At 37.8% G+C, this 128305-nt stretch overlaps 6 protein-coding genes across 7 annotated transcripts in view; 1 reads left to right on the forward strand and 5 right to left on the reverse strand.

Annotated features, from left to right (window-relative positions):
• Positions 1–1459, forward strand: part of LOC306861562 (neuroepithelial cell-transforming gene 1 protein-like) — a 22140-nt gene extending 20681 nt beyond the window's left edge. The window contains exon 11 of one of the 2 annotated variants that reach the window (XM_079403911.1): positions 1–1454. This exon is cut by the window's left edge and continues 237 nt beyond it. In XM_079403911.1, the coding sequence (XP_079260037.1) occupies positions 1–203 (203 nt within the window). In that variant the 3' untranslated portion in view covers positions 204–1454. The other variant, XM_079403912.1, reaches the window with a different exon arrangement.
• Positions 1460–43701: 42242 nt separating this feature from the next.
• On the reverse strand, positions 43702–48953 carry LOC306861324 (ankyrin repeat and SOCS box protein 13-like). Its single transcript, XM_079403530.1, has 6 exons — positions 48794–48953; positions 48213–48400; positions 47960–48116; positions 47126–47260; positions 46795–46986; positions 43702–45211 (listed from the first exon to the last, which is right to left on the reverse strand). Exons 1-6 carry the CDS (start codon positions 48834–48836, stop codon positions 45084–45086), a joined length of 843 nt encoding a protein of 280 aa, XP_079259656.1. The 5' UTR covers positions 48837–48953; the 3' UTR covers positions 43702–45083.
• Positions 48954–49152: 199 nt separating this feature from the next.
• asb13a.1 (ankyrin repeat and SOCS box containing 13a, tandem duplicate 1) lies at positions 49153–52580 on the reverse strand. The gene is made up of 6 exons (XM_079403529.1): positions 52398–52580; positions 52074–52261; positions 51189–51345; positions 50986–51120; positions 50704–50895; positions 49153–50621 (listed from the first exon to the last, which is right to left on the reverse strand). Exons 1-6 carry the CDS (start codon positions 52438–52440, stop codon positions 50479–50481), a joined length of 858 nt encoding a protein of 285 aa, XP_079259655.1. The 5' UTR covers positions 52441–52580; the 3' UTR covers positions 49153–50478.
• A 269-nt stretch (positions 52581–52849) lies between these two features.
• Positions 52850–63449, reverse strand: LOC306861325 (rab GDP dissociation inhibitor beta). Its single transcript, XM_079403531.1, has 11 exons — positions 63195–63449; positions 58136–58243; positions 57960–58059; positions 57616–57750; positions 56682–56880; positions 56429–56560; positions 56218–56317; positions 55962–56133; positions 54961–55105; positions 54810–54864; positions 52850–54131 (listed from the first exon to the last, which is right to left on the reverse strand). The coding sequence occupies exons 1-11, from the start codon at positions 63237–63239 to the stop codon at positions 53976–53978; spliced, it is 1347 nt and encodes a 448-aa protein (XP_079259657.1). The 5' UTR covers positions 63240–63449; the 3' UTR covers positions 52850–53975.
• A 485-nt stretch (positions 63450–63934) lies between these two features.
• On the reverse strand, positions 63935–68602 carry LOC306861153 (ankyrin repeat domain-containing protein 16-like). The gene is made up of 7 exons (XM_079403262.1): positions 68111–68602; positions 66711–66931; positions 66576–66618; positions 66395–66503; positions 64628–64789; positions 64459–64537; positions 63935–64374 (listed from the first exon to the last, which is right to left on the reverse strand). The coding sequence occupies exons 1-7, from the start codon at positions 68443–68445 to the stop codon at positions 64220–64222; spliced, it is 1104 nt and encodes a 367-aa protein (XP_079259388.1). The 5' UTR covers positions 68446–68602; the 3' UTR covers positions 63935–64219.
• Positions 68603–72111: 3509 nt separating this feature from the next.
• LOC306861908 (protein piccolo-like) lies at positions 72112–118585 on the reverse strand (the record flags this gene model as incomplete). Its single annotated transcript, XM_079404391.1, has 27 exons — positions 72112–72255; positions 72340–72485; positions 72580–72714; positions 73575–73630; positions 73815–73956; positions 75954–76115; positions 77303–77491; positions 77998–78247; positions 78504–78575; positions 79739–79832; positions 80123–80149; positions 80905–81035; positions 81259–81309; positions 81413–81606; positions 81711–81772; positions 82254–82362; positions 84770–84895; positions 87186–87261; positions 87409–87494; positions 88511–88579; positions 89951–92003; positions 92626–94178; positions 94682–98918; positions 101257–101781; positions 113091–114170; positions 115016–115994; positions 118404–118585. The coding sequence occupies 27 exons, from the start codon at positions 118583–118585 to the stop codon at positions 72112–72114; spliced, it is 12930 nt and encodes a 4309-aa protein (XP_079260517.1).
• Between the last annotated feature and the right edge of the window lie 9720 nt (positions 118586–128305).

A 128305-nucleotide genomic window follows, 5' to 3' on the forward strand; every position in this document is an offset into this window, starting at 1 on the left:
ATGAGAACTGTCCACGGGCCGCGGCCTCTGCCCCTTCATCGCCCAGCTCTGAGGAGCCCCCCAGCCCCACGCCCTCTGCAACCTCCACCCTCTCCTCGTCCTCTTCATCATCTTCAATTTCCGCCCCCTTCTTGCCTCGCAAATCCAAAAAGGACAAGCGTTCAATCTGCTCTTTGGGCAAGAGAAAGGAGACTATGGTGTAAAGACTAAGCTATCCCAGGGTGCACATGGAGTGCCACTGTGTGGAGGACTTGTATTTATGTGTGTGTATGGACTGTTTCTACAGCAGTGTTTTTGTTACTGTCCACAATGGCAGCTATTATTACCAAATCCCTCCCCCCAAAACTCTCCCAGGTCCATGTGGGCCGCACCAGTTCCAGAAAGACAGTATTCGTGAGGCGACTGTGTGGATCTCAAGGGATTGAAGACATCCCGCACACTTTTAATCACCACGTTGATTTGTGTGAAAGCGCAAGATCACACAGAGTCTTGTTTACTGTTAGTTTGGTCATATTTTTGTTTTATTTTATTAATATTGATTTTTTTTTTGTAATTAGTTTTACTTCTCATTAAGATATTTACTGTAGCTCTTTTTTGTTTTTATTAAAAGCACTGTGTTTAGCTTTTAGAAGGGAAGAATACCCACTGAGAAAAAAAGATGAAATATCCAAAGCAATGAATACTTTGTAAAAGTCTGATGCTCTACTGGAAGGCAAGTCTTACAAGTACATTCCCATTAAACAGATGTTTTATCAGGTCCATTTTTTATTTAAATCAGAAGGTATAATTTATCAAGACAAAATGCTACGTTTTGTAGCAATATGATTTCAAACTGTCCAAATGGAAAATTTACTATTTTGTTAATGCAAGAATCAAACCTGAGCCATAAGTCCCCCATCCCCAAAATGATGGATGAATATTTCAATGTAGCATCTTGCATGGAGCTTTACTTGTTGAGTCCTGCCTGTATTATCATGAGGGCCCAGTGCATGTACATGCTTGTCAAAGCAGAAAGTTGTTGTAGAAAAGGACTGTAGAGTAGAAGAAATGTTGAATGAGGGCTTGAGAAATGTTGATGTGAGATTTAGAAGGAAACTTTGGAATAGAGTTGGATACGACTAGATGGACTTGATGATTGGCGCTACTTTATATTAGCAACCATTCATGGACATTGGTTTGCTGTTATTCATATTTGCGTAGTGTCTTCATGAAGTAGGAAGTTGGTTTAAAAGCCAAGATGTTTTGAGAAGGAAAATGAAAGTATGTTTAGGAGAATGAACTGTTTAAAGAAGGTTAAAGTATGTTATGACCACTTCAAAATGTCTGTAAAAGTTTGTAAATGAGAAAGGATGTACATTATTGAGAAGGACTGTGGTGGCCTGTATGTACAGTATGTGGTGTAAAAATCAACTATTAAAAGAACAATAAAGGTCTGTGTAAGATTTGCATCTGACAACAGAGTTCTTCTCTTTCTTCTGATGTGAATTGCTGCTCTACATTACAACATAAAACCATTTTTCCAAAGGCATGCGAGACATTACAAAACCTAAACTTATAACACATGCCGATGCCGTTAGGAGAGAGCTATCTTTAAATTGTTTCCATAAATTCCAGGTAGACAGGCACTCAATAAACATACAGACACAAATTCACCCATATGCAAGTTAATTAGTCGAACTACTTCTTTGTTTTCCTCCTGCTGACAATGAATCACTCAAAAGCTCTTTAAACAAATCCCCCAGAGTGGGCGACATGCCCGAATCATCTTCCATTTTTAGTGTTTGGATGATTTTCATACTCTGAATCTGTGTCTTATCCAGTTCCACTGCCCTTCATCTAGAACTTGGCAGCTGCATAAAGAAAGTAAGTCTGTATTAAACAAATACCTTCATTTATCTCTGTGAACCCCCTTCACTGATGGTATTTGCCTCTGGTAATCTTTTCAGGGGGAGGCCCAAAACAAATGAGCTGTCAGGAGTCACTTAGTGCGTCTGCTGACACGCTTTGGAGTCTGGATTCGAACAACACACGCTCGCTTTGTTTGAATGACGGTCAATCAGAGGGCTTGTGTGTGAACGTTGACGACGGGTCTAAAGAATGCGATCGGTTCTCGTTTAAAGCTAATCTCGACCAATGAGTTCATGGATTGATTTTATGTGCATTAAGTCATTTGGCTCTTGGATGCTCAAAATGGCCTTTCTGTGCTTGGCAAAGCCACTTTTTAGTAGGTTCAGGTTTTATGGAGAAATTGCCTCATGTCTGCCTTTTAGGGATAACTGAATTCTCAAAACGTTCGTTCATTTTGCCCGAGGAGACTGCCTGCTGTTGCCGATTTACTTTAATAAACACTAATAATGTAGACACATATCCTCTCCAGGGTCAGCGAATGGTCGCGAGCATTTACCAGTGGGTCGGGTTATCATACAGAGGGTCTGTATTGTGAAGCAGCACTCAACATTGTTCCTCACTGTATGAGAGGAAACAGCATTTATTGAGTCTACTGGGAGGAAGTCAAACAAACAGTTGATGGTCAGTTTACAACTGCGAACAGACAAAACATTTACCAGTAATTGAGTCCATCCAGAAAGAGGTTTGGGGGAGGATGACCATTTCACATAACCATCCTTAATTTAACTAAATTTAGATCTAATTTTGTGTGAATATGACCTGGCATTACTCAAACGAAGACCTTGAAGAGCGCTACATGTTGTCTAAACAGCCTCTTGAACAGTCGTTGAATTAGCACCTACCCCCTTAAGTCTCTAAACAAATGTAAGGACTCTTGGCGCCAGAGTAAATCATTATGGTTACATAAGTGAATGTGTCTTCACTGTGTGTCTCTTAGATGATTGGGGTTATGTAACGTTTGACAAAGACTAACAGAGTTTTAATCTTGCAATAAGAAGCTAATAGGTCAACGTCTTCATGTTGTTGTAGGTAGTGATTGAGCCAGACAAAACTTGGGTGTAATAGACCTTTGGTTTGGATCACATCTTCATGCATTCAGGAAATGGGATCTTGGTGGTGTTTTTTTTTAGATAACAAATGGTCAGATATAAAATGTTAATTTTATGATGACTTTAAAGCACTGAAATTGCTTATATACACAGTATCACCGTTATTATTCTTAATGCACTGCAGGATGACAAAGCTCAGAAGTCGTTTGGACATCTTTTTTGTTGTTAAACACAGTTTGTTTCTGAAACCTGAAAATAGGGAATTGACACACAGTATAGAGGCAGAAAGGCTTCAAGGCACATCCAAATTCATTGTTAATATCACATCTAGCCTAATAAGACGGTTCATTTGTTTTCTGTTTTTGCCATTTTTTCCAGTATTATTCCATTTCTAGCAACAATAATTATTGTAAATATTTGATTGGCTACTGAATTTGTTTTAGATCATTAGCCGCAAAGTTATGCTGACTTGGAAGCCTGTTTCAACCAGTTTCTTTGGGAGTATGGTCATATACATGCTAGGTCTGACTTTATTCTCTTTCAGACACAAGCGTAAACAATAGGTCTCGATTTGTAGGACAAGCAGCACAGTATTTATTTTATCCTCAACTCTGTTGTCTTGTCAGTAATTTGAGTTAAAGACTGACTGACATAAGCTTGCGTGCACTTACTTAGCATTCAGATACCCACTCTGGTACACTTTGAATGGTCTATGTAGAAAGAGCATGACTTCATTCACCCAGAGGTGCTACAGAGAAGAATAACTTGACACACAAAACCAGCTTCCGAACTTAAGCAGGGAACTGATGTCAACTTCTTATTAATGCTGTGAATCACACAATACTAGTCAAAGATTAACTTCCTATTTAATCATCCTTCCTGTTTCTTATACATTAAATTGTTCACATGCTACATCATGCTCAGGGATAAAGCCCTAACTACATCTAACAAAGGTAAGCAATGACCTAATGTGGATATTTACACATGCTCTCTGCATAAGTTGGAGCCGTAGTGTTTATGCACATGACCATTGAAGGCCATCTTGGCATAATCACAGGCATATAAATACAGGCAGCTACATGAAAGTATGAATGCATGCATGCATGAAATGAATGAATTAATAGTTGAATGCATCCGTGAATGAATGAAATGGCAAGTTAAACACACACACACACACACACACACACACGTTTACTTAGCTATCTAAATGGGGACATTCCATAGACGTAATGGTTTTTATACTGTACAAACTGTATGTGCTATTGCCCTACACCAACCCTACACCTAAACTTAGCCCTCACAGGAGACTTTCTGCAATTTTACAACTTTAAAAAAAACTTTTAGTTTATTTTTAAACCCATTTTACAAATGAGGACGTCCCCAAAGTGAGGTTTTTAGAGATTTTTTGTCAGGTTTACCTCACTTTTGGGTACAAATTTGTCCCCAAAATATGGTTAAGTAGGTACACACACACACGCACGCACACAGAGGTATTCCTATAGAAGTAATAGTTTTTATACATGCATGGAGGCCCCAAAAAAGGTCCCCATAAGGTCAAAGTTTACTGGAATGACTATCCTTGTTGGGGTCACATTTGGTTCCCATTACATAGAGAATACCAGGTACACACAGACACACATACACACAATATGTCTCTGGTCATTCTGGCTTCCAGGCCATGAAGTAATAGGGAATTTATTACACCTCTGGTGTCAGTAAGACTTCAACTTGTCTCAACCTTCTGTAATTTAAAACTGCAAAATGTGCCATTCCTGTCAATCATACAACACAACGTTGTCCAAGACAGAGATGTCTCAATTAGGGTCAACAAGTTTACTCGCTGAAGTGATCAAATCGAGATTCCTATCATTTGAATGGTATTTGAATTAGTTATAAAATATCACTTATTGCATACATTTTGATATTTGTTTACAGGTTATGATGCCGTAAAATGTGAAAAACTTTCAGTTTATGCAAGAGGATCTATTCCTGACAGGGGTTACGGCCAAACTATGAGTCAGTTCTGTCAATGAGGCGGACACCATTCCAGGAAATCTCCCATTCTCAGTTCTCCCTTTTCTTGGGTGATTGTGACACATTACAGTTTCATCATTATTAATGGTTTAGTTGTACTTAAAATTTTAAGGCAACCAGCTTCAGCAGATTTTTGTTGTTTTAAGTTTATACACCAAAAAGTTGAGAATCTCCTACAAAAATAAGTTGAGAGAACTAAAAAATCTGCTGAAGCTGGTTGCCTTAAAATTTTAAGTTTGCTCAACTTGATTTTTTTACAGTGTAATAAACAGCCAAGCAACTAGTAAATAGTGAGAATAGTGAGGTACTAAAGGGTGACCCTTTCTTTTAGATATTCATGACTGCATCATCATAATATTTTGCATAATGATCTTTTCTCATTTATTTTCATAAATGCAAATTGTGAGTAGTCTTTTCTTTCAGAAAGAATTACACTAGAAAGCTGACAGATAGTGTCACACACACACACACACACACACACACACACAGTAACACTCACAACATAAAAAAAGACTCAATAGAAGACTATTATAGGACCAAATAAAGCCAGTAATAGATATTCTCTCCACTCAAATAAACACTGTGTAAGATAACATTAAATAAAACATGCTGATGTAACTTGTAATTTTAGCCTTTTGTTTTCCTTCAGGTAAAAATCAGCAAATTTGTGCATGTTGTGAGTAAATTTAGTAGCATGACATCACTTGGTACACTCTGAGGAAAGATTTTGATTTGGTAATGCATCTTTCATCACACACTATTGCACAAAACACAATGTTCTGCAGCTTCAGTCGAATTAATTATGTTTTTTTATTACAAAAGCAACCAGATCCTGCTGTACTTTCATTTCCTTCCAAAATACCTGATGGCTTAGAAAAGTTTAAAGATGCAGCTTGAGTTTTGGGCTTGACCTTTGGCCTAACATTGTGTTTTCATCCACCATCATACAGTCACAAGGATAAAGCCTTCTATGTCTGTACACAAACACTCAGCGTTCCATCTGGAATAACAAAACGCGCACGTAGCCCTCGTCTTACACACACTATCTACCTCGATGTTACCTTTGCCTTATGTAACATAGGCCTACTACATAGATTTGGACTGCATCTGTTAGCGATTCCACAGGCTTGCGAGACTTTGTGTAGAGCCTTATCTTTTGGTAAGAATCACATAAACACACACTCATTGGAGAAAAACTAAATGTGGCCACCTCTGTGCTGTATTTTGCGTTGGTCTTCACTGCTACTGTGACCCAGAGACTTGTGGGTAGCTTAACATTTAACTTTCCAACTCTTTGAATCAGTCTATTGATTTGCTCATTCAGTGAACTGGTCTGTTGACCTGAACCACAACAGGTCAAAGTTTGGACATGTTCAACTCAAAATGAACCAAAACCTGTTGTTACATTTACTTAAAATAAGTTTACAAATACTTTTTGTTCATGTGACAGAAACCTTGAAGCGGGATATAGGAATATATCTCAAATAATACAAACACGACATGGTTACTCTTTATTTTAAGGTGTCCTTATTACAGTGTAATAATACATTTAAGTACTAAGCAATATTAATTAACTACATGTACTTACTATATGATTAGAGTTAGGTTTAGGGTTACCGATGTAATTATGCATAAGTTATTGTAATTATAATAGTAAATATATGTAAAATGAGGCACCTTAAAACGGTGTTAGCCACAACACATACACAAGCTTTTAATATTAGAAATGATACGCATATAATAATTACATACATCAGGAAATGCTGCAATCAATAGGAGTACAACAAAATGTGTAAATGCCCAAAAAAAAATGGTTTTATGCATTCATTTAAAATAATAAAAAACTTGCATGAAATGCCAAAATATTCTAAGAGAATAAATGTCAAAATATTTTTAAAACGCTTTATAGCAAGTTACATTTTTAATGCAATTGCATTTATTTCATCATTAAATGTCTTGAAAATGACAAAAATACATGCTTTTAAATTTCATTTTACAGAAATAGTATGTTTTAATTATGCTCATGTAGTGTGTTTTTCATCATTACTTTTCTCCATTATTCCTCCCAAAGTTCAGATGATTAAAACGTATAAAAGGTAGCCAAACAACAGAAAACCTTCTCAATGTGTATCTTTGTATCCTTTGTATAAGGAGTTTGATGTGAATAGTTTGTGTCAGTTTTATGATTATGTAAGTGCTCATTCAGGGCTGATGGCATCAGCTCATAAACAACAGACATTCAGCTCTTCTTAAATGCACTTCTGGCACAAAACACACCATAAAACAGACCAAAGCTTTTACGCAGACCAAAAAGTTTCTACTGAAGCTGCGATCACTGGCAGACCATCCATTACAATTCCATAGAATTCCTCCTTAGATTCTAAAAATAGTCATTAATTATGCAATTTCTGGAGAAGACAGATAAAGTGCCATATTTAGAACAGAGATGTTGAGATTGCAGTTGTTTGGGGATGAGGGTGACTCAGGGACCGGGTGGAGTCGGACAGAGAGATCTGTTGATTGAACCAGGCCCAAATCAAACACAGGCAGCACTGGGGGGTCTGTTTTCCCTGTAAGAGAATCATTCTCTCTTCCTGCTGAAACAGATTTAGAGCTTTAAACAGAGATGAAGACCCTGCACTATTGTTCTCCTGTGACCTCAGCGTCCACCGACTCCAACCTGTCTGTTCTGTGGGCCCAGAGGGCCTACAAAATACAGGAAAATGAAGAGAATCTCGCTGTTTTTACACAGTCAGGGAATATTTTCCAACTACGTAGACAGACTGCAACCTCAAAGGAATCTTTCCCTTTCTCTCTCTTAGAAACGAATGGTTCTGAGGATCTGAAGGTGAGTTACACAAGTGGTCTGGTGCCTCTTCCAGGCCAGCACTCTCAATCTGTCTCATGGACAACATCAAAGAGAGAAGAATCAGTCCTGAAGCTCAAATTATGTGTTCCTGACGTGACCGCAGAACAAAGACAAGACTGAACAGATTTCAGCCATGTCATCAGGTGCTCATCGCTCTCTAAATGGGTTTGACTGTAGTGTCGGTCTGTATTAGTCTGTCTTTCTACGTTCTTATCTACATTTTTCTCCTCCCCCTAAAAAAAACACCATGATGAGTATCTTCCAGCATCTTTCATCCCAAAACAGTTTCTTTCTAAATAAAATTACTATTGAAGCTATCCTTATTATTTTAGTCTTAAACTCCCAATCAGCTCGACAGAACTGAGAATCTGTTTGTCTGACTAATCGAAGAATGGAAGTGAAATCGTTTACTTTTGCTATGTTTCGTTATGATACTAGTGGGAAAGATAAAGAGTTTTATGTTCACTTTAAGTGTACAATCTCTTTAGGTGTTATATGAGTAGTTTTGTTGCTTAATTCTAAATATGTAGTGACAGATAAAAATTTATCTGTTTTAGATTAGCATTTTGCCAAATAATGCAAATTCAGTTCAAATAAAGTAAAAGTAAAGTGAAGTGGAGTACAGTAAAATTATTATTATTACCTAAAGCAAATACCAGAATGATAATATTGGTTCCGGGACCAAAATGTTAACTAGAACTGTGTTGGGGAAAATTTACAGTTGACCAGTCAAATGCAAGTGTTTTTACAACCACAATTTTTAACAAGTAATGACACATTTATAGTTTTTCATGCATGAACAGACCTCAGAGTTTCAGGCTTGTATTTTCCTCATTCCTCACATACTGCTCTGCATTTAGTGGATTAATGACACATGAGATAGTGTTCCTTGAGAACAGTTTATTCCTTATATCAGTGCCCAAATTACTCCCTATTTAGAATTTGCTGAGTGAACATTTGGTCATCTAATTTGCCCACTGAGATGATGACTGTCAGATCAGGGTGACAGTAATGTTACTTCCATGAGTTAAAGGCCTAGTGTGTGATAAGATGATGCCATCTGATTTGTTATCAGGGGTTGGCCAGAGTATTGCAAATCCAGCATCTTCCAAGAGAAAGAAAGAAAGGTTACGCTAAGCTGCCTGTGTGGTGTGGACTCATCCACCGTTGAGCAATTGTGTTTGTGGGTGGTGTGTCTGTTTGAGGCTGCGGTCAGCAGTCAGTGAGCTGAACTGCAGAGTCATCTTCCATGCTCTGAAATGTTTTAGCCTACAGCAGTTATTCTCAGATAAACCTCCCAACATGCATTGCTGGGAAGGCAGATAAGATTTATAATTCTGCTGTCCATGAATTAGTGACCACAGAAGAGCAAACTGTTGAAAGAACACAGCGATGACCAAAGCAAATCAACATAGACAGAACAAGAGTTATCAAACAGGACAGAAAGCGGAGGTCTAAGAGAAAGAGGTAAAAAGAGGGAAAATCAATGCACAGTAAATTAAATAGTCAAAGAATTATTATAGGCTACTGATGAACTCCCATAACCTGTCAAGAACAAGCCTGGGTCATGTTTCACAAAAAACAAAGCAAAGCAAAACAGAAAAATAAAAAACTAAATTTATTACATTGTTTATTATACGACTTAAAAAATATATATATATTTCAATTTTAAAGTATTTATCTTGGTAGTATTTAGTATGCTGCCTTTAAAATCTGCAATGTTTTTAATTTAAGTAACAATAAATTATTGTAACAAATAATTATATTTTTTAACTTCAAAATATTAATTCTGTCTTAAATGGTCCATAATCTATAATATTTCTAACACCAATTTTACAGTTATATTTCATCAAGTTCTGCTTACAATAGAAAAGAAAAACAAAATGTTATAAGAATTTTTTAAATGGTGTTAAAATAGATCTTATTTTTTTTAAACAAACAAATAAACTTTATATATACTGTGTGTATATATATATATATATATATATAAACACACAGTATATATGCATACTTATATATATATATATATATAGGGTGTGTGACCTCAGCATGACCTTAATATCAAAAGAGCAATCATTCAATCATGTATGCATGAAGATGCCTTGTACTTGTAATGGTCAGAAATGAGTAGTATGAGCAGTCTGACCAGTGAGTACTGTATGACAGTATTTTGCACACTAGAGCAAAGTAGGGTTTGCGTGTGAAAGATTCCCCTCACTGGAGCGCTGCCATTGCTCGAAGCACAATTCTGCCTTCTTCACCTGTTGAGTCAGCCAGTCACATAGGCTATAATCTCCAATTTCACCTCACACTGCCACCAGACAAACAAAGAAACAGACAAAGAGAGAGTGAGCGAGTCACTACAAAAGAGAGCGAGCATTTAGAGAAAGAGTGACAAGGTAGAGAGAACAGAAATCTGGATATAGTTAGCAGAATAATCACAGCATAACTCTTCGACATGGTTGCATAACGCCTTTAACGGTTCTCCTACCCGCACACGTGCCCGGGCCGTACAAACAGTTTGCCTAAACACTTCAGCATCTGTCCGCACAGTAGCACATTGCGAAGTGTAAACTACAGCAAAAGAGCCTGTTATCTAACCGCTCCTCAGAGCTCCTAGGAAAACAATGTCCTCCCGGCTCTCTGGCTCTACAATAACACGACTCAGACCTTCTCAACAACCTTCAGATGCAAACGCAGCAGCCAAAACAGTCTGCAAGGCCGCAGTTTTCCATCTGTGCCATCCTGGAGAAAAACATGTTTGTGAAGACCTTTAGCATGTCAATATCATGTCATGTGAGCTTCAGGCTATTAAAACGTCACCTGAAAAACATTTTAAAGCGTATTCTTAAAGGAATATTTCACTAAAAATTACTATATCGACATTTCTGTGCTCTCTATCGTGACTCTTGCTCTGAACACTCACTCTCTTTTTACTCTGTCATTTTGAACAGTCTCTTAAACTGAAAATGTACTGTAAATTGTATTTATTAATTTGTTTAGTGAAGTTGCAAAAAAAATATTTACAAGGAAATATTAATTCAGTCTAACAGTGTTTGTTTGTTTATTGCCATTTTTATCTTTTAGAAGCATGCAATGGTTTTATAATTCATGTTTGAGGGATTTATGTTATGAAATGTTCACAAACATGGAGGTTTCTTCAAGTAATGTGAACATAACAGGCCTTGTTTAGCTCCAATCAAAAAACACCATTTTATTGTCATTTTATAATAGTTAATAAATGTCCTGAATTTGATTTTCTCCATGTTTTTAAAATTTTACTGCAAAAGCTTAAGTAATTTTGTGCCTTTATTATTTATTATGTTTCTTTAATATATTTCTGTATAGTTTTATTTTTTACTTCAGTTTCTGTTACTAGCACTTCTCATAAACTGAAATTAGAATTTTTTCCAGAACTAACTGCAAAAAGTTTAAGAATTTTATTTTAAATTTATTTCAGTTACCCAAAATGATTTTTACTACTTTTAGTAAACAATAACACTGATTATAAAACGTATTTCGCTTCTAAATTTAGCATTTAATTCTGTTTTTTGCTGTTTTTATAATAATATGTGAAATTAGTAGTTTCTGAGTGAAAATCTACACCATTTTTATTTTTATTTCAATAAGTGCAGTATTTGCAATTCTTTAAAATAAAAATTCCCTCACTAATTTGTTTCTCTTAAACAGTGTAGCTATTTTTTTTTTAGCTACACTGAAATATGGCCATTACATTTGATTACACTCTAGTATTATAACAGTCACATATCTACCGCTGGTTTCCTTCCAACAGGGTAAACACACACTCAGTTTTGACTCAAATTATGTAATTTAGAGATAGCAACCGCCTGTTAACTGCTATTCTGTATCTATATCCATATCTACCCTATCCATACTTCACTCGTACTGTTCATTAGTACTTATAAAGCACATATTCTGCATGACCATATTCTGCATCCCTAATCCTACCCAATACCTAAACTTAACCTTACTAACTATTAATAAGCAGCAAATTAGGAATTTATTGAGGCAACAGTTGAAGTTAATGATTTGTTAATAGCAAAAATTAGACCAAAAGTAATTGTATGTGCTTTTGTCATTTTATTCATTTGTTTTTTTAATATTCCTAAATAGCTTTATTTTTTAAGTTTTAGTGATTATGGTACTTCAACTTATTTTTGCAGTTAGTTGTCAATGCAACATTTCTAAAGTTATTAACATTTATATTTTATTTCCATCAGCTCCATCATAACTCAACACAGCAGTGGCCGTATAGGTGTATCCTAAATATATATATTCCCACCTGTAAGGTTAGCCAGGTGTAATTTCATCTGAAGGGACTTTTGGTCTGCGTGCAAAGAGGTCTTTGCTCCCCATTGCAGAGAATAGACCCGGGGATGCTGTGACCTGATTTCTCTGCTCTCAATTTCAAGTGCTATTGCTCAACTTCAAGTCTGTTTGTGCGCCAAAGTGACCTCTATGTCTTCACAATGCAACATCTGCAAGATCTCACAAACACCTTGTAAACAACCTTATTCTGTCAACACAGCTTTGTGGGGATCTGATCATTTCACTCAAGAAATTCAAATGAAAGAAGGCCGCACCTGAAGTTAAAAGACAATTTTGGAGAAATATACCATGAGATCGTGAAGTCAAAATACATACGGTGAAACGGGAGCTAGTTACAAAGAAGTTGTGCTGTTTAAAAAAAGATTATCTCCTCTTCGGAAGGGAACGAAAACAAATGTCATCTAGAACCAACCAGAGGACATTCCTACAAAATTTAACTTCCCATTTATAGTGGTAACAAACCCAAAATAGATGTCTGCCTAGCACACTGATTATATCTGAACAGATTTACTTCTCTTTATCAATGCATGCCCAAATCAATGTTTAGACTGCAGCCAAATTAGCTTCTGTACTTTACTCTCCTAAAATTAGACAAATACGGCTGGAAGCAGGGGAAATAATTTAGTCTATGAAAGCCAGTTAGTCTATTAAAAGCAGTTAAACAGCAAAGGTGGGGCAAATGGGACTCTATCATGTGAAAGGCTGCATGTTCTATTGCAACCCTTGATTGTTATGGCTCCACTTGTCACGGGTTTGATTCAGGGATCCCTAATGATAATATGCACACATTAAATGCACTCTATTTTGTTTTAGATAAACATGTCTGCTAAATGCATGAATATAGGTGATCCAAGAACTCTAGAGTCAAACTTAAGGCTCTTAACCCCATTTTGAGTTGGAAAACTAACTGTAAACAGCATACGGAAGATCACTTTTGTGCCTAACTTATGATAAACCAAACAGACCTACTTCAGATAACACACTCTGTCTCTCTCTTGCTGTTGCTTTTCCTTGCACTCTGAAGTAAACACACTGAACAATGCATCAGTCTTTGACTTATCGGAGTTTCAGTATCTCACAAACAATGAGCCTCCCACTGTCCTTGATGGGTGCAATGCTTTGCCCTGCGCTGGTGGAATAAAAAATAACAGTTTTGCCATGGACACCAAACCAACAATTCCATCCTTCATGACTCATTCGAATTTTTTAAATGTCTCTACATTACTAATTCATTGCAAGACCTCGCTGCAGGTACTGATAAGATGATAAATGTACAAAAGGATATTTAAAGACTCATCCCTAGATACCAGAATTATGTTTTCTCATTTCAGTAGATTATGTTGAGGCCAAAAGAAATGACTTTTTAAAATGTTTAAACTCTAGGCTCTGTGGCACAATGGCTGTTAAAGACCTCTTTAAGTAGAAGCTAAAATATTATATTATATACTGAAATATTAACAAATAGTATTTAGATAATAATAAAATAACCCTGATTGGTATATGTGTGTCAAAATGTCTTCATTTTAACATGCATTGCAATGCAGACCAAATAAACCGTAATGATTTTGTTTTAAAAATGAATTTGCTTTGAGCTAAAATGCTAAAATATGCTCCTCATTCTGTTATCGCTTAAAGAATGGGCTAATTAATATCCTCAAACTGCTTTAAAAGAGTTTGAGTTATTTTCAATGTTCACTTATGAGTCACTTAGCATCTTTCTCTCCTTTGGTTTACTCCTTTTCTTATCAGGGGTCTTATGAGTCACTTATAATGTTCACTTATAATTCTTTAAGCATTGGGAGAATGAAAAAATAACCCCTTGAAATAACCAGTCAGCAACATGATTAACCCCAGGTCATTCCAGGTGGATGTTTATTCGTAATTAGTCATTTAAATGGATACTTTTTCTATGTTAACTTGCTCCTGTGAACTGCATTAGTATCTCATTCATCAGCATTTAAGTCTGAGAGAATATGTAAAAGGAAACCCTGCCACTTTCTGTTTAACTTCATAAAACTGGTTCAGCAAGACAGCAGTTTCTCTGCTAGCATCCTGGGTGTGAAAGTACATACAAAAACAAACCATTTTTTCTTACAAGCATACCATCTCCTTTAGCTTAAAAACAACGAGACCGCAAGGCTTAAGTAACACAAACAATCAGGCAAGCAGGCACAGATAATTATCATTATTACTACAGCATAAGGCAGAATAAATGTAGTTTTAAAGACCAGTTTCAACAATCAGGCAGTCAGGTGCAGATCACTATCTTTTCTATTACAATGGAGGGATGAGTAATCTAGATTTTAAAATCTAGTTGATAGAGAGCACTGTATTCCCCGTTACGGGGGAGTTTTAACAGCTCAAGTCATTCACACATATGTCTGGTTCCAGCTGCTACAGTAACAGCTGGTGAGTGCATGACTGCCATCACAGACACAACAAGCCTCTCAGAGCGAGGAGCACAGGAAGCCCTTGGTTAAAGCACTTCCTGTCTCTCTGCCTGGAGCATGAGGGAGCATTGTGGCATTTGCGGTGTCGTTTTTCTTCAAGTGAGAGGGTATATTGGCAGATGAACCTGATGTAGTTTATTAGAGCAATATGAAACGACTTCTGTTTAGACTATATAGAAGCAATGATGTAGAAACACTGCAGGGCTAGAAGAGGCAGGGAAAGGACTCAAATATCAGGTTCTTAAACTTAGTTCACAGAGCAGGGTTATTATATGAAAACTAAGAGGAATACTATTAGTAAAATTAAAAAATTAAAAAATTAAATAACAAAAAAATAAACTCATCACATGACAGAATAATCTGAGTCATGTCAGATAGCACGTCTCATATTTTTATGAAGCGAGATGCCAGTAAGTTTACTCATACTGATAACAGAGATGGAATTAGATAAATTAAACAGTGCATCACCTTACTATGAGTTTACAGGCAGACAGAGTCCATTTACATTCTCTGAAAATTAAACTGCTATTGTGTGTCTGGGTTCTGACTGTTATGCAGCTTTGGTTCTGCATGAAAAAATGAGGAAATTTCATGTCAATTTAAACTTTGTCGTTATGACAATCAGAGTCCATCTTTTTTTTTTATTGGTTATGCAAGAAAGTCTACAAGCAGAAGATGGGTTACACTTTATTTCGATAGTCGATACAGAAGACATTCTACTAACTTCGCAACTACATGTCAACCAACTATTATCTATAACTATCACAATCTTCATTTGATACAATGCACTTATTGCATACCTACCTGTTTTTACATTGTACTTACAGTGCCGTGAAAAGGTTTTTGCCCCCTTCTGTTTTTTTGTTTAGTTTTTTTTTTTTTTTGCATATGTGTCACACTTAAAAGATTCAGATCAAACTAATTTTAATATTACACAAGGATAATGCAAGTAATACAAAATGCAGTTTTTAAATGATGATTTCATTTATTAAGGGGAAAAAAGGCTATCCAAACCTACCTGGCCCTTCGTGAAAAATTAATTGTTAGTTTTCCTGTTAAATCATGAAATAACTGTGATTAACCACTGGATTTTAGATTTCACTAGTCACACACCCAGGCCTGCTTACTGCCAGAGCTTTTGAATCAAGAAATCACTTAAATAGAACCTGTCTGACAAAGTGAAGCATGCTTAAAGAGCAACACATCATGCCGCAATCTAAAGAAATTCAAGAACAGATGAGAAACAAAATAGTTGACATGTATCAGTCTGGAAAGGGTTATAAAGCCAAGAGCGCAACGACGACTTATCCATGAGGTCATAAAAGGACTCAGAATAACCTTTTCACGGCACTGTATATTTAAAAAAAAAAAAACATGCATGTAATTACATCTGTAATTGATTTCTGCACTTACATTTATAATTTAACTGTTGACCCAAACCCACCCTTACACCTATCCATACCACCAAACCTGTCCCTAACCTTACTTGTATCCCACCTAAATAGCAGCAGAAGTGTTTTGCAATACAATATGCAATACATTGTACTTATTTTTGATGTAAGTACATAGTTAAGGCCATCTAATATAAAGTGAGACCAGAGCATTAGTAGACTGCTAAGTGGTTGGTTTAGGATTGGTAGAATAAGTATTGTATTTGCAAGTGTTTGCAAGGTTAATTAGTAATATGTTTGTTGTGGGGCCATCAAAATAGTGTATTTCCCAAAAATCATAAACAGTGTATCATCTTCTGGCAATAGACACAACTTCCTTCTTTTTAGATTACAGGTAAACTCTGGCCATGTTGGTTCTTCAATTTATACTATGATTACAACTTAAAAAACAACAAGAAAAACAACATATGTCCATAAAATAAAAATGTAAATAAATAATTAAAACCTACTGAAATATTGCATCAAAAAAGTACATTTGAAAATGCTAAACTATAATAACATTGGTGCAAACATAGTAACATTAAATATTAATTGAAATTTATGTGGAAAAAGCTGTGCAAGTTCAAAAGCGGGAATACACTGAATTGTATTTCACAATTGGAATCTAAAAGGCGCCTAAAACCATATAAGTGTCACATCATAATGTGGTGTTCTAGGCGTTGAACTGTGGCCAACATCATCCTTGTCTTCTAGACTGTACAAGGAGCAGAACGTCTGGGGAGTCTCTGTCTACTTTTATAGTTGTCTGTTTTACGTTTTGAGTCACTGTTAGATCGGCAACAGATGTTCTCGCAGCAAAAGTGACTCAAAATCTATCTCAATGTCTGCCAGGCAGGAAACTTCTGTCATGGTTTTTACACAGAGGAATCGGATCGCTGGTGTGATCAACTAAATGACTCTTCCCTGTCATTCTCTCTATCCTTTCGCTGTCTCACAACATTGTGTCTCACTCAATCCCACCCTATAGATAACATCATAGATAAATGATATTAACATATTTGGGCACTTTTTCATCTTGTCCAATGTTTTACTTTATCTTGGGTAGTCAATATCAAATTCAGACTGTACATCTGTAAACTCTAGGTTAATATTCTTATTTGTATATTTATAACATTTATCGGACAATATATAATACTGAATATATTGGAATATTGATTGGAATCTATGCAACTGCCTTTTGCATATACGTGGCTGTTTTAAGTCTACTGAAATGCATAATCAGTATCAGACACTTAAATCAAGTTGCATGAGGAAGTTTCTGTGACTCTACCAATCTCATAAATATTAAATGAGGTGAGTACTGAGGCTATTCTGATTGGTTGTCCAACCTCTTTTCAAAATCTGCCGTTTTAAAAGATCTAAGGTTAAGTGTACCGACAAAAACCCTGTAGAGACAAAAGCCAGTCGATTCATTGTAAGCCTCAATATTGACAAAACATGTTTATGCTATCTGAGGGAATGCCTTGTTTTTTTGGAACCGGATTGCCCCGTCATTGCTTGTTATTGCTGTCCAGTGCTTTCCAGGACTCAAACACTTTTAAATAACAGATCTAACCCAGCAGGAACAAAACTCCAGTGTACCATCTATCAATACACCACAGTAACATTGTATTGAAATGGTCTCATATTGCATATAAGGTCACATTGGTTTATTTAGACACACATTACGTGATCATGTCTCGATCTGCGTTAGGTTGCAGTGCCATAGGCCTAATTCTAGCCATCCGGTACAGCTGTTCCAGTTAAGTACGTCATCGTAGGTGAATCAGAAATATACTAGTCTTTAACCAATCTCAGCTCCCCATGAAGCACATTCGGCATGTATATCTGAACAGGGAGTCTACCAGAAAAAATGAACCTAGCGAATGGATCTTTTATATTTAGATTCTCTCCATAACACGCCGGCGAATGAGGGATGTGTGCTTTATCTGTTTTGACAGTTTCGCTGTCATGACATCATAGGTTGTTCTCAGCCGGTCCGGTCACCTGATGGGTTTTCCTCCAACTTTGTATGCCGTTCTCTCTATTTACTATCACTTAATCGTTCTGCTGTCTGGCAAACAACGAGTCATTTTTGGCTGTATTTTAGCAGATACCGCTGGGCCGGCAGACCAGTGAAGTGCTTTGTTCAAGGTTTGGCCCTCATCATTGAGTGTTCAAAAAGATATAGCATACAATAGGGCTAGTGAGAAAAAACAGTTGTGTCAATTCTAATCTAAAAGACAAAATGCTTGATAGCGAATTTATCTTTTGAACATGATGGTCAGATATGACACTTATATATACAAAAGTTTACTGTTTTCCAACCTGCTTCTCCTGTTTGGAGTATAAACCAGATTTACAAGACTGAAGGAGCGAGCATTAGTCAAAGTTTGTGGTTGGCATTTGCTTTAACTGTTTTACCTTTATACAACTCACTGAAGTTTCCAGGTGAAATAAACACTAGTGGCAGTGACACTTCTATTAATTTTCCTACAAATCAATAAAGGAGAAGATTATCAATTAATGTAGACTTATTTTCACGTGGTTCCTTTAACAATACTATGTTATGATTTGTAAATATCAATATTGTAAACTTGCTCAGTAGCTCACTTGGTACAGTATTGATGCTTGAGTATGATAAATCATGATACAAGAACTCAAAGACTTATAGAAGCAAATTAAAATGACATGGTTGCTTCATCAAGTGTTTTTTATTTTATTTCACATATGCTTTTGTTAACATTACCAGATAGGTTTAGGGTCAGATTCACGTAAATGTTCAATAAAACTGAACACATTTTTAGCGTCACTCACTGGACATTTCCGTTTGAAAGTTTTGTGAAATGTGAAGCGGCAACAATATTGTTTTACGGAAATGTCACCAGAAATTTTGCCATAGGTTGCCTAGCATCTAGCATTGAGCTTGATCTTAGCTTTAGCAGAAACATGGCTTCATGGTCATGTGCTGTGAAATGGTATGCTTAAAGAGAAAGTGTATAATTTTTGCACCAGCTAATTGCACTATTATCAAAACTGAAAATAACTTTGCTGTTAAATTATTGGTATATCATTTTAATGTCCCATTTCTACCTGTGAGGAACCTTAATTTTAAACTAACACGGCATTATCTAATAACTACAATGAATTTATTTTTACCAATACCTGCACATGACATCTAGCCAGCATGAAGCAATTACCCAGTGTAAATAAACCCAAAGCTATTTTGAATCAAAACATCAGATGTTTTTTGTCTGAAATGTTTTACTACAATACAGTACATCACATAACTGTACTAAAAGGTATACACAAATAAGAGGATTACCCTTGTTTACACAGCATTTCACAAACCTGAACATGAAACGTAAGTCAGTTTAATTGCTGTGTGTAGTTGGCTCTGGTGAAAGGAAGTGGACAAAGAGACAAGGACAAAGCAAAGCAGACAGCATGATCCTCTTCCACATTTCGTGTTCAACTTGATTTTTGAGGGGAGATTAGATATAAGGGAACAGGGTAGCCTAACACTTTGTTACATCCTGTTCATTGCCACAGGACAGAAGTGATAAGGTCAGCATTGAATAGTAACTTACTACAGTTACCAAAGCTACTAACTTAACAACATTTTCAACAGCTCACCAGTTTATGAATAGTCCTCAAAAAAGTGTATTTTTTCCAGTTAATAACAACCTCTGCTAAAGCATCATATCTTTAACTCATTGCAAAGCCATATTCATTTTTAATTTTAAGAATAATGCTGTTACTTATTGGAATTTGACTTAACTATTTTAAAAGCTGCAAATTCTATCTAATAGTGATACATTTTAAAATGTATTGCTTCTTTTCAAAGTAGTTAGCTACATTGTGTGAGTTTTTCAAGAGTTGAAAATGTAGCTTGGCAAGCTGAAGTAGCTTCCCCCACTAAACTGTGGTTTACAGCAAATGCATGCTTACACACACGCACACACACACCATTGGCACATAATCACACTAAAATCCCTGCAGTTCCCATGAGAGGTCTTGGGAAACACACATGCTCACACACACAAAGCAATCATTTACATTTATCGAAATCTCCCATGCAAACAGATTGTATTTGCGGTGGGACAGGACTTCCCTAGCAGCGCTCACATCACACGTGTCTTTCTGTCACACGTGTCACTTGCTCAGACACACTACAGTTACATGGATCAAGGCTTATGTTTGGCCCGGTCACCACTATCATCAGTAACCCAATACCGCTGCTGGTCTGCAAATGGAAAACACACATGCCAGTCTTCTGGATGTTTGCCTTTCATCTTTTGTGTGCGTATTTGATGGGAACTTATTCGTTCGGGTTGTGTATATAAATCTGTACACTTATGGTTTTCACACAAATTTTACACATGCTGATTTTGTGTGTGTGTATGTTTAAAGGCTGTAAGAGTCTCATGCCATCTTCACAAAGTAATGGAAGCCCTACTTGAGAATAGCGTATTAAAATGAATTCCTAAAAGAAAAGAAAATCTAATACCCACTGAGGTATGGCTTCAAACCACTGGATCACATTCACGCACACACACCAAAAGGGTTTAATCCTGATCCGCCGCAGTCACACTCACAAGAGTGATGTCATTCACGTGTGGTGTGTGTGTTTGCTGGAACAAAGCCTCTTTTGTGCTGCTGCAAACACTCGCTTACACAACTCACGCGAGAAGCGACCGAAAACAAAATGTTTTCAAATCAGAATTGAATGTATGGTTGTATAATGAGTTACTTGTGTTGTTAAACAGCTAAGTATGAGTGTGTACTGTGCGTGCATGTTTTAAATTAACTCTAAATTAACAAATATCAAGTTTGTGTTCCCTATAGTTTCTGAATTGTTTCATGATGACCTCCAAAGCCTTTTCATGACTGGATCCCTGATACCCTATATTTTCCATTATGCTATATGACTTGCTTTAATAAAAATAATATCTACAATAACAACAGCTCAACTGTATTCACTATTAACATCCAAATTATAAATATGCATAATAAGCATGTTAATAATAACAGTAGAAATTAACATTATACATTATAATAAAATAAAGCATTTTTATCATGTATAATAAAAATACAATATTTAAAAAACATACATTATAATAAATTATTATTACTATTGTTAATATTATTATTATTCATATTAGTAGTAGCAGTAGTAGTGGTAGTAATAGTATTATGGTTACACAGCATGTAATAATAATTATAATAATCATAAATTAACAATATATTGATTAATTAAACGTATTATAATTTTATATATAATTAATACATTTTATTATAATATATAATTAAAAAGGCCCTAAAAGGCCCCTTTTATAATTAAAAAGGCATTACTATAATATTAGTAAAATTATTATTATTAAAATCCCTTCTTGCAGAATTTATAGTTCAGGAATCATGATTAATTACATTAAATTATTGAATCATTTAAAATCACACAAAATAGCCTTTCTATAATGTATTTAATGTCTATATGTTATGTATAAACACACACTTTATTCTCAGTGGTGTTTCCTTGTTAACTACCGCCCTGCAAACTCAACTTCTCATAGTGTGACCTTTGACCCACAATCACAAACCGCTAATGTGATATAGTTTAATGTTGTCACCATAACGCAGAGAAACACTTGATTATTATAGAGTACTCAGTGTTACGTGCCATCAAGCAAAGCGACAAAAACTCAATGTGCCCTTGTATTTAAGTTAACATTAATGCATTACATGTTGTGTTTGGTTCTGAAAGTCACTTCAGATAAGTGCCATCAGAACACTGCAGAACAGCCAGTCAAAGCACATTTATCAGGGCCCGTGTACACAAACCCTGAAAGACAAAGACCCACCAGACGACTGCGAGCGACTCTTGATGCTCACTAGAGCTCGATTCAATTACGATCTAAGACTCGTGAGAAGAGAAATTTGATTTAAAAGTGTTTCACGCTTTAGTAAACAGATGAAAACATGAGGTTGGACTCCAAGAGAGATTGTGCATTACCTTGTGAGGCCTCTAGAATGGATAAGTCATGTCAGAATTGTTGTGGCTTCGGCAGATCAAGACAAAGGTGGCGTCACTGTATGAGAATGTCTGAGAGTTTGTGTATGCGTGTCAAAGTGTGTAAATGAAGAAGGCATAATCTAGGCTCCATTACATGCTCATTTAACAACCTGAAAGCTGTCTGGGCGTCACTTCAGCTGTGCGAAAAAAAAAAAGAATAAAGATATTTTACGTGGTTTTTTGGGGTTTTATTTCAATCGTACTGCATTGGCCAAATGCAAAACCCAAATGAATTTATTTATTTGAGTTATTTATGAATAAAAGCATAAAAAAACGTTGTTCACCACATTATCTTTAACTTTAATGTTTTGTTGCAGAGTTTAACAGGGGTATCAGTTAATTTCATGATCAGATGATGACTGTGATCAGATTTCATCAAAAATGTGTTCGCCTTTGTACCAAAGATGAATGAAGGTCTTACGGATTTGGAACAGGTGAGTAATTAAAGACAGAATTTTCATTTTTTGCGTGAATTATCCCTTTAATTAAGAAACTGCTTGCTGGGTTACACTGACTTAGTCAACCTGAGTTTCTCCTCAAACAGAAAGTTTCAAGCAGTTTTGAACAGATTTTTTGTTAGTTATTAATTATTTAGATAATTGTTAGTTTTATAAGTTATTAGCTGCATATCAGACAATATAGTCAGGAAGAAATACAATTTGTGTGATTTGATGTCACAATGTAAGATACAAAAAAGGCAACTTCAAAAAGCATCATAATCTATAGAAGAACAATTGACGTCAATTGTCCTCGCTGGGTCAAAGTACAGCAGACTAGCCATAATCTCTTTCCTGGGATGTCGTCATTGCAGTTTCAAAACAATCTCAGCATTTTACAGAGATCATATTTATTTACTGACTGTTCATTAACTCAAGGAGCACAACACATTCACACCTCCAAGCCGACAGTAGTCCTAAGACATCTACTTATCCTCATCCACACAGATCAAGGAACCTAAAACCATAAATGTCATACAGACCGCTGGGTCAAAAACACTTTCCATGAGCGTCACAGCATTTGCAAATAAAATATGTTTATAGTTATGTTATTTCAATAAACTTATGTATTTTATAGCTTTGGGTTGAGCAAAGCTACCTGAGGCTCAGAAAGTTCATATCATGCCTGTACCTGCATGTGAAAGAAGGTTAGAAGGTTAATTGTCCTGAAAGGGGAGGATGAGACAAAGGCTTCATTTAATAAATTATGGCTATAATCTGCAGCTAAATTATGGTTTTAAACCAAGAAAATTCATAAACACATGATAGATAATTTTTGACCTAGATAAATCACCAGTGGCATAAAAAATATATATATTTCCCATGTAAAAAAATTCCAAATAAATAAATAAAAACAAAAACATAAATGCATAATGTCATGGCCTAATGTATAGAGAGTCGGACTTGTAACCCGTAGGTCGTGGGTTCGAGTCTCGGGTCCGGCAGGGATTGTAGGTGGGGGAGTGAATAACCAACACTCTCTCCACCCTCAATACCACGACTGAGGTGAGACCCTTGAGCAAGGCACCGAACCCCCAGCTGCTCCCCGGGCGCCGCAGCAATGGATGCCCACTGCTCTGGGTGTATGTTCAGTACTGTGTGTACACTTGGATGGGTTAAATGCAGAGCACAATTTCCGAGTATGGGTCACCATACTTGGCCACAAACCACTTCCCTTTCCCCCATAAATATGCCAAAATTCAAGCATAAATAAAAAAAATTAAAGCATAAATAAATTCCAAAATAAAAGCATAACTAAATGCATACTTAAATGCATAAACATAAATAAAATAGTAAAAATAGTAGCATAAATAAATAAATAAATGGCAGCACAGCTTACGCACAAAGAGCCATTGTAAAGTATTGGCTGAAATCTCTGAAAAAAAAAATTAAGCAGGAGTTTTTGTCATGTGATTGGAAAAGATAGATATTATAGAAATATAGTGCTTTTGTAACATGAGATAGTAATAACACTGTACGACTAGCTGTGAGAGCCTAAGGAGCTATAAATGCAGTAGCCGCAGCGATAATGCCACATGACGGTGGACTATTTGTTTTTGGCCTAATAGAGCTGTGCTGTTAACACGGACACGTCCTGTGACATCTCAGAGGAGAGTGGTTTGGCTTGGGGGTGAGAATACATAGTTACTTAATACCACACTATGCTACAACCTACTTTGCCAAATAGAGGATGACAAGAACAAATGGGTGACATCTGAACAAATGTATCGCCATCGTATTATGGGAGATGCATGCTAAATGCATGAACTGTTCGTGTGAGAGACTCTGCATGCTTATGTGTGGTATCATGTTGCTGTCACTTACCCTTTTAGGGTTGCCCGTCACTCTCTATAAGCTTGCTCATTGTTATGTCCGGTCATGTCAACCCAAAAGGAACACCTCCTTCCCTCCCTCAAGTGACTGGAGTCTAAACAGGGATGAGAGAGAGACAGAGAGATGATTTTTGATGTTGAACTCATGAAGTCTAAGTTCCACTAACATCAAACACATTAGCCACTGGTCTGAAGTTAACCGGGCATCCTGACTGATTTTAAACACAGCCAGAGTGTTTCTGCGGCCCTCATCAAGCACAAAGCCACCCATGAAGGATGGTTTGTTTTCATGGTGCTTTTAAACATGGCCAATAGAATAGTTTTTTTTTTTAAACCCGCTTCTGGTCATGAAACAGAAGCCAGACCATATCATGACTTGGGTTGCTCTCTTTCTTTTGCACTGGAGACCAGACAATTCACCCCTATGAATTTTACATTAGCAGATATTGGATGATTATTTGAAGTTTCTTTTCGGTGTGAAACACCTATAGATAGTAAATTACATAAACTCATGGTGATGAGTTTTTGGCTCAAGGCCTACATTTAAATTCACACCAGAGGTGTTCAGCTGGGATTAGGACTTTGCTTTATGCAGACCAGTCAAGTTCTTCCACACTGACTGAATCAATCATTTATTTTTGAACCTTGCCTTATACACAGAGGCACTGTCATGTTAGACTATATAAGGGTTCGGTCCAAACTGTTGCTATAAAATTAGAAGCACACAATTCCCTAGAATATCATTATATACTTAAACATTAAGTTTTGTACTCATGGAAATTACTAAAGTAGTCAAACCTGTTCATTAGAAGGGGGTGACCCAATACTTTTGACAATATAGTGTATCATGAGCCCCCTGCAAGTTCCGTGTTCAGCAGTCCTAACCAGATGCAAACTCAAGCACTTCATGTAAAATTTGGCCTGACCCTAGGGACAGGCTATTTTCCTAAAACAGGCTAAAATCCTACAACACATGTTAAATATCAGATATATTCCGGTTGACTTTGATATTGTTTTGTAATTTTTTAGAGCGCAGCACCATATTTATTTACGAATCTGAGTCACATAAAAAGTACTTTGCCAGATGAAATTATAAACTTGCTGAATCCAGTTTAGAGGAAAACTCAACCTCACCACTGTTTCTCTATCCTGTTTTCTCACACTCCTTTATCTGTAAGAGGGGATCTCCTCATAGGCTTGTAGAACCTGTTAGCTGGGGAGTAACCTGTGGGCTGGGAACGCTCACCACAAGGTTCATTTGTGAAAAGCACGAACTGACGAAGTCTTTGATGGGCGTTCATGAGGAAAGGCCGGTCCCTCTGCAATCCATCTGTCATAGCCACTATTAACACTTCATCTCTGTCCATTGCCCTCGTTCTTTCACTCCCTCTTTCGATCTTTCCCTCAACAGAGCCATTTCCTCAGGAAAGGAGGGGCGAGGATGGTTTTCCCCCGTTGTTTTTTTTTCCTGGCACGTTAATGAGGCTATATGAGGCCCAGGACTGTTCTTGGATTTCACCGTTCCAGACAGAACCAATACTGGCCAGACCAGTTTCTTTCAATACACTAGAGACTGAGAAACATGTCTAAAACACTAATATGTCTTTCTCACTCATTCTTCCATAATTAAATACTACGACTACTCAAAAGTTTGGAATCACTATGATTTTTTGTTAACAATTTAGTATAGGGACCAATTCTTACTAGTTGTTTATGTTTTTTTTTTTTTTCTCTCCATTCCGTCACAGAGGGAGTTTTGGTTCCTTGCCGCTGTCGCCTCTGGCTTGCTCAGTTGGGGACACTTAATTTCTAGCGATTATCGTCAATTTGATTTCGCAGATACTATTTAAACTAAACTGATCTAGACAATGACATCTCTGAATTCTGTTTACGGTTTGTTCACTACAAGAATTGGACCTTAAAGTGTGACTTTTTTTTTTCTTTCAGCAAGGATGCATTAATTTGATTAAAAGTGATAGGATAAAAGGCATTTATAATATTACAAAAGATTTCCATTTCAAATAAATTGCTCTTTTGAACTTCTATTCACTAATGAATCCAGATAAAATGGTCTCCACAAAAATATTAAGCAGCACAAGAGTTTTCAACATTGACAATAATAATAACAATGTGTCTTGAGCAGCAAATCAGCATTTTCAAATGATTTCTGAAGGATCATGTGACTGAAGACTGGAGCAATGACTGCTGAAAATTCAACTTCGCATCACAGGAATACTAAAATACAATGAAAACATTTTAAATTTAAATATTTTTTACATATATAAAACACAATATTATTGTTTTAAATGCAGCCTTGGTGAGCATAATTCATTTTTAAAAACCTTAAATCTCACTGACCACAAGTTTTTGAATGGTATGGTAAATCTAAAAAATTAAGTCTAAATTTGACCGCTTTTTGACCGTTTGCCATTGTTTGGACCAACTGCCCCCAAAATCACACCGTTAGTTGACCCAGTGTTGCAATATTGGTCCTTCAACTAATTAATACAAAGCACAATTGTTTTATGCACTATGCTCAAGGTTGCAACCTTCCACCCATTACTTCATGTGTGGAGTCAAGTTTGTGAACTTTTGTATATTTTATTTCAATGATCTCTGATTTATCTCTGACACCATTCAGAGTAATAGGAGCGCTTAACGGTGCAATTACAAAACACAGAAGAACGAGGTTCCTCAGACATAGCAGGGCCTACCAGACCTGTAAAACTGGAACTTAGTCTGATCATAACGTCATCCTCAACTCCGCTAGGCTTAAGTGTAATTACCTGTGATCAAATGCCAAACTCTGCTCGGTCTCGCTTAATCTCGCTTAATCTCTATTACTCATAAAAGCGTTGCTCTAGTTTTTGATGGAAAGGCTGAAATGATGCATTGAGCTTTTTTTGACAGTGCAATTTTAGAAAGGAAGAGGTTTGTGGTATTGAAAAGTTTGTGTGTGTGTGCTAATGCAATGCTTGCCATATTGAGTAACATGGCAAGGCAGTAAGTCTCTCCATCAGTCCACTTTTCTTATCAATATGCGTAAGATTACACCCTGGTCTTGCATCATAAACAGGTTATCGCTAGTTTATTATCATTCCGTCGCAGCATTTAGCTGTCAAAGTTGGCTGCATTCCATTTGATGTATGACTCCGAGCAAGTACAAATCAAGTGTCAGACACACTAATGAGAAAGACTTTGTGCCTAGGGACAAAATGTGTCATCCCACGGTCACTGCTGGCCACAGAGCAAAGCCAGTTTAACTTTTAAGTAGCAAGGTAGAGGAGCTAGTTTTTAAATCAAGCTTTAGTAGCGAAGGCATTTTATAAAGTTATCAGTTAGCTTGACACTTGCTAATTTGAACTATCCCTGAGAAAACAATAAAAGTATAATTACTGTATTTTCTGAACTAATGATACCTGATTAGGAGATGAGTCTTTTCAGTGAATATTGGTCAAATAATGGTAAAAAAAATGGTTCAATATTCAGAATCATTCAGACAATTCACTCATACACTGAATCGTTTGGAGTGATTTCTCACCCAGTAAAACCAGATGAAAAATAAATAAGTTGAATGAAGCAGCTGAAATTGCCCTTGTAGCTTGCAATGAAACTATACTTTCGCTAAGAGATGATAAAAAAGAAATACAATAAAAAATACACAAAATATGTGTATGGTAGCACTTATTTTACAGTACGTGTATTTCCCTGCTACATGGTAAATATCTTGTACCTACAGGCAAGTGAATGGTAACACATGGTAAGATATTTACCATGTATGTACCAGGGAAGTACACATACTATAAAATAAAGTGCTACCCAAATATTTATAAAGAGTGTAATTCTAAAATAAGGTTTATAAGTATAATGCATAAGTGTGTTTATTAATAAAACTACATATAATCAAATTATGAAATAAACAGGATCAGATGTCCCATATTGCAGAGGTCCTAACTAGAACTACATGTAAAAATTTGGCCAACCTAATGGGACAATGTATTTCAAAACAAATAAATAAAAAAAATGAAGTAAACTGCAGCTGAAATCAAATGTGAGGGCATTCTGTTTAGAGAGTAGTTGGTAGCTTTGCTAGCTAAATCTGAGTAGCTTGCAAATAAAGTTACAAATGAAGGCCTATGCAAAAGTTTGCATTGCAACACTGATATTTTTAACTTTTTCTACAATTATTAAGGCTAATCTGCTAAACACATTTCAAAACTATTCGCTTGCTTCCTTGCAAGCGCTGGTCCTTCAGGAAATGCAAAACTAGTTCAGGTTTTCCCTCTCCATTAGCTTCGCTGCAATATATCTTTATATCTTCATTCTGCATATTCACACACCAGTAAAAAGTCCACTCAGCTACTGTTGGCCTGATTCCTGCCCCCTGCAGTACAGCGATAACCACGCACGGAAGAAACGACAATATCTGGCGCCCATCAATCCTGCTGGACATCATGCTAACAGTATGTGAAATGTGTCTCTAAGCGCTCCAAGCTGACTACTGTTTACTAGGCAGGAAATGGGTGATATGGTGCAAAATGAATGGAAAAATGGTCCAATGGCCTCCTGCTGACATGGCCAATGCTAACGACCATTATGATCACGTCGGCGTGGAATTCACACTCTAGGGTTTATTGCTCTTGGGCCAGACAAACACCTCTACAGAAAGTGTAAAAAGAGCTGATTAGCTCTCAATTTTGTTTTGGAAATGTCTTAAATCATAACATAAGTGTGCATGAACTAGCGTGCACGTGAGCATGCATGTTAAGTTCAGTACTGTGAGTACCGGGCTGCTTGGTTGGATTGGCGGTTTGCCTGAGTGCTGGTCTCTGTTTGCTGCTGATGGTTGCAGTTTTTCCAGCGCTCTTTGTTTTCTTTAGCACTGTGTCGCTCGCTGTGCAAACAACACTAAAATGGCCCACTTTAATTACTCTTCATTTCCTTTGCTGCCTTGCAAAACAGATGATTATGCCAATTTATGAGTGCACGCACTGAAACTTGCACACATGTGAGGACCTCCAAATAGACTTTCCATATAGGAAAGAAAAATCACAACGTAGCTTTCAATTGTTTTTAGATCTAGACTGCATTGGGAGATCAAACTGGGATTTTTGCTTCTTAGATTTTGCTTTTGATTAAAAACATTTCTGCTTGCATAACATTTCTCATCAAATACTTCCAAAACCAAATTACCTGGACTATCTACTTTTATTATAATGAGTCAGGTTTAATATATTCTGAGGAATTTTAGGAGAACTATCTTAGACAAAACCAGTCCATAACTACTGTCTCCTGAGCTAGGAAAGAGATATTTCTGAGCAATAAAATTGTTCCCGTTGGCTTGGTTTCTTCTTAAATTAAACAAGTTATAACAACAACACCCAAACCATAAACCAGAGGTCACCAATTAGCAAACCGAGGTCTAGATCTAGACCCAAGATTGGTTTCACTCATAAATTAATGTAATTATACATACAGCATTTTTGGCCACACAGACGTTAGGCTGTTTTTGCACTGCCAAGTCAACCCAAAAGCTGTATCTCTAGTGATATATAAAGAGGCATTTACCATTTTTTATGCAGCAAAAAGACAGCAAAAGCATTCAGCATGAATAACATATAATTTTTCATTTTATATCTATACATCAATTAACATTATTTTTAGAATTTAAAATTTAAAATAAAAAAAATAAGATGTGGTCTTAATTTAAAAGTTAATTGAATTATAATTATTATTATTATTCATTAAATTAGGACTTAATATTAGATAAAAACAATAGCCAGTCATCAATTTAACATTAAAATTAAGATCAAACATGATGATGATAATAATAATAATAATAATAATATATTATTATTATACATTAAAATTAAGACTGAATATTAAATTGAAAACAATAGTAATAAACATTATTATAATTAATAAACCTAATGTTAAATAGGAAATTAATTAAAACAACATTCATTATTAAAACAACATTCATCATTAAATTAAGACCTAATTTTGCATATTAAATTAATTCTAATTCAATTCTGATTCTGACTAAATGAATGAAATGTATATCTGCACACTGAACGCATAAGCCCACATTGAATGAGACGGTGGCAGCACTGGGTGAATCTGGCTGAAGTCTGTAATGCTTCTAACAGACGTTTTTAAATTGTCAGCGAGGCCAGCCGCAGATGGTTTGGGCTTATGGGCAGACATTAAAGAGCGATTTTTTTTTCTTAGGGAATGCTCGGTTTTCCGTCTGTTGGCTCGCTGCTTGGTGCTGCTTACACAGACGTGTAATGGGCTCCGTGCACTGGCACATCAAACATGCTCGCTCCTATAACAGCAGCCCTCATGCTCACTTTTTTCCGAGAAGCGGTTAACCCCAGTCACTTGGCCCTGAAATTTCTCTTCCTTTGAGCAGCTTGGATGTAAACCCTCGAGATCTCACGTGCACTTTTCTGTGCTCAGCTAGTTGACAAAAGTGCTTTATTGCTTTAACATTTCTAAAACCTCCATGCAAATGCTCATGTCATAAAGCAGCATGTGTTTTGTGTCATAATCAAGGTTGTTTCATACAGATGAGAGACAAAAACACCTCTACAGCAATAAATTTGCTTGTAAAATGGATTGTAGGTCAGAGACAGTCTAATGACAGAACAATGACCTCCTACTAAATCGTACAGTACACCCTGTACTAGTGTTCAACCACTAGACTTATTAACATTTACTGGTTTTCCTTCCTAAAGTCATTCTCACTTGCAAAACTTGTGCCACATACACTGAAAAGCCAAGGAATAAAGTCAGACCGACCCTGAGAAAACTTTACAGCAGGCCTGTAGTCTGTGCTGATTTTTGTTTATAGGACCAAAGACCGTCTGGCAGTCAGAATTGAAAACTGATGTCAGTAAAAGGCTTCTTTGTCTGAAAGTTGCCGACGTAGGAACACGGACATAGAGTTTGGTCTGAGAGCATGTGTGTGTGACGCAACAGCTGAAATCGAATGTCTAGCCACAGCAGATGTAAAGCAAAGGCAGGCCGGCTACAAATCAAACTAATTAGAGTCTACTTGTACGCTACATCAAGTCAGCGGTCTGGCCTCTGCCTCTTCACCATGCCAGAAGCAATGCAGATGATTTTGTGATGTTTTGTTAATTGGCCTCATTACCTGTTTAGCCTTTAATGAAAGGAGAAATTTTAAAGTTATAATGCCAACTAGCTTATGAACACAAAAGTATTGTTTCTTTGCCAATAGTGTTACATAACACAATTAAATATAAAGCCAGCGAAATATGAACTATCATGCTCTAGGTTAATTAATCACAATCATTATGATCGTGTCTAGATTTTGTTGGAGCAACAGGCTACATTTCAAGAGTACGATCTTACTGGCTACTGTATGTGTATCAATAGTTCAGCAGTCAGTCATGTGATTAGGTCACACCCTCCTCAAGTGATTTTAAAGACAACATCCAGATCTTCTGGTATTGCAGAAAAACTAGTCAATAAATGCAGGCCAATGCATGCTGGTAACAGACATCCACCCGCAACAGAATAAAAAGACACGGATGGGAGATAAGATAAAAGAATGAAAATTCAGTCAAGGGATCTTGGCGTACCCTCAAAAATGTTTATATGTTCAGCTTTAATTCAGTGGCTCAATTATTAAAAATAATTGATTGTTGGAATATATATATATATATATATATATATATATATATATATATATATATGTATATATATATATATATATATATATATGAAGAACTACTAGAAGCGTAATGATGAAATTTGATGGAACTCCGCATATTTTCCCATTTCCTTTTTGTCCCAGAGAGACAAAAGAAAGTGGTGACAGTTGGAATAAATCATAAGAAAACCAAAATAAATAAAAGTAAATAAAGAGATTCTCTATAAATACAACATTTCTTATTATTTTCCAATGCATTGCTGGGAGCTTTAAACAAACCTTCAACAAATCAGCCATCTTCTCCAATGTGAAATTGTTTGTTCAGACTCTGTTAGGACAAAAATTTAGGGCATACTGTACTATACCTGTTTTAATAGCACATGACTCTGAAAAAGCCCTTTTGTTGATCCTATATTGGATAAAATGTAATTATATTTTTACAGAGTGGCTGGCTGTCAACAATGAAATCTACAGCCTGTATGACTTGTACCAATCTAATTACTCGCTATGAATTGAATTATTTCAACCAAAACAACATCTGCTCAGCTCATGTAAAGTATCAGGTGAAACATCATTCCAACATTAGACTACTAAATCTGCAACTGACTGACACCAAGTATGTTAATCACACAAAGAGCCTGGACATGTTTGATTAAGGGCCCATTATCTAAGTCAGACCTGAAATTTAGGCGGTTTGAAGAAGAGGAAACAGGGGGTTACACAACAAGACAATCAGAAGAGATGAAGTCAATGGCAAAACAACATGGCAGTCTCATCAGTGGTGAAATCTGAGATCAGACCGTCAAAAATGATCACTATCTTAAAGAACAGAGAGAACAATGATGAATGGGAAGTAAGATTCATTGGCTTCGCTTATACAGCCTTACATACATTACGCAGTACTACACTGATGATGCTAACAGACTGTAAAGGCATTAGGAGCCACGGTAAAAGATTGTTTCCTGGAGATTAGATATAGTCTAGACTGCCGCTGTTTTTTGAGTGTCCCGGCACGAGCTGTGTTTTTAAGACCCCACGTCAAGATAAGTTTAACTGTCAAAAGCACATCGAGACTCCTGTGTTCTGCTCCTTTCCATGGAAAAGTTTTGATGGAAAACACAGTTTATTCTAGAGAATCAGTTCACAATCTAAATGAACTCATTAAAAATAAGAATGAGTGATGAATGAATATGATGAGTACTATTTTGTGTCTATTAAATGCAAAATATTTATTTAAATCCTTATGGTTACTACATTTCAAATTAGGGCATATTCTAGACTTTTAGTTGGTTTCCACAAAAAATATTAAGCAGCACAACTGTTTTCAATATTGCTAATAATAAGAAATGTTTCTTGAGAGCAAAATCAGCACATTAGAATGATTTATGAAAGATCATGTGACACTAAAGACTGGAGTAACGATGCTGAAAATTCCGCTTTGCCATCACAAGAATAAATATGTTCAAATAAAATTTATTTAAAACTGTAATAATATTTCCCAATATTACTGTTTTACTGTACTTCTAATCAAGTTAATGCAGCCTTGGTGAGCTATTTTTTTTTTCCAAAAAATATTTAAAAAAAAAATCTTACCAAACATAAACATCTGAAAAGTAGTGTAGCTTTAATACACTAGCTACATTTAGTAACTTTTTCAAACAGTGATCTGATCAAATATGAACCAGTTAAGAGGAAAGAGCATTAATTTTGGGCCTTTAGGTTAAGTTATCAAAACATTACGGTTAGAGCTCAATGCAGAAAGTGCCATGTTTGCACCTTATAACCTGCTGCTGAAATGGCCACACACCTGACCGCTTCATTCACAGCTCATCCTCTGACCTCTGCTTACCGTTTGCATAAAGAATCACACCTGCCCCGTTTCAAGGCCATTCGCCCACCCGCATGAGCTCACACACACAAACTATCTTTGTCATCAGTATCATTGTGTGACTGTGTGCATAAAGAATTAAGGTGAAACCAGAAAAAGACTCTCTGACTGCTCAGATGGACTCATACATTGAATAGCAATCTGTCAGGAATACTTTAACAGCCTCTGTAAAATACTCACTTGAAGCATCCCACCTAAAACTGATATTTAGCCGGGAACCCTCAGGCTAACATTTAAGACAGCAGGCTGGTCTTAAAACTGTATTTAAGTCCACACAAACACACTCATTTAACAGGATATCTACAGTTGTCTGGTTTTCTGACATGCTCAGTTGATGCAGGCAAAGTGCCTGCTATGGAAAAAGGAGAATCCTCTTTTATAATTTCACACTTTGGATCCCGAGAATATGATTCCTCTCACTTATGACATTTATTTTCACAGAGGCAGCATATACATTTTCTTCCTAACCACAACGCAAGAGCCCAGACATTACGCAAGTATGGGCCTTGAAACCAAAAGGAGCCATGCTGTAAATCAGCCAACATGTCAGTCAGGCTGCTAGTTGAAACATATTCAACGAGATAGTGAGCCACACTGTGACGTCTTTTTAGCTTATTCATTTGGAAAAGTTTAATTGTGAGGAAACTTTCCGATTTCTTTCTACTGTGTGCTTACATTTGTTAAAAACCAACTATTATTTACATAAGTACTGCTCTGGCTTAATGGCTAACCAGCACCCTTACGAAAATTTACTATGGTTTTACCACAAATAAAACCAAAAAAAACACGATTACTATAGTTAAACTTTGGTAACCACAAATTAACCATGGTTTGCTACACTAACCTTAGTTTATGGTATTTGAAGTAAAACTATTGCTGTGGTAATCAATATGCCAAAAAACCATGGTTACTACACTTTTGCTATAGTAAAACCACGGTTAATTTTCATAAAGGTAAGCAATTCACCACCAAAAGAGTTAGTTAAGCTCGACCAGCATGGTCTTTCTGGTGATAATGGTTGGTTTATCTCACAGTTTAAAGACAGTTAATCCACCAGAAGAGAAAACGAGCACATTAGCATCTCATGCTAAATGCTAATGACCAGTATTGCTGCAGTACTGTATTTACGGCAAATGAGTCAATGCTTTTTAAGTAAAGTCTTGCCTACATTTTTGCGCTTTTAATCTTGAATAATAATAAAAAAGTTTGCACTTTAATGCTTCAATTTACAATCTCTATCATAAACAGCTTCGTTTTTATAAGGATCTTGAGAGACTGTTTAATATTAACTCTTTGAAGATTATATTCCAGAGGGGAATATATGTTCAAAGCGAGAAGAAAAGCCACGGTTTGATCGTACCATATGTCTGCCTTTACGAGAAGGTTTTAAATTGATCTCAGGGTGCATGAATGCTAATGCTAAAGGGCTAACACATGGGGAAAGCAGGTTTACAAGGGTCATTTCCCCACGATATGTTCTGGGTGACCTCTGGGGCATTGTGTGACTTCAGAAATTAAAAGAATGTGGGGTGGTGTCCTATGGCGTGACGGGATGGCTAGTGATGGACCCAGCAGCTGTGTCAAGCAACCGTCCCTTCTTTTAAGTTTGCTTGACAAGCTGCATTTGTCAGTGCACATCAGTGATTTAAATCCAGACAACAACACATCATTTTTCAGGGGTGCAAAAGTGCAGACAGGAGGCCAGGATTTCAGTCAAACTGATATGGGATTTGTGAAATTGGCAAGGATGGAGGAAGCATGAGGTGTAGGGTCTGCTCTGGGTCAGTTTTGAGACAGAACAGATCCACAGAGCACTGAATATTGCGCTAAAAGCCATGTCAAATCCCACAATGCAAACAAAAGTAGAGACAAACGATCCCATTAATGCACATTCAGCACTTAATATTAAAGCACACGGAGCAAACACGTGCCTCCTGACTCAAACAAACCTGGACAGCACCGACATGCTCTCATGAAGCAGCCAAAGGACACAAATGCTTTATTTGCCTGCCCACAGTGATTCGCCCTACTGGTTTGATTTAGCTGACCTGAGCTACAGAAAGGTGGTGAGCTGTAAGGAGAAGAATGCATGCAATGAAATCTGGAATTACCATCTCTAAATACATCAATACACATATAAACTCTGCTACACTATAATGCAGGTCTATTAGCTCATATAAAAAGCTTGCTGAGGTCCAGACTGAGCGACATGGCCTTTCTCAGGTGGACTTATTTCTTGCCAGCTTGGCATCAAGCAGCCTTTTCTAGAGGTCTTATCTCTGTGCTAATCCAACATTTAAACAACCCTGTGCCACGCACAAGGCACAACTTTGATTCATGCCGATTTGGTTTATCTTAAATCAACTTGTTGGTATGCATGTTTAAGTTGGGCATGCATACAGTTAAAAAATAACACAAACATTATGAGATAGCTTTCTCTATCTCTTACTGTCTGTCTTTTTAAATCATGAACAGTTTCAGTGAGAATGCCAAAGGGTCTATTTATTTTTCACGTTATTTGTTTAAGAATAAAATATATCCATAACAACATAAAACTTTAAAGGTTGGTGTCTGAGCGTCTGGTAATGATTACCTTGAGCTGAAGTGTGAATTCCAATGCAGTTCAAACTGGACTACCAGTACACACTGCACTAATACAACAATCTATCTGCTACCACTGGATACCATCCAATGCACATCTATGACATTTGCGTATCCATCTTATGTATAATCTGCTGAATCTTCGCATATTATTGTGTGTATATATATATATATATATATATGTACATAACGTAGAATGTGTACATACGGTGTATAATGTGTATTGATAACTGTAAGTATGTCTAATAGTACATTACACTGTGTGTACTGAGTATATGTATGTGTATATTACACATTGTCATCTGTATAAGTCTGTAAGTATGTAATGGTAATGTCTATATGTAAATTGTTTCTGCACTGTCTGGAGCACGCTCTCAAGTATTTCACTCACCAAGGTGATTTGATTTGATTGGTAACATTTTCATGCCAAACTTCATCAGATGGAGAATGCTGAAGAAACAACAAACAGCTTGCAGCAAGTCTACAAAGTGGCATTACCCATTAGACAACACAACACCTGATTCAAATTAGCATGACCCTGCTAATCAGTGGGCCTACAGACCATGTAAAATTGAATACTAGCATAGGCAACCGCTCATATTGCAGAAATAGAAACATTATGCAAAATTTCAAACAGCAACATGCTTCAATAATTGTCACATCACCTCATCATGTTACTTCCTTATTTTGCACCATTTAAAAGTTTTGAGTCAGTAATTTTTTCTAAAGTTAACCAGGTCAACCAGGAAGCCAAAGTTGTCCGCACACTAGAAAAATGCAATGAGACCAAAAAAGGTATATCAAAAATGTATCTTTAATTTTCATATGCAAAAGTGAAAAAAGTGCTTAATAAAGTTTTTGAAAAAATCTCTTATGCTTACCAAATGCTTAATTGGTCATAAAAACAGTAAAAACAATAATATTGTGAAATATTATTACAATTTAAAATAACTGATATCTTTTAAAATATAGTACACTACTGCACACACAGTACCATAGTAAAATGACTGCCTAGTGCCTAGTGTTTACAACACATCACATTCTGATCACACGATCTACAAGTTAAACAAACCAATAAAAGTATTTGAGTCACCTATTTTGTAACGGATAACAAAGTGTTGTATTACTCTTCAGCTCATTATAAGTGTCCAGACCTCCCAAACAGCTCAGCTTCATCTTATTGACAAAAAGAGACGGGTGAACTTGAAAAGCCAGATTTGGAGGACAGATGGCTTGGGGCGAGAGCGGTAGAACACAATCTCAAACCTGAAAACTACTCAACCTGCTGACACACCTTGTCATTACTGACAAGGCCAAACAACTAATTGACAGTTTGAAGGAGTGAGAAGAAGCTACCTGGAGCACATACTGTTCTTGTTTTGTTTTTCGGCATGTGATTCACAATAAAATGTTCACAGTAGCTGAGACTGTGGCGAATATGACCTCAAAACTGATTATACAACCAAATAGTTTTGCTCCACAGTGGCACCAGAGTGCTAATACACTCCGCTATCATTCCTCAGCCATCTCGCAAAAAAATGCCTTCAAGCACCCAAACTCAAGCAGTTCAAATGACTGCATATGCTTAGAAAACCTGAATCCTTGTTTACATTTTAATGTGTGCTAATTCACCTTGCGTGCATGGAGAACAAAATGTAAAACATGTAAGTGGTGAGGCATGCCTTTGTAGATGGGACTAGCGTTGCCTTTTCATGCCTCAAGAAAAGAAATCCCCCAAAATATGCTGACTACAAAGCAAGCTTGTAATTGAGGGTTGATCCAAAATGATAGACTGAGATTTGGGCCACAGAGTAAACAAGAGCACAGACATAAGCCATCAAGACATAAACAAGTGGGGTGTAATGCATGAAGAATGAATAGTACACTATGGCAAATAATAAATAAATTTAATTTAGGTCAAATAAGAATGTGCAGTCAGGTGAGTGGTGCCCTCAAATTATTTTAACCAGTTTAATTCATTTTCAGGAGAAGATCAAAAGAGAAATCATGTGCATGTGTCTATGGTAGGCCTTTGTTCTCAGATATGCAATGTGACCCGTGAAGACATGAGGAAGCGCTAAATCAGATTTACGTTTTGGAGCCACAGGGTTTTTCTTCAAAAGACATCATAACCACATCATAACCAACAATATGTGTGATGTCAAAACAGAAAAAAAAGATTATATATATATAATCGGTAAAATTTATTTAAAGCAATGATACTGAGATTCATTTTTGGGTGCAGAAGGGAATATATTGTTCGTTTTAGGATTTGAATCACTGGGAATTCATAAAACCAGCCACACAGTCACCACTGAAATGAAATAAAAATGAGTAAGTTTATGTGGAAGTCAATGTATTGTTATTTTAAAAATGTTAATCACTGACATACAATCTATAAAACCAACCAACTGCCATTAAAAAGAAAGGGAATGCTTATTAATAATTAGATAAAAGTAAAATAATAAAATAAAATAAACAGCAACAAAAATGCCATTAAAAAAGAGAATACTTATAAATAACAATAAATATAATAATAATTAAAAAAAAATTAATTAGTGGCTTTGGGTGACAATATATTGTTCATTTTAAATTGTGAATCACTGACATACAATTTATAAAACCAGCCACACAACTGCTAATGAAATTAATGGGAATAAAATAAAACAGAAAAAATAAAATAAAATCTAGATATTTATAAGTCAATATATTCTTCATTTGTGAATCACTGACATACAATCCATAAAACCAGCCATGCAACTTTCATTAAAATTATATATATATACAGTCATGGCCAAAAATATCAGCACCCTTGGTAAATACGATCAAAGAAGGCTGTGAAAATTAATCACACCCCTAGAAATTCTTATGAGTAAAATATCTCTGAAGTATATTCCCATTCATATTCACAATTTTGAGCACTCCAGGGTGATTATGAACATGAAATTGTCCAGCCATGGCTTCCCGTTTCACAGAAATATAAATAGGAGGGAAAACAAAGCCCAAATTCCCATAATGACCCATCACAATGAGAAAAACCAAAGAATATATTTCTGATGTGCAGCAAAAGATAATTGAGCTTCACAAATTAGTGAAGTGGCTTTAAGAAAAGAGCTAGAGCAGTGAAAATTCCCATTTTCACCATCAGGGCAATAATTAAAAAATTTCAATTAACATAAAATGTTACAAACTGCCTGGAAGAGGACGTGTGTCTATATCGTCCTAATGCACGGTGAGGAGGAGAGTTTGAGTGGCTAAAGACTCTCCAAGGACCACAGCTGGAGAATTGCGGAAAATAGTTGAGTCTCTGGGTCAGAAAACCTTAAAAAAAAATGGTCAAACAGCACCTACATCACCACATGTTGTTTGGGAGGGTTTCAAGAAAAATTCTCCTAGCTCATCCAAAAACAAACTTCAGCAAATTCAGTTATCAGACACGACTGGAACTTCAAATGGGACTGGCTTCTATGGTCAGATGAAACTAAAAATGAGCTTTTTTAGCAGCAAACACACAAGATGGTTTGGTGAACACAGGGATAAAAAGTACCCCACGTGTACAATTAAATATATTGCTGTATTTTTGATGTTGTGAGCCTATATTTCTGCTGAAGGTCCTGGACATCTTGTTTAGACACATGGCATCATGGATTCTATCAAATACCAACAGCTAAAAAATCAATAAGTGACTGACTCTGTTAGAAATCTTATAATGGGCCATGTTTGGATCTTTCAACCATACAATAATCCAAACACAAACCTCACTGGACACAAAACCAAGCTTCTGCTGGCCATTCCAGTCCTCTGACCTGAACCCTGTAGAAAATGAGTGAGGTGAACTGAAGAGAAGATGCACCAACATGAAGCTGTGAATCTAAAGGATCTGCAGTGATTCTGGATGAAGGAATGGTCTCTGATCTCTTGTCAGGTGTTCTCTAACCTCATCAGGCATTATAGGAGAACATTTAGAGCTGTTAAACTGGCAAATGGAGTTTTGCCAAATTATTCTTTTTTTCAGAGAATAGAAACTATGTTTGGTAAAACTGTAGAACTGCAGTGTATTTAGATAATCAAAATCATGTATTGACAGAGAGGAGCTAAAATGGAAAGTTGCTGAGGTCAGTATGTGGTGTGTTGCTTGAATATCCAATAGAGGGAGTCCCTTTAGAAAAAAAACCACACACACAGATGGTATGATCATTTAGGGGAGAAGGGGAAACAAAGACAGCTGACGTGTATGTGTGTGTTGTCTATCCTACACTGCTTCTGCTCTCAGCTGGACAGAAACACATTTTTCTGACTAGACAGCTACAAAAACTTTTTGATTGAGTCTTGTCTGTTGTCTCAGCCCTAGACTGTTCCACAGACAGTACATAAAAACAGATGAATAGCCTAGTGGTGAAAGTTTGATTTTAGATAGGACCGAGACAAACTCCAGAGTGAAGCACTTCACCCAACATTGCTCCAGGGGGGCTGTGTCTGCAATTACTGACTTTTAAGTCACTTTTTGCTAAATGACAAGCAACCAAAGATGAAAAGATTCAGGCAAGCTTTTCTGTCCTGTAGCCTTTAGTCATCCTACAAATTAGCCTACCATGCAATTTACTCCCATCTGTGGCACAAAAGATGCAGTAACCTCAAAAACAAAGCACAAAGTTTGAATCTTCAACTAGTTTTATGAAAGGTTCCTCATAATAAAATACAGTGATAGATTAATAAGTAACAAGACTAGATCTTGTAAACATTTCTTGGGTACAAAATGGTTTATCCCAACTAGAACTTGGTCTTAAATGAGTCTTTAGTGTGTGTGTGAAGCGTGCAGTTTTTGTGCAGTTTTTGAGCTGAACTTGGCTTTCATGGCTGCGCTTCATACACGCACATCTGTTTCTCATCGAGTCTGAATTCCTGAGTGGATCTGAGGTGATTTGTGCCATCTCAGAACCAGAATCTGCTTCCTTTGCTTTTCCTCCTTCTTTGGGTCACAATCTTTTTCTGCAAGCACGTCTTTTAGTCTTCTAAAGCCATTCTCTGAAAGCAGACCTTTGTTCCAGCACAAAAGCCGTTCGGTTGTGTAATCAGGTGTGCTATTTTTCTTGCATAACCAGGTTGAGTGTCAACATGCAGTAGCACAACAGCAACAAACAGAAGAATGATTATGAGGAGTGGATGGAGATGTAAACACTGTTGGGTGAAGTCTACTGATTTTAAACATAAGTTTCTGTAAAATTCAAGTCTCCTTTTCTACTATGTGATACTCATTCATAGGTGAGTGGGACAATCACCAGAACGTGATCAGGTGACTTTAATCGCAAAGAGGCCTTCTGTGGGTCACAAAGAAGCAAGACTGTCTACAAACAAAGAAAAGCCTTTTGGCTCAAACATAAATCTGCAGAGCCCCCTTGTGGCAACAAAGAGAAATGGCATTGAGGAATAGGCCTGGGGGGGGGATTTTATGGTCCATAAAATCAGCCATGCAATTGGAATAAATGAAAATGCCTGTGAATAAAATTAAATAAAATACTGGCTTTAGAAGTTAACATATTGGTCATTTTAAATTGTGAATCACTGGTATAAAATTTATAAAACAGCTTTGAAACTGTCATTGAAATGAGTGGGAATGCTTATGAAGAATAATAAAAAGGAAAATCTATATATAGTTCACTGGATATGTGAATCACTGGTATACACCGGATTTGACCAAAATCACAGTGAGAATCATATTAAAATAGGATTCAGACAATAGCCATGTCAATTCAGTTGTTTTCTCATTGAGGAAGAATACTAATTGTTTTATGACTTACCCTGGAATATCCTGATGGAGGACAAATGACAAATAAAACAGTCAGAACCTTCTGTAAATATTTAGTTCACAATAACTTAATTACAATTAACATAATGAGCATCAATCAAGATATTTCTGAACAGTTTAACAGTAAACCTTATAGCACCCTATACTTTAAGCCTATGTGAAAAGCATTCATGCCTTGGAATAACCAACCAAAAAGACAAAAATCCAGCCGACACTGGCACCAAACCTTTTAGGTTATCTAGTACAGGACATCCATGAATTCCACAATCTGCTTTAAACAATTAAGACTGGTGAAGATAAAACAACAATCCTTTAAAGGTTGTTTTAAGATGAGAGTCGGATAAGAAGAAAAAGAGCAGCATTCTTTCAAGAGCAGCTGTCGTGTCTCTGTAAGCTTGATATCAGAAGAGGGTTAGCGCTCTAATAACAACATTCCTGCCCTCCCTGCTGCTCAGCTTCAGGTCAGATCCAGCGCTCATGGGCTCGGGATACGTGCACAGGAAGAGGAACTCATTTCTCCAGCTCAGTGAGAACGCAAGCACTTGGACTTCGTTCTATTTCTGGTCTGGCTGCTATTTATAGAACATTCAGTACTTTATAAGAGGAGGACGGAGGAGGAACACAGGATGTGGAGGGATCAGATGGATAAAGAGAACTCGGAGAACTGCGGGTCAAACTCACAAAACTAATCCTGATACCCTTTAAATTAAGGAACAGTTGAACAGGCAGCTTAGAAATGAATGAAACGCATCACGGGAACAAATCATTTGAACTCTGGCTTAAAATAAAACTGTTTTCTAATGATAAATGAAAGCTGTATAGGGTTAAAACCTTGCCTTTTCTTTACATACATGCACTACTGTTCAAAAGTTTGAGGTTGGTAAAAAAATTTATATTTTTGAACAAAGTGCTGCATTTATTTGAAAATATAGTAAAATGAGTAATATTGTGAAACATTTTTTACAATTTAAAATAAGTTTTTATTTTTATATATTTTAAAATATAATTTATTCCACTGATGGCAATGTTGAATTTTATTACTCCAGTCTTCATTGTCACATGATCCTTCAGAAACCATTCTGATATGCTGATTTGCTTCTTAAGAAACATTTGTCTTTATCAATATACATACATATATATACACACACATATATATACATATATAAACACACACACTATTTGCATAATTATAATTGTTATAAATATATACAATTATCAATTTAATGCATCCTTGCTGAATAAAAGTGATAATTTATTTCAAAAACAAAACATTACTTACCCCAAACAGTAGTGTGCATGCTGTAATTTATCTGCATATGCAATTCATAAGCGCATGGAATGCAAGTTATCTTTCATGAAAATATTACTGTTTACATCTTAAAATACTTTTATTTTTGGCGAGGCGTCCAAATAGAAGATAAATGATATTAATAAAATACATCAAAAATTAAAGCCCAACATTTCATGATCCAATCAAATCCTAATGCATCAAATCAAGTCCAGCCTGATGTATTTTCCTGCAGAATATTCTGATGAACTCAAATAAGTTACATTATAGCAGTTAAATTCATGTAGTCTTACTATCGTTTCCTCAAATCAGACAACATAAGGAAAGAAACATACAGACTATATTAAATCCTTCACCTGAATTGAACAATATTACAACCGGTGTACTAATATAACAGTACAACAGTAAAACACTGCTGTAAACAGGTTTCTGTCAGTGTCACCGTGGCGTCACTATAACGGAACACGGACAATGAATGTAGCAAAACGGTGGTATAACTCAAAGTGCTTGATGTCATTATACGAATGCCAGTGTTTCCCTCTGGCCTGTGCAATAACACTTTGTGATCTCCAATAATGAATCTCTAATGAGAGCATGAGGATGTTAACATGCTCATTTCCAGCAATGCTGTGTGTTCTGCATAGTGCCTGTCGTCTGAGGGACTAATGTGCTGAAGTTTCCCTGGACTTCATTTAGCGGTCAGAGGAGTTCCTGAATGTAGAAAGCTGCCAGATTAAGTGGTTCCTCTTTCTTTGCAGTAATATTTAGAGTAAATATAATGGTTTCCATCAGTCTTAAATTCACCTCAGACACATTAAGAACAACATATTTTACAGCAAAAGCCAGACTGTTCTGCTGAGAAGTGCTATTAAGAAGTGCTTCCTATTTATGTAATCTGTTGTGCTTCTGTTACTTAAAAGAACAGTCTGCCCAAAATGGAAAATTCTGTCATTCACTCCCTATGAAGGTATTTTGAAAAACATCTAAGCACTTTTTTTCCCATACAGTGGGGATTGAAGGTTATTTTGGACCCCATTGGGATAAAGTCATGAAACTCAATTAATAAATGACAGAATATTCATTTACAAGCAAACTTCTTTTAAAGGTGAAGTGCCGAATTTTTATGCCAATCAGGACAACATACAAAATTGCAAGAATAATAATTTGGATACATTTTTAACATTTAAAAAATGACAGTTCACCTTTAATGCTCTATAGTGCCAATATAACTAATATTTATTTTTGGAGAGATTTCAGTGCTTCAAGTGTTTGTGCACTTGAGGTAAAAAGTCTTTCCACAGTATCTGTGGACTTCTAAAGAAAGAGTTCATTGGTATAAGAGGTAACTGATAATACGGTTGGGAATATCCAATTTGGCCACGACATCCACAGCTCGGGTGGCCAACAGCGTCCTCAGGGTGATACGGCTCAGCTGCTGCAGAGAAAGAGGGTTACCTGCAAAAACACACAGTATAATGCAACATTAAACACTTCAGTAACATTTCAATGCAACACTATTCATTTAGATTGCATTTAGCTACAGAAGAAAAAAGAACATGGCCATCCTACATTGATACATTTTGACTTTGCCTTCCATAGAAACCAAATAAAAACAAATACAAGTGAACATTCGAGGAGATAAAACCTTCTCGCTTGATAAAATGTAAAATATGAGCGCTCAAGATCACGACCTCCTGTCATATCATTCAATACACAAAATCAAAATGTTTGCATTCTCATATGATTATTTTTAGCCTCTAAATGTTATTATCAGGGAAATATTTATATGCTCCTAGGACACAGATTCGCATGAATCTGGTTTACATTCTGAAGAGGGGCACTGGTGTGTTGTGTTTGGACTCGAATGGGTCACGAACGTACCTTTGGAATGAGACTAATGATGGATTCCAGACCTACACCAGAATCTAACTTTTAATCTCATCATCATAAACTGCATGTAATTGTTTATAACATCACACCCAAAACATCCTGAGCAGCACGTAGGCAGCAGACCTGGCTGTGAATCACTCCTGCAGCCATCGTAAAATACAACCACAGTGGCAGCATATCACTACAACCAGGAAATATCTTTGATCTTTTTTAGAACATTTCAATCTCGGTGAGCGCATGGAGAACATACTAAACTTGTGAACTCTGAACTGATTCTTCCTCATTCAAAACAATGTACTACATAAACAAAAGGTAGGTTTGCCACAACAGCTTTTACATTAAGCCATGAGCACCATCTGCTGGACACTTTCTATATTGTCTTTTTTCATTTATTACATTACAAAGTTCCATTACATTTACATTACATTTAATTTAGCAGACGCTTTTATCCAAAGCAATTTACATTAACTTTTTGTGATTCGTTTTTTTGATGATCACAAAATAATGCAGAATATTAAAATTTTTTCACAATTTTAAAACTTTAATTACTGACTATTTTTTTTATTTATTAAAAATTATATTACCTTTATTTTTTTATTAATTGTTTATTTGACAAGAGACAAGACCAAAATAGTGTAACATATTAAACAATTCTTTTTTTTTTTTTTTACATCGAAATTGATACTTTAAAAAAAAGATCTTAATTTGTTAAAATTAAAAATTATATTAACTTTTTAATTGTTTTTATTAATTGTTTATTTGACAAGCGACCAAAATAGTGCAAAATATTAAACAATATATATTTTTATTTTACATCAAAATTGATACTTTTCAAAATGTTAATCTTTTATTACTGAATCTATATATTTCATCAAATATCATATTAACTTCATTTTTTATTAATTGTTTATTTGACAAGAGACCAAAACAGTGCAGAATATTAAATATTCTATTTTATTTCTACAACAAAACAGATATTTTTCAGATATTATAATTACATTTTAAAATTTTGAATCCTGTACATTCAGTCTGTCTATCCTATAAGGCAATGAACGTATAATATCCTATAATGAATGTAAATCATTTCCAAATTCAAATTAAGTAGCATAATTGAATTTCCTTATAAGGCTGTCTTGTTTTGAACTCACTCTCATAAAGCTGAAGACAGTGCGCTGAGGGCGTATGTGGCCTTGTGTAGTCGACTGGTTTCCTATCATATTTGTCTCGGGCGTAAATGTTGGCCCCGAATTCCACCAGCAGCTCAATCATATCCACATTGTTGGACTTGGCAGCATGATGTAAGGGCGTCTCGTGTAGCCTAGTGGCATTTACTCGCACACCTGCACACAATGATTCATGATTAAAGCTTTACTTTGGAGATTTCAGATCTAAACTACCTTCTTTAGAGGCACATTCTTTAGCGTTTGCATGGCTGACAGAGCACTTTAAAATCTCATGGCTCATGGAATCGGGTTTTACCTGCATTCAGTAGCACTTTAACACACTCCAGGTGTCGGCTGGTACATGCCACATGTAGAGGAGTACCGTAGTACAGGTCATAGGCCTCCAGACTGGCTCCTTTAGCAATCACTAACCTCACACAATCTGCATTGCCTGCATAACAGAATATTCTCATATTATATGATGGACAGACAAGTATTTCACTCACAAAGTTGTTTATCAAAATAAATCTTACTCTATAAATGTATAAAATTCATACAGATTCTGTAATACAACAGAAATTATAATCTGTCAATAAAACCCAATATTATTTTTTTTTTTTAAATGTATATGTAGTAATTTTTTTTTTATATAAATTGTAAACATAAAATAATCATGAATATAATTCATACTCCATGAATTTATCAAATTAAATGACATACTCTATTATACTACAGAAAAGTGCCAACAAATCCTAATAAAAAATAATTTTTGATAATACTAATACTGATTATATTTTTAAATAAAAATGTAAATAAAATAAAATGTCAAAAATAAATCATCCAAAAAAATCTTACTCTTAAATTCCTAATCTAAATACATTTTTAACATTGTATATTAATATATTTTTAAATAAAGTGATTTAAATAAATAAAATAAAAACAACCGTCAACTCATCAAAATAATTCATACTCTATAAATTAAGGTAATTAAAAAATACCTTACAGATTCTTTAATACTAAAGAAAAACAAAAAGTCAACAAATTCTATTATACAATTGTTCTAATAATTAGATAACTATACATTTTAAATCAATCAATAAAATTAAATTGAATAAAATACACTTCTACAGTGTACATCAAACCAGCACACCTCCCATGCAGGCCTCATGTAGAGGGGAGGTGGTACGAGAGGTAAGCATGGGGTTGACTTTTGCTCCATACTCCAAAAGAAGCCTCACACACTCGAAGTTCCCGATAGAGCACGCTTCACATAGCGGAGTGCTGCCGTCCACGTTCCTTGCATCAACCTGCAACACAAAAACCCATTTCAAAGCCGAAGTCAGTACTCAGAATACACGTGTGTTGTCTGGGGCCTTTTTAAGAGCAGTATGTGTGACTGGCACCTGAGCCCCAGCGTCCAGCAGCAGTCTCACACACTGCGTCTGTCCGCGCGCAGCTGCCTCATGGAGGGGAGTGATGGAGTCCACAGCCACAATATTCACTGAAGCTCCACTCTGGATCAAACTCTGCAGCTCTGACACCTGACCCTGAAACGCAGCCTTATGAACCTCTGTCCTCTCTGCCCAGAAACCTAATACACAGTAAAACAAGTCACAACAGATCATTTCCACAAGAGCCAGGTCACAACAGATAATTTCTACTGTGTCATTAATGGACAATGTGTTATGGTATTGGTAATAATTTTAGCATATGCGAGAAAAATTAATTATTTAGCATAATATTTTGGTCATATAAGCCTTCGAGTTAAAAAAAAAAATAAACCATGTAACTTAATAGAATCAAATAATGTCCATGAGCTACTGATGCGTTAATTTTTATTACTTGCAGTCATGGTTGGCTATATGACATATTTATGTTCATTGGTTGTTGCCTACAGTTGCATGACATTAAGAGCACTATGGTGTGAAATATGATCATCAAAATAGGGCAGTACGGACATAGCGACAAATACGCGTGGACTTACCGATGTCACCGAAAAAATAAGGTCGTGCCGTTTCTACTTCCATCTCTTCTTTAATAAAACGGTAGAGAAATTTAAAGCAAACACTGTCGCTAACTAACTAAAGCTAAAATTCTGCTGTGTTTAGAAATGCGGTGAATGCATCACGTGGTCTGTTCTGTTTAGGTTGTAGTTATGACGTGTTACCGTGAATGCTGGGAGTTGTAGTTTCCTGCGAATGTACAGGGGTCTATAAAATAAAATAATATATACACATATAAATAAAATAAAAAATATGGATTGGATACATTTGGACACAAATGTAGGAATGTAATGCATTAACTCAAGAGCTTTTAACCTTTACAGACCCAGGGACATGGCATACCAGATAACACATTACAGTAACTTTAATTAAGAACATTAACAATACATAACGCTTAATAGACAGACATTTTTATGAGCTAAATAGTTAAACATGTCATGAAAAGTTAGGTGTTATATGCTTTATATATCTTCTCAACAGACCCCCTAAAGTGCTTTCAGGACCTCCTGATTGAAAACCAATGGCATTTATTTTAATAAAATATATCAAACTATTTTAAAGCAAGAAAAATTTGATAAGTTTAAATTATAAAACGATACCTTTAAGACAAAAGGTATTTAGACACTTTTTGGTTGTCAAACAATAACGTTAAAAAAAAAAGATTTAAAGGCTGATTTAAAAGTGAAATTGATCTTTAGTTGCACAGGGGCAACAGTAATATGAATGGTTATATTATTTGTACATTTACATTGCAAAACATTTCAAGGCAATGTAGCACATTCACTGAAACTAAGTCAACACAAGGGTTATAAACTTATATAGGGTTATTTATATATAATTAAATTAAATTAATTGACTCACAAACTTAAGACTTTACAAACTGCAGTCAATTAAAGGTTTCTAAACAAAACTAGATAAAAAAGTTTGTCGAGACAAACTTTAAGTTGACTTGAGAAAGCCGGACCAACAAGTTTTAAAAGTTTTAAGTTTGATGGTTTTCAGTATGAAATAGTTTGAAGTTTAAAGTAGTTTTACAAGCTTAAGGCAATACAATTTGTCAGAGATAGATAGATTTCCGGGGTGGTTGCTATGGTTCCAGGGGCGGTTGCTAAGGTGTTGCTATGCGTTTGCTATGGTTTCCGGGGCGGTTGCTAAGGTGTTGCTATGTGGTTGCTAGGGTAGTCAGGGTGGTTGCTAGGTTGGTTTTGCTAGTTGCTATATAGATAGATAGATAGATAGATAGATAGATAGATAGATAGATAGATAGATAGATAGATAGATAGATAGATAGATAGATAGATAGATAGATGAGTTTGAAATAGTACATAGAAGGGAAGCTTGATTAAGCCTCAAGGGATTCTGTGAGTTTAAGTTTGAATTTTGACAGTTGGAGTTTGAATAGTCTTAGCTCTTTTAAACATTCCGTCAATGTAAGTCTATGGGACTTTTATGATTTTTAATCTTCATTTTATGAAAACCGCAAGTCCGATCAGTTAGAAAAGATATAGCACACTCGGTCAGATCAGTCTGAAGATCTGGGCTGGGTTTGTAGAGTTAAAGCTCTAGGAGGAGTTAGAGTTGATAGTTTAGTCTCAGAAGAATAATAATAAGTAGTAATTTCAGTAAGGTGGCTTTCTCAAGCCAACTTAATAAGACTCTAGGGAACTTATTTATAAATGTATGATTTATACATGAGGTAATCTATGATGCGTTGTGAAATGTCCAGTTTAGGGATCAGCCCCAGAGCTCTGGTGCCCAAGACAGTCCTCAGGACGATACGGCACAGCTGCTGCAGAGACAGAGGGTTACCTGCAGAAAAACAGAAGAGCAGATGAAATCATTCTGAGACGTCTCGTAATATACTATAGCACTTATGCAGACTGTAACTTACTCTCATAGTGCAGCAGACAGAGATTAGCAGGAGAGTCAGGTTTTGTATAGTCTCTAGGTTTGTGACCCAAGTTGTCACTTATGTTGACATTTCCACCAAACTCCACCAGCAGCTCCACCAGGTCCACTCTCTCGGCCCTCGCCACATGATGAAGTGCCGTCTCATGGAAGTTGGTGGCATTCACCTTTGCACCTTTGAAAATATGAAAAAAAAAAAAGCAGAATAATGCATAACAGTGCAAAATAAAATATGTAAATTACACCAATAAAAAAAGTACCTCACCTGCATTAAGCAGCAGCAGGGCACAGTCTAAGTGAGCTTTAGCACAAGCAGCATGTAACGGCGTCCCAAAGTGAATGTCAAAGGCCTCCAGCAGCGCTCCCTCATCTATCATAAGCTTCACACAGTCTGGGTTACCTGCACAGAGATCATGAGAAAACACAAAAATTGTAAACACATAGGATTCCCTCTCCTGGCTATCTCACCTCGTATGCAAGCCTCATGGAGGGGTGAAGCCGTGAGGGCGGTCAAGGAAGAGTTGACTGACGCTCCATGATCCACCAGCAGCTTGACACTTTCTATGCTGCCAGAAGCACAGGCGTGACAGAGAGGAGTACTGCCATGGATGGTGCGCACATCCACCTGCACACAGTTTTCAATGGCGAATAGAGTTTATACCTTAGACTTATAGTCATGAATGATATTTTGCAGGGTGGGATGTCTGCTATTTATTAATTTCTTGTTATTCCTCCCACCTTCTCTAATATTATTGGCTCTATGATGATTTGCTTATGCCCTTTACTGTAAGTCACCATTGTTGGGAATGTTACTTTGGGAATAGGTTACAGATTATAAATGACCTTATTTAAAATGTAGTAAGTAGTGTAACTATTTCAATTACTTTATTAATGTAACTGATTACTTTTCTAAATTAACATTTACTAGACGCTTTTATCCAAAGCGACTTACAAATAAGGTCAATAGAAGCAATCAAACCAACTTTCGAAAGCCCTTCATCTCTAGAATTAAGACTATAATCATTTAATTTTAAAGCATATCCACCACAAAATCAGAATTTAGCACCTCTTTTTACTCTGAGATTAAGTTAAATACAGATTCAAAATAATAACAATGAATAGTAAATATTAATACAAGTAGTATTCAGATATAACCCCTTGTAATCGTAAACATTTTCATAAGCACTGTAATTTAATTACTTTTTTTTTTGCAATTTAATTATGTAACTACTTACTCCCCAACAAGGTTTAAAGTAACTATGGATAAAAGTGTCTGCTAAAAGCATAAATATGCAAATAAGAACATCACTGAAAAGAGGCCCTCATTAAAATATACCTGGTGCCGTAACCCACCTGAGCTCCAGCCTCCAGCAGTATTTGAACACACTTTGGATGGGCTTGGATGCAGGCATCATGCAGAGGGGTGAAGTTATCCACAGACACGATATTAACCGATGCTCCTGCTTCTATCAGCTGTTTTAACTGTAGAGCTCGACCTAGAGATGCAGCCTCATGTACCGGCGTGCGGTCAGCCCAGTGACCTACAAATGCAGTCATTTATTTCGTTTAAAGCGGGAATAGATTTAATGGGAAATATATTGCCACTGTCTATAAAACAGCAATGTTACGCAATTGCAAAGACAGGAGTCTGTTAAACATAAAATGACAAATACTCACCGATGTCACCATAAAACGTTGATCTGGCAGCAGTAAGTTCCATAATTTATTAAATCTGCTTGACATTAAACAAATATTACTCATATAGCATGCGAACAATGTGCTGATAAAGTAAGCTTATTCTATATTTAGAGAAGCCGCCTGTGTGGTTTATGATTTGCGACACTACAGATAGAATACGGCAAATATGCAAAGGATTCTGGGAGACGTAGTTCCTCCACAGGGCACACTACCATAAAATGGCATTAATTGTTTAATAAACTTCTTGAATGTCAAAACATAACTTTTATATTAACTGAGCATTTGTGATACATATTCAATACCACTTTACAAAACTACATTAAACCACTAAACATGCAGGCTACAAAAAAATAGCTTATTAACGTTTAACAATTAAAAATAACTGTTAGTGATACTAGGTGTTTTGTACTTAAATAAAAACACAAAGTCAGTTTTCCACAAGTTAACATTTTTACTTCGCAGTACAGAAATCATTTGAGCCCCATTCGTTCAGCATTTGTTTTTGTTTTGTTAAAACATTGGTGACATTTTGCACAGGGCCCCCGGTCATGTCAATACTGCCATAGACATTTTGGTCCTTGCTAACACATCAGAGCAGTTGAGGAGACACTGCCTGCTCCTCTCTCTGCTCTGAGGTGAGGGAGAAGGAGAGCTCCCTAACACACACTAGACAAGCAGATTCCAGACTTACAGTTAAGCAGCTTTTCCCACTGACATGTGATATAACCTCCATGTAGTAGCCTTAGAATCACACATAACCCATCAGAAAAGAAATGCAAGGCAAAGCTGAAAGAAACCCCGGCCCTTCCGACAAGTAGCACAATTTACAGCTAATAGGGGGTCAGTTATGTCAAATCACATGAGCATATTGCAAAATGAATACTGTGTGGTTTGACACGGATTACGTAAAAGATTATCTACACTGTGTGTGCTTGATACTTCCCTTCGATCTGTAAACGCAAGGAAACTGAAGAAATATTGAAAACTAAATATTAAGGATACTAGTTTAAGCACCAGTTGTAATTTGTAGGAAAATAGAATAATGAATAATCCCTGGAAGTTATCTTAGAAGTAGATAGTTTCTTTTAAAAATAAAAACGTGTGCTGTTAAACCTGGCCAAACTCAAAACAGATCATTTTGCAAAACCTGACCCCCCCTCCCCTTGACAGCCAACACCAGTACATTAAAAATATGCATTTCTTCATATCACTTGAATACATCTTATTTGGCATCTTTGGACTTTTCACATCCCATGTCTAAGCAGGTTGAGATAAAGATCACATGATGGAAACCGATTACAGGGCGTTGATAAACAATCAGTGCAAAATGGATCTCGTTTCCTGATTATAAAAAGCAGACTGGCAGAACCTTCTCCCCTTCTCCCCCCAAAAAATGCTAAATTTGTATAACGGTTTACATGAAATTCCATTAAGGGCAAAACATACGCTTGGATAGCCAGCTCACCCGGTTTGGTTGCCTTTTTTTTTCTTTTTCTTTTTTAATGTTAAGATTACGATCATCTGAATATCTGATATTCAAGAGCAGCTGGAGCTAGTTTACTGGTCAGCACAATCTCCGAAGATGTCGTTCTTCTTGCGTTCCATTTCGGCAAAGTCAAACTCTGTGCCCGTCATTCGCTTGTAGATGTCTTTGATATCGTCGCAGGTCGTCTCGAAGTGGGTCGTGGCATCATAGGAGCGAGAGACAAAGATCTGGGTGCAGATAAAAACAAACTTAGTACTGTAATCACTCAGGCTACGTCCACACGAAGACGGGTTTCTCCGTATCCGATCTTTTTTTTTGCCTCAAATTCCGTAAACACGGAGTCGTCTCATGAAATATCTGCGTCCACACGGAATCACTGAAACCGACTGAAAAAGATGTAGTACACATGCCAGACCAATATGTGGCGCTGTAATTCTGCCACAGAGATACACAAAAAAACAGAGAAGAAGACTTGGACCATGTGCGAAAACCTTGCGCGCTGAATATAAACTAACACACAAAGCAGAAGATTTTGCTTTAATAAAACTAATGAGCTCAGTAGGTTCTGCAGCACGAACACAGGCACGTAGTCTGACATTGTTGTTGTTGTTGTCGCTGTTATGTGACGTAGCGGTGTCTGATTAGGGGCGAGACGTGGGCTGATGACGTCATCGTTTCAGAAAATATACGGATTCGCAGTCCACACGAAAACATGAAACCGGCGTTTTCAAATTTATCCACCCTGGGACCCGGTTTCAAAAATTATCGGTTTCACTCTTCGAAAACACCGGTTTCGTGTGGACGAAACGCCTATACGGTAAAAAATTTATGCGTATACAGAGAAACCCGTCTTCGTGTGGACGGGGCCTCATTGTATATCAAGTGAGCACAATGTAAACACTTACCTGGCTGTCAGATCCCACATCGGTTGGCGCATACTGATCACTGATGCTCACAAATCTGCAGAAAGGTCACACATAGCAAAATTATTTTATTTATCCGATTACAAGCATGTGAAAATAAGTTGTAGATATCAGCGAGTGCACACAAACGTACTTCTGCTCAACCGGTTCCAAAAGGTCCAAGGCTGGTTTGATCTCTTTCTCAGGGTCGCTGGTCTCCACAGTGGTGCTGACTATGGCTATGTATTTACCCTGGGCTGCCACATTGTGTGCGTAAGAGATCATGCACACATAGATATCTAAAAGGAAGAGATGATTTTAATGTACAATAAAGTACCTTTTAAAATTTTGGGGTTGGTAATATTTTTAATGCTTTTGAAAAATTGAAGGCACACCAAGGCTGCATTTATTTAATCAAAGCTACAGTAAAAACAGGAATATTGTGAAATATTATTACCATTTAAGACAGCATTTCAATTTGAATGCATTTTAAAAATGTATTTTATTCCTGTGACGGCAAAGCTGAATTTTAAGCAGCCATTACTCACATGATTTTTCAAAAATCATTATAAAATGTAAATTTGGTGATCAAAAAACATTTCTTATTTTCAGTGATGAAATATTAATATTTTTGATAATTTTTTTAGGATTCTTTTCTAAAAAAGAACATACAGAAATCATTTGTAACCATTTGTAATGTGTGCCTGCTAATTAAAAGTATTAGTCTAAATGACCTCAAACTTTTGAACGGCAGTGTATATATAATTATTATAATATTATTATATATGTATTTGTCAATTATGTCAAATGTAAACAGGTGGCAAAAAACTGATACATGACAATCTCAGATAAATTTATTAGGCTTTTTATGAATGGAAAAATGGAATGGAAAAATTTGAATTTTTTATTAAAATATTGGAAAGCTACATGCCATTACTTTCTATTCATATTTAAATTATTAAATGTAAAAAAAAAAAAAAAAAAAAAAAAAAAAAAAGAGCATTTATTATGGAAATACATTTGGTATCAAAAATCCTGTAATTTTTACTTGGTTACTGTCAACCCTAAAATACGCCAAATATAAAATAATATGAGATTAAAATAAGGTAAGAGCCCATTGAACAAGCAAGCGCTGTGGCTTCCTGTCAAACTAACCGTGCTTCCTGTTGACCTGGTTCTGAGGGATGATGATCTGGCAGGAGTTGGCATCGCTGGTGTTCTTGATGGGGTGGTTCATGATGCAGATGACCCGCATCACCTGACCCACCTTGTTGACTCGGTCCATGACATAGCTGGGGTCGCAAATCAGCTGCTTGCAGCGAGCGATCTGACCGTGAAGAATAAACAACATTAAAGTCACAGCACAATTTAAGGATAAATCTGATTTCACACAGCTTGCAACAGAACTCACCTCTCCCTCAGATTTGACGCCCACCACTTTGCCGTTCTCTATAATAATCTCCTCAATGGGCTTGTTCAGCATGTAGGTTCCTCCGTAAATGGCACTTAGTCTGTGAGTGACAAAAATAAACTGCTAGTTCACTTACAGAGTACTGCAATCTAATGCAGGCTTAAAAATGATGTGAATGTTCGTAGCAGAGGAAGTAGCTGGGGAAACTCACCTGGCGAAGCCTTGGGGCAGCTCTCCTAGGCCATAGAGAGGGTACAGATATGGACTCTTTCCATACCTCGCCAAAGACTCGCTGTACAACTTAATCCTGTTTATCGTCTCCATGCAGGGCTGATCCAGATAGCTGGACGGATAGACAACAAACACCACACAAACAGGTTTACCTTCATGGAGCAAATAAGCCTGCGACGTTGTCAGTGTTTTAGGTGAACTTTCTCCAAAAAGTAGACTAGGTTTTGACTCACTCATCTGTGCGGTAGAGTGCGAGAGCGTGACCGGTGAAGTCGACAACATCCTGCCCGAGGTCGAACTTTTTGTACACATCTCGCATGGTGGTCTTTTTAGGGTCCACTCCCTCCAAGGTCTTTGGGTCATTTTCATCAAAGTTGGCAACAAACACGAGGAACTTCCTGAATCGCCTTTTCTCGAAAAGTCCCATGAGGCCTAAAATACAATTGTTACATGTTAAAAGATTATATTTTTTCCCCCATCAGCTATGAAAGCATGCACTTTGTTTGGTGGGATGTATTTCAGGACCAAAACATGTTAGCATTTCTTACTTAGTCGGCAAAAAAAAGAGAGGAACTACTGAACTGTTTTACACACAATTATTTAATTATGTTGCAAAATTAATCAAAAGGGACGTGGGGCGAGACGTCCATAATCATCACTTCACTGTAATTCCTTTGCTACTCATAACAGACCTACTCTTCCGTTCAGACCAGGACGATTTTATTGATATATCATTGTAGTTTTTAGAACTAATTTAAATTGTCTTTTATATTTTTTTACCTTTTTAAAAATAAAAAAATTATAAAAATTTTATCTAATATTTGTTTTTCATTTACCGTAATCAGCTTTATTTCAATTAACTAAATTTATTCAATAGTTGGTTATCGATAATCCTGCTTCAGAAAAGAAAACACTCCAGCCTACTTGGCTATAGACTCTGCCTCAGATGGCAGGACCATGAGCCGCCCACAGCATGTTCACTGACCATCTGATGAACAATGCGTACGAAAATGGCAAAAGCTGGCTTGAAAACTCCAGGTTCAATCTGATCCTTTTGCCAGGGCAACGGGAAAAAAGAAACCCCAGAAGAAAAATCTCTGCTGCATTTGCAAGACCTTGTGTTTGTTCCTATCTTTAGATTAGCCGAATTGTAAAAATGTCACTTACTGGATGCCAGAGCTTCAGTCTCAGTGGAGGGCACTTTGTAGATGCTGCCCTTTTTGTAGACGAAGCTGCCCTCAATCACTTTGAAGTCCAGGTAACGCGTCACCTGTGTGATCAGCAGCATACGGACCAGCTGACCTATGAATGTGAAAAGGACACAATCATCATCCATTGTATTCTTGAGGCATGACAGAAAATTGCTAAGCAACAGGATAACTGTGGCTGAGGGATCCAGCAGTGCCTGGCGCAGAGCGATCCAGAGCGTGCTGCATATTTGGCTGAGATTACAGATTCCAAGAAGTGACGACTGAAATGTAGATGTAAAGTATGATGTTGTTACTTCCTACCGTTGGCCATTAGAAACTTGGGAATGAGGTCCACGTTCCAGTCGCGGCCCTTTCCCATGGACTCAGGAGGGCTGCCAGGAAGACTGAAACGCTTGAACAACTGTGAGCAAACCAAGAGACAATATTAGTGTCTGTGGAGATTTAGAGAAAATCTGTAATGTCAAACAGTGACTTACATCCTCCAGAGGGGTGATAGAGGCACTCTCCCCTCCATAGTACGAGTTCCTGTCCATGTGCAGAACCTTCTTCCCCTTCACGGACATGATCCCAGACAGGATGCATTCCTAAAGGAAACACATGAATGCATATTCAGTACAACATATCTCAGACATGTGACCATGATGACCCCAGGCCATTGAAAATGCAATCGTGCTCTGTATTCTATACTGAATGCCAATTATTTAGTGGTTTTGAAGCAGGTTGCATCTCTGTAGTAAATAAAATTATACATTGCTGTCCTTGACTTTAACAAAGTGTGCATTATTTGTTTTAAAGAACCAATTCCAAGAATATTGGTATCCTGTAGACATGCCTTTAAAACAAGCCTAAGCACATTTTTTACTTTTCAATGGCAGTGTGGAGTAGGTCAAAGAGGTTCAGCAGAGGAACGTCCTGTATGCTTTACAAGAATGCCACAACAGCTTTAATCATAAACTGGCTATCATTGTAGCAAAAACAACTTAACCTAGTTACATCTGTATGAACTACACAGAAATGCAGACATGAACTGAACATTCAACCCATTTAAGGGCCATGATTTAGTATTAGTATTATTTTATTTTCTTATATTTATAGTATTAGCATTTATTTTGATATTTTCAGTTCATATATCATTTTGTTGGTTTAAGGTTTAGTAATTTTGTTATGATTTTGTAATGTATTATATTTAGCTTCTTTATTTTTTATTTCTGTTTGAGGAATTTTTAGTACTTATTGTGATACTTATTTATTTTAGCATTTTTATTGTTTTTAACAACGCTATTATAAAATTTTACAATGCTCATGACAGACAGCTTTGTTTAAAAAAAAAAATGCTATAAAAATGACAAGCACGGATATTTAAAGAAATGCAGAAACACTGTCCTCTCACAGGCCATAATAAATGATTAGAAACAGCGAACCTACAGATCATGTGATGGAGTGGACTTTACACGCAATAGACGCCATCGAATGACACGTACTCTCAAAGCGATTAACAACAGTAACTCATTTTACAGCAAGCAGCAACATTGTTTTCTTTATTACGGGCCCACAAATCATTTTAAGATGAGGTCCGAGAGTAACAAAATCCATGCGAGTGGAGATCAGCCAAGTCCTTAGCATTACAAATATGTAAGAAAATATCTAAAGACAACGCCTGCTTTGCATCACACTTGCTAAGCTAGAACAGCTCAGGGTGGGATACCAACATAAGACCTACTTCTCAGCTGATCAAAGCTGCTGAATATGTGTGTATTACTACAAGCAGAAAATGTTTTTGATTGTTAATTCACAAACTCTTTTATGAAAAACGTACGACCGAACAAACCCCTTATGACTATAGAAACAACTTAATAATGTGCCTTCAGACATCACCAGATCAGCACAAGCCAAGGTGGTGGTTACCAAAATTTTTGGTCTTGGGAGGATAACAAAAATGCTGTTTTACACATCAAAAGCCAATTTGCCATGCCCACATAATCCATATCCTCACCTCAAATGTCCATGACTCAACTGCTCTCAGCTCAAAGGATGAGTTCATTTATAACTCAAGGAAAAATCTAGAAACAAAATGACTGCGTACTAAATCCAAAGATCTTTTTTAGCAGCAATAAGGGTTAAACGTTAACATTCGCTGTAAAGTGTACAGCAGATCCACACGGCTGAACACCACCTGCTTCTCCTTACTAAAGAATCAGGCTGCAGTCACATGAAAGACCCTAAGAAATGCTCCTGACATTTGTCTCCCTCTTTCATGGCGTTAAACATCTGCTGGGATCCAGCGTTCTGGCTTTAGATGACTATCAGCGACAGACAGAAATCATCACGCTCCAGTAAAACGCTTCTTCCTCTCTTCTGCAAGCGAAAGCTCAATCATCCACTATTTGATGTTTCTTTTGTTTGTCGCCTTTTCCAATCCATCCACTGTAGATGATTCATCACATTATGTGGAGAAAGAGGAGTCTAAACAATATGAGACGGAGTAGCTGCCAATAAAAAGAGAATGCAAAGACAGTGAACAAACAGTAACAAGTGTTTTACTCTAAAAGAACAACAAGCCAGCGTAAGAATTCCTATCATTGCTAGGGCTGAATTGCCTCGATACCACCGAGTATCGAAAAACATCTTGTCGTTCGGTACCAAATTTCGATTCCTAAGGGGTTAATCTCATCATTGTCAGTGAAGCAATAAGCCTGCAGCACTAGGTGTGTTTGACTAGAAGCGACGCGGCACTGTTTGATCAGTGTTTGACATCCTCGGGAGCGATTCGAAAGTGTATGGAGCACAGTCTGCTCTGTACATTGCACGGTTTCGTTTACTACACACAGACTGAAGCGCGCGTGACGCTCGTGGTGATTTGATTTGAGTAAAACTAGCATCATATCTGTAAAGGTATTCACAGCAACCCGTCAAAATAAAAGTTTGGTTTAACTTGGAAGACACTGCGGCAGAAATATTAATATTGTTCAGCAGAGTGTACATACTGCTACTACTAGGCTATTATTAAAATTATTAAAACTATATATTTTTTTAAGTAATGATCACACAACATTTCTTCCATGTTTTAATTTTAATAGTAAAATTTTTGCCAAAATAAATAAAGTTTGATTTTCAATCATTTAAAAGATAAATGAAATTAATGTTTTATGCCTTCATTTGAAAACCAGATACAGAACACAGAATTCCTGAGGAAAAATAAAACATTTCATAAGTCTATTTTAAGAATAAATTTGAATAAACAAAGTAGTTTTTATGCATTCAAATAATTAGACATACTACAACATAGAATTTAATAACAATAAAAAAAACATATGGTGAAAGAAAATAAAACACCCATTATGAAAGTGGATAAAGATTTTCAATTTCTTGAAGTCTTTAACAACCTAGAATAAATGAAAAGAAATGATGATTCTGTCTGAGCTACGCGTTTTAAAACGAACACGCACTAGTGTAAACTGACAACTATTTGAGCTTTATTAAAATTATTTGCACCGATTTATCGTGTTGGGTACATTTTGTTCCTTTGTGCAGTGGCTCAGGAGAGCAGTCTTTGAGTCTGTATAAATGTCAACAAGCTGGAAAAAAATAAAACTAAAGTTTTCTGAGATAACGTAATCTTGTAAAAACTGATTTCATAAAATTGGTATCGAAAAAAGTATCGTTCAGGAACCGGTATCGAACTCAAGGTATCGGTATCGAAAATTTTTGAACACCCCCCAGCCCTAATCATTGCATGTTTTAAAATGGGCAAGAGCCTCGTGACTTTTGTTCTTTTAAAACTTAGAGCAGTTTAAGCATCAACGCTCCTAACTTTCAGTCACTACACTGTCCCGCTCAGGCTAAAGGGATTATGCAATAAGCCATGTAATACCAGAGCCTTACTACGCTCAGGGAGACCGTGGCCTCAGAAACTGGGAGGAATTCCTCATAAAACAGCCAAGACAGGAACACTGTTGCTCATTTTTCACTTGCATGCCACCCTCAGCTTGACATTCTTGTCTGATTTGCAGAACTAAACAGAAGACGGTCTCGGTTCCTCTACAAAGCAGACCAACGCCTTTCTGGTTCTCTACTGATAGCCTAATTCACCTCTGCACAAAAACGCTCTCTGTTTGCGTCCCATACTTCCTGTTTTAGAGGAACCACTTTGTATAGGTTTTTTTAACACTTTTACACTAACCCAAGCCTTTAGTAAAAGCAATGAAATGTGAATAATTGATATCCACCATAAATAAAATGCAACATTGATTTTAATGCACACTTGAGTCTGGCAGGATGAGTATGCATCACTGTTTAAAACTTTATGAGACTACTATTGCATGATTACGAAAATGTGGGTGGAGGTTTACTTATTTTAAAACGAGAAATAACCACAATTGTGTACTTGATGCTGTTAAGAGAGCAAGGAAGCAAAGTTTTCAGGGACTGTCCCACCAATCAAATTTGACTAAAAAGCAAAGTACAGTAGCAGTGAAGTAGCAGTCAGGAATAATTTTCATCATGGGGCTTTCCCGATGCATAATATAAAGGTAAATATTTACAATAATGCATACTATGAAGAGTGTAATTTTGCAGGTAAAAGCCTGGAGGATGTGGGTTATGATATTTTATCTGTATTAGAAGCATAAAACAACTTCCTGACTGAATTAACAGGCATATAAAGCATTGCGATGGAAAATGTAATGAAGGTTTTCTGTTTCACTTGAGGGTGTGGTTGTTTACTGACCTATGTTGACGAAATAAGTAATCTCAAAATTGGTTCATTGTGTCATTTAATTTTAAATAAAAACAAATGAAACAATCCTCCACCCTTAATATATCTACGAAGTCAACCTCTTGAGAAAAAAAATAAAAAAACACCTCTACATTGAGGAAGCCACTGGAAACATTATAGACTACGTTTTAAAAAGCATATAAAAAATATGCATGCTAACAATTTTATGATTTTCAATAATACTTGAGTTTTAATTAATAATTAGAGCACATTTATTACCTAAACACAGAACGCAAGCTGTGTAGTTGGCACTGTCAACTGAACGCCTCATTACAAGCCAGCTATCAAAAATATCACACTAAAATAATAAAATACAAAAAGATTCTTGGTGCGCTATTAAGCTAATATTAAACAACATGAAAATGCAATACGAAATAGTTTTATGTAATCACAAAACGCCGTCAAGTTTGTAACCGAGGCCTGTGAAGCAGCGTTAGCCGCGGCTCTGAGCGCCAATGGCTAACTATAACATATGCTAAAGTTAGCATAGAGACAGATTAGCACCACCGTTTAGTTACAATGCATGCCGATTAGCCTGAGGCTAACGCTAGCATTGTTGCTAATTAACATATCCGATAGAGTACGACTGGCTTGCTGATTAGCATGATGCTAAAATTAGCATGTTAGTAATTAGGCTCCGAAAGTGAGCGGTACAGTAACAGCACCGCCTAGCTAGATCGAAACAGCCTCTGGCTGTGGTTTTTCTCATGACTTTTACATCATGTACGCGAGCGGATTTGGATTAAATAATATTCTGATACCGTCAGCCCGGTTCCCAACACGATAACGTCGTATTCTTCATTCATTTTTCCTCGTCTTTAATCCCCTTTTCCTACGCGTCGGCCCGAAGAAAATGGAGATCTTGCAGAGCTGGAAATGAAAGAAGTGCGCTGTCACGTCACCCCCAGTGGGTGTGGCTGAAGTGGGCAGGGCGTGCGAGTTTGCGCGTTCTCATCTGCGATTGGAGGACTGTGTTGTCAATCACAGTGAGCGAATACTCCAAGTACTCCGCCCCTGATCACCAAACAGAACAGAACCGCTCACCTGCATAAAGTGGTGACTCGATTCTTTATACGTCCACGGAAATATCACATATCACATACATCAAGTAAAATATCAGTTGCACTAAGTATTAGACTGTTAGCTACTGACTTTTTCTTTAATTTCTGTAAAGAATAACAGTAAAGCTAATAAGATAATACACGCATATATGACTGAATTTTGATATTAGATTTAAGAAGTCCATTTTAGATTATGCGTTTATGGATGTCGTTCTGTAACTGTTTAAATGACTAAAGTGACTCTTTTTATAGGTTACATTGTTACGCCAGTAGGTGGCGACAAGTTAGCATCTTTGCGTTATGAAATAGGCTAATTCATTCACCCAAACGATTAATTAAAAACACAGTGTCGTTCCAATTAACTAACAAACAAACAACTACTAACTAACCGACTAGGTCTTTGATTTAAACTACATGTCAAAATATTTTTCAGGATCTTTCAGTTCATTGAGACTCATTTAATAAAGGGGATTTAAATGAAAATGATTCACTTAAAAGAGTCAAAAACACCAATTTGTTCACGAGTTATCAATTACCAAACAATTACCAAAACAGCTGAGAAGCCAAGTTCATGTTCAGTGTTTCGTGTCATTCTCTTCATATGAAAAGACACAAATTCATAGTTACCACATGACTTCCATAAAAAGCATTTCTTTTGTAACTTTGTGTCTCCACATTTGCTTAATATTCTTTCAAAGCAATGTTTTATTCATTTGATACAGTTATTACATTTCAAGACTTTCAAACACTTCATTAATGTGAGGTTTTTTGGCATACTCTCTTGCTGTATTGCCTGTATTGTCTTCAGTATCTTTGAGACCTAGTTGTAGCAGGATCCTGACGGCGTCCACATGCTGCCCAATGCATGCCATATGTAGAGCTGAAAACCATAAAAAATATTTTCACATTGTGTTTTAATAAAAAGGTGGCATGCAGTGAAATACACTGTAAAGTGTAATCCTACCTGATCTTCCTTTTGTATCTCTTGCATGTAGATCAGCGCCCAGGGCGAGCAGTGTTTTTATTGTGCTTGTGTGACCTTCCTGAAAAATGAGCATTGAGATCAAAGCCAGATTAGAAGAGGAAGCATGTTTATCTTAACTGTGCTTCATGTTTAATGCAATAGATACAACCTTAGCAGCGTAGTGCAATGCAGTCAGCTCCAGTTTTGTGGCTCTTGAGTTTATATCGATACCAAGATTATGCACAAGGAAAGAAAGTGCTTCTTCCTGAGCAGTTACAGAGGCCTGGTGTAGGGGCTGCGCACCGAGAACATCTACAGCTGAGGGAGATGCCTATACCAGATAAACATGGACATGCTCATATCTAAAAATTAGAATATTGTGAAAAAGTTCATTTTGTCTTGTAACTTATTTCAAAAAGTGAAACTTTCATATATTTTAGATTCATTACATGTAAAGTAAAACATTTAAAAAGTTTTTTTGTTTTAATTTTGATGATTAGAGCTTACAGCTCATGAAAATCAAAAATCAGTATCTCAAAATATTAGAATATTTACATTTGAGTTTCAATTAATGACCATCCCTACAGTATAAATTCTGGGTATCTCTTGTTCTTTGAAACCACAATAATGGGGAACACTGCTGACTTGGAAATGACCCCGAAGACGAACATTGACGCCCTCCACAAAGAGGGTAAGTCACAGAGGGTCATTACTGAAAGGAGTTGCTGTTCACAGAGTGCTGTATCAAAGCATATTAAATGCAAAGTTGACTGGAAGGAAGAATCTGGGTAGGAAAAGGTGCACAAGCAACAGGGATGACCGCAAGCTTGAGAATACTGTCAAGCAAAGCCGATTCAAACACTTGGGAGAGCTTCACAAAGAGTGGACTGAAGCTGGAGTCAGTACATCAAGAGTCTCCACGCTCAGACGTCTTCAGGAAAAGGGCTACCAAGCCACTTTTGAACCAGAGACAACATCAGAAGCGTCTTACCTGGGCTGTGGAGAAAAATAACTGGACTGGTGCTCAGTGGTCCAAAGTCCTCTTTTCAGATAAAAGTAAATATTGCATTTCATTTGGAAATCAAGGTCCCAGAGTCTGGAGGAAGAGTGAAGAGGCACAGAATCCATGTTGCTTGAAGTCCAGTGTGAAGTTTCCACAGTCAGTGATGATTTGGGCTGCCATGTCATCTGCTGGTGTTGGTCCACTGTGTTTTCTGAAGTCCACAGTCAACGCAGCCATCTACCAGGAAAGTTTAGAGCACTTCATGCTTCCTTCTGCCAACAAGTTTTTTGGAGATTCTGATTTCATTTTCCAGCAGGACTTGGCCCCTGCCCACACTGCCAAAGGTACCAAAAGCTGGGTCAATGACCATGGTGTTACTGTGCTTGATTGGCCAGCAAACTCGCCTGACCTGAACCTCATAGAGAATCTATGGGGTATTGTCAAGAGGAAGATGAGAGACACCAGACCCAACAAGGCAGATGACCTGAAGGCCGCTATCAAAGCAATCTGGGCTTCCATTACACCTGAGCAGTGCCACAGGCTGATTGCCTCCATGCCACGCTGCATTAATGCAGTAATTCATGCAAAAGGAGGCCCAACCAAGTATTGAGTGCATAGAAATTAACATACTTTTCAGAAGCCTGAAATTTCTGTTTAAAATATCCTTTTTTTTATTGATCTTATGTAATATTCTAATTTTCTGAGACACTGAATTTGGGGTTTTCATTATCTGAAAGCCATGATCATCAAAATTTCAAGAAATAAAGGCTTGAAATATTTCACTCTATGTGTAATGAATCTATATAATATATGGTTTTTCACTTTCTGAAATGAGTGACAAAAAATATTTTTCACGATATTCAAATTTTTTTAGACGTACCTGTAGTATCACAAAAACAATGTAAGTGAATTATAATGCAAATATGAGCTTACCTGGTGATTCCCAAGAAGCAGTTTAGCAATAGCTATGTGTCCATTCCTTATGGCATCCATAAATGGTGTGACTCCACAACTGTCCTTCCCATCAGGCTCATAGCTACAACTGAATTAACATGCAAACCGTGTGAGCAAAATAAAAAGGCATTGTGTTATACATGCATACTCAAAATGTTACCTTTGAAGCAGAATCTTCACAACATCATCACAGCCGTGCATAGCTTGGGTGAGAAAAAGGCAGATACAGTACATTAATGCAAATCTGTGAAATTTTTGGGGAAAAATAATAAAAAAATAATAATGTGCTTCTAACCAGCCGTGTGGAGGGGTGTTCTGCCAGTCTTGCTCTTTGTCTTCCAGACCTCAGGTTTGGCCAGTAGGAGGTGGTGTATGATTGCTGGATCTCCTTCTCTGCATGCAATGTGGAATGAGTTCCATCCATCCTTGTTCTGCAGCATTGGGTCAGCACCATGATTCAGCAGCTTCAAAATGACCTCGAGGTTTCGACGGGTACAGGCCATCATAAGAGGGGTCCTAGAGAGGATAGAAGTCATTTTTGTTCAAATGCAGCAAAGCTGCTCGAGAATAAATGGCTGTGTTGGTATTATTAACTAAAAATAAAACAATTAAAAATCATTTTCGTTAACTGAAGTAAAGCTGAAATAAAATAATATATATATATATTAAATGAAAAACTTGAAAATTAAAATCAGAAATGCTGACTTGGCAACTAAATGAAATAAGTTAGAAGTTGAAGTAATAAAAAATAATACAAATAAAACAGAAATAAAATTAAATTAAAGCAAAATAGAAATATATATAAAAAATAATTAAACACAAAAGCACAACAAAATGACTAAAACTAAAATAAAAAGTGAAAATATAACAATAAAAGCTAATATTAATAAATATTAGAAAAGTATATATTTATATATATATATATATAATTATTATTAAAATAACAATTAGAGCTACATGAAAATTATCGCTCAAAAATGTAAATAACTGCCCAAGCATGTTCTGTGTGGAATTATGTGCACACATTACAAGTTTACAATTTATACCTTTTACAAATTTTAACTTATTTATATTTATTTTTTAAATATTTTTCAAAGTTAAAAATGTTATATTCCTTATGCATCTTTCATTGTATCTTTCAATTATATTTAATCCTTTTAAAATAATCAATTCACAGTTTGTGATTAATAATGGTGTATGTCTTAAAGATGTATTAAAACGTGTTAAGTGTTATTTATACTATTATATGTATTTATTAATATTTTGAATTAGATTTAATTATAATATTTTGAGCTTTAATAATTTTGTGATTTTGTAATTTTTATTCTATCTAGGTTTCATTTATTTTTTATTCAAGTTTTAGTTTTAGTAATGCTATTACTGAAACATATTTCAGCATTCATTTAATATTTATTTCAAATAACGACATTTAAAAAAATATTTAATAATAATAACAACACTGGTATCAAATGACGTATAAATATATACACACAACGGCAGACAAACAGTATTTTGCACTCAGCTAAAAATGTTTCCTTCGAGCCGGATTCGAACCAGCGACCTAAGGATGACAGTGTTGAGCCTCTACAGTCCTCCGCTCTACCAACTGAGCTATCGAAGGCACTGAGCTCCGATAATCAGCCTGATACCATATACATGCAAATTCTTTTAATTAAGTCAGTGATTATAACATACCAGTCTGCTTTCTTCAAACTGTCTATTTTCGCTCCTCTGGCAATGAGGTACCGCACACACTCATAATGACTCATGGAAGAAGCCTCGTGCAGAGCTCTCTTGTAGTCGTTGTTATACACCTCAATGTCCATGTTGAGCTCCTCTACTAAATAACGCAAAATATCCATGTGCCCATGTCTGGCAGCATAGTGCAGTAAAGTATCTCCTGATTTCCCAAAATGAGTATAGATGACAGCCTGCTTGTTGACCTGCTCATTGAGTTGCTGTCTGACAGTGCACAGCTCTCCATGTTGAACTGCTTTGATTAAGTGCTTTAATGTGCTTTCTTCCTCCATTTAGCTCAATTAAATTTAAATTAAAGCTCCTTCTAAATAGACTGCTTAAAGGAAAAGAAATACACACAACAACAGCGATGCATTACTAGCGAAATATCAACAGAAACCTCCAACGTTTTTACTGCACGGTCGGACATAATATGTCGACGACGACACTACCGTTTACTTCAAAATAAAAGTCCCTATTGGTGTCACTTTTTATCTTTGCAAAATATAATATTCTCATAAAACTATAAAACAAGAAAAATTAATTAAGTACAATGACAAAGCAGTATGACATTACCTGTTCTTATGTTTCTTACTACCCACAAACTACTGGTAGACGGACGGACGGACGGACAGACGGACGGACAGACAGACAGACAGACAGACAGACAGATAGATGGATAGTCAGACAGACAGACAGATAGATAGATGGATAGTCAGACATACAGACAGATAGATGGATAGTCAGACAGACAGACAGACAGATAGATAGATGGATAGTCAGACAGACAGACAGATAGATAGATGGATAGTCAGACAGACAGATAGATAGATGGATAGTCAGACAGACAGACAGATAGATAGATGGATAGTCAGACATACAGACAGATAGATGGATAGTCAGACATACAGACAGACAGATAGATGGATAGTCAGACAGACAGACAGACAGATAGATAGATGGATAGTCAGACATACAGACAGACAGACGGACAGACAGACAGACAGACAGACAGACAGACAGACAGACAGACAGACAGACAGACAGACAGATAGACAGATAGATAGATAGATAGATAGATAGATAGATAGATAGATAGATAGATAGATAGATAGATAGATAGATAGATGTAAAAGTGGCTAACAAATAAATTCACTTCAGGGAGAATTTTACATATATCATTTAATATTTAGACTTGGGGCATTAGCCTTTTATTACAGCACAATTTGCATAATTTATCAATACCGTTTGTGTACAACCACAAAAACCATGACAGCTGGATTATTTTTTAATCAGTTTACATTAAGTGGAAAACCAGACGGATTATACAAGCATATCTTTGTACAGTCAGCATACATATTTAGATCTGATTAATTTTTCATAATCTTTTTCTCTTTTTGTAAATAGAATCTGAACACAAAAATAGTATGACCAAACCACCAACAAAACATGCAACATCCAAAGTGAAAACACCATACGTTTCCTGATTCTACTTTGAGTCAGTAAGGTCAGCATCTGCTCTTTATTGTACAGGGTTTAATCGGTGTCTGTTGTGCAGGTCAAGTCCAGTCCATCAGAGGCAAGCATGGGGAAAGCTTTTACCCTAGTGCATGTACAACATGTAACACACAGATCAAAAAACAGTCGCTCTGCTCCTTTCCCTCACACATGCTCTCCGCTGAACCAGAAAACTAATACAAGATCCTATTTGTACAAAAAGAAAATTATTATTTTTATTTACACTGCTTGTCTTATTTATTTATTTTTAATCATTTTTGCAGAGGTGAAAGAGTTAGTGTGACGAAGTAAATGTGGAGCATGCGTTGGTTACGATGAATTCATGTGACGAGTTGTTATATGATGCTTTTTTCCCTCATCTAATTTGTAAACATAAAAAATTATAACACATTCTGGGAGATCAGAACATATAGTGAAAGCTGAGCATTGTATAAAGCTGAGTGCAGTGAGATGTTTCCAGCCTCTGTGAATGATGAACATAAGATGACCAGTCTGCTATGATCCTGTAAACACATTTTCTTATGTACATTTGAATTCTCAAAACTAGCAGTTAAATAGTTGAGTAGGTTAATCAACCCTACGTTTTTGTAAACGCATTGTTACATGACCTCAAAATAGCAATATAAAATTAATCAAACAAGCATCAAGCAAAAAACACAACCAAATATAGGCTATATATAAAAGCAAACATATATACCATGTGGAAAAAAACATACAAAAATAAAAAAAAGTCCTCATTCGTAATGCTTTATCTGTCCTCCGACCACTAAACAATAAGTACATCAGATGTATTTTCGGTTGCATAGAATAACATACAGAACCTGCGGATTTTGGTAGTTTGGCACAGGTTAAAGGTTGACTTAACCCTTAACGCTGGATGTTTGAGTGATTATCAGTAAGTGCTTGAGCTGTAAAATGGCTGGGTTATGTGTTGTAAAGTTTGAATCCACACATCCCAAGTTTAAAGGCATAAAAACCAACATAAGAAACAACATATACATAACACTAATGGCATTTGATTTAAGTGTCAGCATTGCGAAGTGGCCACACTTTTCTGAAAGAATGAGATGGTGCACTCAGCGTCTAAACGTGCCCTTTTAGACATGTAAACTGAAAAGAAAATAACAGTTAGCCAAAATGATCTGTTAAATTAAAAATGAACACATTTTGATGTCATCACCCTGATCCTCATTGTTATCGCCTTTAAGCAGAACCTGCTTAGATCAAAGATCAGCCAATAACTTTTAAGCAAGGCTTTTTCATCGAAACCTGAGTGTTTAGGAGTTTGTTTTTTAATAAAACATAATATCAATATTGTATCAGCAATATGATGCAGACAGACACTACACTGACCCATTCAAACTCTAATCCTTGAGTATTTAAGAGAGACAGATGCGTATGAGTTTGTGTAGGGGATTGACAGTGTTGGACTTTTTTAAATGGCAGGGTGTTTGCAAAAAAAAGTTACCAACCTACATTCGTAAAATGCTAGACTCAAAAGTGCAAATCATATAACAGTGCTGGATTTTACATTTTCAACTGATGCTGCTGCATATCGGAGATATTTCGTCCGTCACATTCATCAAATGAGATAGCAAATCATAACAATCAGAGAACACTTTCTATTCAATTTCCCATTAATTTCTGTGTGAGTCATTTTAGACCGGCAGTTTTCTTAAACATTTAAATTCTTTGTAATTACCCGCTTCTTGATTCCTAGAGCTCTGAAACCGTATCTCTGACTTTGATGAATTTAGTATCACACAGTGAAAGATGAAAGTGTTACTTCTGTAAGAGAAATAACCATACTGACACAACGAGTCATCACAACACCCAATAAATCATATTTCATTCATTTAAATCTGTCTATAATATAATATATATGATAATATGCTTTAAATATCAGTTCTTTCAACACATAATAACATCTGAGAGGGAATGTAAAATAACGATAAATATCTAAAACTGAATTTGTCTCTATGATACAAAAATAATGTATACGATATCCGTCTCTATCTGTAAATAATCAGAATGTTCTCATATGAATAATGGACAAACAGGATAAATAAACTTTCTCTCTATCATCTAACTGTCTGTTGTGGCCCACTGTACATATTATTATACATACATTGGTATAAATGTGTGTCGATAAGTGTGAATGATTGTGAAAGTGCGAATTGTGTGAATCTCCAGCTCAATTTTTTGAGCTTTACCTAACGTAAAGATCTGCATCTTGTCAATAAGAGTCAGATCCTTTCTGTAAACACCATTATACACCTGTTTCTCCATGGCTTGGGTTAACACAATCACACGTGCCAGTGCAATCGGGAAGCTCCCTGTGTTGGCCCTCCAAAATCAGCACAGTTTAGTCCCAAAGAGTGCGGCAGAGAAGTGCGACTCCGCTGCCTGGTCTGTCCTTGCGCCTCATCTGACCGCCGTCTTTAGGAGTGGATCTGAGCTGTGCTGGCCAGCAGCTTGTGCCAGCTCACCACCCGTTTCCGCAGGTCTACCTTATCCAGCCACACGTAGGCTTCGCCGATTAGGGTCTTCTTTACGAACTTGCCTCCGTTTGAAACAAGAAAGAGCTGCAAGGGTTGAAATAAATATGAATCACATGATTTCAAGTCAGGTCACATTTTAGCACCCTATTGTGTCGATTACTGCTATACCTGAATGGAATGACCAGTGGGGTTCATGCAGAAGCGGAAAGTTTCGTTGAAAGACGGTTCGCGATCATGACGACACACTCTGGTTTTCTTCTTGATGATTCTTTTCTGAGTGGCCACATTCACCACATACAGCTTCACATACAGGTCTGTAAAACAACACCAAAAGCAAGTAAGCTTTCATCTCTCAAGTCCTGTTTAAACAGCATTTATGTGAACATGTTTGCAGTCGTGTCTTGTTACCCGGGAGGTGGTCTGGAGACTTGAATTTGTAGGTTATGTTTCTGCACTGTAGGATCTCAAGCACCAGGTGTTCTCCCTCTGTCTTCATCTCCTTCTTCAGGGCGATCTTTATCTCCCCCATCACCTGAGTCTTACCTAAACGGGCAGACACAGACACAGACACGTCAATATCGCAATTCTTCTTCCTATCGGTTATCTCTGTATCTCTTCCTCCCACGTTATCTCTGTATCTCATCCTCCCACATTCTGTGAATCTCTGAGCACGAGCAGCATACAGACAGTGATAAATAACATGGCACAGGAAACAGATGAATCCAGGAGGAGCTATTCTACTCTTATTTAAGTCATAGATAAAAGTGTGATAAATAATATATTCTAATATTGTTCAAACGTTTGCAGACAGTAAGATTTTGTTTTTAGAAGCACTTGGGAGTTTCATTCAGCAAGAATGCATTAAATTGATCAAAACTGATTTCCATTTATCAAATAATCCGGAAAAGCATCACGGTTTTTGGCACAAATATTAAGCAGCACAACTGTTTTCAACTTGAGCACCAAATAAGCACATTAGAATGATTTCTGAAGGATTATGTGACACTTAAGATTGGAGTAATGATGCTTAAAATTCAGATTTGCCATCACAGCAATAAATTACATTTTAAAGTATATAAAATAGAAACCAGTTATTGTAAATTGAAATAATATTTAACAATATTTCTGTTTTTATTGTATTTTTGATCAAATAAATGCAGCCTAGGAGAGCATAAGAGGTTTCTTTGAAAAATATTAAGACATTTTTACTAAACACAAACTTTTGAACTGTACTGTGGATAAAAGTATGATCTAATGCAATTATATAATATCATAATATATACAAAATATTGTATACTGAATTAAACTTCTTTGGTGCCACATTGTACTCCAAAATACCCTGCTACTGACACAAATATGCACAAATAATCACAAAACCACACAACATCCCATGCAAACATTACCCTCTGTATCTCCATGAGCGGATTTCACAGCTTCTGTGCCGTTTGGAATCTTTCCACTGAATAATAAACAACATCAGGTCAGAGAACGTGTGGAGTGCCAAGAAAATGGAGGGATTTGAATAAATAATAAACAAAAAAGCAGTCTAGATGCTACCAAATAAAACCATGAAATTGTAAATTATTTCAAACAAAATATGACTGATTAGCAAATATCATGGGAGTCATATGGAAAGCACTCACAATCTGGGAACCTGGAAGATAGCACTATCCACTGCATTGGTCCCGCCCTCTTCATCCAATAGGCTAAAGGCACTGCCACTCAGACCGCTGTCCAATGAGGCTGCAGTAACAGGAGCATCACCAGATCTATGGCTGCGGGACGCTGTTTTTGAAGTGGACTATGTGAGTTGCATGAGTTACATAAACTACTACTAGTTTGCAACTGGTAACTATTCATTTTAGGGGTAGATATCCACTCCCAACACATGCACACACACACACATACACACAAATAGGTACTGCTGGCAACATTTAAAGAAAGCATGACGGCACTCCATAAATGAAAGGAAATATCACAGACAGAGATATGCTAAGCAGACATCAGATGACAGAAGCAAAAGCACAGACACAACAAATTAAACTGTTCATTAGTAAACTGTGTGTTTGAGTTTTGTACATTAAGTTATTCCATTATGCTAATTCTGTTTGCATTATGCTAAGTTTATTTTAATTGTGGTTACTTATGATTAATATTTTTTATTTTTTTATTTTTTTATGTTGATGCAGTGTTTGACAGAGTGATGGTGATGGTGTGACGTGGGATGCATGATTTCGGCACGTAATTCATGCACACAGTCTTTTCCAAACAGATTCAGCAACGGTAACGCTAACACCAGTCATCTAATGACTCTCTCATGATGGTTAGATGGTCGGTGCTCCCTTCTAGAGTTTGTTGCTGTTGAGCGCTACTGTTTTGTCCCCTGGTGGATGCATGTTGCTGGACTGTTGAACCAGACTGAGACTCGCTGCATGAATTTCCTGTGAAGTGGCAGAGGGCGGATTCCAGTCGAAAGTGAGCATCACTAGGTCCTAATCACTCCAAAAACTGAGGACTTTGAAGGTCGCAAGGCACATATTTGCTCAACAAGCATCATTGCTACTCTGTTGTGAATCAGCAAAATTAAGGCCTGTTCATGCCAACACAAATGTTTGACAAAAAAAAAAAAAAATAAATAAAAAAATCGCCCTACATGCGATTTGTATGTTCAGACCAATCTGAAAATGCAATTTCACTCTCTGTCAGTAGGTGGCGCTTACAGAAAAACGTCTATATTAAAGGGCTAGTTCACCCAAAAATTTAAATTCTGTCATTAATTACTCACCCTCATGTCGTTCCAAACCCATACGACCTCTGTTCATCTTCAAAACACAAATTAAGATATATTTGATGAAATCCAAGTTTTCTGACCCTGCATAAACAGCAAAGCAACTGACATGTTCAAGGTTTAGAAAGGCAATAAGGACATCGTTAAAATAGTCCATGTGACATCAGTGGTTCAACCTTAATTATGAAGCTACTAGAGTACTTTTTGTGATACTTTTCACAAGAGTACCATGATGCATGTGTGTGATGCAGCAGATGCAGGAGTCAGCATTCTGACGTAGAACCCGGATGCGCTGTGTCTTGTTTAATTTTTGGGTGAACTATCCCTTTAATTTCTTATGTTTTTATTGGTTCGCCAGTTTTCTTCGCAGTGCAAGGGAAAAGAGATTACAGCACTTCTCCATTAAAAAAAATCTGTCAAATTGACGGCATGCAAATATTTGTGTTGGTCTGAACAAACGTAATAACTGCCGTTCTTTCAAATTAAATTAAATTATTATTTTCACACCAAACAATCTTTTGGTGTGAACAGGCCTTTTACATGATAACAAAACTCCTGCTAATGAATACTAATGATAAAATTTAGTTTCTTTGTGTCTTTCATTCAAACATATTTCAACTTGGGTGCTGTTAAACTTCTACTTCTGTAAATATGTAAAACAATATTTAGTCCCGGGAGGAACAAATCACTTCAGGTTTTAAAACAAACTGAAGATTTAGCACTCAGGATCAAGTGATCATAACTGCAGGCTTACTTCCTTGACTGTCTTCTGTAACGGTTTTGTGTAAAGGAATCCAGTTGCTCACTTTCGTTTGGAAAGACCCTTCGGATAGCATCCCCTTCCCACAGTGCCCTTTGTGGGCACAAAACACCCTTTGATAAACAGCTAGTCCTCAGCTAGTTACGTTAGCTAGATGTGCGTTAGTAAGTCAACATCCTCTCGCTCTCTCTCTCTTGCTGTCATCGGCAATCATACGTCTCGTTCAACTCTCACCTCCATCCGGCTGTGGCCTCTCTTCAGACATGGCTTTCCTGAGGGTCAGGTGACGGCCGTCAGGGATCTCATTGGCCGGCGACTCGGATGGGGCTCTCTGAATGGTGAGCACACCAACTACGCTGTGCCTGTGGTGCCTCGGGTCGAGGCGGCCATTTTGGGCTGGGGCCATATATCAGCCGTGGGTTGGGAGGCGAGAAGGAGGGAAGGTTTGGAGAGGGGAGAAGGGGGGCGAGATGGAGACTCAGAGTATGAACTCGTCACAACATGGACACCACCAGTTTTTACTGTAGGTCATAGTCACATGCAGCCACAGTACGCTTACAGCGTCGACTGAGGTGCAGTGTAGGCCAGCGAGAGCAGCAGAGAGAGTGGAGGCAGGGTGGGATGGTGGTTTAAGGAGCGGGTGGCGACATGCACGGCCATCTCGGTGGAGTGGGGAAGCTGCTGAAAAGCCGGCCGTCTGGGACAGAAAACAACTCAATGGGACAAATAAAAGAAAAGTTCAAAGAAAGGTTGTCAGGGCTGTCGTGAAGGACTCAAGAGGGCAAAATGTGGCGCTATGTGTTGTGTGCTGATCAGGGATGGTCGCTTGCTCTCTAACTTTAATAAAATGGTAACCTGAGCAGGTTTTACCTAAAATAACCTCAGTGACAAGGTTTCAACATGTCCCTGTGGGGTAAAAGGACACATCTGCCGACTAGGTACCTGACATGTGCAGTCAAATCTCCTCACAGTGATTGACAGGTCTTAGTAATCTTAGTTAGCATCCTGTGGGAGGCAGCAAAGTGCCTGAATAGTTCGGAAATTACATTTATTTTTGAAGATTTTTTAGGCTGGACTCTATTCTTTACATATGCTTAATGTGTGGTCCCTGGGAATCAAACCCATGACCTTAGCTAATGCCATGCTAGCTGCGCTACAAGAACAGGAAGTTTAAAGTATAGTTTCATCTCATATAATTACCAATAGATCAATTCAAAGTTTAGCCCTATTACTTCAATATATGATATACTGACATACTTTTTAAAATAAATTATTTATTGGCCAGTTTAGCTTTATTGTGTTTTCTGAGTTGTTAAATTGTTATAATTGTTAAAAGTGTTAAAAAATGTTGGGAAAAAAATAATACTGTTCTTGTGTCTTTGCAAACGTGACACGTTCTCAACAATTGAAAGTGAAGTGACAGAATGTGACCACGGGAGGACCAGAGGAAGTAAAACGGGAGAAACCAGAAAACAACAACAGGGAAGGGAAAAAAACAAAAGAGGGCAGTGAAAAAGAACAGAAGGAGGAACAGATGAGTGCGAAGGCAGCCATGCTGTGGAGGTTTTATTTGCGTCGTTTACTTGGTTGGAAACGGGGCTGCTGGCCGGCAGCTTCGGCCGGTGCCGCGGCATCGTCAAGATGTGCCCGGGCCGTACCACTTTTGCCATGAGCACGGGGGCCTCCGTGGGGGCGAGCTTGGCCCTCGGAGAGGGACGGCTTCGACGTGCCGGGGCTACTGTGAGATTTCTCAATTGTAGGGACCTGCATGTCTAAAACAACCAGAACCAAATTACCACAAGGGTATTTCATTCCCTACTTTTGCCTATTTATTCATTTTCATTCTTCAAAAAGTCATTCTTATTTATGTTCTACAATTATTACGTTGTTAAATTATTTGAAATTATCGAGTCTCCATCTGACACAACTGATGTGATACTTAAGGTCCAACTATTGTGCCCTAGTTAGCATCTAAGCAGGCTGCTTCCTGTCAGAGTGGCTCTGTCACACCCTGTGTGAGGTGGCTGGAGTGAAGCGCTGGTGAGCTCAGCGCTGTTGTGAACTGAACACACATATATGGAGAGCAAGAAGCCAAAGCTTGGAAGCTCGAGAAATACAGGATGGAGAGATCCAGTGAAAGCAAGAACAATACAGAGAGAGGAAGAGAAGACAGAATGCATAGAAATGACAGCAATAGAAGGGTGAAAAAGAGGAAGACATCACGACTGGAGATGTGAAAGATGAAGTGGCAGAAGTGCCATGCGACTTGCGGTCCTACCCTTGGCAGGGTCAGGGAAGATTCCGTGACTACGGCTCTTGATGACAGAGGATTTGGGTGAGTCCTCCTTGTCGTTACTGGAGGTCTTTGGGGAATGTTGGCTCCCGTGTCCTCCAGGGCGTTTGGGCGAGTGCTGGCGGCCCTGTCCCGAGTGAGAACGGCGGTGATGCTCGCCCTCGCTCTGCTCCTTCAGAGGCAGCCAGCGTGGGACGTTGTCCAGTTGGGCCGTGTTGGATAGGTCGATTAGCACCTACAAAGCCCCATACATGGACAATTTCATTATTATGCAGTGATAGTACTGTAGGTGTCTTTATATATATATATATATATATATATATATATATATATATATATATATATATATATATATATATATATATATATACGTATATATATATATACACATATACACACACACACACACACACATACTTGTCTATCGTTTAGCACACATTGGACTTGGTGTTTAATCTTTTAAAGTGTGTTTACAGCTTGTAGCTTCTCACCTCTCCCAAGAAGTCATTGGCAGAGCTCTTGTCGTAGTCCCACACGCTGACCTCCAGTGTCTTCTTTCTTAGCTAAACACACACCACACAAACACAGAGTGTTCAATGCCAAGATGATTTACTTTGTGACTATTACCATACATCATTTTAATGTTGTCATTCTAAGTAACTTCAACTGAACTATTCCATGGTTAATCTCTAAATGAGGGGTAAGAAATATATTATAAACAGAAACAAAATAATTTTCTTGTTTTCCAGTAAAACATCTTTAAACATCATTAAACAAGATACATTTACATGAGAAGGATAAATTAATACTTTTATTCAAAAGGGACAGTAAAGACATTTATTATGTTGCAAAACATTCTATTTCAGATAAATGCTGTAACTCTCTATTTATCAAAGCAGTAATTTATTATGTTTTCCAAAAAGGTATTAAGCAGCACTATTGTTTTCAACCTTAATAATAAGAAATGCTTCCTTAATTCGAAATCAGCATTTTAGAATGATTTCTGAGGGATCATGTCACATTGAAGACTGGAGTCATGTCTGCTGAAAATTCAGCTTTGCCATCACAGGAATAAAATACATTTGAAAATTTATGAATATAGAAAACTGTTATTTGAAACTGTAATAATATTTCACATAATTATTGTTTCAACTGTATTTTTGATCAGCCTTTGTGAACAAAAAGACTTTCTGAGACATTATGAGCCTCTTCTGAAGTAAATTTATATTGTTTTTAGATACTTTTACTGGGAAGCAAGACAGAAATACTGATTAACAAAAATATTTATTTTCTGTTAATCCAGCAAACATCTCCAACACGATATGCAGCACTGGAGCATTAAATCCAGATGGTTTTCAATACAAGCCTCACCTACCTGCATTTTGTCTTTCTCTCTCAATTAAGAGCTGTTCGCCTCACTTCAATAGTCCAGTAAAATATATCAATCACATCTGTCAGCAGCAGCAGCCTCAGAGAGCTCAATAGACTCAGGAAGCTCTTTGGTCTTAATTAGAATGAAGCACTTCTGGGAGACAACAGACTTTTCCCTGTTTGCACCAAAAGCCTGAGATTTTCTCTGAAGAGCTTTCAGATAATTGAAATCTCAAAACGGACATGTTCAAACTAAAAAAAGCATATTCCATCAAAGTGAAATCAGATTTTTCTTTTGGTTTTCTAGACACCTGCAACCTAGACATGTGCCAATGATTGCGAGCTTGTAGTTCACCTGTTCCAGATGGATATTTTTGTAGATGACAGTCTGGTTCCACTCTGGGTTCAGGGTCTTCTGAACATGTTTGGACCTTCTTTTGTTTTCAGCACTGCAATTAGATAACATACCACAATAGGTCACCTTGAGTTGCAAGTGGAAAATGAGTTTGGCACAAACTTAACCAAGAAATACCCCACACTGGTGGCAAATGCTTTGCACAATGAAGGACGTCTAGTATAGGCCCACTTGTGTTGCTGCAGTGACCATATACTACATTGAGAAATGATCAAATGTGAAACGATGATATAAAGAGCAAAACACTACATCATTAAGCCATTCATGTCCAAGCATGGCCAAGTCTTGTATAATGTGCTGGTACTGTAGGAAAGAATCACATACCTGGCATTCTGCACAACCATGACCTGACTGTGAAGATCCAGCATGCAGCAAAAACAGACAACAATCAGTGATGAGTGGGAAATTGCAAAGGGAGGTGTGTGTGTGTGTGTGTGTTTGCAGTAGCCCATGCATCCATGCCCATATGGAGCAGAGAAATGGAGAGCTCCTGTTTCTGTAGGTTCAATCCAAGTACTGCATGATCGGATGAGAGCAAGAAATGATCCAACACACATACATAAACATACACACCAACCTACAAACATCAATCAGCACTATCATTTTACACACAAACTGAACTGGCATTGATTTTCCTCTTTTGCTGACTCACTTACTGCACATATAAATGAATGGAGAAAAAAACACACATACACACACACACACACACACACAATCATACAGCTAAAAACTAGGTCTTACACAATATGCATAATCCTCTCCAGGTCTTTCCCACAGACCTGGTGCTAATTAAAGCTGAATAAGTGATTTTCTGTTTCGTTAACTCATGGACAGTAGCAGCTAGGATTGAATAACAGCTCTGGGAGACTTAATTTCCAGTGCAAGGGTAAAACAGGTGGATTTATCTTTTTTAAGTCAAGAAACCAGATATTAAATTATACTAACATCTTTTCTCACACTCTCTGGGTAGCTATTTTGGCAGGGCGCTTAAAAAAGAATAGGCTGGACAAATAAAGTGACCAACCACAGTTGGTTGTTCACACTACGGCACAAACTTTGAGACACAATTCAGTTCCAGTCAGTTGACTTTTACTCAAGATACTTACCCTCTGCCCGGCAGCAAGTAAACTTTAACGAACGGATCCGAGTAGCCGTTATTGTCCCGGGGTGCCAGATTTCGAGCTTGAAGAACATGGACAATGAGATTTCCCAGCTGTTTGTCGTAATTTATTTGAAGCTGCAAAATTGAAAAGAGAAATAAATGGTTTTTCTATTCTTTATTACTAAAAAGATGAATGAATATGGCATAAATACATTTTGTTGATTAATAAGCAGGGTTCTGACCAATGAATTCACTTTACATGATACAGATTGCACTCTAAATATTTTAGAGTCGAGCATAACTAGAAGAGCCTGAATAAGCTATGCTTATAGCTGCATTAACGAGAGCCGAAATCTACCTGGATCTCTCCTGACACTGGATGGGACTGAGTTTTTGCAGCCTCAGATGTCTAAGAAACAAAACATCAGCAGTAAGAAAAAACATAGTTATTCATTTGAATCTCTACACACAAAAAGGCATCAAATAATTGTGTGCGCATGGCATATGCATACCTTGCTGTGACGCTTCTTGCTGACAGAGGGTGAACCAGGCTGGCCAGGGCTGGGAACTGCACTGGAGCCAGCGGATGCTGAGGCTTTATCCAGTGCTGATGCAGAGGAGGACGACACCTGCTGCTGGGACACTTTCTGCAGCTCGGCAGCCAGCTGCTTAGGGTCCACACCTGGTGACCGCGGAGGTCTGTCTCCTGTATAATTATAAATGCCAGTCAGAAGTTAGCGGTAAAGTGCCATTGAGGTTAATTAGGAAATTATCATTTGACTGTCTTCTCCACTGACAGGAGGTTCTCACCTTTGGTCTGGTCTTGAAGGTCTAGGTGGGAGCTTTCAGAATCAGACAGCATATTTAGGTCACTGGAGATAAATGATGGTCAAGAGACAAAAAGTTCATTTAAGACAACATGAAATCAAAATGGACCCTATTTGCCCTCTTTAATGTTCCTGGTTTTAATGTACTTTTTGTACAAAATGTACTTCTTTGGCTCTCAGATGACTTTCCTTTTTGTTGAAGTCACAAATCCTTTTGACTTTTTTTAGCTCCTTTCCTTCTAACCCCTTTTTACATAAAAATATGTAATGTCACTTTTTCATGATTTATTCTTGGCCTACATTTCTTCCTATTAAATATTATGTTTCATTAAGAAATACATCAAAATATGAAATAAAAATGGGTTAGGAACTGTGTTTCATTTTAACTTGACATTTAAATTTTCCCAAAAAAATACTAATAATCTCTTTAGTTGTATAACGTTTATAGAAGACAGATAGAAGGTAAAAGTAAAAATGACCTAAAGCACATTTAAATAATACATAGGTATACTAATCTGACACTCACAGTCTGACACAAATCTCCGCCTCTCCGACCTGGTGACCAACCAGACCCTGCACCTCCTCGTATGTCTTACCAGTCAAAGAAATGCTGTTCCATTCCAGAACTTGCATTCCTATGCAAACACACACACATATAAAATCAGCCATTAGATACATTTTAGTCTTCACTATCTGGAAGATCAAACACGCTGTGAAAAGCACTGCAACACCACACGGGATGTCTTTCAATTAAACAAACCGTGCTGTAGAAACCCTTTGAGAAAGCAGAGGGAAACACGTGCAGCAGAGTTCACTCCAAGTCACAGCAAACTGAAACCACTCTAGTGCACTTACACAGATGAAAACGTGTCTTCAGGTAGGCCAGGTAGGCCCGCTTTGGACGTTTCGAAGCTCCAATGTTACGGTGGATGCCTGGAGGCGAATGTGTACTCGTGACATGTACTGTATATGTAGACATTCACATATTTTATAGTTAAATATTAGAGACTGCACAGCTGGCTCACATTACTCCACTGCTTAACACCAGCTTGATAATCTATGAGTCACATGGCTGTTGTAACCATGCCGACCGCATGCATAATCACACTTAAAGCAAGTAGAAACATTTGACTTTTAACCTTAAGAAGCTTCAACTGCTGCTGGGACATTGTGTGGGAGAGAGACAATCCAATACGAGAACAGACAAGACAAGAAGAGGATACTAGAAGAGACTGAATAAGATGAGATGAGAAAAGAGTAGATATGAGAGAGAAGAGAAGGGTCAAGATGAGAAAAAGTGAAATGGGATGAGACGAGGCAAAGTGAAATGAGAGAGTAGATACATAAAGAAACAAGACCAGAAGATAATACACAAGACAAGATGAGAAAAGAGAAAGAGACATCTTAGAAAGAGACATATTTAGACATCTGATTCATCTGAAGAGTAAAGACAGGAAGAGGTAAGAGATGTTGATACTAGAAGAGACTAAGCAAGATGAGATGAGACAAAAGTAGATATGAGAAGAGAAAAGATCAAAAGAGAAGAGAAGGAACAAGATGAGATGAAAAAAGGTGAGACAAGACAAGAAAAGGGTAAAGAAGAGACCAGATAAGATTCAATGAAACAAGAAGAAACAAGATAAGAGTCGAGACAAGATGAGAAAGACAAGGTGAGAAGGGATGAGACAAGATGAGAAAAGACAGGAAAATGAGAAATAAACTGTCAAGATCTTGTACATGAGACAAAGATGAGAAGAGTTGAGAGAAGAGACGTAAAGAGTAGGCAAAAGATGGCGTGAAAAGAAAAGATGAGATTATATGAGATGAATTGAGACTAGATGAAAATAGAAGAGACAGTAAGTGATAAGATGAGGCGAGACAAAATAAACAAGATAAATGAGACAAGAATATAGAAGAGAAGATATGAGGAGAGAAGAGACAAGATGATACTAGAAGAGACAACATGAGATTATAAGAGACGAGACCGGAGAGTATACATGAGAACAGAACAGAACAGAACAGAACAGAAAATTAGGAGCAGAGAAGAGGACACAGCTAAGGAATCAGATGTCTAAATACAAAGTGATATTTGATAGAGCGTGTGAGAGGAGGAGGAGGAAGACAGATGTGAAGTGTCAGTCCCAGCCAAAACTCAGAATGTTCTCTCACAAAGCCCAGCTGTTGTATATAGCCTCATAAATAAGCCTGCATACAGACAGATTCACTCCCTCCGGCTTCACTTTCCCCACCTCGCCCCTCGTAAATTATGACCGGGAGAAAGCAGCACAAAAGCTGGAGCCCAAGCAGACCTAATTTACAACACCCCATGCTCAACCTCACCCCTGGAAAAAGACAGAGCATTGACATCTCCGTCACAAATGAGATCAATAGAGCTTGTAAAATTCAGCTCCATCAAAATGGCTGAAATAATCCATCAAAACTGTCCAAAGCAGTCATGAAATCCAAATTTCACTCTGGGTTTTATTCCAAAAGTCTGTTAAGATTCTTCCAAGTCAACGAGAAACTCTAGCCGTCAGCCATCATTAGGTGAATCTGTCACAATGAGGTCAATCCTAAATTTTGTAAAGTACACATTTACGTAACGGCATTGTAAAAAACACTGTCAAAGCAGTAAAACCTCAAACTCTTTTCAGCTTAACTCTCCAGAGACATTTCAGTCAAAGTTTTGATATAAATTTAACACTCAACTCTCATTTGATCTGCGCAACACCTACGCCGCCAATGTACACCGCAGAGGAAATACAGTCATGAACCTGAAACTTCAACTTCATTTTCTGCTGCTCTATCTTTATCTCTCACATCAAGTGTGAGTCACTCCTGGAGCCTGGAGGTGAAGAATCACGTGGATTAGCATCATTTGTTTTTCCTGTCTCCTACTCTGAAATATCACGTCACGTTGTGGCCCTTAATGTCAACAGATGCGCTTCTCTCCCTGCTCAGTGAACATCGATACAAACCAAAACATTGAACTCACACAGTGACTGGTTTAAAAGAGTAACCACCCTTCACTGAGGTGCCTACCTTCCACAATCTTCCCCGTCTGTTCCGCAGCTCCTCCAGGTAATACTTTGGCAACATACGCACCAATGTCCCCATTGCTGCCCGGGACCTCTTTTCCTCCAACCACACGGATGCCCAGTCCGTTTCCTGTGAGAAAATATTACTGCATACATATAAAGGTGGTCCAAAAACCTGCACCAGATGGTAACAAGCCTAGAAGACTCTTTTTGATCTTTTTTTTTGGATCAGTGAATTTTCATTTGTTTCTAAGAAGATTTTACTCAAACTATAAGTGGTTTTGCATTGTTTTACATATTTGAAAACCATTTTGTATTACACTTTACAAAAATAAAGGTTTAAAGGGGTCATATGATATGATTTCAAGTTTTCCTTTCTCTTTGGAGTGTTAGTGCATAGATGAGATCCAGAAAGTTGCAAAGACTAAAGTCTCAAACCCAAAGAGATATTCTTTATAAAAGTTAAGACTCGACCACGCCCCCCTAAAACTGTTCATTTAAACACACCCCCACAAGTCTACATCACGATGTGGAAATATTTGCGTAATACTGCCCAAATGTTCACGCAAAGAAAGAAGGCGTGGTTTCAGTAACCGCAGTCGTGTTGATGCAGCCATGTCAGGGAGACGCTGTGTGTTTCTATGCAAAAGCAAAAGCACTTTATTTGGCCTTCCGAAAGTAGATGCAATTAGGAATCATTGGTTAAGATTTGTTTACAACACAACAGCACAACCCAAATGTTCGAATTTGTGCAACACATTTTATGGACGACAGTTTCGTGAACCTAGTAGAGTACAAGGCTGGCTATGCACGAAGGCTATTTCTAAAAAAAAAGGGTCAATTCTGACTTTGCTATGACAATCTGATGCTTCAGAATCAGCGACTGTAAGTATGTTTTGTTATTAGTTCAAGTATTTGCTATTGACAGTTCTAATGAGGAGTTTTGCACGTAACGCATCGTGTGAGTGTGTGTGTGAGGGGAACAGGGTCACAGCGGAGTGTACAGCCCATCAGAAATCATCTTAACCGTGGCTTGTGTACTGCAAATACATACGAGCATCATCAATGTGTCTGTCACTCGACTCGACTTGAGCTTTGGTAAAACTAACTTGAAAGCTAAAGCTCGCGATTATGGTAAGGGGAGTTACATTTCCAACGCGTCCTTGTGGTGTTCGGCCAATCACAATGCACTGGGTCAGTTGGCCAATCAGAGCAGACTGCACTTGTTGGAAAGAGGGGCTTTGTAGAAAACGATGCGTTTGAAAGAGGCGGCCAGAGGAACTACAATAATGTACAATATTTGAAAAATATTGTGTTTTTTGAACATTAAAGCATGTCAACATATTCTGTTACATCAAATACACAAAAAATAGATCTTTAAAACAGCATCATATGACCCCTTTAAAAGGGTGTTGTCTCCGTGATGTCACAGAAGAACCATTGTGGGTTCACCAAAAAGAACCGGTAAGTGAACAGTTTTTCTTAGTTTGAAGAACATTTTTGTACAACACCGATACATTCAGACAAGAATCAACTGAAGATAGACTTTAAGAGAAAGGTTGAATTGTGCTGACAGACCTAAGGTATATTTCTATAAATGTCAGGAAGCAAGTTGCCAAATCTATAATAGGCTTTTTAGTGGGGCATAAGTGTGTTCAATAAACTGTATTTTATCCCTGGGCAATAACGAGGAAATTCTCAAGCTTTTTTGTAGTCAAGATGTTTAGGTGTTTATGCAGACATCCTGTCATTCAGAATCATAGTACATAGATCCTTCCATTACCTTAATTACAGTGCAACAAATTCACCAGTCATAGCACAGGACATTCACTATAGCCTTATTCATTGTCTTTTTTAAGGCACTTGTTTGTTTATCAGTTTCTAATTATGAAGATAATCCAATTTGTGCATTACACGCCATTTTGAGCTTTGATGACTGATGAAACTGGAGGGCTGCCAATCTGCCACATTGCTGCGTAATGTATGCCCCGTTCTAATGCTTAAAGGAACACTGACACAGGAGATCAAGGGGAATCAACCACACCAAGTATATGACATACCAAAGCATGAGGAGGGGATATACCACTAATGTGCTTTTGCTCAGTGGTTTCGTGTCTGTTGACATTTGGTGTGCAATGATGTGGCAAAATGGAGTGCCACAAGAGGACGCTAAAGGGAAATTGTAGAAGAGCTAATGTGTTGTTTAGTAGTAGGCATAAAATAAAACTGCCAATTCAATCTCAGCAAGGTGAAACTAATGTTTGCATAGACATAAGCCTCCGGCATCTCTCCATGATGGCCTGGTAGGCAAACAGATCCTCTTTTATCAGGGGCAGCTGTCCTAAACGTCTGTCTACATTGTTGGAGCATGTCAGGAAGCCAAGCAGCACAGCATTGAGTATATGACAGGTTGCACTTACCTGATACACTATGATCTTTGGGATCCCTCTGTAGTTTTATTCTGACATGAGGAAACGGGTAGTGTGCTGACTTTCCCTAAAGAGACATCAAATAAACAGAATCAGACACTGTAACATGCAATAAGATGTTTTGTCTGATGACCATGTTTATAAATGTTTTTTAGGTTTCTTGCAATGTATATTCACTGGGCTGAAATGGTAATGCAAGAACCATATGTATCACCTGTCTTCTATCCCCTTGTCCATTCTCTGTCCGCCCATCTAGTGGTTTATCAAACCAGTCAGTTTCCTCCCGTCGCAGGTGGTACGCTTCAGAAAAACGGATGGAAATTAAAACGTTAAAGTCTTGCTTGCCGCTCTGTTAAAACAAACCCCTAAAGGCTCTCTGGTAACATCGGGTACTAGAGACAGCTAAGGTACATATGCAGTCTCAAATTCAAACAATATAGAGCCATCTGGGACAGAAAAGGAAATGGTTATATAAAGTAGAGCAGTTATTTTTACATGCAAACCTAAAACTAAAACAAACCCTGAGGATACAAGTCAGATTGTATTTTTTTTTCTATATTTAATTCAATGGAATTCTTTAGAAGAAGATTCAGAGCAAGTCTGTTTACTACTGTACCTTCCCCTAAAAATCTGAAGTTTTCCCAAACAAGACAGGGGTTAATGATAGACAGAGGTAGGAAATATTTTGGCATACTATCTTGTATTAGAGTTGGCATGGGTCTTTGTTGTGGAAGGGGGGGGGTACAGGGTTTTACATTCAAAGGCAATTTTAGATGTCAAGATTTTGTCATGGACATGTGAATACATTTAACAGAAAACAATTTTAGTGTTTACAGACCTGACATTTCGATGCAAAATGATATGACAGATGTCGATCCCATTACATTGTGAAACACTCACTAACATGGAGCACTATTATTGTGTATAGCTTTATAAATGTGACTAATTTGATAAGGAAGTCATTACTTTCAATAGATTTGATATGAAAAATTATTACTGTTATTATATGAATGATTGTTTTGTAAACCAAATTAGTGAAATTGCTGCAGTTAAACTGAGAAAATGAGCGTTATTTTTAGAGAGAAAGGAGTGTGAAATTCCAATTTAATCACAGATGCAAACGCTGAAATCACTACCACAGCATTACATTAGTGTGCAAATTCGTCATACTTCCTGCAACATGTTGTTATGGAGATGAATTTGCAGTCGATTTGGTTGCCTAACAGCTCATGGGTGATTGGCAGGTGGGTGGTCATGGTAGCAGGGGTGTGGGGGAGACGGGAGACGTGCAGGAGTCTAAGGTGGTTATACTCTACCGTTTGTGACATTCTCATGTGAGTTTCCTGGATCGTCTCTGCTCAAACCCACCAGGGATTCACTTAGTGCTGCAACCAAGGCAAATGCATTTACTTCCAGATGACACATATGATGAACAACACATCATATGCTGTTAAATGTATGGGGTCAGTTACTTTACAGATAAATGGAAAAAAAGAATGTTAAAGTCAGTGAGTATTTTGGGTTTGAGCTTCACGTTCTGAGGTTGTGTGATTCTTGAACTCTAGAATGTGTAACAATTACAATATTCATGTTGTTTTTATATTGTTCAGTGAAGTTAATGTAATTTCATGCATTTCACAGGTCATGAGGGGAAGAGACGTGCAATCCAATGCAATTACCGTTTCATCAATAAAAATATACTTTACATGGTTTCATAAATCAAAAGACAAGCATAATACACAGCTGAGAAAAAGCACAGCCCTTTCTATTTGAAGGCATTTATTAGTGCCCAAGTGAAAAAGAAAGCAGATGAACATGCAAGAAAGTGAAAGAGTTTATTGAAAACCAGACAGGAAGAGACACGCACATCACTTGTCCTATGTATTAAAGGAACATCAAACATGCAAACACAAAACTGGCATGTTATTATTTACTCTGGTACATGCTAGCAACATGCATGAAGAGTACCATTTAACACTGAGAGATAGAGGTTGTATGAACTATGGCATTTTGTATATACTATAACATTTTCTGAATGAAAGGAAACTGAAACTTCTTTCAATAAATTTAAAAACAAATGGCTGTCTTTTATACAGAACAAAATTTCTCATGAATACAGTTTGTTGTAGCTGAGGTTTTACATATAATTCAACATATCTATAAAGCACTACAAAAAAAAAAAAAAAAATGAAGAGATAATCTGTGTAGTTATACTGACATTTTTGCTATAAGGCACTTAGATAATAGATAACTATGCCTACATAACTGAAATATAACTAAACGGATGATTAATCAAGAACATGTACAGCTATTCTATATAAAGCTATTCTTATGCTAATGAAAAGAGGGATTTATATGTCTCATCAGTGTAAATGTAACTTTATTCTAATCCTATTCAGAGAGCACATATCCACATTAAATAAAAATACAAAGACTGAAAGCATGCACTATAAGAGTTCACACAGAAACAAAATGTCAGTCTATGAAGAAATCACATGCAAAAATGTTTAACTCCAACTGTAACTTTGCCACAGAAATGTTAATATAGAAAGACCACCGGGACAGTGTGATTCTTTCATTATTTAAGCACAGGACAAGAAAGCTCAAACAAGACAGAAAAGCAGTGTTCAGCAGGGAAATTATGCCTTCATATAGACAGGAATGAGCACTTACAAGATGAGACATAGATAAATAAAAATCTGGAACTGTGTATGAAGAGTCAGTACAAGAGGACATTCTGTGGACAAACAAATTACCTTCACTATCAGACATGGTGCCCTGCAGATCATCCATTAGCACATAGCCACGCCCTCTTGAAGGATCATCTCTGAGATGTTGCTGTTGAGGGTCTTGGAGGGACAAACATGACCCAAACTGATCACGGGAGTCAGCAGATATGGGTGGGAGCGGACCTGCTGATGCTCGTGCCATACCCATTGGCTGACCCACTGGACTCAGTGGGCTCTCTTCCTCTGAGTTCTGTGCAACAATAGGAATACGTCCACGCCCACCTTGTACAATGGGCAGGCTTGTAGGTTTTGACCTGCCTGATGGAGCCTGGAAAGCTGAGGTGTCTGAGGAGAGGTCACCTTCTGCTTTGAGCCTCAGAGATGAACTTGAGGTATCCCTTTTAAGGGACAGGTCAAGGCCATACACAGAGGAGGGTCTAGAGGAAGGCCGTGACCTACTTCCACTAGGATAAGCAGAGTCTTCTCCCAAAGAGGACCTCATGCCTGGGCTCAGATTTAGGCTTTGGCCCAGATTGAGTGAACCTGCCAAATTGGCCCCAAGAGTGGAGCCCAGGTATTTCTGCTGTTCAGCAATGTTCTTGCGTAGCCCAAAGGTGATTTCATCCTGCAGAAGTCTGCTTGATCTGGGAGAAGCACTACTGGACCCCAAGTAGCTACTGTAGTCTGATTCTAGAGACCTGCTATCCTGGATGGAGGAGTACTTGCCTATGTTGCTGGTGTTTTTGTGTTTCTGGTAGAGCATAGATGTAGGAAGTTGCTTGGCAGCCTGTTTCTCTAGTGTCAGTCTACTGATGCTGTACTTTTCAGTTTTGGGGAACCCCCTGTAGCTTCCACTAGACACTCCAGTGCTGGGGGTATAGTGATGTGATAGCCCAGCAAGCTGCTCTAAGCTTTCAGTGCCCCCTGTGCTTCTCCGGAACTCCTGTTTCAGTTGTTGTTTTAAAAGCTTTAGTTCAAATGGCTCTTCCATTGGGTCCTCTTCATCTTGAGCCTTACCATAAGAGTGGAGTCTGGAGGAGCTGCCCAGGTAGTCTGTACCAACATCTGCAGCAGTGCATCTCAGAAGGCGCTCTGCTTTGGCTAGCTCCCTCTCAGCAATGCCATAGCTGGCAGATGAAAGGCTTCCAGTGCTTTTTGCAAGTTCTGATGCATCTTCTAAAAGCATATAGCTCCTTGGTGTTTGATGTTGCTCTAAGTCTGCATAGAAGGAGTCAGCAGATACATTTGACATAGGACTGACTGCCAAGCTGCCAGCACGCTCTTCTAGGCTGTGCAAGTCAAGGTGGTTACCATATTTTCCACCCAAGTAAGATGACGTGTCATAGTTGGTGGAAATTTTGGTAGAATCTAATTCAGAGAGGAGAGCAGCTTGTTGTCTGGCTTTCTGCTGGAGCAAGAGCATTTGGTGGTAGCTCTGTTGTTGTGAGGCAGTCAGAGAAGGAACAGAAGAGTACATGGACTGGGATTGGTATGATGACTGAGGCTGGTACAGGGACTGCTGATACTGTTGGTACTGGTACTGGGAATATTTTCCATACTGATCGTGCTTGGTCTGTGGAGGAACAAATTCATCAAGTTCTGACTGTGGTGCAGTACGTGGTCTCTCAAGCCCATGTCCACTGACCTCCTCTCCAACTCTTGTTTCACGAATGTTACTCACCTCACTGTCAGACATGTAGTCACGGTCCTCTGCAACACTCTGCAGATAGGCCCTTTCCCTCTTCTCCCTTTCTTTAAGCAATGCCTCCTTTCTTCGGTTAATGCCCATCTCCAGGTATCGCAGCTTGGCATCAATCTCCTTTTCTTCCTCATCCAGTTCAGCTTGCTTTTTACGCAGTTTGGAGGACTCTCTCTCAACCAGGTCTAGTTCACGGTCAATGTCCTGCAGGATTTTTGCTCGTGCCATGTTAGTGCTCCGGCAGAGACGGCGACGAGCTGAGCCAGTGCTATAGGCTGTTTGACCAGCATTAACAGCTTCTTCCTCTGAAGGTGGGTTAGGAAGGGTCCTCTTAACCTTCTTTTGGGTGCCAGATGGAGTTCCACTTGGAGATCCCTTTCCCTTTGGATGACAAATATAAAGAGAATTATCAGTGTTAAATGACAAAACAGTTTTTGTTTAAGTAAAAACTTATTTTCAGGCTTAATCATAGTTCATATGAATGACCATAGTGTATTTCAGGCTTTAAAGTTGGTTTCATAAAAATAAAAATAAAAACTTTAAAAACAAGCAACCACCACCTAAGTTTTCAAGTTTGATTGAAAATAAACTATAATGGTAAAAAGAAAAAAGTCTCTAGAGGACTTTGTTTGCTCATGTCAGACATGCCTTGAGGATGGGTAAACAAACACATACTCTATATCTGCTGTTCTGCTGCATTGCTTTAAAGGCGCAAGCACTGAAAATATTAAAAATGACATCTAACATGTCAATGGCTACCAGGCCTGGGGCAACATTTGAAAATCAAAAGAGAGAAAGTCAATGTAAGCTGAACAATAGCATGAAGATATTACACAAAAACAATCTGATAAATCTGCCTCAAGGCATTATAAAGTTGAAATCATATATTATCAAACAATTATGTAAAAAGCAAGTAAATAAGACATGAAATTGTAGCATATTTTCCAAGCTGAATCTTCTCACAAAACTTAAACACTTATAAAAAAAACTACTGTATACTCACAGAGTAACCCTCAGAATACTGGAAATTTGCTGCTGCCCTTTCTTCAGCAGTTGGGCTCATGGGTTTGGGGTCAGACATTGACCTTTGTATGACCTTGGGAGCCCTAGGACTTGTTGGTGGACCTTTGGATAGATCTGTGGCAGAGCGTATTCTCTGTGGGCTTGTGTCTCCAAGGGATTTCTCATAGGACAAATACTCAAGGGATTTGCTAGGGGATACACAAGGGGAAATTGGGGAGTACAGTACTTTTGGGGATTTGGGAGGACCTGGGACAACCTGAAGAGTAGAGGCATCTGCTTTGAGGTGAGGAGACTGGCCTATATCAAGTGGAGTGGGACGCCTCTTGGGAGAGGAAGTTCTATCAGAGTCAGGATAATCTAATCTAGTATCTACCTGCACAGAGTGCCCCCTAAGTGTTCCCGAGGAGTCTGTTTGTACAGAGATTTCAGTAAGGGCCTGAACTGAAACAGCTCCTCTTTCACCCATGCCATTTTTACCACCACGTGGTCTACTGCGTCTGCCTCGAGCAGGAACTTCCCATTCATCTTGGTCTTCATCATCTGTCTGTACACAGCTATCAACACTTTTTTTTGTACTTTTCTTTTTCCTTCCTGCAGAGTAGGCCTTTTCAGTATTATCCTCTTCATCAGTCTGGCAGACACTGTCCATTTTTCTTTCTCCTGCTACAACAAGAGCCTCTGGCAGGACTTCGCCTGGATACATCTGCCTGAACTTCTGTTCTTCCAACTGCTGTCTGAGCTGTTCTTGGAGTCTCTGGATCTGCTCTAACTGCTCCTGTTGCTGAGCATAAGTTTCCTTTTGCATCAAAAGGTGGGCCTGTCTCTCCTCTTCCTGCTGACATAGTATTTGCTGTTTCATGGCCTGGAGTTCTTCCAGCTCCTTCTGCACAAGAAGCTGTTCTTGCTCACGGAACCGCTGTATCTCCTGTCTCTCCCACTCAAGTTCTTCAGCCAAGCGTTGCTGCTTCATCTTCTCTAGCTCAAGAAACTCACGCTCTATTTGGTACTGTCCATCTCCTGGTACCAAGGGTGAAGACAGAGCTTCTAAAGAGGCTGCAATTGCCTCCAGTGAAGCATTTGTGTAGGTGTCCAGTGATGCCACTGTGGTGACTGTTGAAACTACATCTGAGAGAGTTGTCGAAAGGCCAGCCTTTGAAATAACAGTCTCCAGATTTAATGGTAAGTCACTTTGTTCTTCTGCTGTGGTTACAGCAATTGTTGATAGAAAGCTGTGTGACCTAGTGAGAGGCTGATTCTGTAGAGTTGACAGTGATGGCATAGTATCACTTGTGTGCATGCCTGATAGAGTATTGTAGGATGTGCTGAAGATAGAGCCAGGCTGGGTGGTTATGGCATATGTAGAAGGAACTGGTGCTGCTACAGAAGAATAAACAATACCATTGGAAGATCTTAGGACACTAGAAACACCATAGTGGGTTCCAACTGCTGAAGTAATCCTGGCTTGTGTGTACTGTGGAACTGCCATTCCAGCGCACACTCCTGTAGACTTGTTCGAATAGTCTACAGCTTCACCTGTTAAAAGTTCATTTTGTTAGATTAGAGTTCGGCACATACAAAGAGTGCAATGGTTACAGCATTGATATAACCATGCACCATCCAAAGGATGAAAAATTCAATCAACAAAAAGTATACTGAATAGCATGCAGTGACATGCAAAAAAAAAAAAAGAAAAAAAAAAGTTAAAAATAATAATAATATAAAAAAAAAAAAAAAATATATATAAATATATATATATATATATATATATATATATATATATATATATATATATATATATATATATATATATATATATATATATATATATATATATATATATATATATATATATATATATATATATATATATATATATATATATATATATATATATATATATATATATATATATTGAGAGCATGCAAAATGACTTCCCAAAAACAGAATACAGGCAGACATACAAAAAAATCAGCTGGGAATAAGTAGAGGTAACTCAAAATGATATCGAGAAGAAAGATCTTCAATGTCATACTGACCTGCCACCGATATTTTTCCAGATGTCAGGTCTACAGCACCTTCAGCTGCCTCCTTGTAATCATAACTATGCTTACTTTTATATAAGAAGAGACCAGCCTCTGCCAAGTTTGTGTCCGACATTGAGGGTTTAATGCCACCCAGACCTCTCATACCATAAGGAGTACGATTGTATTGATAATGGTCATCTCTGTAGCCAAAGCGATCCTCTGGTAATGGAGCTGAGGGCTGCTGAGTTGTACAGCTGCTTGCAAAAGGAAGCTTGTAGACTACATCACAGCAGACTGCTCTTCTTCCAGCAGTAAGATCTACTGGTTTTCCATCATCCTCTGTAATTACAGCAGTAATCACCTCTGCAGTGGACCCATTCATTGCAACCACAGTTTGTGCAGGTTTTACTGTGGTGAGATCAACTGCACCGGATAAGCCTGTTTCTAGACGAGGGGGTATAATTGCACCAATGCCATTGCTTGCAATTGTAGGAGCCATTGTTACAGGAACAGTTTTACCCATTGTTGTAGACAGATTTATTGGTTTCTCTGGTTGAGAATCCACAGGTCTGTAAATAATTTGAGACACAGGCTCAAAGGACTTAGCTGTTGTAAGTTGGAGAGGCATTGATGTAGACAGAGATGCATCACTAGCATAAGCTACAGTGGCTTTGCACGTGAGGATGGTGATGTTGTCAGTAAGCACAGAGACTGAGGAAGTATCAGTGCTTAGGTTTACTACAGATGAATGCACAGCACTTTGCTGACGTCCACCACTATCAATAGCAAGGGACTGTTGTCTTGACTCAGAGGAAGACAGATCCACACCTTTCATGAATGTCTCTGCATCTATCTTTGGGGTACGGAGATCCACCACCTCACCAGGATGGTAGGCATGACCATTCTGCACTTGAGCTGATTCAGGATTTATGTTTTCTTGAACAACAGTGATGCCAGTGGCTCTTGGAATGAGACATGGAGGTGGTGTTCTTTCATGCACAACAGATACTGTGGTTCTTTGGAGTTCAGTGGTAACTACCTGAACGTCAACATTTGGAATAATTGACTGAGGCTGCGTTGAGGCTGAAATAGCCTCGTATACATGGCTCATGCTAGAAACTACCTTCTCTGGACCACATATTTCTTGACTTTCAATAGATTCAGTAATTCGTGTGAATGCCAATGGTACTCTAGTTGTTTGTGACTGTGGAGGTGGTTGAGGTGGTGAAGGAGGTGGTTTCTGAGGTGATTCTTGGCTAGGACTTATTGAGGCTTGGGTTGTGATACCTTCTGTAGGTGAACCAGGCTGAGATGGCAAAGTAATAACAACATATGTGTCACGTAAAACCTTGCCAAACCTGGGTGATGTAGGGGACTTAAGAGGAGATGTGGTCTTACTATCGGCAGAAGGACTCAGATTAAGGACACTATCTGCACTGCTTGTACTCAGTATGGTAGGTCTCGCAGATGTGTGGGCTGTAAAGGGTGGCTGAGCACCAGCTATGGGTTTGGGAGCTATGGGAGGTTTAGCAGTCTCCCCAGGTTTGTGACTGAAGGTTAGGCCTGCAGGGATAGAGGATGGCTTAGGTGGTACAGGTGGGGGAACATGGGGCTTATAGCCTGAAGTGAGAGGCTGTCTTACTGGTACACTGTCCCCTGTGGTTGGCATGCCAACTGGAGTAGTTCTTGGGGGGACCTGTGGTGGAGTCTTTTTGGGATACACAGAGGGTTTGGGTAGTGTTGGAGGGGGTAAGGGTGGAGGAACTGGAATGTCTACTTTTTCCAGAGATGCAGCTCTGCGTAGTACTACTGGTTTGGGAGGAACTGCTGGAGCAGTTGATACAACACTAGGTACAGTGGGTACTATATATTGCGGTACTGTGGGCAAAGTTGATACACTTACAACTACTGGGGCCGACGGTCTTGAAATTACACTAGGAACTGGTGCTGTAAAATAGTCAATTTGACTAGGGGCTGATGACTTGGACAAGTCAACAACACCTATCTGCTTAAGTCCTACATCTGTCTCTGTGGCATTCTTTGAATCACTTGATACTGCAGGCAATGTTACTTCTCTTTGTAGTGACAAATCATCTGCGACTGACTCTGAGGCTGATGTTTTCTGGAAAGCCTCATCCACAAGTGGCTCTGGTTCATTCTTTGTAACTGAAACTGTAGCTTTCTCAGAGTCCTGTGTTTGATCAGCAATGCTCTCTTCACCAGATTCCTCTTCACCTGATGAGCACTGTGTCACTCTTAGATCAGGAATAGGCAGTATTCTTCGTAGGGGTGCTGGCGCGGTTTTTTCAACTTGGGCTATTGTTGTACCTTGTGCCATGCCACTCAGATCAGGGCCTGCTTGAGTTGGACTGGTGCCTGGAGTTAGTACTTCTCTTTGCTTCTTCATAAGTTCCTCATAGGCTGCTTCTGCATCTAATAATGGTCTTCCATCCTTTCTGGACTGACCTGTGGTGCTTGATGACATAGTGCTTTGCTCTTTGCTTGAGTCAGTTTCAGGCAACACAGTTTCTGCTTTAGGAGCTTCTTCTGCTGGCTTACTGTGTGTTATCTCCTGTTCCTTAAGCATCATCTTTTTCTTTCTTTGCATCATGTCCTCATAAACCTCATCAGGTGATCTCAGGGGTTTTTTGGGTTTCTCTGACACAAAAAGTTTATCTGGTTCCTGCTCATAGGATGCATCATCAACAAGAGACTCATATGCATAATCTTCTATCAGCATGCCCCCATAAAGAGATTCTTTTCCAGGTGGATGTTCCTTTCCATCGTTAGTTGGAGATTTGACCTTGAGAATAATCTCTTCATATGCCTCATCCGCACTTCTTAATGCGTGTTTTCTCTTTTCTTTGGACTGACTATCAGCGTGTTGCACATCTGTTGGAGAGTACAGTGAGACTGATGTTGGTAACTTATATACTTTTTGGACAGCAACAATCTTCTCTGGGAGAATCTCAAAACTCTCTGGGTCTGAATCCATGCTTGGGGAGAGGTCTGAGCAGGAAGATCTGCGGAATTCCTCCATCTCTGCTTCTTGTCGTAGCTCTTCTGTGGGAGATGCATCCTCAATTGGTGAGAGGTTGCTTGGCGGAGTTTTGGGCCTTTCTCTCCTTCTCTGTGCCCGTATCTCTTCTTTGTCTTTCTTTGACTTCTTTCCTGTGCCCTTCTGCTTCTCCTGTTCTCTCAGAAGCTCCTCTTCTTCTCGTAACTCCTCTTCCTCTGATGAATCCTCAATGGTAGGAAGCATCTGACCTGGCTGCCGGTGCTTTGCTTTCCTCTGCTGCTTGCCCTCACCACTAGACCGAACATGACTTGAGCTGCTGCTGTCACTGTCTTCATCAAGAGAAGACAAAGATGTTGGAGATGTTCCTGGGGTAAAACTGGATGCATGTAAACTGGAAGAGCCTTCACCTCTTGACCTGTCATCAGGAGAGTCTGTAAGGCTCTCTAGCTCACCGTCATCTGATGTCTGATGTACAGTCACTGTACTGTTAAGTTCAATTGTTTTAAAATGTCGAATACCAGCTCCACTGTCTACTGAAGGTTGTTCTCCTTTAGCTAGTTCTTCAATTTTAGTTACAGAGATAATACTCTTCTGTTCAGGCTCATCTTCTGGACTGATACTGCTTTTTTTGAGAAGGCGTCTCCCTTTGCACAATTCACTTTTGTCCTTTTCATCTTTCTTTACATTTTGTTGCATTTGCGTCTTCTCTTTATCTTTAATTTTCCGTCTGGCAATGTTTTCTTCATCAGATGGTGATGCATCCTCATCTGCGCTCATCTCTATGATCTGCTTCCGGATTAAATCCTCCTCATCCATAGGACTCTCCATTTCTACTTCCTTATCTCCAACAGTCTTTTTCCTTTGCAGTTTAGGTGAAGGCTCTCCCTCACTACTGTCCTCAAAAGAATCTCCTTGAATATCAGTTGGAACCACAAGTTTTTTCCGCTCTTTTTTTGGTTCATCAATTTTTTGCTCTTGAGATTCTCCATGTTGGTCATCCTCTGAGCTGGGTTCTGGAGACATTGGCAACACATCCAGTCGACGCTTGACCTTTGTAGTTTCAGTTTGTGATTCCTCTTTAGATGTTGTCTGAGCCTCTAGTATTGGAAGGACGGTGCTTTCCAACTTGGCCAAGGCTGAAGGACTCGTAGGGCTGCTTTCTTTATCTTTCTCACCAGGCTTCCTCAGTAGCTCACTCTCTTCCACTGGGACAGGAGCCTCTTCTTTATTCTACAAAACAGAAAAAAGAATAAGAAATTGACAAGCTGTGATTTCAACCATACTAAAAACATGCATTATATTCATAAGAGAAATAAGAACTACATAAGATAAACATTGGGTTACTGTAGGTGTCTAGACAATGAACCTACATTTTCTATATCTATATCTCTACCTGAGACCAACTGTGGGATACTGTAGGTGTCTACACAATGAAATTAGTTTATCTACAAGATATCTATACCTCTACAGCTACATGCACAGTTACCTCTCCAGATTTATAAATTTCATTAGACTTTATCAATGGCTGTGGCACATCATCCCATTTTTCTTGTGGTTCAGGTGTCAACTTCCCCTCCTCTGATTTGTTTCTTTCCTGTTGGCTAAATGTAGATGGTGGGGAGACTACTTCTATATCATGGTCTAGGCTATGGGGCACACAACTAGCTGTAGATTCAAGTTTAGTTTTTTTGGTGACTTCCAGGTCAGTTACAACCAGTGCTTTTTCCATCAGCTCCTCACTGGCTAATTTATCTTTCACACTAGATGTAGTAGATGTTACAGCAGGGGTTTGGACTTGTTGTGTAGACTGCAACTCTTCAGGCTTAATCTTAATTAATGCTTTTTCATCTTCATGCTTACTAACCACCGGGGATGAAGGGACTTGTATTTCCTGGTCAGTCAGACCCTTTGGCATGGCAGATTGTTCTAGATCTTTTTCTGTCACAGAGTCTGGAATCTGCCTAATATCCTTCTGTTCTGGCAATATTTTTTCTACCATCTCATTCACAGCAGGAGTCTGAGCTTGTAGTTTAGACTGTATTTCTTCAGGCTTAATCTCAATTATTGCTTTTATGTCTTCATTCTGACTAACCACAGGGGATGAGGGGACTCCTATTTTCTGGTCAGTAAAACCACTTGGCATGACAGACTGTTCTAGAGCTTTTTCTGTCACAGTGTCTGAAATTTGCCTAATTACCTCTTCATCTGGAAATAATTTTTCTGCCATGTCGGAAGCATTATGATTATTAACAGATGACAGTCCATCTTTAATGACTATACCTTCATTCTCATTCTCTGTAATAACAGCATCTGACTCTGTATTTTGCTCACAGACTTTCTCTGTTTCTGACATTGTTTTCTCAAGTTTGGGAGCAGCTTCTTGAAGGGCTGGAGGGTATGTATCCCCCATCTTTTTATCCTCTACGTTTTTATCTGGACTAATCTCTTGTTCAGAGTAAGTGCTTTCAGAACTAAATTCAAATTTTATGTTGTCAGGCATAGTCTTGAGAGTGACTTTCTGCTCTGTGTTCTCGAGGATCTCTAAATCTCCACCTGCTTGATCTGGCATACATTTTTCCAGCACTATTTTATCTGTGCTCATCTGTTCCTTTTCCAGTGACTCATCTTTTTCTACACAGAGCTCTTTAGTGCAGTGATCCTTTGGGTTACATTTACTGACATTTTCATCTCCACTCGCCATTATTTCTTCTGTGAAGTTGAGTTCAGCAACTGGAGATGGTGAGAGCTCATCTAATTGTGTCTGTGATGTGTCCTCTACCTCTATCTTAACTTCTGTTAGACTTTTTTCAGAATTCTCATCGTTATTATCTACAGAAATTTTATTTGGCATAAGACTAGAATCTTTGCTAGTGACTTCTGACTTTTCAAATGGATCTTTCATCTCTTGCATTTGTACTATAAGCGCTTCTTTGTCACATACATTTACATTATTTTGGGTAGTTAACTGTGTTGTTTCTGTAACCTGCTCTTCTGTTAATTCATTATCTAAAATGGCCTCTGCTATGACCCCATTTTCAAGTTGATCTGCTTTATTTTCTGGCTCTGCAGATTCTTCCTGATAGGTAATATCATAGGATGGCTCATCATCACGGGGCTCACTGGACTCAATCCCCAGTGCCTCAATTTGCACAGAGGCCTCAGGTTTCTCTGGCACATCCCCTATGCTACTTTGATCAGGATCAGTAGTTGCTGTCTCGATAGAGCTTTCCTTTACAGGCATGTTATCTACCGTATCTACATTTGAGGGTAGTGTGAGTTCTTCAGATTGTTTCTCTGTGTCTGTCTTACTATGTGGTTCCTTGGTTATAGGAGAGCTTGCATTGGACTCTGTCATTTTGATCTCTGTGGCTGGCTCTGATGTCTCAGTGGATTGTGGCTCTATTTCTTTTTCTGAAATGGCTTCCATGTCACTAACCAGAAGGGTCTGAATAACATTATCAATTATAGGTGCTTCCTGGCTGCTTTCAGGCTCCGTTTCAAATGTATTAGCATATTCTGGCTTTTGGACCTGGCACTGTTCTGGCTCACTTTTCTCTGTATTCTGTACCTCTGCTTGCTCCTCAGTTTGTTCTATAGTTTCAGCCTGTTCAACATCTGCCCCTTTAACATCTGCTGTCTCTTTTAAAACATGAGGTGAAGGAGGGGCATTTTGCTTATCTATTTGTTCAGTTATAGTTGCTACGCCCTCTGTGTTCTCATTCAGGGTGCCAGGTGCTTGTTCTTTGCTCTCTTCTGGTACTACCTGTGTACTCTTCGGCACTGGCGCTGCTGTAACCCCTTGTTTTGCATCTGTATTTTTGACATCTTTAGCATCAACTTTGGCTGAGACTGGCTCAGACTTGTCAGCTGGGGCCTGAGTTATGCTGGGAATCCGTGTTAGCCCTTTGGCAGGGGTGGCAGTGGCAGTAGGTGCAGGAGAGGAAGGGGTGAAGGATGCAGCACGGGCTGGGGAGGAGGGAGGGGTGGGTTCGTGTTTGGCTGGTAGCTTGGATGGAGAAGGTGGAGGTGGCATATCCCCAAGTTGCCCAGATAGAGCCCTTTGGGTCTGGCAGTTCAGGCAGAGCCATTCTTTCTGTAAAAAAAAAGGAATAATAGCAGATTTGAGATATTTCCATGTTGCACAACACATTTAACTAATAAACCTCTAATACTTCAGCAGAGGATAACTCACTCTATTTCTGGAGTGCTTTTTAAATGTATGTAATTTAAGAGATTGTTCATTTATTATTAATAGTAATGGGATGAACTTTTATCAGTTCAATGTCAGAAAATCCTGTTCGGCAAAAACTGCACCTCAACAGTTAACAGATGCTAGTGAATATATGGAGTGAACACATATGCATTTGTATGTGTGGAGGTGGGTGTATTGGTCTTTATTTTTAGGCTAATAATGAAGTAAAACAAGCTAAAATATTAAGCAGCTTAAAGCAGTGGTGTGTGGATATACTGTATGGTATTCCTTCAACTGACAAAAGTAGGCTACACAAAATTATCTATTTACAAACAATTGAATCTGCTAGCAAACACACTGGAAAATGTAATAAAGGAAATGTGGTCTATAGTTGTTCACGGAAACTAGCATCCTTTCAGCATAATTTACTTGAGAGACCACTTGGGAAAAAATTCCATCCCCCACTTAAGCTGTGATTGAGATTTGAACACAGCTCAATTAAAACTAACAACTGTTTATAACTGTTTCCCCGATATTCCAGCCCACAGGAATTTATTTAGACAGATTTAGACATGTATTTTTCAAAGAAAAACACTGTAGCTGCTGAAAGCCACAAAAAGAACAACACCTGAAATGTACTGAACCTTGTGACGTCAAACAGAGCACTCCATGACACTGGATGTACCACAAATGGTAACGTCAGAGATGAATATTACATGTTCATGGGGGATGCAGATGCCACATGCAGGCGGTCCTCTCATGAGGAATCATGCCCCACTGGCTGACGTAAATTCAGAGCGATCTATGTTAGGCTTCAGTGCTGAGGCATGCTTAGCTACATTTTGGTTCTCCAATGGCTTTGCTGCAGGATTTAGTCTAAATCTAGAGGAGGTCTGGGATCCCTATCCCATGAGAGGGCAGAGACACTCTTAAGATATGGATATTTCATACCACACACAACTACAAATCAAGGAAATAAGGAAAACAAAAATGTAAAGACTTTCAAACAGTCAGGTCCAACACTGCAGTAAAGTTCCCTGAATCGCATTACTGCCAATTATTATAATGATGAGCAAAAACAGATGCCTGCTCTTACTTCTAATGCAGCTTGAAACTGACACTTGGACTTGAAAATTAAAGTTGCGCTCAACGCCTTTTAATGCAATTCATCAGCAACAAAGATATAAACATATAACAAATGACAAGGTCAGATAGAGGCAATGTAGACTTGGAACTGAATAAAAAAAAAAGAATCTATTTTACTCACAGCTATCGACTTCAATTATAGTATGAAACATCAATTTTGAGTAATTTTATTCAATCTCTGGCCACTAACAGCTAACCACCTCTGCATGATCTGGCAAGCATACTCATGTATTTCAAAAAGCACTAAGATTTACCGGTCTCACAAACAGAGGCATTTAATCCAGCAGCCTCGGAGGTGAAGAGACTGTAGCTGATGCGAAATAATGAGAGTTCAGGCAGTCACATGATTTGTGGCTTGGGCTGAAAACACCGCTTGTCTTCTCACCACTCATTCTTTCATACTTGCTGAGTTTGCAGACAGGAATAATCAGACAGTGCTACATTAAGTTTTTTTTTATTAGGGTCTATATAATCTATGCCAGACTTCTTTTGAACATCTCAGGCTGCTGATAAGGGATTGTATCTGAGATATATTACAGATTATTTGAAAGGGAAATTTTCCACAAAGGATATAATTTTCCACAAAGTTAATGGAAAAGTACAAGTGATTTTTTACATAAAAAATCTAAATATTTTTTATGTAAAATTTCGTATTATTTGAGTGGCAACTTTTTGTGGAAATATATCCCATGAAGTTTGAATTTAAAAAAGGGCAGTATTTGTGAAAATTAAAATTCCAAAAAGTGCAGTAGGAAAAAAAACAAAACATCTATCCTTCCTTCCTAAGAAAACCATCTCTCATTTTTATTGCGATACCATTTCAAGAGGGATTTTAGCTTCTTGGTCACAAAAGGTAAAACAAAAAGATTTTCTTACATATATTTAAGCTCTTCCTTCTATGGGAGACGCCCCTGATCTGAATTTAAATTTCAGTTTCTATCGATCAGGAAAACTGTGCTTTATAATACCTATCCAATGAGCACAGATGGGTGCGTTTACTCTCAAAGCTAGAATGTGTGTATGTGTGAAATCGGTCAATAAAGGTGTGAAACTGAGATAAATTTACTAAAAGCCCAAAGACTACCACAGACTTATTTATATACACTCACTTACAAACCTACCATGTGAATCGAAGTTTCCATCAAAATTTACAAAAATAAAATAAATAAAAACTTTACTATGGCAATACCTTCAATCAGATGCTTTCCAAACTTTTGTAATTTTAATTTTTGATGCCAAATTTACCACACTTTTACTGAAGTGCCAAGTCGTGGCCTAATGGTTAGAGAGTCGGACTCGTAATCCAAAGGTTATGAGTTCCGAGTCTCTGGTCCGACAGGAATACAGCGCTCTCTCCATCCTCAAAACCACGACTTAGGTGCCCTTGAGCAAGGCACCGAACCCCCAACTCCTCCTCGGGTGCTGCAGCATAATTGGCTGCCCACTGCTCCGGGTGTGTGTTCACAGTGTGTGTGTGTGTTCACTGCTGTGTGTGTACACTTTGGATGGGTTAAATGCAGAGCACAAATTCAGAGTATAGGAATTAAAGGACTAGTAATGTAGGATTATCAAAACTATAATAGTAACTGTAAGATTATCTAGATTTAGATACACAGAATAAACCTTTTTATTTAATTCATAGATTTAAATGTGACCAAATTAAGTATTCAAGTCAAACTGTTTTCTACTTCTGTCATAAATGCACAATAAGCAAACAAATAGGAAGTCATATTTTCTCAACCTTTCCACACACTTCCTCCTCCAAATTCTAATATCATTCACCGCCTCCTCTCTCACTCTCAATGCTCTTTCTTTCTCTCCTCCTCTCACATCCGCCACCCCTCTTCCTCTCCTTATTAGCTAGCTACAGTAGGTCTGTGTGAGGTTCAAACTTCCTGTAAGACTCAGTGCTGGCACCATACTGATTTCCTGGTGCTGCCTGCTTGGTTAAAATGTGCCAGTTTTCATTATACTAAGTGTCTGATGTTAACAACACATTAAGAGATACACACATTAAAATTTGAGTCAGCATAACACATGTATTTCTCAGTGGTGAGATTGCTGTCTTTGTACACTTGGTTTGGAGCTTGGTTTAATGGAAAGGGTGCCTAGTGGCTGTCTCTCCGTCATACACACACAAAACACCTTCACATCTAAAAATACTACTGCTTTCAAAACATCAGGGACAGGATGGCACGTGGTTGACTTGACACTGCAGGAATGCATCTGGCCTAAAAGAGAGCCTTTTGAGCTCAATGAAAAAAAACACAGTCACATACATGGCAATAAAAGCTTGATGCCACAAAGAGGAACATCTCCCATGATGTCCTGCAGTCATTCTTGGGTCTGCCTCTACCACTCTGGCTATTTTTGCCTCAATGTACAAGAGAGTACGGAGACGCAGCTTTGACTGCGAGCCAGACAGACAGACAATTTAATGTATGATTAAGCCAAGAATAAATAATGAATATTTAAAACTCCAGATAAAACAAAAATTTGGTGCCTCAGCATGACAGGACATTCACATGGACACATAGTCCTATTGATTAAGAGACTAAGAGGTGTTGTTCAGAAATGCAGGCTAGAAATCAGAAGATTGCTAAAGATAAACAAAGCAAACATCATAATCAAACAGACAGATCTCCATGGCAATGGAAGGCACACAGACACACACGTCTGTACACATTATATAATGTGATCAAATAGACAGATTGGGAGACGGCACTGTAGCTATGGGAACAGAACAAGCAGACAGAGGTAGGTTGAGTAGATCTTTAAAGAGGATATGAAGTGTTCGAGCTGAAGTATTAGGAAGAATTAAGGAGTTTAACTTCTAATTTCTATGCAAAACTCTAAACAGATGTGCAAAATTTGGGAGGATCTTGTTTATCCAGCTGATCATGTAACCTTTTTTTTTACTTTTCAATTGTGTGTGAATATATAATTAATTACATTTTTAAAAAACTATCATAATATAATCAAAGAGTCAAAAAACAAATCATTTTGGTGACACATTTTTATACACACATTGACTGTTCCTCAGTTGTGGTGCTATTTTCAGCACAACCAACAATTATGTAAATATTATTTTGTGAAAATACAGCAAAATACTGTATTTATATAACAATACTGCTTTATAACTAAGACAGAGGAGTCTTTTATTTGATTTAAAATGTGTTAAAAATTTATTTTACACCACAGAATGCTGTTCAACACAATTACATATAATTACATATAATTTGAATAAAATAAAAACATTTTGAAATTACATCAATTTGAAATGCGGTCAAAATGACAGAGTGGTGGAAATATTGTTTTAATTTTAAAAACATGAAATATATTTTAGAGGCAGAGAAAGCTATCACATTTTGATGAAGAGAACAAAATACATTTTTGGTAACACTCTACTTAAAGTAGTTTTAATGCATTAATTATGCACCTTATAATGCATTGTGCAATCTCATGCATAACTGTGACCACAGTTAAGACATTATAACACTTATCAATTTATTGATACACTATGCATTTTAAATTTGTTTATAATTATTTACGACAATATATAATGTATGAAAGCACATTATGAATAATTATAATGCAATATAGCCTTTAATAACCCTTTATAATGCTTTAGACATAAAGGCTTTAAAGGGGACCTATTATGCAAAAATCACTTTTATAAGGTGTTTGAACAGTTGTGTGGCCACAGTGTGTGAAAACAACAAGCCTATAATGGTAAAAATCCACCCACTAATTTTTTTATAATCTAAAAATATCATAAACAGACTCTCAGAACGAGCTGTTAGATTCTCCCTCTGTTCACGTCACCGAGGGGAAAAAGTTCATTTGTGACACTGCCCTATAGACACAGCCCTGAGTGAGAAGCTGCGGTCCGCCTCCGCCATTAACGTTACTGATTACTTGCTGTAGCTGCTGGAGATATACGATGTCAGCGCCAAAGAGGCATTTCAAGTGTTGTGTTTTGAGATGCACTAACGAACATAGGAGTCTCCATAGACTCCCTCCATCTGAGCTGCTGAGGACACTGTGGTTAAGTTTCATTGTCTAAGGAAATGTCCTGGAAAAAATCGGTAAAGTCCCCAATACATGTAGGGATCAATACCAACACTTCGTGCGCGAACGTCTGCTTCAGACAAAGTAAGTATCACGCATTTGCTTTCCAAATTGCCCTTCTGAAAGAGCTTCTTGGCACTCTGTAAGGCTAATGATGCTAAAGCTACCATTGTCTGTCTGTTTTCACTGCTGCTGTCGTCATGAATGATCGTGAATAGGAATGTGGTAGTTAAAAGTTGCATATGAAAGCAATGCGAGTCGATCGCTTGAGTTTGTTGAACTCATAATCACGAGTGGGTCTTATAAAGCTTGTGATAGCATGCCATGCACCATGAGACCAGCTATGTTGTTTGTTTGTTTTTTCGCGCCGTGCTCCCATATGTGTAATTCATAAACGCGAATTTATTATGCACAGTATAATCAGATGACTGACTTTGAAACAGAGTATGTTTTCTGTAAATATAACAGGCTTGTACTAATAGGGGAATGTTTATTTGTAAAGGCTAGCACTGCTATTGCCGGAGCTTGAGCTCTTGAAGCTCCGCCCTCTTCTCCGGGAGCACCAGCTCATTTGCATTAAAGCAACATACTCACATACCCTAAAACTGGCAATTTTAACAAGCTATAAAAAATTATCTGTGGGGTATTGTCATGAGTCCGGGCCCTGCATTTCTTCCTCTCTCCACCAGAGGTCACCATCTCCCGTCCTCCATTCCCCAAACTCCACACACCTGTCACTTATTACACCCTCAGCTGTTTCCCATTGTCATGGACTATTTATACACCACACTCCTGCTAATCTGTCTGGCTTATTAATTAATTAATTGTTGTTGGTTGATGCAAGCACATTTGTTGCCGAAATTGTATATCATTCCTGATCCCGTCTTGAAGTTTCGTTCTGATCTGTTTTTGGTTCTGTTTGTCTACCTTTTTGTTTATTAAACTGTAGTTTCATCTGCATTTGGACCCAGACCTTGTTTTTCCACGGTGCTCCCTTAGTGTTCCGTGACAGGTATTTTGAGCTAAAACTTCACTTACACACTCTGGGGATATCAGAGACTTATTTTACATCTTGTAAAAAGGAGCATAATAGGTCGCCTTTAAGAAAAGTGTTACCACATTTTAATCTTGGGAATAATTTGCAATAATGAATCGTGCACACTGAGACTAGGAATACATATTTAATAAAGTAAATTATGATTTCATGTTTCATTATGACATTATGAATATGTAAACTGGTGAAATGCATATTGACAATATTATTATATGTTGAAATGCATCCTTTTTATCAAGGCTGAATCAAATCAGGTCAAAGACAGAATGTGATCACGCCTGCTTTGCAGCTATAGAGAGTCAGCACAATAGCATGAAGCAGTTCTGGCTGCTGGATGCTCAGATTTAGGGAGGTGGTTGATTATGTAAAACTGTGGAGTTCTGCTCTGAGGGAGGCCACGCAGTGCTTTATCTGACCCCGGGCTGGAAATACTGTGGAAGGGGAGTCAGCTAAATCTATTACACTGGTGGCGTGGGAGGTGGATGGGTCACAGTGAGCGTGAACTTCTGGGCAAACCTTGGAGAATAGAGACATGGCAAAAGACAAACAACATGCACTTGATTTCATGTTACACTGGGCTGTCTGTGACTGTATGCATGGAATGAATGGGTCATTTTTGAGGTGGGGGTGCACTGTGGGGAGGGATGACACATCAGGTGGCTGGCAAGTGACTCAAAGCCTAAGGCAGATGGCCAACCAAAAAAAAAAAAAAAAAAAAAAGAACCCAGAGAGTGTGAAATCTAATCCCTGGTCCAGTTCTCTTTGGGACTGTTGTGAAACTGTCAACACTGTGCCACACAGAAAAAGCGTCACACCTGATTTGTCCAACAATGCCTACCTCATTAGCGATAAAAGGACGATCTTAAATTGCTTATCAGCTAAGATGACATGTGCAACTAAGTGCAGTTCTGCCAATTATGAATTTGGACCACTAAAAATATTTATATCTGAATAGAGTATGTGGATACACCTTAATTAAATGTACTGGGTTAAATACTGTCAAGTTAAATTAATATTTAATGTTCAGAAGCTAGGTTCAATCAACAGCATTGGTAGCATGATGTTTATTTCCACAAAAAATCATTTTGAGATGTCCATTTAAAAAAGGACAAGGTTATGTTGAGGAACTTATAATGGGGCGAAATGACATTTCTTGATAATTAAAATGTATATATAAATTTGCTATATATATATATATATATATATATATATATAGCAAATTTAGTACATTTAAAAAAATAAAAAGTATATTTAATAAATAAATAAAAATAGAAGTACTTTCGTATTATTTGAGTGGCAAATTATGTTTGTTTAGGGTTTAGGTTTTAAAGCATTCCATCAGTTGTAAAACTGGATATAACTTTACATAGAAAAGCATAGTAAGTGATTTTTGCACACTAAAATTATGCACGCATTTTGATTATGTCTTGTGGTTATAATATTGCAATAGTCAGTATTTTATTGTGAATGGCTTAACCCCATTCACTTCTGTTATGCCTCACTGTAACCCAAATACTTGATTTTTTGCATAGGACAGACATCGAAAATGAAGTTGAAATTATAGAGGTTATCAACATTATGACACAAGTGCTGATGATTTCTGCTGATGATTTAGTCAGTATGTATTGCTCCTTGATCAGACCCTGTCTAAAGTATGCAAATGTGCTGCTAGTTGGTTGCACAAAAAAGCAAGCAGCTTTGCTGGAATGCATTCAAAAGAATCACTGAGAGATTTACCAACACATCAATACATCTACCTGATTTACTTACAAGGTCGGAGAGAGCAAGCCACCATTAAATTAATACAAGAGATAGCCCAGAAAGATCAACCAGGGGTGAAAAAAACGGTTGGCTTCTTAGGAAGCAAAGCAATTTGGCATTATTCAAAGCAAGGACAAAACGTTATGCTAGTTCTACCATTCCTTTTGGTATAAGACTGTTCAATGCATGCAATGTTGATGCTTAGGGTCGTTTTTGTAGTTGCACTTGTATGTTTCAAAATGTTTTATGTTTATGTGCGTGAGTGAATGGATGTATATTTTGCTTAAGTATGGACAGATGTATATGTTTATGTGTGCAAATGTATATCTTTTATTATTTTTTTGGAGTAGTATTATTAGTATTCATGTAATTTTATATTTCAATGTACTTTCTGCTATAATTCAATCTCAGTATTGCTAAGCAGAAAAGTAAATAAACTTCAACTTCAAGTGCTGTTGGTTGAGCTCAACTTACATTGAACCTGAAATGTTCCTGCAAGGCTTGAGCAAAATATTTTAAATAAATAAAGCATGTTAGATTCTGGGCAGATTCTAAAATTTTTTGTGTTTTATATTATACACAGACTGTGATGGTCTAGGGAACATTTCCAGCCTTCTTTAAAACAACCAGCGAGAAAAGCCAAGAATGAAGATGAAGAAAGAATAGAGACAGAATGGGAGTTATAGGAGATTCTAATTCAAGTCATATAAATCCATGGAGGAGGATGGAATGAGGTAGAGGAGCAGCGCCACAAGGAATTCCAGTCACATGAATAAGTGAAAAATCTGATGGAGAAGGTGTGTTGCCACTGGAGAGACAAGTAAGAGAAACAACAAAGAGAAATGGAGATAATCTTTGAAAGCTACAGTGTGTCATATTAAACCCTTGTACATATTGAGAGATTTTAAAATATGGCCCTTAAGTGGCCTTTAGAAAAACTCAGCTGTTGCCCTTTAAATCCTGTGTAGATTATTACACACTCTCTCACATGCAAACTCGCCCCACATTGTCACAGTAGCACAAGTAGTGTTGAAATCTCGCAGGAAGAGAGAGAGAGAGACGGAGAAAGAGACTAAATCTAATCTCAAGTGAGGATGTTCTTCAAATGGAAGCACTTCAGCACTGATCCTGATAACGCAATATTGTACGGCCTTGAGCCTTTTTGATCAGGACGATCTTACGAATAAACAACACACTGCTGAGGCATGTAGTCTCATGCATTAACGTCTACTATAATAAGGCCTGTCTACAGTTAAAAATGACAGGGCTGTCTCTGTTTTCAGTTCTGGTCTAAGCTAAATGGGGATCAGTGTTGTCAGCCATCTTGGTAGGGTACTCTTGACAGTATAATAAGTGAAGTCATTGGCTGCACCATGTGAGGTGAAACCAGACGCACATGCTCAAGCTAATCTGCTTGGAAAACCTGAAATAGACTCACAGGATTACAGAGAGAATGAGCAACCTGGTGTGCAAACCCACGATCAAACACAGGGGGTGTTTTACACGTGAAAGCCATCAAAGGCCGCGGTGTGGAGGTCAAAGCATCTCAGCTTAGCATAACCTGTTCATGCGGATGAAAGAACACGTGAAGTTCCCTTGAGGAACCTTATCATTTGTTTAAAGAACTATACAAAAATTAAGCATTTACTACAGTAAGCAGAAGAAACCTCACAAAGAAACCATGCACTGTATAATAATGATAATATTAATAACCACCACCACAAAATGCCCCAGAATATACCTGATTAGGTTTATTCTGCAGCAACTGAATTTAAATTTAGTGGCTTCTTTCCATATGAAAAACACTTTAAGTTTGTATGTCAGAGGCCACAACTTCAAATTAATACATTAAAATTTTCATAGTCATAGTCAAATACACTAACATTAAATCACACACACATACATACACACAGACACACACACACACACACACACACACTATGACATTTGACACAGCTCCAGGAAGACAACTTTGTGTCTCATAGGAGACAATTATTAGCTCTGAGTCACACAGGCAGTTACCCTCACCGGACAGACTGATGTTGACACACCGGTCTGCATGCAAGTGTTGCTCTACACAGTCAAATCACAAAGAGCAAAAGCATGTTTGCTACTTTACCAAGCCTGGGGAGAAAAAAAAGAAAAATCTCAATTTTAAAACCTGATATTTCCAGGCATTCCAAGACTGTGGGAACCCTGTAATTAGCTACTGTAATTAACTACTATATATTATAATTTAGTAGGTAATTATAGAATATATAGTAACTAATTATAGAACCTATCAATCAACAAAAGTCCTCGAGGTCTAGATCATCTAGGCAACTCATGCTAATATGAATCATAAAATGACAGCTAATCTTATGCATAATTTATGCATAATAAACACATTAAAGTTATCATATAATATATATAGTTCACCTAACAATTAAAATTCATTCTTCACGAGGGTGAGTAAATGACAGAATCTTCCTATTTAGATGAACAATCCTCTCAAATATATTCCTTTGCTCATTTTTAAAAACATTAAAACATACCTCAGTACCTTCTGAGTTCACTAAAAAGCAAAGGCTACTTTCCAACAGGAAGCAAGTTGGTGAATCATCTGAGATGGGATCAGACTATGGGTGCAGACACATTCTTAAACACATTCACTCGAAGAGGCTCAGAGTGCATTGGATTACACAGTGAAGTGTCAAGCTTTTTAAGTAAACAGGGACAGGAATGATGAGACTTATGTATAATGCAACAGAACAATCAAAACTTCAAAGAGCAACAGCAAAAGGCCATTCTCCAGAGAAATGCTTGAAATCACACCTTTGATCACCATAAAAAAGGAGCACATACAGTATGTACACCTTGAAAATTTACAAAAAAAAACCCCTGATGACTCATCTTGTTCACAGGCACATATACAAACTCTTGTCCAATAAAATACCCTCTAGAATAAGCATGTCCCATCCTCCTAAATTATAAATACCACCTGCCTACGACAAGCAAATGTTTTAGTGTTGCTGGCCGTGATGAAAAACTAAAAGCTACAGTACAGGCAGCTAAAAACAGAACAAGCTATTTGAGGTGTTCTGGTCCAACTTCCTGTTTTAATAGGAAATACACCTATAAACGAAGGAAAATAATTGCTCAAAAACACTTTAACAAAGAGTTGCAGCGGAACTCTTACCTCTGAGAGATGTGGAGTGGGGTTGAATCCACAGAGGTTGCACACAGTCTTCTGGCACTCTGTACAGGTCCTATAGTTGGGTGACTCTCCTGATCCCACGTTCAGCTTCACTTTACAGAGTGGACAGCAGGACTGTGCCTCAGAGCCTAAAACTTGAGTCGGAGGTGACTCTACTTCTGTCAATTTTGGAGGGGGCGTGTCCGCTGATGTTTTTCCTTCAGCAGCTGTGGGTTTTGGAGATGCTGTGTCTTTGGAATAAGCAGGTGGTGTGTCAGGAGGTGACTCTGAGCCTGAGTCAGGTAGGGATCCAGGAGGAGAGTCTGCTTCAGACCCAACAGGGGAATCAGGGGGCGATCCTGGAGGAGATTCTGGGGGAGACTTTGATTCCTCCCCAGAAATGAGATTGGTGGCAGAGTTCAGAATAGAAGAGCCAAAACCAAACATCTTTCCAGACATGCTCTCGGCAGACTGAGAACTTGCTGGCGTAGGTTTAGCCGACTCTGTGAGACCACTGAACCCACTGAAGAGTTTTCCAGTGACCGACTCGCTGGTCTGAGAAGCAGAGCCGGCCTGAGGTTTGGGTGACCCACCAAAACCACCAAAAATCTTTCCTGTGACTGACTCAGTAGCCTGGGCACCTGCAGAGGGTTTTGTCACTTCTGTCAATCCTCCCAGACCAAATCCTCCAAAAAAGCCCCCTCCATCTTGTTTCGGAGTAGTTTTTGCAGGAGAAGGCTGAGGACTACCTTTTGGACTCTGTGAAGGTTTTTGAAGAGGTGGAGGCTGTCCACGCTTGGCTCCTAGTTGTCCAGGCTGAGGTCCCTGCTGTGGTCCAGATTTTGGTGTTGTTGGAGGTGTGCTTCCTTTCCCCGTATCAGCAATACTTTGTTGTTTGGTCAGCATTGGGGGCTTCTTCCCTGGCTCACCCTTAGAGGGAGACCCAGACGGTGGCTCTTTACTTTGTGGGGAGGGAGGTGCAGAACCCTGCTTGGGGGGCTGTTTCATCATTGGAGGTCCAGGAGGCTCCATGCCCCCCACTGCCCGCTGCATCTGACAGTTCAGACACAACCATTCCTTGCCCTGTGGAAACATACAGAGAAAGTCAAGGCACATGAACTTAGATGCAGCAAATACCATTTCTGTAAGAATATTGATTAGCATTTGCATTACCTCAAGCTCACTAAAAAAATAGCAATCAAAATATTTTCATGTATATAGCCAGCCACTCAACAGAAACACCCAGTATGCAACATATTAATTTGTGGAAAACTTGCTGCTATTGTTTATTCTGTGTAATCCTTTATTCTTATTGGATTGATTAGTAAGCTCTGAAAGTCATGAATTTCTGATTTAATTATATGACTTATATTTAATTTACTTTTATTGTTGGTTTGGCGGAGTCATTTATTGTAATGCACACTTTAAAATCCTTTAAAAAACAAGACTAACACTGTACACTCATCACTGTGTGAGTAATACTGTTATTCTCTCTAACATGGTCCAGGAATAATTCCAAACGTCTGTATAATCACTGCCTTTTTAACTGATGAATGTAGTTTCTAAACACATTGAAAAACAACTTCCTCCATTTCCTGTCTGGGTGATGTAAGTGACCTTGATAATCTTCCACCTTCTGTGCCAATATTTTCCTTCCAAACTCATGGATGAGAGGAATTAGTGCAAGCAGCATTTTAGGCAGAACCAAAGAAGGGTTATTAAAACAAAACCCTGCAGCTTTAATTAACAAATATGAACTGATTTTGGTGATGTCTTCAAAGAAAGACTACAATAATAGAGCCTTGTACATTGAGTATGAAAAGCTGACAATATATGCCACTCCTATCTATATCTGGGTAAAAGTGAGACCAATGTGAGATCTATGACTATGTGAATGATGTAGTGAAGGCAGCAGATATGTCTCTTACCGCTGAGTCTGGTGGACTGAAGCCGCACAGGCTGCACACCTGCTGTTTGCACTGAGTGCAGGTATTGTAGTTGGGTGGCTGGTCTTTAGCCTGCAGATTCAGCTCTGTAGAATTACAAAGAGGACACTTTGCTTTCCCTTGAGCCCCCGGCCCAGGTTTACCCTGCTGTTGAGATCCATTGGGTTTTGCTGCAACCCCTGGACCAGGTTTCCCAGGCCCTTGCTGCTGGGGGCCTGGTCCTCCAGTTTTGGGTCCTTGCTGTTGAGGTCCTAGTCCACCAGGTTTGGGTCCCTGCTGTTGGGCTCCTGGTCCCCCAGGTTTGGGTCCCTGTTGAGGTGCTGGTCCATCAGGTTTAGGTCCCTGCTGTTGGTGTCCTGGTCCCCCAGGTTTGGGTCCCTGTTGAGGTCCTGGTCCACCAGGTTTAGGTCCCTGCTGTTGGTGTCCTGGTCCCCCAGGTTTTGGTCCCTGCTGTTGGGCTGCTGGTCCCCCAGGTTTGGGTACTTGTTGAGGTCCTGGTCCACCAGGTTTGGGTCCTTGTTGTTGGGGACCAGGACCTCCATGTTTACGTTCAGGCCCCTGTCCTTTAGGTGGACCTTGCTGAGGTGGCTTACCCCCTTGCTGCGGAGGACCCTTCCCTGCTCCACTCTGTGGGCCAGGAGGCTTTCCTTCCTGCTTTGCAGGCGCCTCTTCCTCATCATCACCAAACAAACTAAACTTTGGGATGCTGGCAGAGGAGACGGCAGAAGAGACCGCACTCAGGGGGTTGGCCCCACTCAAGAAGCCAGATGAAAACATGCCAGTTCGTGGTTGTTCTGGGTCTTTGGGCTCCTGCCGGAAACGTGACTCAAGGAGGCTGAGGGAGGAGGGGCTCCGTCCAGGCTTTGGCTTGGGAGGCGGCCCCTCTCCAAATGCATCTACAGTCCGACTTTTACTGAGACCTGCTGGGACTCTGGTGCCACCAGCTTGAGTCTCTGGTGGCCTGTGGAGTGAGCAGACATAAAGGTCAACTTCACATTCATTATAGCCTCAAGTCAACATAGATTTTTAAAAACTGTTATGTACTTTATTTACTTAATAGCTATCCTGGATAAATTCCAAAAATAAATTTCAAAGCCCATTGCAAATTCAATCAAATCAATCAATCAAAAGCAAAATAATGTGAATCTAAAATGGGCTTCGTGGTCACAACGTAAGATAAACAAGATTGAGACATATCCACAATACGTATGCAGTTTATAACTGTTGTTAGTGAATATTTAACTAGTTTATTCATTCTAAGAGACTGCAGCAACAAAATACACAGAATAAGTTAAAAAAATAAGTAAATTTTCAGTGTTTTTAATCACAATTTAATGTGACAGAAAATAAATACAAAGGCTAACCAAGTATGTGCCAGAACTTAAAGCCACAAAAAGGCCAAAAGCTCAAATTATTCTCCAATGAGGTGGTGATGGTGCAGTGGATAATACACATGCCTTTGGTGTGAGAGACCCGGGTTCGAATCCACTGTGAGACACCAATGTGTCCCTGAGCAAGACACTTAACCCCTAGTTGCTCCAGAGGCGTGCGACCTCTGACATATATAGCAATTGTAAGTCGCTTTGGATAAAAGCGTCAGCTAAATGAATAAATGTAAATGTACCTATAACCTTCGTATTGTGGTCAAAATTTTAACAAACATATTTGAGTTTCCCAGTTAGGATATTAAAGTTCCCATGCCAGAAGACTGTTCTCTTGGTTATTAGTGCTTTAATAAATAGGGTTTTCCTGCATTTGGGCTGTGAGGCTATTTAGTGCATCCCAATAAAGAGAGAAACCGCCTTTTAATGTAAGAAGACAGAGACTGTCGCAAGGCAACCTGCCACCTTCCTTTTAGTGCATTTGTCCATTGTTCTGTATTTCAAACAATGTACAGATCTAGTTACAAAAGCCTGATGTCAGTTTTTACATCTGTAAAGTTTCTCTAGCCTTTGTTATTCTAGTAAGAAGTGTAATTACTTATCAAAATATGATCATTTTAATATAATTTATTTATTAAAAATAAAGGCTAATTTAAAATAACATTTCTTAGTTTTTGGCTCATTGTCACCATAATTTAATTTCAGTGCATCACCATTGTTAGCTCAATGGCTGTTCAGCACAGCATCTTAAACTGTAAGTGGTTCTCATGGGTGTTATTTTACATATATTTGAGCGTTCTGTCATTCAGCCACCCATACAAGACACTATTTAAATCTTTTCATTTTACATTATTGCCACACTATTTTCCTTTTTTGATATTGTGCAGTTGCTTTGACACAATTTACATTGTTGAAAGCGCTATATAAATAAAGGTGACTTGACTTGACTTGAAAAGATCATCACGCCACGTCCAATATTCGTATTGTTTCTGATGGAGAGGTGCTCTTCACTTACGCATCACTTCAAGCATTTCAGCACCACGGACAGCGAACAATATATAATATATGTAGCCTAGCTGTATAACACGGTCCTTGTTTTCAGGTGTAATACTACACGCACACTTCCCAAAAATAAGCAAAAGCGATCAATGAGCATGATGGCATTTGTGCTTGCGGTGCTATATTTAGTCATATTAATATTTATACCCCCTCCCCCTATTTGCGCTTGGGTAAAAATAACACATTTACGCCTAAGCAACTTTAAAGACACAATTCAATTAGCTTACGAATGAGATCACGTCAAAGGGAATGTCGATCGCGTGCTTTCAAGTGATCGAATTTTCATAGACTTGTGTTATTCTCAGGCAGTGTTTTCCAAAGCTGCTCATGACATCACCTACACAGCCCATAGGAAGAAGATGGAGTGTGCATGGAGAACGCAACGGATATCTGGATACACAGAGGACGGATATTTGTCAGTATCGATTCATATTTCTCAAGGAAATGCTTATTTTTAATTCAATCTATAATCATGGTGTCTTGCATGGACTGAATATGTCGGTTGAAAGAAAGCTACATTCATTAAAATACTATGCACATCCACTGTGCACATACAGTGACCCACCACATTAACGATGATGATACTAATTATAAAAAATGCGTTCTGTTCAGATCAGCGATAGTTCTATCCATATGTATAGCAATGAAACAGAAGTGCACTAAGGAGGTACTGAATTGCAATCATATGCATGGCTGAAAATTGGGCTGGATTAAATATCTCGCTATAAAACGGCCGTAAACATGCAGCAAGAGCGTGAATGGGTGTGATCATGTTTTTGCATCGGTGCTGCTGTCGTGATGTGCCAACCTGCAGTGCCTTGATCAAAACACAAGCACATCATAACGCGTTCAACACAAGCGCTCGGGCACTGGAGGGACGAACATCATCATCATGATTACGGCATACATGTATAGACACTTCAACTTGCCTGGACTGCGCTTTGGCCGTAGCGGCCACAAGCTGCTTTCTTTCCTCCTCAGACAGATTACTGAGGTCTGCCTCCACCCCAGCGGGCATCTGGATGAAGCCACCCTTCCCATCAGGCGCAAGTCCCGCTGGTAATCCAGCGAGCGCCCCTTCGCCGCCTTCTAGGCTCGCTTCGTTCCCCATGATCGACCCCTTTCCCTTTTAATCCACCTCCCTCCAGCTAATTACGCGTCGATACGGCTCTTAATGACCGGAATAAGGCGACGGCGTCGGTATCCGCGGTTGTTTCGGATGCATGGCGTTTTATTTTTCAATTTCAGTCGAGGGTCTCTGTGGCGATAACGCGCATCCCGAGAGCAGAGCCTCTCCGTGCGGGTGTAGGTCTAGAGTTGCTCGCCTCCCTCCTCCATCCATCCAACGCGCATGTCCCGCCCCTCACAGGTGATCATAAGACGTCGCCGTTGGAAAAAAAACGGAATTAAAGGGACAAATCTTCTCATAATTATCCTGTTTATTTTGCTTTCAAGCCGAGCCAATAATTCCCTAATTAGCGAACCAATTTGGTGGAGAGCAGCTGGTTTTGTAGTAACAAGACCTGGAACTCTTTGCATTACAGATAGCATGTTACACATAGGCCTGTAAATATATTTAATTAGGTAGTTGACAGATTACATATCCATTTTTTTTCTAATATCAAGATTTTAATTTATAGACAGGAATAACCTGGGCTAGTTGTTATAAAATGCAAGATCTTGTTACCTTTTAAGGAATAGTTCACACAAAATGTAACACTTATTGAAAATGTACTCACCCCCAGGCTATCCAAGATGTAGATTAGTTTGTTTCTTCATCAAATTTGGAGAAATTTAGCATTGTATCTCCTGCGTTTACTTTGTATTATGGATTATGGACTAGTATTTTGGCCACAAGTAACAGTTAAAAGCTAAAACAATGTAAAGGTGGATTTGTTTCTAATCGCTTCACAAGACATTAACTGATGGACTGGAGCTGTGTGGATTATTGTGATGTTTGTATCAGCTGTTTGGACTGATTCTGATGGCACCCATTCACTGCAGAGGATCCACTGGTGAGCAAGTGATGCAATGCTAAATTTCAATAAATCTTTCCTAATGAAGACACAAAACTCATCTACATCTTAGATAGCTTTAGGGAAAGTACATTTTCAGCAAATTTCATTTTTAGAAAAACTATTCATTCAACTTTTGAGTAAAAAGTCCCAAAATTTATGATTTCTTTTACGGTAGCTCCAAATTAAAAATGTATCGGCAGTAGTTTCACGAATTGGTTTGAAGCGACAAAAATCTACAAGAAATGAAAACTACAGCCTTTGCAGCTGAACACAGTGTAACCAATCAGATCAGAACACCATGGGATAACATATTATGGTCTAAAAATGATTAGTTCTTACTTTAGGCTACGCTCACTTCCACATTTTCAGTACTGTATTTGATATTGTAGCATTATTATAAGCGTTCCCTCGGCTCTTAGTACTTGAATTTATTCTTAGCTCCCTGCTCTGTTACTTTGATGATATTTGCACCCTTTTCAAACTGCTTTGAGGAGGAATATAATAGTTGAAGCTGCAAAATAAAACTGAAACAGTGCTGTACCTTTCACTAGTTGTCTGCTTTGGTGCAAAAGAGTGAATTACTTGACGTAAGGTTTAGTCATCCAACCACTGCATAGATAACACATTCACAAACACATCCATTCACAGACTCAGTCACCCTGCTCGCAGATCTCCTGCTGAATAGGAATCATGAGTCACTGCATCAATATGTCCATAAGTCATCAATATGTCCTTGGCTCACAGCTATGCCAAGGGCCTGGAGACAGAAGGAGACACTGAAGGAGTTTGCCACCAATGACTTCTACAGAGTCAAAGAGAGAATTTGCAGGGACACATTGCCTGCTTTATAGAGCTGTATGTCCTGACAGTGCCGTTTGTCCTCAAAATCAAATGTTTGAGGACACAAAACCTGTTCGTTTCATAGAGAAACGACATTGCAGATGGTAGGTCTGAAGGCTGATTTTCAGTGTGCTCCAACAATAGCATGTTCTATGAATTGAAACCCAGAAAGCCCCAGACATGCAACTTAATATAACTATGTCTGAGCAGCCTTGAGGAGTGACGGAAGAAAATCCTGTCTCCATTAGCAACCTTTATTGATTCCCACTTTTGTGCAGAGATGAAGCTGACTGCATGATCACTCTCAACAGATCAACACATCAGCCAGTTCTGAACAAAACATATGGGATAAAATTTGTTATCCAGGGCTGAATACATTTCCTAAAGTTCTTAAACAGTTGCCAAATTAAATGCAAAACACACATTTGGTGAGTCATTCTGAACTGATACGGAGATGTGATAATGCAAGAATCACTTCTGAAATTAAAACCAGAGGTGCTTTATCTTAAAAAAAAAAAAAAAAAAAAATGTCTGAACCATAGCCTAGCTGTTAGCACACATGCATGTGACATTTTGAGCAGTGGTGATTTCCTGATCCTGTTGCCCCCTCTTCTCCCAATCATTTTAAGTGCTTTCTGTAGTGTTTCATCAATAAAAATGGCAAAAAAGGCCACAGGGAAAATCCTGAACCAGCTAATTAATGTCTTCCGGATCTCTTGAAAATTACAGACAGGTGTGTAACAACAGGGTTGGAGCCAAACACGGCAGGAAGGAAGATCTCCAGGAGCACGACTGAGCATCCACTTTATCTTCAGCTATGATTTTAACAATGCAACAGCTCCATACCATAAACCAATTAAGCAAAGAAAATAAATGCTTACTGTAAAAATCTGAACCATAAGTTGTCCATTTACAGGGTTACACCAACCAACACACTTAATCTTTGAATGTATGTGTTGTTTTAGTATTTATTTATATACTATTATATGTAAATGTATTCATATTTTGAATTAGCTTTTATTTTTATATTTTCAGTTTTTATTTAAATTTAAGTTAACACATTTTGATGTGCTTTTGTATTTTTTAAAATATATTTCTATTTATTTTCTATTTTATTTCAGTTTTAGTAATTTTAGTACTTCAACTTATTTTATTTCAATTAGTTGCCAAAAATGACCAAAAAAACCTTAGTTTAGTTACCAAAATCAACACTGGTATCACTCTTTCTTGTCCACTGCACATAGATCTGACCTTTTCTCTCAAGGCTCAGACACCAGTCATGCTACTACATGCATTTCATACCTATAAGGATCTTAGATTCCTCTAATGCTGTTTCCGGCTTCCTTTTAACTATTACGTGTTATCCTCTCCACCCTGTTAAACATCAGAGTGACGGCTGTGTGATGTGACAGTGGAGGCTTATTCAGCCCAGTCCACATCTCCAGGGGGAATTCGTCCTTGCGTGACCAGCTGTTTGTTGTCCCAGGGCTATATCAAGGAGATGGACTCTTATCAAGATCCACAGATGCTCTAACGATCTCTACACATCAATTAACCAGATCAAACGGCATTAGCAGTAAGTTAAGCTCTCTATCATGACTATCTGCTGTTGGCACCACAATCAGGATAAATACAATGACAGGAGAGTCAAAGATTACTATTATTGTAGTTAGGGGGTTGTCCTGCCCTTATTCCCTTTTTTCCTCTCCCTCTCGTCTACAGTGATGAACGGCGGCCCAGAACAGAAAACCTTCCCCACACAGGGCTGACCGCTGGAGCGAACATTAATGACCTTAGCGCTCTAAAGCGGAAGTACACATATGCAATGTCTCACACACACACACACACACACACACACACACACACACACACACACACACACACACACACACACACACCTGTAAATATAGCTATGAAACCAGTTCCATTCAAAGGTTTGGGGGCAAGTCTTATATATTTTTTTAAAGATGTCTCTTATGCTCACCATGACAGCATTTATGTGACCAAATAAAAGAGAAAAAAAACAATAATATTGTGAAATATCATTACAATTTAAAATAACTTTTCTATTTCAATATATTTTAAATTTTTATTTATTCCTGTGATAGCAAAGCTGAATTTTCAGCAGTCATTATTCCAGTCTTCAGTGTCACATAGTCCTTCAGAAATCATTCTAATATGCTTATTTTGGTGCTCTTATCAATGTTGAAAACAGTTTTGCTGGCTTAGTGGAAACTGTGACACATTTTTCTCAGAATTTTTTGATGAATAGAAAGTTCAAAAGAAGAGCATTTATTTGTAATAGAATACTTTGTAACATTATAAATGTTTTACTGTCACTTTTGATCATCGTAGTGCTTAATAAAAGTATTAATTTCCTTAAAAAATGTAATCAAACTTTTGAGCGGTACTGTATATTCTATATATTCTATACCCACAAATTCTCACCTGACTTCCTGTAACAGCATGACTCTCTAATGAATACACATACACACTCGTATACACACATTGTAGGCACTGATAATGCTTTACAATGTGCCAGTGAGTGTGTGTGTGTGTGTGTGTGTGTGTGTTGCTGTGCGACATGTATGTATGCCGGCGTGTATGGGTGACTTACAGCGCACGGAGAAGCAGAGAAGTGTAACTGAAGCCTGAAACCTAATCACACACAAAGTGCGTTGCTCATTAAAGTTGAATATGGGCTTCAATACAGAAAATATGTCTGGTATGACCCTTCAGATGAATGTAAGGGAGGTAAAACATTGTTAATAAAAGTTACACACAAGCTGTGAACTTTATATGAATCATGACTAGTCTTCAAAAGAGGGCAGTGTGGTAGTTTTGATAGAGACTTGCACAATAATCTCTACCTGTAAGCATAATACAATTTCTGTCCAGAAGATGATGATTCAGAAGTGACTGTGCAAGTATATCTAGTCACTAACACATAAAAATAACTATTACACATGTGGCAAGAGTTATAAGTGCTGCAGAGTTGCAAGAGGAAGCGATAAAAAAAAACTGACAAAGAGATTTAAAACTGGATGCAGAAGAGAGCAAAGGGTCACATACCTGCACTACAAGCTGACCGTCTGTTGTTGGCTGTAGTACTTGTGAGTGGACAGGTCCTTGTGCACTTCGTTCCCTAGGGACGACGTTTCATTTGTGGTATATTAGTCGTCCTGATCTCCACATCCTTCTTAGACGATCTGCATGTGTTTAATTCCTCCCTTAACACCCCGTTTTCCCTCCCAATGAGCACTAATAAATGGCTGGCTAAAAATTCACTCTTAAAGGGAAGGTGTCTCTCACCTCTCTGGCTGCGCCCTGCATCTTCTTTGGCAGAAAGCACACCCCCTTTAATTCACACACACACACACACGCACACACCTCTAATCAGCTTTCTTATGAGCCAACAGCCAATCATGGGCCTGGGATAAGACACACTCACAGAATAAGACACGGGAACAGGCACTTACAAGCACATGTGTATGTCCTAAGGTCAAGGCCACACTGAAAATCTGGGGATCTAAATAAAATTTGAAGATGGAAATAAAAGTTTATTAGAGTGAAGAAACATTTTAGTAACTGAATAAAGAAAAATGTATTACTGCTATATATGTAGGTCATTAGACTCAAATTGGTTTGCTGATCATATAATTTGTAATTCCTTCAAAATTATAGTAAAACATATGAAAAAATGTTTTCACTGGTGGTCTCAGACTTAAGACTAAAGACTAAAAATTTAACAACAAATGTATATATAAATAAACTAAAGGAAGAAACAGTTCATTAAATTTTGCATTAAAATTATGTGTATTGCAAAACCATTAAAATTGTGCCATATCTTTTATTAACATTTTGCCTCATTAGTCATTAATTTGCCTTAATTTATGCGGATTAAAAAAAAAAAAAAAAAAAAAAGTATTACAGTAAAGTAAATCAAATAGGAATTATTAACAAACTCATTTTTGTCCGTGGGTAACTATGACTGAATGATATAATTCACTTTCTTTTTTTAGGGTGAATATTGCTATAAAAGGCTTCCCTTGCAGCAACGACACAGGCATGAGCTGCTGTTGTTTTGCTGTTAAAAAACATCCGAACATCTGTAAATGCAATATTGCCATGTTATTAGTCGTGTTTGCTAGAATTGTCACCAGTTGTTTCTATTTATCCGTAACTTAATATTCAGCTGACATTGGTAAAAGACATTGCATAATAAGGCCGTTGCAAAACCGTTGCATAATAAGGCTCAGAGTATCTCTTGCTCCTTGTGTGTGAGCGGGGAGGGACAGTGGGTGGGTGGGCGTTTCGTTCAGTCTAGAGTCAGATTAAGGTTAAAGTCAATTGTTTGTGAAAGACATACTGTCGCTTTCTCTTTTAATGGGATCTTCAGGTTGTTTCTGAGAAGCTAACGTTCATGTCGCTAGTGCGATTCTGCTCACTTCCTTTAGAAGTTTTCACCTGTTTCAAAGATTTACTTACCCTCATGTCATTCCAAACCTGTATGACTTTCTTTCTTTCTTCTGTGAAACACAACAGGAGACGCTCTGAAGAATATTCCAAAGCAGTTTTGAATATGAATGTGCATCATTGTGATTTTTAGTGAACAATGACTAATTGTGATCTGTTTTGATGCATGTTGGAATATAGATCGCAAGTCATAAAGGCTACTTTTCAGGTGCAGTTTGTTCAATTTGCAGTTTGGCAGTCCCTGGTTATTATATTCTTTCATTATATGGAAAAGAGCAGCATTAATATTCCTTAAAATGTCTCTTTATAAACAGAGAATAAAGAAAGTCATAAAGGATCTCAAAAATGAGGTTGAGTAAACAAAGCTTAATTTTCTTTGAGACTTGGATTACTAGAAAATGAAAACCCAACTGCGACCAAAGGACTGTAACAAATGGGATTAAGAAAATTATGAAATGGACATTATTCAAGCTGTTTAGAAAATGTAGTAAAGCATCATATTCTAATAAATGCAAATTGTTGGTGAGATTGCCTCTATCATGCTCCAAGGGTTATGCCTCGAAACTCTAAACGAGAGCGATAGAGAAGGCTATACGGAGGAAGGAAGGGAGGGAAAGAGCGAGTGAAGGAAGGAAGGAGGGGGAGGGAGGAAGGGAATGAGGGAAATTCATTAGGTGTGGTGAAGTGTACCATTCTCATCAAAGGCAAAGCTCATTTTAACTCCATAATGAGCCTGAGATTAGGGGCTAAGGGGGGTTGTGCTGGGTGACTGACTGCTGACTTCATCACTTGTGCTGTGATGCTAAATATAAACGTACTATTTTCAACCAAGGCAGTTGGGAGTCTTTTCTATTATGTAGTAAAAATAAAGATGCCATCTTGTCAAAAACAGTTCACAGCTGCCATTCTGACTATTGCCAATTATCGGGCCACTAGAGTACATTGTTTCAGTAGTTACTTTTCATTCCTGTCCACCTGAGGGATGGTAATTAAGGCACTACTTGTTATTTTAGTATTAGTATTTATATGCTATTACAGAATTTATTAATATTTTTTATAAATAATTGATCATTTTTATATTAAGTTTAATTAGGTTATGTGCTTGCGATAATTTATTAGTTTTAGTTTATTAATTTATTTAATTTAACAAACCAAAACTATTCCAATTGTTTTGGTAAATAAAATAATTTTTACATTATGCTTTGTAAGAGTCTAACAAAAGTTAAGTATTATAATGCATTATAACTGTGATTACAATTATTCATGATATCATACATAGGGTGAATTACAAGGCATTATTAATGCATTAAAATATATATTTTTTTAATTATTATACATAAAGACTTCAAGAAAGTGTTCATTTTTAGTCATTTTAGTACTTAAACTTATTTCAGTTAGTTTCAAAGGCAACAATTCTAATTTTTAATTAAGTTTTTTTTTTTATCTAATATTTGGAACAGTTTTAGTTTTAGTTTACAATAACAACACTGAGACAACTGCATGTGTGAGCAAATAATTAATCAGAAAAATTAATTTTACAGCAATAAATCCATTACAAACTGTATAATAGTAATTCTAGTAATTCCATTTACTGAGAGCAAGAGATTTTTTTTTTGCCTTGGCTCCGACCTGAATCTCTTTTCTACCCAGAATCCATAGGGCCATGGTGTATGTGTGTGAGTCAGACAATGTGAAGAGACCTCTGATTCATGAGTAGGCAAACACTTATGACACACACACACAGAGAGAGAGAGAGAGAGAGAGAGAGATCTCCAGGATACAGAATGACACACTTGTTTTCTGAGGAAACTTTTGATGTGGGGGAGATTATGGATGTGTCGAGGGCAGCTTCATTTCTATTGCCCTCCCGAGTCACAAACACTTACATGCACACTCATTTCAGGTCAAACCCTGGGCACAGAATAAATGAACATTGCTTAATGTTTTGATTGAGTTTGGAGCATTAAAGAAATACTTCTCTCATCATCAGACAGATTTTGAAGTACATAGTAAAGATAATATAGAGCTTTATGTTGTACACAGCATCTTACAGCACACATTTTAACCAAATCTATGTCTGATTCACAATGAAAAAAAAGAGATTGCACGCCATCTAGTGGTAATAAGTACGCAGTGCTTAAATAGCTACATTACAGAATGTGGATGAAAAGGAAAATCAAGAAAACAAAAACTAAATTCGATCAATTTTGTAAAGAATCATTCATATATGCATCTAAATGCCTACTTACGACTGTTTACTATGTGTTTGGAATAATTCCACACTTAATATATAGAGTAAGTAGGCTATAAATATAGTATTTGCTAATTCTGTAAACAGTCATAGATGAATGGCAGATCCTTACCATTTTTCTTGAGCTCATGGGTATTGACACACACACAAAATGACCTTATGACTCCACAGTGACTCCATATTTAGATGTTGGCTGGTTGTGTTATTTGTGTTTTGCAAGCCAAATTGACAAAAACAAAAATTAAGTTTGTATTAATGTGCTTTCACAATAAGCAGTCACAATTTCTAACACACAATGGGCAAAAGATAAATATTCCGAGCAAAATTAAACTAAACATACAAGAACAGCATTTAAGAACTGGGTAAAAGTCAAATTTCTGTTATGGTCTCACACCCTCGTGTCACGCTAAACGCTAACGACAAGGATGCTGTTTCTTGTAACTGCGGCTGTCAAGCTCCACAAAGTGTCATTTAAGCAGTCCGCTATATTTAACGTCTTGTAAAGTCAAGCTTTATGTCAACATTTTTTTTTTTTTTTTTGAGAACAGGCTGAAATATAAGCCTTTATTCCCAGAAAATATCAGCTTCATTAGTTCAGCGCGTCACGAGCTGCTCTAGAACAAATGACGTTTCTGCTCCGCCTACTTCTCCTAATATGGCATCGAGAGGACCAAGCTTCCGGCTGTATGCAAAAAAAAAAAAAAAAAAGACGCCGTCACACTAGAAAATGATAGACATCTAATAGAATTTAGCATATTAAATACGGGTTAGGCCGTTTTGGTCGCAAAAAGTTTGATTTGGATGATAGAAATTAAGCTTTCTGAATCTTTGAATCAATTTCTTCATAAAATGGTTCATTAAAGAGACTCCAAACCCATGCACAATACTTTAGGAAAATATGGAAATATTGGCAAAAAAAAAACGACCCCTTACAGAAAACCTGTTTGCATTGTTACATTTTAAGATAAACATCATTTACTATTTTTAATTTATTCTTTTTCCTTCGTGGGGACCGCAGACGAGTCCCCACAATGTCAAACATTTCAGGTTTTACTATCCTTGTAGCCAATGTAGCATAAACAAGTACACACACACACACACACACACACACACAACAGATCTTTCTTGGAATGCTAATATAATGAGATATTTATGGTGGCCGAGAGAGCTCAACGCGCTGCAACTTCAGAAAACACATGCAAATAGAAAAAGCACCTGCAAATTAAGAAAACTTCCACAATTTTAC

Source organism: Barbus barbus, assembly GCF_936440315.1.
Source record: "Barbus barbus genome assembly, chromosome: 42".
In the NCBI taxonomy this organism is placed as follows: Eukaryota; Metazoa; Chordata; class Actinopteri; order Cypriniformes; family Cyprinidae; genus Barbus; species Barbus barbus.

What these genes read in the sequence shown, in the direction of transcription:
- LOC306861324 (XM_079403530.1), bottom strand. Translation starts at nt 48,836, where the DNA reads ATGGAAGTAGAAACGGCACGACCTTATTTTTTCGGTGACATCG. An exon ending in TAAAGTGCTACTGAATGCAG is followed by an intron (nt 46,987 to 47,125) that starts GTAAAACCCGAT and finishes CATTGTGTGCAG; the next exon opens with GTGTGCGAGTAAATGCCACT. An exon ending in CTGTCTTCAGCTTTATGAGA is followed by an intron (nt 45,212 to 46,794) that starts GTGAGTTCAAAA and finishes GTGTTTTTGCAG; the next exon opens with GTAACCCTCTTTCTCTGCAG.
- asb13a.1 (XM_079403529.1), bottom strand. Translation starts at nt 52,440, where the DNA reads ATGGAACTTACTGCTGCCAGATCAACGTTTTATGGTGACATCG. An exon ending in AACGTTTTATGGTGACATCG is followed by an intron (nt 52,262 to 52,397) that starts GTGAGTATTTGT and finishes CTGCATTTGTAG; the next exon opens with GTCACTGGGCTGACCGCACG. An exon ending in CTGTCTGCTGCACTATGAGA is followed by an intron (nt 50,622 to 50,703) that starts GTAAGTTACAGT and finishes GTTTTTCTGCAG; the next exon opens with GTAACCCTCTGTCTCTGCAG.
- LOC306861325 (XM_079403531.1), bottom strand. Translation starts at nt 63,239, where the DNA reads ATGAATGAAGAATACGACGTTATCGTGTTGGGAACCGGGCTGACG. An exon ending in CCAGGTCAACAGGAAGCACG is followed by an intron (nt 55,106 to 55,961) that starts GTTAGTTTGACA and finishes TCTTCCTTTTAG; the next exon opens with ATATCTATGTGTGCATGATC. An exon ending in ATGTGGGATCTGACAGCCAG is followed by an intron (nt 54,132 to 54,809) that starts GTAAGTGTTTAC and finishes ATCTGCACCCAG; the next exon opens with ATCTTTGTCTCTCGCTCCTA.
- LOC306861153 (XM_079403262.1), bottom strand. Translation starts at nt 68,445, where the DNA reads ATGGAGGAAGAAAGCACATTAAAGCACTTAATCAAAGCAGTTCAACAT. An exon ending in AACACCCCTCCACACGGCTG is followed by an intron (nt 66,619 to 66,710) that starts GTTAGAAGCACA and finishes TTCTCACCCAAG; the next exon opens with CTATGCACGGCTGTGATGAT. An exon ending in AGATACAAAAGGAAGATCAG is followed by an intron (nt 64,375 to 64,458) that starts GTAGGATTACAC and finishes TATGGTTTTCAG; the next exon opens with CTCTACATATGGCATGCATT.